The sequence below is a fragment of the Rhamphochromis sp. 'chilingali' genome, assembly GCF_963969265.1.
Source record: "Rhamphochromis sp. 'chilingali' genome assembly, chromosome: 11".
Classification (NCBI taxonomy): domain Eukaryota; kingdom Metazoa; phylum Chordata; class Actinopteri; order Cichliformes; family Cichlidae; genus Rhamphochromis; species Rhamphochromis sp. 'chilingali'.
Window position 1 is genome coordinate 17,032,106 of NC_137938.1, and position 144,179 is coordinate 17,176,284.

At 40.4% G+C, this 144,179-nt stretch overlaps 1 protein-coding gene across 1 annotated transcript; it reads left to right on the forward strand.

The window, feature by feature from the left end:
- Positions 1–18,252: 18,252 nt before the first annotated feature.
- Positions 18,253–100,833, forward strand: me1 (malic enzyme 1, NADP(+)-dependent, cytosolic). Its single transcript, XM_080897174.1, has 14 exons — positions 18,253–18,419; positions 44,778–44,911; positions 50,469–50,618; positions 78,634–78,709; positions 80,797–80,958; positions 87,316–87,419; positions 96,950–97,059; positions 98,744–98,841; positions 99,146–99,259; positions 99,380–99,485; positions 99,628–99,770; positions 99,872–100,045; positions 100,142–100,240; positions 100,331–100,833. Exons 1-14 carry the CDS (start codon positions 18,291–18,293, stop codon positions 100,496–100,498), a joined length of 1,767 nt encoding a protein of 588 aa, XP_080753300.1. The 5' UTR covers positions 18,253–18,290; the 3' UTR covers positions 100,499–100,833.
- The last annotated feature ends 43,346 nt before the right edge of the window (positions 100,834–144,179 follow it).

The following is a 144,179-nucleotide window of genomic DNA, read 5'->3' on the forward strand; positions in this document are numbered from 1 at the left end:
TCATTTCCCAACACACTGCCAGAGATTGAGACATTTGAGAGGCAGGAGAAAACAGGCAGAAAAAGGTATTTGTGTTGCAGATTGGGGCTATTATTATTCAGAAGGACCGATCTGATCAAAGAAGGACCCATTCATAGCTTCGGATGTGAAAGTGTGCTGGTAAAGTCTACCTAACAACTAAAATAAACTGGAGTGTTTTTTGTCATTGAATACATTGCTGTGGCATGCAATGTTTAAAGAAGACAGACTCTCACAAAGGGAAGGTTTAGAGTGTTAACACTGTCATTTTTCAAAATTTTAAAAGCCATTGTTATTCCTCTGAGTAGTTGCTTAGCACAAATGAAGACAATCAGTCTTTGCCACCAGTGCAGGACAAGGCTATGAGAAGATAGGAAAGCAATTTTAGTCGAAATAACTGTTACCAGGGAAAGATGAAGGAACATCTGGAAGTCCAAGGAAATTTTTCCTGACAACAGCTTGGTAGATTTTCTAGAAAGGGGAATCAAACCCCTTTTTGATTGCAAAGCACCTTCTGGACGATTTAGTAGCCCTTTAAATGATGGTGCATTAATCTGCTGTGCAGCCACACCTGCACAAATATGATGCTCATGGAAGAGTGACCAGTACACAGCTTTTCCTGTATCCTTAGACATTTGCATCTTAAAGAGACAGTTGTATATTGAAAAGTTCTTTTCATTGTTGAAGTTAGAATAGGACATTTTTAGTTACGGTGAGCAAAGGTATGAAAACTTCTATGGAACACTTCTAACTGTTTGGCAGAGGATGGGTTTATAGAAGCCAGTATAATTCGGGATATTTGAAGAGAAGAAGTAAATTGGATCAATTCTGTAATCCAATATCATGTAATTAAAAAAAAAAAAAGAGGGTTAAAAATGAAAAGAGGTTTTACAGCAACATAATGATCCTAAAACAACTCAAAAGCCTACATCGCATGATCCCAGAAGGCACAGTCTGGCTTTACACGGTCAAGTAAAATATGCATGTTTATATTTATCCCTCTTTAAAATTTACTCAACCAATGATGCCCAGAATTTCCATGTCACTGTATATGCACTTTTTAAAACACTTTATAAAAAGTGCAAACGGGATCTTGTTTCCATCCAAGGAGTCAGACTTTCTTGTAATCTTTTGAAGTTGAGAAATGTTTCTGAGGACTACTTAAAGAAATTAAAAGAAAGCTTGCCTAAGACAGTTCAATATGTGTTGAAGAATAAAGCTGATGTTACAAAATATTGACTTTCAAGCTTGTTAGAATTCTACAAACTCAAAGGAAGGGGTTGTTGAAGTCTTTTGCACATTACTGTAAATATGCAATGATATGCAAATACCTTCAGAGTAAGAAAGAAAATAGGGGAATTAGAAAAGATTTTTTATGTTGATAAGATAAGATAAGATAAGATAGAACTTTATTAATCCCTCGGGTGGGTTCCTCTGGGAAATTCGATTTCCAAAAAAAGCACAGCACCGACAGAAGTTACAGAGTTATACACACACACATATATATAAATACAGAGACAATATAAATAAAATATACGAAGGGGATAAATAGAATAAATAGGAATAAAAATAAAAATACAAGTGAATTGCACATTTCAAGTATTGAGGTCTATTGTACTGTTGACTATTTACAAAAGTATTGCACAAAAGGTATTGCACAGTGAGGTGAAGAGGCACTACAGCTTAGTTGTTCCCTCCTTTGTCCTCCTGTTTCCCCTCCCTCTCCCCTCCAGAGAGGAGTTAAACAGTCTGATGGCGTGTGGGACAAAGGATGGAAGGAGACTCGGACATTATGCAGGAACAAAAAGGTTATATAAACACACCGTGTGAGTAGTGTAATGCACTAATCTCTGCTGTCTTTCCTGGAGAATAAAGGGGGTTTTGTTGAAATGCATGATGGATCTTTGGATCATTCTGTCCAATCCCATTTAGCAGTTTGACTCTTGAGCTGGAGCTTCATTTGCTTCTGTTCACTTGTTTATGAGAAACATTGGCCTCGCTTCTGCATGCCTGTTTTAAATCCTGCAGTCACACTGAGTTCAATAGTACTCCTCGTTGTATTAGTGTGAAATGATCAGGACCCACACAGCAATCGAGTGTCAATCTGAGTGCCTTTATTTTTAAGTACAGTGTTTCCTAGCGCTTCTGCACGGTACATGTTCAACTGGGAAGCCAGCTTTCCAGCTCCTTCCCACACCACACACACTCTGACTCCAGACACTAAAAAGGGCAGAGTTCATTTGTTGTAATCCCTCTTACCTGTCCCCTCTGTCCTCCCCGCACAGCCCTATGAGCTTACCATACCCCCCTCCATTGCAGCAGAACCAAAGACCACACCCTTGCCACAGTCAGTAAAGTCATTATTAAGGAGGCAAAACCCTATTCACATGTTCCTGCATGCAAACACACACACATACAGACAGAAACACACAGAGAGAGCCAGAGTGTGCCAGAAACAGTCTCTGTTTAGCAGTGGTTTGTTAGAAATTGTAAAATGCAATAATCTAAATTTTCAGCAGAAAATGTTCTCACCCTGTAAGACATTTTTATTTCAACTTCTTTTTTTTTTTTTTTTGAAAATATTTTTATTGAAAAAAGAAAACAGTACTTGCAGTTACCGAAATACAATCAACCTTTCTTAATTTTCCTAAGTAAATTAACATATATATATATATATATGAAAAAAACAACAAAAAAAACAAAAAAACAAAACACAACCCCCCCCCCCCCCCAGTCCCACACAGATCAACACAACCATCAAACATATTAGAGGAATATAACAGTAACAAAAGTAGATTTAAACAGGCAATACCTCTAGACTAGCAAAATAAGAGATAAAGGGTTGCCACTTGTGAAAAAATTTGGCTGTGCAACCTCTCAACGTATATTTAATTTTTTCAAGTTTTAAAAAAAACATGACATCTTTAAGCCACCGGGAAATAGTAGGATACTTAGCAGACTTCCAATGCAACAATATTAGACGTCTCGCTAATAGGGATGTGAAGGCTATAATATCCCTTTGTGTGGAATCAAGTGTAAGTGAGCGAGCAGGAATCCCAAACACAGCAATCAGAGGACAAGGATGAAGAGTTACCCCAAGAACAGTTGACATAATAGCAAAATACCTTGTCCAGAAACCTTGTAGCTCAGGGCACAGAAAAAACATGTGGCTAAGGTGACAAGGAGAACCATGGCATTTATCACATTTATTTTCCACTTCTGGATACAATTCAGAAAGTCTAGACTTAGAGAAATGCACCCTGTGTATGACCTTAAATTGAATAAGTCCAAGACGAGCACAGGAGGTGGAAGATCGTATCCTCGTTATAGCCCGTTCCCAAGACTCCTCATGTATTCGAAATCCCAGTTCTTCTTCCCATGTACGCTTAAGCTTAACATTAGAGTGGTTACTAAAAGACAGAATAGCATCATAGAGTTTCGAAATGGTTCCTCTGTGATGAGGAACAAATGATAACGTAGTTTCCCACTGCTGTTCTGGAGGTAAAGAGGGGAAATTTGGGAAACACTTAGCAACAAAATTTCGAATTTGAAAATAGCGAAACAAATGGGTAACAGGGAGATTGTAACGAGAAGACAAGTTGGGAAAACTATCGAAAACACCATCCACATATAAATGTTTGAACTGTTTTATACCCTTGTCACACCACACTGAAAATGTCGAGTCCAAAAGTGAAGGGGGAAACAAATGGTTTTCGCTTAGAGGACCCGAGGAAGACGGCATTACAAAATTAAAGTGACGTCTAAACTGAAACCAGATTTTGAGTGTGTTAAGAACCACCTGATTATCAGTGTACAGAGAGGGTCTCACGGGTAAAGAGGAATAGAGCAAAGCCGGTAAAGAAGAGCCCTTACATGATGATAGCTCCAATTTACACCACGAGGAACCAGAAGATTTTAGCCAGTAGCAAAGTTTATGGATGTGAGCGGCCCAGTAATAGACTAAAAAATTAGGTAATGCAAGTCCTCCACTAAATCTGCATCGCTGCAGCAAAGTTTTAGAGACCCTAGGTGGCTTCCCTCCCCAAATGAAAGAACCAATAATCTTGTCCAGTGAAACAAAAAAATGTTTCGGCAAAAATAAGGGAATTGACTGAAATAAAAATAAAAATTTTGGTAAGATGTTCATTTTAACAACGTTAATCTTACCGATTAAAGAAAGGGGGAGATTACCCCATCTTTGAATATCAGATGTGACCCTAGATATAAGAGGAGACAAATTTGCTGATTTAAGGCCAGCTAGAGAGCGAGTCACGTTAATCCCTAAGTACTTAAACCCAGACGGACTGAGACGAAAGGGTAGATCGGACTGTTGAAGTTGACGTGCTGCCGTATTAACAGGAAAACACTCACTTTTCCCCAAATTCAATTTATAACCTGAAAACGAACTGAAGTTCTCCAGAATACTTAAAACAGCAGGGATGGAGCATGCGGGGTCAGTCATATATAATAACAAGTCATCCGCATACAATGATACTTTATGTGTAATTCCATTACGGATGATTCCCCTGAATACAGAAGAAGATCGCAATGTAATAGACAGAGGCTCGATGGCAATGGCAAAGAGTAAGGGAGACAAAGGGCAACCTTGACGACAACCACGACCCAGCGCAAAATAATCAGAGTAAACATCATTAGTATGAACACTGGCTTTAGGGGACGAATAAAGAAGCCGAATCCAGGAAATAAATTTATCACCAAAACCAAATTTCTCTAAAACTGCAAACAAGTACTCCCACTCCACCCTATCGAAAGCCTTTTCAGCATCTAAAGAAATCACAAGTTCAGGAAGTTCAGATAGACGCTTTGAGTAAATAACATTAAAGAGTGTACGGGTATTAAAAAACAATTGCCGTCCCTTTATAAAGCCATTCTGCTCTTCAGATATAATTCGAGGAAGCACATCCTCAAGGCGAGATGAAATTACTTTAGCCAATACCTTTGCATCGGCATTAAGCAGAGATAATGGCCTGTAGGAACCACAGGAGGTTGGGTCCTTGTCATTTTTGAGAAGGAGCGCTATGGTTGCTTGTGTGAAAGTAGGTGGTAATGAACCGGTTTCCAAGGATTCGTTAAACACAGACAAAAGCAATGGTGCCAATTTACCAATAAATGTTTTATAGAATTCAATTGGAAACCCATCCGGGCCCGGGGCTTTATTAGACTGCATAGCTGTAATAGCTTTTAATACTTCTTCAACAGATAATGGGGAGTCCAATTGCCCCGCATCATTAGCACCAATAACAGGGTTTGAAAGATTATGAAGAAATGCATTCATTTTAGCTTTATCCGTGGGAAATTCGGACCTGTACAACAAAAAGTAAAATGTTTTAAAGGTAGAATTAATTTCCAAGGGATCTGTAGTAATATTGTCATCAGAGTGTTTAATAATGGGGATCACACGCGAGGAGGCCTGACGTCGTAACTGATGTGCCAACAAGCGACTAGCCTTGTCACCATATTCGTAATATGAGCCACGACTGCGTAGTAATAAGTACTCAGCCTCTTTGGTTGACATAAGATCAAATTCTGCTTGCAAATCAAGGCGCTGCTTCAGTAATTCTGGAGAAGGGTTCAGTGTATAACTTTGATCAAGGTTACTAATTGCAGCTATAAGTTCTTTAAGCCTGGCATTAATCTTTTTATTAGCACGGACAGAGTAAGAAATAACTTGACCTCTCAGGTAGCATTTAAGAGTCTCCCATAGCAGAGAATATGAGACAGAATCATCCTGATTGAAGGACAAGAACTCCTCAATAGAGCCTGAAATAAATTCACAAAATTCTTTATCCGCCAGAAGGAGAGAGTTAAATCTCCAAAGTGGAGGGCTACGTTTATGGGTAGAAAGATGAACATCCAATAGCAGAGGAGAATGATCAGATATTACAATACCAGAATAGTCGGAAGAATTAACACATGAATTAAGAGTTCTGTCGATGAAAAAATAATCAATCCTGGAATAAGACTGGTGGACCTGAGAGAAGAATGAAAATTTTTTGATTGAAGGGTTGCGAAATCTCCATGGATCAACAAGATCATTCTGTTTCATAAAATCTGAGAATGTTTTAGACATAGATGATTGAGTCAAATTACGAGGACTAGATCGATCCAAAATTGGATCAAAAACACAATTCAGATCACCACCAAGGATAAGCAAATGTGTATTCAGAAAGGGGATGTTACTCAGCAATCTATTAGCGAATTCAGCATCATCAAAATTCGGGGCATATACATTTACCAACAAAACCTTTTTCTGCATTAGGGTACCAGCAACAATGATGTATCTACCGTTCCTATCAGCGACAACATTGGTCAAAGTGAATTGAACTTTCTTATTAATGAGAATGGCCACTCCTCTAGCCTTCGAATTAAAATTTGAGTGAAAGACCTGACCTACCCAAGGGCAATATAACCTATAATGATCCTTAATGCGAAGATGAGTCTCCTGTAAAAATGCTATGTCAGAATTTAGACGTTTCAAGTGAGTAAAAACCTTAGATCTCTTAACAGGGTTACCCATACCTCTGATATTCCAACTAATGAATCTAAGAGGCATACCTGACCCAGCAATGCTGGGGTCTATATTTCCATTAACCATTTACAAAAAGGAAGAGGAAAAAGACCAAACCAAAATGCCAGTGGCCATGAAGAGCCGAAATGGGACAGCCCCCCCCCCAACCCAACCCTGAACACAAATACACCCCCAAGTCTCCACAGAACAGAACAAAGGAGACAGCAGTGTACCCCCAAAGTAGCAAAAATGATTCACCGAAGTGACTGGACTAATTGTTGTCTAAATAAAAATAAAAGCGAGAGAGGGAAAAATAACCTCTCACCAACTTCTCTACAGCATAACAGTGTGCGCGTAACAGTAAACATGTTTTTTTTTAAAAAGGGAAAAAATAAAAAGGAAACCAACCAACCAAAAAAAGATCTCACAGTACAAAATATGACTTCCTCAGAAGGAGAACTTTCCAACAAATCACCGAAAGTGCATAAAATTTAAAAAAACAAAAAACAAAAACAACATACATAAATAGATAAACAATTAAAACAAAAACAACCAAACAAAAAAATAAATAAATAAAAATTTAACAGAAACGAAAAACAACCCAGTCCTATGCAAATCAATGCAGCAAGCTTGGAGAAGATTGTGCCGGACTGGTCCGAAGTTCAAGAGTATATTATATGATCCAGTTTCAATAAATAACAATGAAAATAAAAGGAACCAGCACACCAACAGTACAATAACCAGCACAATGGCCTAAGAAAACAATGCACAGGTGGCGTTAAACCTAAGGAGACCGTGAACCCTTAGCAGCATTACAGTATCAAACTGAGGAGCTAACGAGGCTCACCCAGAAATCAAAGTTTTGACATAATCACTGGCCTCCTCTGCCGAAACAAAGTCCTTCTCGACACCCTTATATGTGATGCGGAGTCGCGCTGGATGAAGCAGGCCATACCGAACACCGTCAATGCCACGGAGTTGCTGCCTGACCGTGTTGAATGCAGCACGAGCCCGTGCCACCCTGGCGGTGTAGTCGGGGAAGACTGAGATTGTCCGATCTCCAACTTTAATCTGTCGGCGTTCTCTAGCACGTCGTAAAATGTCGACACAGTCAGTGTGGTAATGAAACCTGCATACAATGGCTCGTGGACGGTCGCCAGGCTTAGGTGCGGGTTGGAGGGTCCTGTGCGAACGATCCAAAAGCGGCTCCTTCCCCAGATCAAATGCTTCTTTTAGCAAGGAAGCTACGGCGGCAGTGGTGCACGTGTCAGGGCCCTCCGGTACTCCCACTATCCTAACATTGTTGCGCCGCGATCTGGACTCCAAATCTTCACACTTACTTTCCAGCTTGGCTACATGAGCTGTGAGACCCTTGATAGTGTTTTTCATCTCAGCTATATCATCAGAGCAGACAGTAAGTGCGTGCTCCATCTCCTTCACCGTACCTTTTAGCTCAGACATGGTAGCGTCATTTGCAGCTTTATCGATCGCCAGCTGCGTCTTCACCGCCTGCAGGTCGAACTTAATGGTAGACAAAGCATCACCCAGAGTATCCTGAAGTTCCTTTTTAAAGATGTCGGCGATATCTTTCCTCAGCGAAGCCAGCAACTCGACCTTGAGAGCCTCAATATCAGGATTAGCTTGACATGTGGGGGGCTTTGCAGGAGACGACGGCTCACTCGAGGGTGTGGTCGCGGTTTGCAAACTAGGCCTCAGTTGTGTCTGAATAGTACTGCGGGTTTTAACATTTTTTGCTGCCATTTTACGCCGGCCCGAGTAAAACTTCTCAACAAGACAATCCACAAACCAAAACAGGACTGAAAATACGGCCAAAACGCGCGAATAAATAACAATTTAATCGAAATCGGCGGGAGCTCCCAGACTCGCGTCCTACTCCATCAAAGCTCAACCGGAAGTCCTCCTTTTATTTCAACTTCTTAAACAAACACACAAGGCACAGCATCAGGTTAAGCTGTTATAAAAAAAAGGAAGTCGTTACAGGGTTTAAAAAGTAAAGCATATGCAAAAGTGCAATACTACTTAGTTCTGCCTGCCAAAATCCAAAAAAGGAAATAAAATAAGGAACAAGTCACCTACTTGTTAGATAACTAAATGTTGCATTTAAAAATGCATGTAAATGGATATTAAAACGAAATGTAGGTATTAATAAATCAATATGTTGTGAATAAAAAATTATTATTATTTTTATCTCTGTATCTAATTTGCAACTGTATCCATTGAGTTGTCTATTGTTTGTAATATTTGTGTGCTTTCCAATTTATGTATTTTTTATTTATCAAATTGTCGTTTTAAATCCATACATTTTTTAGTTTGTTTTCTTATAGACATTAAACATTTGGAGTAGCAAGTGATCAAATTAGCATCTGATATGGGTGATAGCAAGCATGCTAAGTAGCATTTACACTCATTGGCCACTTTGTTAGGTACACCTATTCAATTGCTTGTTTTATGCAAATATCTAATAAGCCATTCACATTGCAGCATCTCAATGCACATGGTCAAGGCGACCTGCTTGAGGTTAAACTGAGCATGAACATAAAGGACAACAGTAATATAAGTGAATCTGGTTGGTTGTTCTTGGCAAATGGGCTGGTCTGAGTACTTCAGAAACTGCAGATCACACAACCATCTCTAGGGCTTAGAGAGAATAGCCTGAAAGGACAGAAAATATCCAGTGAGCAGTGTTTCACTGAGAGAAAATGCCTTGCAGATGCCAGAGGTAAGGGTAGAATAGCCAGACTTCTTTGAGCTGAGAGAGACAGCAATAACTCAAATAACCACTTGTTACAACATACGTACGTAGAAGGTCACCTCTGAATGTGTAAGATGTCAAACAATGCCAACCCTGCAGCAAAAGACCACACTGGGTGCCACTTCCGTCAGCTATGAACAGGAAACTGAAGCTACAATTCACACAGACTCAGCAAAAGTGGGCAATAGAAGATGATGTTGGATTTATGTTTTCTGGTCTGATGAGTCTCGATTCCTGTTGTGACATTTGGAAGTGTAAAAAACAGGAAAGCATTGATTCATCCTGAGACACATTCATAGAGTATGTTATCTGTAAGGCTCAGTAATATGTTCCTCAGGATCTGTTCAGGGCCAACTTGAAACGGAATGATGTATTAAGATCAACTCCTTCTTGAAGTATATGCATGTCCCTTCAGCCCTTTCTAATAATACAAAACAGAAAGGCTGCAGCTTAAAGCTCTCTCTTTTTCCACATCCCCAAAAATCCATGGAACCAAACAGTGGGTCATTATGAAGCGTGATCAGTGAAAGGGCCCATTGATTTGCGGGATTGGGGGAAGGTCATGTATGGACTCAAAGGAGAGGGAGTAGAAGCGAAGGAAAGCAGTCATGTATGTATGTAGCATACTTGGAAGTGCAGCGTCCCTCGGGAACCCCTTGAAAGCATCCACCCATTTCCTCTGCTGTTGCTGAAGGTGCGCAGCAGGCCCGACGCCTCTGAGCTGTTCTGTTCAGAGTCCAAACAACAACAGTTATAGCTTATTAAACGTACCTCAAAGGAGGAAATGTGGTTCTTGTTCAGACTTTCCTCTAAAATGTTGGCATTTTTAAAAAAGCGGAATGGCTTCTGGGAGTTATGGAACGGTTAATTATGGGAAAAGTTGTTCTTCATGTTAAACAAACCACACAAAGGTCATTGTAGGTAGAGTTAATTGGCCCAGGCCTCTAAATATTCAAAGAGGAGAGAAAGGTCAACATGATTTTGAGGCCTCACACAACGGACTAACATTTTCACCTGAAGCTCTCATGTCGCCTTGCACTTTGACCTTTGCATTTTTCATCTGTTGGCTAAAGCGATCCCTTGTTTTAATATGTTCAGTGATCCATTTCTCATTTTTAGAAGTTGTGTCTTTTAACATCGATATCAATTTTGAGCATTTTTACACAGTCTCTTCTTAAAAGGATTCATGAAAGGTCACACCCACTGAATTTTGCTGCTCAATAAAAATCTAATACACCTAACTAAAATGAAATGTACTGACAGTTTTGTTGACAAAAACAAGATTTTAAAAAATTATGAAAATATTCTTGAGAGATGAGATCCAATCAGACCTAATGAAGCTGTGTAGAAAGGCGGGACAAGTTTGGAAGTGATCCAATCAGAAGTAAACTCCTTGCGTGGTAAGTTTAGGTTAGACACACACATTTGATCTGCTCTTACCACTTCTCTTTAAAAAGGAGAAAAATAATCATGGGTGAAAAATAATCATCTTCAGCATATGGAAATCTGAGAGAAAACTACACTTCTGCCTTTTTTAGGCTTTTTAAAAACATGTTTTTTTAAGGTGAGTAGTAATAGAAATGGAAATGGATTGGCATGTACACAGACTCTACCTCCCACAAACCCAGTCGATGTCAACATGCAGAGTCTGATATGCATGAGCTCCTCACCACCATGAAGGCAGTGGGTAAAAAAAGGGAAAAAGGAAAAAGAAAGAGTGTGTGTGGTTCATATCATCTTTGATGTAAGATCTGTATAATCCTCCGACATGTTTATTGGTAAAGGCACTTGCAGCATTTAAATTTTATATCTGCCGCTTCTATGACGACCTTTCTGCCAGGAGAAATCCTACAAGTGATCTTACCTTCAAAATAAATGACTTGGAACTCATCTGTATCTCTATTGTCTACTTTAAAAAGGTGTCCACCCGTTAGATCAGTCTTACAGACACTGTGATTAAACTTGATCTGAGCTCTCTTTTCTACAGTATATGCAGACAAGTAGATATCGTTTTCCCACTCCATGAGTCTGCCTCTAATTACATTTAATGGACATGTCTGTGAATGCTTTACCATCAGCTACTGTGCAGGAAGTATGGCCAGGTGTTGATGTCAGTGTGCAGTCGAATTAATGGAGGTAAGTGAGAAAACCATGGGTTTCTGACTGATTGGATTGCTAGTAACTGTATTTGTCTTTGTCTGCTGTCTTATCCTTTTCCTGCACAGAAAAGTCCCTTAGGGATAAACTAGAATTAAAACACACACAAAAAGGGGCTACTGTGTATAATGCACACTGCATGATTTCACAGTGACTATTAAGGCAGCTCTTCAAAACAAGCCCATTATTAAGATGCTTTAACAAGGGGTTATATTCTTAAAACAGCTGGCACAGCAGGGTCATAGAGTTGGAAGGTGTTGCAACTGAAATCAAAGGTAAACTGCATACAATCATTCTGTTAATGATGTAACAAGTTATTGTTGGAAGGAGCACTTTTTATGATGTTACATCACAAGCAGTCATTATTCTTTGTCTTTCATTATCTGCAAAGCCTGTGTGCTTAAAGTAATCTTTCATTCTCACAGATCTGTCTGACTGCCATTTATCTAACGCTTGCATCATTAGCCGAGGTGCAATTTAAGCCTTATCATTGGTCAACATGTTGCCCAGTCAGCTGCTATTTCCAACACTTTCCAGATATCACAATGTCTATTGGATGGACTGGTATGACATTTTATGGCATCTCATTATTTGTAATGCTGACTCTAGACTTTTATCATTGCAGACTTTAAATACACTTTAAATAGACTTTTACTAAAAAAATCTATCCACATGTCAGTGGTCACCCAGCTTTGGTGGTCTCTTGGCCTTTCATCTAACCTAACAATAAATGGCAGTCTTTCCTTATGCTTTGGTTTATAACAGGTATTAGGCTGAAGACACTCCAATCCAAATCAGCTGTATTTATTTATTTATTTATTAAGTGCTAAAAAATGAAAGCATGCATAACCTCACGAGCTTCTTTCCAGTGGAACAAAAGCTTTGTTAGATCTCAAAGAAATTTATTCACCACATCTGTTGCTGGATGCTAATTTCCAGCAACAGTCATTCTTCTGTGATGTTCTCAGAATTCACAGCATTTCTACTTGGGGTATTTGTTTAAAGAAAATCATTTGTGCATGCATACTTGTGGATAAAAAAAACAAGCCAGTAGAGCTGCAAGAGTAGCTGTGCACTGTATTGAATTATACGGTGTTATATCAGACAGGCAAAGGCACAAGCTCGGGTGCTAAGTTAAAAAATGTACATAAATAATTAAACCTGTCTTCAACACACACGCAAAATCCTGTCTTACTCTCTCTTCTGTGTGAAGTGTTAGCTTGTCCAACTCAAGAAGGCCTTATTTGTGGTACAGAAACACCAAAAAAAGTTTTGTACCAAAGGGTAAAAGTCTTTCTTTGTCTGTTGAGTTCTGTTTTTTTTTCCTTTTGTCTTCTCTCTATTAAGTTTGGCTCTAATAACTCATAATACCTGCAAGCAGGGGCAGGACAGTGAACCACAGACTGTATATATAAAACGGACACGGAAGTACCATAAATTTGCATTATCTCTAATGACCAGCAGGGGGCGAGTCCTCTGGTTTCAAAAAGAACTGTACAGACGTCTAAGTGGCCCCACTCACTAGTGGCAAAGTCTTGCTTAATACAACACGAGTTTGTAAGTTGTGTTCGCTGGTAGGGTCAAGGAGGATAATACAGGCCATGATTTAGGGCCCTACAGGTTGCGACCCTATAAACAAACACTGTATCTCACTCTTTGTGACCAGTTTAAACAGCAGCAAAATGGCAGCACCATAGCTAAACAGCAAGATGCCCAGTTTGAGACTTTGTAACGGAACCATGCCAACCACTGGGTGACAGAACAGTGAGTACTTCTATCTTTTATATACTGTCTATGTGTTCAATCAACAACTGGATCTGTAACTTGCTACCAACAATCCTTTATGAAATGGGAGGCTGGCACTATTTTTTAACTATGTGTAACTGATGTACACTATAGTGACACAATCCTCCATTTAAAAAAAAGCCTTTAATCCACACATGGCTTCCTTAACGCTTGTTGCTTGGTAATTTTAGGACGTTGGGCTATTATATATACTTCCATTACAAGTGGCAGAATTGAAATAAACAGAGGAAATTGGCACAGGCATTTACAGTGTGTGTATGTTTACAACTAAAGTGTAAAAGCACATCACAAGCACATATTTCTTTTTGATGTTGGATTAGAAAAAATTATATTGTAGGCCAGGTGGATGACTTCCTGAAGAACATCCAGCTGTTCCAGCACTGCGATTACCTTTAATGGCTGGGCTCTTGGTACGTCCCATATTCTCTCATGCATTCCTCATGCCTCACACTGCCAACTGGCGTCCTGCCTGACCCTCCAAATAACTTCCAGCCGGATACAGAAACAGACGGCAGATGTTTGCTAAACAGATTAGCTCCTCAAACATAGAGTGTAAGTCTGATTTTAAAAAAAAAAAGGAGGTTTTTATCAGTTTGGAAACACTTTGGCTGCAGACACTGATCAATATCAAGCGCTGACCCATGTGATAGACATGACGCCAGTTTCGGTTTTTCAACACCTGCACAGCTGATTTTTCTGCATTTCTATATTTAGCCAAAAATAATATTTCTGTTTTATCAATATCAAATTTGGCATTTAAAACCTGAACTCAAAGACACTTTTTAAAAGGTCATTTTATATCCTCTGGAATCTTATTTGTCTTCAAATACTCATGACGCAAAATCTTGTCTTCATTAATATCTTACTACAAGTGATGGAATCATACACAAACAGGAGCAATTTAAATTAAAATGTGATGACGGATGGTGGCATTATGCAAGCTGATTTGTGTGATCCGCCACACCTACAGTCCTAATTAAGCATCTATGCATTAAACTCTTTCTGTTAAGGTTGTTTTTTCTTCAAACTCTTTGGCTTGTTTCATTATCAGTACTTAATTAATGATGGAATGACAGAAATACAAATGCATTGTGTCACAGAGCTCAGCCAGGTTTGTCCAAGTTTATAGTTGACATTGATTTGATGAAAACACTGCCTGCAACACACTGTGCAACACTGTGTGACCTCAGGTGAACCCCAGTAGCCTGATCATGAACATATTTTGAGTGCAGCTGAAACTGATTTAAGATTAATTACCATGTGACTCAACTGATGAGAGGAATATGTAGCAGAAAGCCAATAGTTTTTACCACTCTACCCAGGTATTCTTGGGATACTGCAGACAAACATTTCGGGGGTTATAAAGCACTACAAAATCTGCAGTTTCCATTATCTTAAGTTGACATTAGAGCCTTAAATGATCAGGGCAACTGGTGTAAAATCTGTGCCAAATCAGATGTGCAGGTACATCCACTGTACCTATCATTTAAGTTAAAACCTAACCTTGCTGGGATATATTATTGGGTGCTGCAGGGGCCTGGGTCTGAGTGTGCCCCAAACCATTTCCTGCAAGTCATTCTCCCCAGCCTCTTTCAGCCAAATGCCAAAAATGCATCTTCAAAAAAGAAAAACTAACTTTTCTCACGTTACAGTGCAGATCTGGTAAAGTTCACTCAATTTGTGATTCATTACAGACTAGAAGACAGGAAAACCATTTTTCCATAATAAAGTATATTAAGTTATTATGGGGGAAAATGGTTATATAAGTCATATTAAATAAACCTATTCCGAATAAGGAACAGGGAACAAGGGTAATGTGCAGAGCTGAAGTAACTACAGAGGGATCAAGTTGATGAGCCATGACATGAAGCCATGGGAAAGAGTTGTTGAAGCTCGGTTCAGAAGGTGAGATGAGCAGCAGTATGGGTTCATGTGGAGAAAGAGCACTACAGTTGTGTGTTGATGCAGAAATATATGGAAGGTCTGAAGGAGCTTCACTTTGGACGTAGAGAAAGCATATGATAGCGTGCTAAGAGAGGATCTGTGGCACTGCACGATGAAGTCAGGAGTCGCAGAGAAATATGGGAGGGTAGTGCAGGACATGTATGAGAACAGTGGTGGAACAGAGACTGGAGAAGTGGTTGCGTGCTCTACAGAGAAGAAGAATGAAAGTCAGTTGAAGTGAGAGAGAATGCATGTGTGTGAATGAGAGGGAGACAGGTGGAAAGGTGAAGAAGCAAGGAGTAGTTCGCGAAGATGGATGACTTTAAATATGTGGGATCAACAGTCCAAGGTAACGGAGAGTGCACAAGAGAGGTGAAGAAGAGAGTGCAGGCAGGGTGGAGAGGTTGGAAACGAGTGTCAGGGATGATTTGTGACAGAATGACAGCAGCATTAGTGAAAGGAAAGGTTTGTGACACCTGCTTTCATGCATGGTTTGGTGACAGTAGCTGAAGATGTTAAGATTTTCAGCCAGAGCAACCAGGAAGGACAGAATTAGAAACTAGTACGTCAGAGAGACAGCTCGGGTTGGCATTTTGGAGGCAAAGTTTGAGAGACAAGGCTGAGATAGTCTAGAAATGTACAGAGGAGGGGTAGTGGATACACTAGACCAGGGGTGACCAACTCCAAGCCTCGACGGCTTGTGTCCTGCAGGTTTTAGACGTGTCCTTGATCCAACACAGCTGATTTAAATGGTTAAATTACCTCCTCAACATGTCTTGAAGTTCTCCAGAGGCCGAACTAGTCATTTGATTCAGGTGTACTGACCCGGGGTGATATCTAAAACCTGCAGGACACTGGTCCTTGAGGCCTGGAGTTGGACACCCCTGCTTTAGACAAAGGCTGTTGAGCTGTTTAAACTGTCCAAGCTTTAATTGTTTAATTGTTTCAGCTGAATAAGGTGCAATAATAATGTTCTTTTAACTTAAGTAATTAAAAATCATCTTAGCTGATCCATATGTACCTCTGGGCATGCAGCATTTTAAAGTTCAAATTCATGGAAATAGCCTTTATCTATATTTCAGACTAATTTTGCACTACTATCCTCAATATTTCTGGCCTTAAAGTGACTGCAAGCAATGCAGTGTTAACTATAAGCTAATCCCATAACTATAAGCACATCCTTTTTTTTGTCTTTAAAACCTTACACCAATATACAAGACACCAATACTGTTCATAAGGCTCAAGAAGTTTTCTCCTCCTGCACTTCATACTCACCTGAGGTTTTTCACTTTCCATTCTGCAGGCATTTTAAGATAACTTTATCAGTCTGATAGTCTTTAGACCTGCAACATGAGCGAAACACTGTGCCATAAAAACCAGCCTCAGTTGTGCAACACCTCAACGTTCAGTCACATGCACTAGCAGTCACGTGAAAAAAAAAAAAAATATATATATAACTTTAAAACTTTTTTTTGTTAAGGAACAAAAATTTATGTGTTGTGTTTGTGTAAATGGGTCCAATTTCCAAATCCCTACTAGGATAAAGTTCATCGATCTGGACAAATCATCCGGTTGTGGGTAAAGTCTGCTCTGGTTTGTTAGCAGTCACACCATAAACACCAGACATATGGAGTGAGGGTTGAATAACCTCGCTTTCACTCCAGGAATGCCGGTGTATTCCTGACTGTCAGACATCATTGGTGCTTGCTGTTACATAACTCTGTGACTGTGTCAAGGCTGGAGGTTGACCTTGGCTTCAAATGTCTGTGCTGTCATGGGCCTCAGACTCACCGTGCTGGAAAATGATCTTAACTATGTGTTTGTAACAAATACTACAACTCATCAGAGACTTGTTGGGCAGTCTGAAATAATCCAAGGCAATATCTATACTGAATATTTTATGCTAGTTTATGAACTGACAGTATTTTTCTGAGAAACTATTTGCTCAGTGCAACACTTATTGTTGCAGAAGCATTGCTACGACAAGGCCTACTAACAGGGGCCTACTGCTGTGACTACTTCAGTCAAGCAAAACTTTATTTATACAGCAATTCACTTAATTCCTTTCACTACACCCTCTCTTCACCCCACCAGCCTAACCCCCCTACCTGGATATTAAAAATCTCAACAATCTCAGCAGCCCTCTGGTCGTCGGGCAGACTGTTCCATAAACACTGAGCATAATAACTAAAAGTAAGGAGTTTTACATATATTCTGCTATCAATGGGCTAGTGCACTAAGTAATAATAATAATGCATTGGATTTATATAGCGCTTTTCAAGGCACCCAAAGCGCTTTACAATACCACTATTCATTCACTCTCACACTGGTGGAGGCAGCTACAGTTGTAGCCACAGCTGCCCTGGGGTAGACTGACAGAAGCGAGGCTGCCATATCACGCCATCGGCCCCTCTGGCCAACACCAGTAGGCAAGTAGGGTAAAGTGTCTTGCCCAGGGACACAACGACCAGGACAGAGAGCCCGGGGATCGAACCGGCGACCTTCCGGTTACAGATGCGATTTCCAACCCCCTGAGCCACGGTCGCCCACAAGTGCATTTATCATATAAACCACGTGCAAATAATAACTACTTATATGAACTGTTTTGCCTGAACTCTATGGCTAATGTATTCTTTACAAAAGGGGAGGTATATCTAACCTTTTTACTGATTTATAAAGAAATGGTCGCATGACTATATGGCTACATTAATAACCTTGCAGTCTTTCCTTAAATAGCCTAATATCGCCTTTATACATAGTCTTAAGATGTGTCACTACGCCAGTTATAAGGGATTACATGATGTCTTCTTATGAGAGTCTGTAACTTTGTTCATGTAACCTGGTAACGGTTGCCAGGTCAGGTAACACGGAGGCACTTTGCTCATAACGAGACCTTCGGTTAATTACGATAAAACACTGATAAAAGAGACTTTGGCTCTTGTTGGGCTGAGAGATTCCCCGAGCGGCAGACGTGAAGACCAGATCTCTGCGGCTGGACCTGCGCATCCACTTGTTGAGTAAACAGCAGTTCACGGGGCTCGCTCTATTTAAAGCGACAACAACATGACACACGGACTAGTCAGACGAGAGTCAGTGGAAACGGAGATGCACAGGTCCGAGGACAAGGGGAAGAACTTCGTTCACACCAAGAAGAGGGGCTACGATGTGACGCGAAACCCCCACCTGAACAAGGTGAGCGCTCGTGCCCCGCGCGCGAGGTTTCAGTTTTCCTGAATGAACAAGGTTAACAAGTTAGCTGATGCCTTCGGGGGCTACGGGAAATATTAGCACCCTAAATACAGCGGGAAAGTTCATTCTCAAAAATCGATATGAACGGGGCGAGGAAACACGGCAACTTCTTCTTCTTCTTCTTCTTCTTCTTCTTCTTCTTCTTCTTCTTCTTCTTCTTCTTCTTCTTATTATTATTATTATTATTATTATTATTATTATTATTATTATTATTATTATTATTATTATTTTATTGTGGCAGTGATTTGGTACAAACCCACAACGACTTTTTGGTATTGAGTAATCAAGCTGCTAATATAAAGTTTCACACCTAGCTTAATTGTTTTCTACAATTCGTGTGTCGTTGTTATTTTACTACAAAAGCTCCAGTGTATTTGATATATTTATTTAGTCATATAACAATCTTCGTGATGTGACAGGACCCATGTCGGAGCCATAGGCGAGTAAGTGAATGTAACAGCGGCTAGGCGCTTTAGGTATCAGCTTTAGACGCGGTTATATTTAGATTTAAAGAGACCAAAGGCTTCGCTTACACGGAGAGCCTGGCCTTTTGTTATACTGCCCTGTCACATATCGCTTTACCCGGACAGCCATGGCGGGATATTGCATATATAAGAGTGACTCAGCTCATCCCATTTACTGTAACACTAAAACGTGATTCAGCACATAGTCACAGAAGCTGACACCATGTAACGAGACATCAAGTTGAAAGCTTGTTTTTTTCTTCTTTGTTTTAAAGTAAAATGAGGAACAGAAAGCTATTGGAAGTTGCTTACTCTTGAAATAATTTGTGCTGAGTTGCTTCTTTTCAGGTCATGAGAAAAAGGGATGACTTTACATTTTAAAGTTTGAAAAACATACCTAATTCAAGCCTTATGACCACCCTTTTGCTGTATCATCAGTAGGATGTACTTGTGTCCATTCCTCCCATAAACACAGTAAACAATGAGGGTCTGGCAGCTTTTGAGCCTTTCCAGTGTTTTCTCCTGGTGTTTGTGGTGAGATGGGGCCCCAGAGGTCAGGCTGTGATGACAGGATCTCTGTCCATGGTGCTGACTGACCTTCAGAATGACTGGCTAAATTCAGGTTCGCTCTTATGTCAAGTGTGCCCCACAACCACTTGACCTTTTTCAGGCTAATTTTAGAACGCTCTTGCTGTCTGTTTTTTCTCTCTGACCTGTTTTTTCTGGCCTCTCAGTAGACGAATATGTCTGACTCTTGGAAACTATCTGAAAATATTCAAAACAGTAGGCCTATCTGAGGTTGACATCTGGGCTGTTTGGATTTATTTGACCAGAATTACAGATACAATATACATAATACACACTGTAAATACGAACACTGCCTGTTTTCTAAATACAAGCTGCTCCGGGCTGATAAACGTTGCAGTTGGTTTACTGCAGATGAAGGAGATGCCAGCCTGGCAACTGATAAGTGAGATAGTGGAGGTCAAACAGGCCAGTGTGTGTGTGTGTGTGTGTGTGTGTGTGTGTGTGTGTGTGTGTGTGTGTGTGTGTGTGTGTGGTTGTGTGAAGTGAGGGGTGGAGAAATGGTGGCTGCACAGAGGCCTGTTTGTTAGGCAGGTTAATCACTCCACTCCTGATAGCACCTCGCGCTGCATGTCAACCCTGTGTATGTGTGTTTAAGTGTGTATAGAGTGGCTGGGCAAAATGAAATGTGTATACACAAATGCAATATGACTAATAAGAATAAATTATGGCACCTTTTGTAATGTGGGTGTGTCCAGCGAGACTCATAAAGGCCATCCTTTGTTGTGTGGTGGTTGTGAGCTTTGAAATAAAGACACAGATTGATCATGTTAGTCTTCCTTTATAAAAGTCCTGTTTGTATATATGTAACCCTGACTGATCTCTGCATGAATGTCAAACAGTGTTTGATAAAATAAACCAGACTGCTGCAGAGTAAACAGGCAACCTTTGTGTCATTTTATGCAGTGTCATGCTTAGTATGAAATCTGTTCAACTGCAATAAATATACTGACATCCTCCTTGTGACAGCAAGTTATATGGTTTATGGGAAATGCTGTGTTGCACAGCTTAATTATAGATCACTTTACCTGCTAAAGGAATAGAAAGTGACAGTCTAAGGTAAAGAACAGGGATGCCAAACTCATTTACGTTGTGGGCTACATTGTCCAGCCCACATAGATCTTAAGTGTCCTGAACCAGTGAAACTCCCCTTTCTGTCAGTGTAAATAAACTTCACTGAAATAAATGTGTAAAATTATAGGTCATTGCAAAGGATGTCCTGTAATTATAAAATGGGTAATATTTGTGAATTGACAGAATATGTGCTTTAAAAAACAAAACTGTAAAGTCATTGGGGGAAAAAATCATGCATTTCCACAGTAAATTAGCTGATTTCAAAACAAAAACACCATGAAGGGTGAGGGTGGAAACGGTGTCACTAATCTCGGAGTGATGTCACTAGGCTACTTTCATCTCATATTAATGAAATAGTGACTTGATGTATATTGAGATATATATTACTATCGACTGATGTGAAAAAAATTGTCATGAATAGATTTTTCCCTTATTGCCCAGTCTTGTGTTTAGTTTTGATACATAAAGCTGCTCAAGCAGGAAGTGGACACCAAATTTAACAATGCTTGAAAGTCGAACAAAAGTTTAACAATGACACAAAATTAAAAGTAATGGTTCCACCAATGAGTCAACCCCTAGTCTCCACTTTACCTCCTCAAGTGGACTTTGCGAGCAGTTTAAAATGTAATATAAGTCATAATCTTTACATCTATACAAGAAAATACATGACACTAATGAAGCTGTTATGAAGTATGAATTGTAGGGGAAAAACATATTTTTGGAGAAAGTCACCAAGCGACCAGACCCACCCGCCTCCTCTCACCAGTTTCCTGTTTGATACTGTCACTACAAATACAAGCCTAAAAGCCAAAAATACAACTTCAGGAGAAATTAAAGTTATAGCTTTCTACACAAAAAGAAGACGGGGACTGCCAGGATAGCTCCCGAGTGGCAACTTTGGTGCTGTCACTGTTGGCCAGCATGCTGTCTGTGTGCTTTACCAAATAGGCATCAAATATTAACATCAGTCCTGGCAGCAATCGACGTGACCAGGGTGAGTCTTGGTTCAGAAATGCTGATTAAATCAGTGGCTCACAAAGCAAACTCTGTTAATACCACAGACATATTGAGGAGATCTTGTGCTGCATTCAAATTGTCAGCCAATTCATTCAAAAACATTTCCACAAAATAAAAAAAAGTGTCAGCCATATTTCCGCAGGTTTTCTAACAACTTTAGCCAACTCTTCCTTATATCCCAGATATTATTGTACAGAAAGAATAAAACCTTAGTGTGTGAAGTGTCCCTGTGTTTTAAATATACTCCTTCTTACAATACTACTTCTATGTACTACTAATATATTACTTACAACCATTACGTGTCCATTGCCAAGTTCTGCACTGTTTCTCAGGGCGTCATTATTACCAACAACATCTTGAACATCCAGTTTCATTTTCTCTTACAAAAAATTGAATTTTATTGGTTGAATTTCTCAGAGAACTAATTTGAAATTGTGTGTGTGAGTGTGTGTGTTTTAACCCTTTCTTTATAGTAAGAGGACTGTCATAGAGACCATTGTGGATGCCTGACCCTGTGTTTAGAGCTGACCCAGTAAACTGTTTGACTCAGTTTACACATGTGGGTCTTAAATGGTCGCAGTGTAGGGGAAGGATCGTAAAGAAGGCTGTCTGTCACTTAGCTTGTGGCACTAGTTTGTCTCTTTAAATAAAGGATATGCAAAGACCTTAAACATAGAAATCCAGGCTAAAGTAACACAGAAACACACTTATCTCCATTTTAAAATAATTTCTCTCTCACACTCTTTGCCTACTGCCCTTGTCTTCTTCTTTCTGCACTCTTTCTTTGCAGTGGTGTCAAGGAGGAATGTAACAAGCAGCCCAGTCCTTTGTTCTTTATTTTACTAGATGGCTTTTCATCTCATTTTAAAGTTAGCCATCCCGAATGAGCTCACAGTTTGTGGCGTTATATTGTTTTGGAAGAAAGAATTAATAAGATTCATTATGTGAACACAAAACTTTCAGAAGCAAGCACTGGCAGAGCCTGCTGTGAATGTACTCAGCACAAACATTTTCTCAGAGAGAACTGTTTGGACAAATGTAAACGTTTCAGTTTTAAAATGTTCTTTGCTTGGTGGTTTGGGGAGAAGATAGGACACAAATGCTCCCATACATCATGGTTATAATCTTGGTTAATCTTAATTGGTGGTTGTATGAGGTCAAAGTAACCTTCCCATCAGCTGTCTAACGTTAACCCAAGCACACAAACGCTCAGGTTAGAGTAATATCAGAAAAGAAAATGATGCAGACAGCTAAACTTTTCTCAGTGCTGTACATGACCCGGGGGTCAAGGAAATTGGAGGAAAATCTAGGAAATGACTGTTAAAGCGTGTTAGTGGCCATACACAGGCGTGCTTCTGTGGTTAAGGCAGTGGCACCTTGTTGCCCTCCTCCTGATTTGAGCAAGCCCTGGGGATGAGGTGTGTTTACCTCCCTCAGCTGGCCTGCTTCACCCCAAACAGGAGGCAGTCACTGCACAACCTGTTAATTGATGCTGAGGGGACGTAGCGCTGAAAGCAGCCTGTCCTCACATCGACAGGCTTCGATTTCCTTTTAATCTCCCCATACATGCACGTAAGCCTGCGCAGCTGATGTATGGACATACAAACACACACACGCACACACACGCACAAACACGCACAAACACGGCTTCAACTTACTTCATGGTTAATGTTCTCTCTCCAGAGGTGGAACCGGATATTATAGGTGTGTTTTGTGTGTGCGCACCACGCAATAATGAGATGAAGTGGGGTGCGAGAGGTAGAAAGGGTCCTCTGTGGCAGTGAAGAGAGCGCTGGCCTCGCTCCACAGAAGTTCTCTGTCTCTCTGCTTGAACACACTTAAATGAGGCATCTGTGTGAATCTCAGGCACTCAGTGCGTCTCTCTATGACGCTGGTTCCGTCTGCTGCTGCCTCAAAAAAAAAAAAAAAAAACCCAACCCAAAAAAACACAACAACAACTACATCCCTAAAAATGCTCTTAGCGCCTAATCAGGGATGCTGTTCCTAACAGATCCTCATTCACGGGATCTGAACGGTCTTTACCTTGTCTGCATAAAAAAACCATCAACCTTAGCAATAGCAGACTCACAAAGACTTGCATTCAAATACAGTTAGCTTCTGAGAGAGAAATTGTGCGCTAAACTTGACGTAAACCTACACTTATCCCCTCGATTAAACAATAATGTTTTGTTTGTTAAGTTCATTAAGATCACTAACATTCTGCATCATTTGAGCCCATGAATACTGAGCAAAATGGAAAGTCCATGTGGATGCCTCATTTGTAACCACAGCCTCCACATATAATGTTGCAAGATGGCCGCTCAGATGGCTGCTGTTTGCTGCTCGCTCAGATTTGGCGAGCAGCAAACAGCAGTCTATCTGATTGGGCATTGAAGATGTCCTGGTATGCCAAAATGGAAACCTTTCTGATAACCCTCAAGCAACTGGAAGTCATTAAGCTCTCATGTTAGATTTTCTCCCATTTGGCTGTAACTTTGTTTCAGCAAAGGATTTTGTTTTTTCCTTCGCCGGGTTTGCATTTTCCTCAAACTGAGACATAAATAAATTTAGCAACTAACGAACAAATGGCAACAAATAAAAACTGTCTTTAATTCGGAAGTGGGAATATTGCTGCTGTTGTCTGGTTCTAAATCCTCTCCTTTGGGCATTTGTCTTGTGCTTTGGTGTTTGTTCCATTTGAAACATAATGAGCTCCAGCTGCTCTGCATCTATATCAAAACCTGATGAGGTTTTCATAAGCCTGCATGCTCTCTAACTGAGTTGTGTCACAGTTCCTTAAAAGAAAACACAGTAATGACATGGCACTGATTTTAGCCAGTGGAGTCTGGAACTTTGATGGCTGCTGATTCACCGTGCCAGTGAGACACGAGGACAGAATTTGTTTTCTGCACCGTCACGACTTGGAAAAGTTTCATGCTGACAGTTTGCTGTTTTGGGGAAGCATTAGTGTAATGCTTTGTTTGTGCTGCTAGCCAAGGTTCCCATGGACCTTGGGAATTTTTGTGCATTTATCATTACCATAGCTTTCTAGCACCCACCTATTGTAGAATCAACATTTCACATCCTAGGGGAAATCCTTGAGTGTTTGTGATGATAGTGCATTAGGTTTAAATTAGAGCATTTCATGAGGATCTCTTGATGGAAGCAGGAATGAACAAGGAGTACTTACTGTGTTGCCAAATTCTGACAAATGTTAAGTTTTTGCAACATGAGGAGTTCAGAAGTATGGGAATTGCACTGTTTTGCTTCTGTGGATGAGCAGATTGACGGCACCCAGAGTCAAAGACATAAATAAAAGACAAATAAAGACAGCAATGTTTTCCTAGGATGAAGATGAAGAACTCTTAACATCATTTGATTTCTACTCTAGTACGTTTGTATGGTTTGAGGATAGACGGACACAGGATAAATAACTATGTTCTTATTGGTATTATTATGATAATAATACCACCAAAACAAAAATCCCATAAGCCACAGCTGTAATTTTAGCACTAATTAGCAAATGTTAGCATGCTTAAAAGTTAAACCAAGCAAGATGGTAAATAAGCTGATATTAGTGTTTAGCTCAAGCTAAAGTGTTTTAGATGGCAGAATAAGCTACTAGCTGGGCTGTCTCAGGCTTGTTTCTGCATTTTGTAAGACCCAGATAAACTAAGCTTCCTCTAACCATACACAGTATATCAAAGATGGACATAGCTACTGGTTTACAAAGTCCTGGTTTACAAAGTCCTCTTCTGTATCCAGATTAGCATCATAGCTATCATAACTGTCTTTGCTTCTATATTTTTTTCATTTTAATCCTGATCGTATTGTGTGTGAGAAAGTTTGTTGCGTCAATTTGTGTGTGTGTGTGTGTGTGTGTGTTTGTGTGTGTGTGTGTGTGTGTGTGTGTATGGGAGGGGGGTGTTACAAGCTGTTTAGTGCCTGTCTGTGGTTAAACTAGGGATGATGTTGTCAGTCAGATTACAAGCCTAAGCACTGAAAATAATACAAGAGTTTCAGTGCTAAACTCCATAGTGAGCAGCTACACTTGTTAATGCGCTTCGCTATGCAGATGTGCGTGTGACATGCATGTGTGTGAGTTGTCCCAGGTGTGGCCAGGTGTTTAAGGTCACATCACGGGTGAACAGACATTCCTCTGATAGACTGGAGTGGATCGGGCAGCGAGAGAGAAAGTGGACCCTCGTTTCCCCTCCAGTGATCACCCCGCTAACCTGAGCTTTACACACTCACACGCACACATGTGTGCACACGCAGGGGCGAACACACATGTCTATGCTGTGCTGTTAACCTGCTGCACCATGAGTGCTTTAATCAGTGTTTTCTCCAGGGCTGGCTCAAATAAACTTCGTGTAACGTGATCAGACTGTCAATTCAACTGTCTGCACGCACACACATACACTTCTCGTGTGTGTTTAACAGCAATTCCTTCCAACTAGCGGTCCCTCCTCAGCTCACTTTTTTATGGGGGGGGGAGGGTGTTTGTGTTACTCATTCACATGAGTGCAACGGAGAAGCCATTAGCTTGTCCCAGACAGAAAGAGGGAGACTGTCTGAGCCTCATCACCCTCCTATGAAGCTCATCCCTCCTCTTTCAGCCTGTCGTTTTCCCCTCGCCTCCTCAATGCTGCTTTTGTCTGTTATATTAGCACGCTGGAGGTCTTGTCATGACTTAACAAAGATGCATCAGAATTTAAGAGTAGTGTTTGGTTTCAGTGTTCTGCAGCTTGTGAGTGTATGACCATTATGTGCAAATGTTTTTTTCCAGAGACAGAAGAGATGGCTATCATTATGACTGATGGCATGCAGACTGACAGGCTCTGTGATGTTGCAGCTTCATGAAAAAGGAGGTGCTTAGTTTTAATGCCCTTCAATCAATAGGGTAAAGGCCTGGTCACGCCTGCAGATAGAGTGGTGAAATTGAGCAGCAAAGTCAGTTGATTCCAAAGGAATTGCTGACTTCGCTCAGCAATCAGTGGGTTTCCTCACAAGGGCAAATCCCTTCATACACAGAACAAACTTGATGACACATAAAGTTTACAAAAACTTTGAGTAATTGTGAAATTTATGTGAATTTCCTAAAATTTATTCCACCCTTGATTAAAAAAAACTATGACATTTTTTTAAATGGAAAGACATGTGTTACCTCTGACATCTGACCATGATATATAGCATTATTGATGACCCAATTTTTTTTTAACTGTATCAGTGTTTTTATAGTAAAGAGAGAGGTTAATTACTTTTAGATTTTTTTTAATTTACTAGAGCAGTAGATTCACAGGTGTTTTTTCCCAAAAACAAAAAATGCAAATTCAGGCAGACACTACAAAGGAAACTCAGATCAATAAATAGACCTTAAAATAAATAAAGAGGACACAAATATATGTGACACAGTGACTCACCCAGAGTATACCGTTCTTGTATTTATGACTGCTTTAATTGACTGTTCACAATCTGCTTTTAAAATATATTTGTTCTTCCTTCTGGGTATTGACGGACGAATTAGACAGTTATTTTAGGACAGACTCTGAAATTGGATTGGCCGTCTGTGGGAGATTTCCTGTTCCATTAAGACAGGTCAGCCATCGGACTCTTCAGTAAGACATGTGTCTTATTTGTGTTTTCCTGTCTGCATTAATCAGCTTGAGGGTATTACTTGCTTTTTATGGCAGAAAATAAACAGTACAAATGAAGTTTCATAACAGGAGAGTGGCAACACTTGCAGAGTTGCACATTGCTGTCAAGGCTCATGCTGTCACCCAAACGTGTCCGATGAATGCTGCAGTACTAGCTGAAAGTGAACATTTGGACCACAGAGCTGATTTTCTTAAGGGCCTTGGGCATTTTTCCAGGAACTCTCTGGCTCCTAAGGGACCTGGGCTCTGCAGCATGAAAAGGGCTGTCTCAAGGGAACTGGATGTGTTTAAGGAACTCTGCATGTCTGCTGCCTCCACCCACTTTAAGGCTGCCCTCCTTAGGTCAATAGCGGCTCCGCTTTCAAGACTGTTTGACCAACATGTCTCTGCATTCGCAAGTTGGCACCTCCTGATTTAAGGAACTCTGCTTTTGCATATTTGCTTGAGATGGAGGATTTAAGACGACCTTGTTGATCAGTCTCAGAACTCAGGGTTGCTCGGCGGAGTACATGACCCATCAAAGTAAGGAGTGACTCAGAGCTCAGAATTTGTCTGCAGATTTGGGCAAGAGAAATATGTTACTTTACTCCATTTTTAAAAGCTGTGCAATACAGTCCGGTGAAGCCAGTGGAATTAAAAATTAAATTAAAATCGCATATTGCATATGAGAGCATAAGGGTGGGAATGGATGTTTGTATCTGTGTGTGCCTGTTTGTCTGTGTCTATATGTCAGGTCGGGTATCAGACGCCACCTCTTTGGGGACATCCCAGGTCCTCCAAGGTATGGAGGCCTATCTCCCCCACCACTTCCCCTACCAGTGACAGATGCCCTCAGACATCGGTGCATTGGTGGTTCTTTGTGTCCGGGGATACACCGGTACACACCGGCTCACTCCTTGGTGGCTGCTTATCGGGGCCTGCAGCCTGGGGCTCACTCGGGCCACTTCGGGGGTGGGGTGCCCTCGGCCTCTCTGCCTGGGGCTCGGTCACTCTGGCACAGTGGTTGCCGGCGGAGCTCACGGGCACTGCAACCCCTCCTGGCTTCTGCTCCGCGGCTGCTGAGTGACCCCTCATCTGGGACTCTCGTCAGCTCCTTCTGGGATAGTGGCACAGCTGCCCCTCTGTTGGTCTTCCGTGGTCTCTTGTGTTCTGGGGGCCTCTGGATGTCTGGAGTCTTGATCTCCTCCATACCTGCTTCATGCCCTGGTGGACGGGGCAGTGGCTCCCCCACACCCTCTAGCAGATCATTACATGAAGGAACCTTTTAAATACAAGCGTGCTCATGCTCACAGGTGTACACACGGGTGCTCACACACACAAACTACACCCTTTTTGGCTCCTACCTCAAAGCACACTGTCCACTGTCGATCTTACGTGCTGCACAATAATGTTTAATATTTAGTATTTATTATTATTTATTATTATATTCCCATATATCATCGTGATGTTGTTTATTCTATTGCTCTCGTTTTCTTCTGCTAGTTTTCTTTTTTCATTCTCAACAGGTGAAATTAAAAAAGTATCTACTATTAGAAAGAAAAAAAAGAAAAAAGAATTACATTAAAATCGAAATATCCAAGGAACCACAAGTAAGCCAGCAGTCGCTGACATAGTACTATGGGGATTTTAAGTTTTCTGAAAGAGTCTGAAAACCTCCATTCTCTTTAGTAGCCAGCGGTGGGTGACTCCCCTGGTTGCAGAAATATTTCCAGTTGTATAGTTTTTTTTTTCCTTCTTACTAGTAGTTTTATTTGAGCACATAAAACCCATACCCAGTGCAAAGTTGCCATTACCCTGCCATTGTCCTTTAGATTAAGGTTTTGATATTAAGTAATGCAACAATTGTTATATGTTTTATATTTTAAAAAAATAAAAATAAAAATCATGGCAGGCATCATGGTTCTATGGGTTTCATTGTGATTTTTACCAAGCACATAACAAACAATCCAATTCTAGCTTATGTCAACAATTTAAGAACATTTTCACATAATAAACTTCTGGTTGTGTAGTGAGGACTCCACCTGTGTCCATTAATTCCTCATTTTCTTTTCTCAGTCTGCTTTTTCCTCATTGCTTTTCTTTGACAGTATTATTAACAACATGTGGCTAAAATGTTGATATAGAAATCACTAGTTAGCTTTCTGATGGATGCATTTGGGCCACTGAACAAAGTTCGATTGCTAATGAGCAGATCTGATTAGGTGCACATGCATGCCTGACATGGCACATTTGCTGCAAGGTATTTTTTAGGAAAAGCTTAGTCAGGCTGTAAGATCCTGAGAGGAGACAGCTGGGCGCTGATGTGTGCGTTTTGTCTTCCTCCTGAGAGGAAAGGATGGATTTAAAGGGCTTTATTCAGAGGGTAATCCTCTTGAACTCTGCTATGGCTTCCAGTTTAGCAGGAAACAGATGGGGGTATCTGGCCTTTGCTTAGAAACTCAAATGGTAAAGAAAGCTGGTAATGCTCTCTCTACCTTCACACTGAATACAGACATTCAAAAGTGAGAACTTAGATGGGCATAAAAATGACACTGCAGTCTTTAATTTTGGACATTCGCATCTACAACATCAGGTGTTAAAGGTAGTATTTGTTCAAGTCACTGCTCAGTTTTATAAGGCATTGTACAGTCTTTATTTCCACACACTTGCTGCTATGCTCTACAAGTTATGAACTGTCCTTTGGTGTGTTTTAAATGATGTCCATCACCTACACCTTGCTGCAGATTGTCCTGTTGCTTTGATGGAACATGGACAAATAGTGGATGTAAATTTTAGACACGAGCTATAAATTCTAAGCATAGCTGACAGCTGAAAGTAGAGAATTATGAGATACTTTACTTTTTAAACCCAGTCCCACATTTATCTAAAAAGATGTGTATTTTATGTATGTTTAAAAAAGACATTATTGTGTCATACAGGTAGGTTCAAGGGTATTTGGACAGTGAAATTTCTTATTTTTTTGTAATTTTGGGTCTGTACACCAGCACAGCATATTTAAGATTAAGCAGCGATAGAAGTGCAAACTTTCATCTTTAATGCAAATGGTTTACAAACATTTTTTGCATTAACTGTTTAGGAATTACAGCTATCTTTATGTATAGTTCCACATTTTCAGAGGCTCAAAAGTAATTGAACAAACTAACATTATTTTATGAATAATTGTTGTTTTTTAATAATTAGATAGAAACCCTTTTCATTTGTTCTGGACTTCTGCCTGAGGTCTAGCTCGCATCACCAAATCTTCCCTTGAGAAGCTCTGCAAGCCTTCCCTGCAGTCACCTTCAGTTGCTGCTTGTTTGTTAGTCTCACTGCCTTCAGTTTTATCTTCAGCTGAAAGTCCTGCTCTGTGAGGTGCTGGTTACTAGTAACTGGGTGCTGTCCAAACAGTTTGGCAGCTTTTGGCTGAACCTGAGCAGATTGTACAGGTCTGTACACTTCAGAAAACTTCACATCATCAATAAACTAGTGGCCCAGTTCCTCTGGAAGCCATACGTGGCCATGCCATAACACTGCCTCCCCCATGTTTGAAAGATGGTGTGGTATGCTTTAGATCATGAGCTGTTCCTCTCATTCTCCATACTTTTCTCTTCTCTGCTACAAAGTCATCATGGTTTCATCTATTTTTTTTTCAGAGTTGTGCAGGTTTTATTAGAAGTTTGTTGGGCTTTCCTGTTTCCAGTTGTGGCACAGGGGTCATATAGTTTGTTATTAAGGTGTCTCTTGATTGTGGGCAATTATACTCTTGCTTCCTTGAAAGTGTTCTTGATTTGGTTAGATGTTGTGACGTTGTTTTTCTGAACCATATGAATAACTTTGTCATCATGCACTTTAATTGTCTTCTCTGGTTGTTCAGACCCTTTGGTGCTGCTGAGCAGATCAGTGCATTCCTTGTTTTTAACAATGTAGCAGACTGCTGATTTGAAGGGGTTTTTTTTAGGACCAACATCAACTATATTATGTATGTGATTTTTTTTCAACCTGTAAGTTGTAGAAGCTGTGATTGGGTCCATTCTGTATATTTTGTGGATATACATGGCTCATTGGTCTAGGGGTACAAGTGGTCCCGGGTTCAAATCCCAGACAAGCCTAGCTGAAACTGAGGTAAAATTCTACCTCTCTACCCTGAACAGCTGTAGAAACAAAGATCCTGATAATGGTGTTGTTGGTGAATTAAACTGGGAAAGACAGAACAAAAGGACTGCTGTTCTTGTAAAACCTTAACTTGGTCTAAATTGAAATTTTTATGTAAAATGTCATAAATTTAAACACCACAGAAACCAGAAACAATGAGCTAACTGAGTAAAGTGAGTCCAAATAAAATTTCTGAAATGTAGGAAATGTTACTTCATTTAAAAATAAAAAGGATGTCAACAATTAATTTTTGTGTAGTTTGTGTATTATGTACAGATATAATGTAAAGTGCGCTCAATTTTTGTAAAATAAAAAAAAAAAAAACGTACAAAACCAAAGAAAGTACCTTACATAAGCCTTATTATGTCCTGCTAAATTAAGCACCTGCAAAGGGATTATAAATATTGTGGTACAGGTCTTATTGGTCTAGGGGTGTGATGAGCACCCCGTGGAACAGTCAGGACTGAAGTGAATCCTGTGTAGAGTCTGTGGAAATCTCTTCCCTCGGCTGTCGAGTATTTTCACAGACACCCAAACAGGAAAAAAATACAATGAGCAGCAGAAACATAAATGTCTTTTCTCTTCACTTTCATGTGGTCAACTTTATGGCACTTGGAGCAAACAATTGTGTTAACATGAAGTGCTCACATAGGATTGATCATGACTATTTGTAATGAAAATTCTACTAAAAGAGGAAACCCCTAACATAGTGTTCACCATACTCAAGATCCTTCTGGAGAGTTTCAGTATTTCCCTCACTATGCCAAGTTGACACATTTTACCTTTCACTTTTCTTACATGGACTCAAATTCATGCACATGCACTCGTTCATACATGCACACACATTCAAGCTTAAATTTCTGCAAGATTTTCCATCCATCAGTGTTACACCTGCAAGTGCAAGGCAGAAGCCATAAATACACTTCCCATTTACACTCTGTGTACTTTTTTATAACCATTTAAGAAACCCTTCACTTTTACTTTTCAGAGGGAGGAAACACTTTAGTGGTCCTCGGGGTGGCCTTTATAAAATGCAGGAAAAGACTGTTATACCTGCTATGTGCTTAACAGAAACCCACTCCTATTTATTGAAGTCCACGGTCGGTCCAGTTAGCCTATAATTATCTGCCATGTGTGGAGTTCTGAAATGAACGAGTGAGCTTTAACTCCACACAGACATCTCTGACCTTTGCCATCACATTCCTGCCTCAGACTTGTTAACTGTCTCCCTGTCCTTTGTTTATTGAGACTAACAGTTTAGCTTGACTGAAGCAAATGTCTAACCACACAGGCTTTTGATGCACTGTGTACATTCTCCAAAATGTACAGGCATTTTAGTAGCTGTTTTCCCCCCCCTAAACCCAGTGAACATGTGCTAACCTTGTGTCAGTCAAAGTGTTTATGCTTCCCTTCATTTCAGTGGATTCTTTGATTGATTTTTTTTCTTTTGTTTTTCCGAAGCCACACAGGTAATTACAGCTCCTCAGTCAGTCCACTGTCTGAAACAACTTATTTTGGAGCTTTTTAAAACGTACTTTTGGGGCAACGCCAGTCTTCTAATCCAGATTATTTTAAGAGGCATGTTTTAGAGACACATTTAACACATGATGCAGGTTACTGATATGTGCTGCTGCTTATATCAGTGATGAAACAAACATGGACTTATTGGAATTGAGTTAAATAGCAGCACAGACTTCCAGCAATCATCCGGCACGCTTTGTTTTTAGAACAGGCCACTTTCAGCCCTTTTCAGTTTTTGCTCGTGTGTGTTCTAGAAGGACTTTTTGTATATTCACCCACAGCTGAGAATAGTCCTCAGCAAATAAGCATTTTTGTCCAGTTTGAGCAATGTGTAGTTAAAAATTCAGCCGGTTTCACAGATGCTTGTTAAAAAGTGTTTCTTAAAAAGCAAACTGTAAAGTGCAGACAGTCCTTTTTGAGGACATCTACCAAGGTTTAGTGAGGATCAGGGTGTGGCGTGGTTTTCAGACACAGCTTAGGTCACATTTCTCTAAGAGCAGGCCTTTGTTTCAGGATGCAAGGTTTTCTAATATTGCTGGTGTTTCCACTTGATTGCTGATGCTTATAGAATTTATATGGAAAAGGATGACTTCCCTGGCCATTTTGAACAATGGGTGCAGTGATGCAAGTAGCCTTGCTTCCTCAGAATCAGGAAAGGTATTCTTGTGAAGTATGTTTCCAGTATCCAGCAGGTTTAGGTTTACACTGAGACCTACATCACTTTCCCTTTCTGAAACCCTAGACCATTTATATGCCAACTCCATATGGAGTTTAAATGATGTTCATGCTCTAAAACAGACACACATGCATACACAGACTGCTTGCTTTTTCTAAGACACGCATAGATAAGAAAGAGGAGTCAGATGGGAGGTAAGAGAGAAATTATGAGTGAGGAGGAGGAATGTTTCTAATATTTTTAAAGGAGCCTAGAGTTACAGGGAAAAGGTCATCAGTAGAGTATAAGGGGTCATTATTTGTGTTGGCCAAGAACCAGTCAGTGCACACCTCAATCCAAATTTATGGTTGCTGTATGATTTGCAGTTAAAATGCACAGAGTGAGCAAAAACACACATGCATGCACACGGTGGCATGAATGAATGCATTCATTTAGCCCTTCACTCCTTCTTTCTCTTTTCCTTCTCTTTCATCCCTCATCAATCACACACTTACGCTCTTACAGTGGTGTAAAATATACACAAGAACACCATCACACACCTCTACAGTGCCCCACAGGTTGTTGGCTGTGCACTGCTAGATGCTGAAGACTGCACTATGAAAGGGTATTAACACTTGTTTTTGTTCTCTTTTTCCACCTACTTCCTTTCCAGCTCTAATACTTAAGATCAAAGCTACAGACTACTGTTGAAGTTATAGTGATTAATGCCACAAAGCTTGGAAAAAAAGCTAAATCAGAGAAAGAATGCAGGGCTCACACATTATGTATACGTGTTAGTGAGCCTGCCTAATTTCTTTTAGCTTATTGTCTTCAGTGTAAGTACCATAGGGACAACAGCCAAAGCAAGCTAACAGATTAACATTTAGCAAGATGTCTGCTGAAAATGACTGAAAGAAAGTTACATAAAACTATAGTTTACAAAATGCAAAATACAAAATACATCTTGTCACATTCCTGGGTCTGTTGACCCAGCGTTTTAAGCTTTAGTTTATTTTAATGTTGATGTTTAAGTTCATTACGTTAGCTAAGTTCATTTGTTTTTTAGATTCCTCTTGTGTTTTCTTCCCCTGTATTTAAGTTTCCTTCACCCTTTATGTGCTTCATGCTGCTTGTCTTATGTTATCACGTTCGTGTTATGTCTGCTTTCCATTCTGTTTCCTGTTTTATTGTGAAAGTCCTTGTCCTATGTACGGTGTGTCTAGTTTTGCTTCCCCCGTCTCGTTAGGTCTGATTTGTCCCAGCTGTGGTCCCACCTGTTCCCATCCCCTCATTATCTCTCTGTGTACTTAAGTGCTCTGTCCTCCTTTGTTCAGTGTCAGGTCGTCTGTTGGGCTCCATGCTCCATGCTCCATGCTCCATGCTCCATGCTCCATGCTCCATGCTCCATGCTCCATGCTCCATGCTCCATGCTCCATGCTCCATGCTCCATGCTCCATGCTCCATGCTCCATGCTCCTTTTTAGTTTCGCCAGTTTAGATTACTGTTTATTCTCATCTTTGTTTGCCCCATGTATTATTTTGTGTTTCTCTATCAGCCATATTAAACGACTTGCTTTTTGTTAATTCAAGTTATTTACGCTTATCTTGGTGTCTGCATTTTGGGCCCTTTTTCGTCATCCATACAGTCTGCCTCCCACAGACTGTGACAGAATGACCTGACCATGTTGGACCCAGCGAACATTTATTTCAGTGACTTTTTTTGAATTTAAGATTCGTGTTCCGCAACTTCACGGACTTTGGATTATTTCCTGTGCAGGGAAGCAGGAGGAGGAGAAGGAGGCTATTCAGGCTCAGCTGACCCAGATAGCCACGGCTAACCCAAGATTTTTGGATTTTCTTTTTGCCTGAGGATATAAAGAACTCTGAAACCCTAGACCATTTATGAGCCAACTCCATATGGAGTTTAAATGATGATCATGCTCTAAAACAGACACACATGCATACACAGACTACTTGCTTTTTCTAAGATATGCATAGATAAGAAAGAGGAGTCAGATGGGAGGTAAGAGAGAAATTATGAGTGAGGAGGAGGAATGTTTGTAATATTTTTAAAGGGACTGGAGTTTGGATTTTTATATCAAAATTTGCCCCATGACAGCCTAAGGATGCTTTTGCCACTAACAAGCAGAAGTTTGATGAGTTCAGTTCTGCTTACAGCTCAGCTTATTATAAAATTTCTTTCTCTTTTCCTACGTGGCAGCACCAGAGAGAGGCTGAGCTGAGTGTGTCGGTGGTGGTGGTGGTTAGCTTTGCTGTTATATAACAATCCTGGTCGGCTGACTGATCACAGACTTAAATAGCTGCGACTACTGGCCCATTACATCCAGTGAGCCAGTCACCCCACCAGCCAAACGCTGGCTGCCCCAGCACTCTGCCTTTGACCTCATAAAACAGCAGCCGTGCCCCCTACGTTCTTTCTTTCTTTTCCCGCTCTTTTCCTTGTTTTTGTCACTTTTCCTTGTTTTTCTAATCTTTGGATTCTATCTGCTAATCCCAGCTATGATAACAATGGGATAAATCTGTCATTCCACTGGGATATCTACTGTCTTACCCCCACCAGCTGTTTTCACAGCGTCTAGACATACATGCCGCTATTGATTAAACAAGAGGATGGCACGATGATGACAATGACAATGACGACGTCATGCGGCGTGGTTCTTCTCTTGTGGCGAGATTAAACTGACTCACTGCTCATGTTTTTGGGCCTCAAAACCAGGTCTTAGGACAGTTTTGAGTGTGGTGTGTGTGTTTGTGAAGTACGTACAAAACCCTGTGCACATTGTCTGCACAAGCTGTACGTGCTTATGATGATTTTACTTAAATTTGCATTAAAAATCACTATTTCTTTATAGTGTGTGTGTGTATGTGTGTGTTTCTAAACACTGCAACTGTGATGGAGGAAAAGGAGGCGTATGACTCAGTCTTTCCCTCAGCTGTTAGCCAGAGTCTCCCCCGGTGTGGGTCACAGTCAGCCAACCGAATGAACTCATCAGGACGCTTCCCGTGATAGCAAGTTTCTAATTCAGTTTCAGCTGACTCTTGATATTTACCAGTCTCCTGCATGTGTTTTGGAGTCTGAATGGGATTACTCGGCACGTCTGGGGCACATATTGTATTCAGGTTCAGGAATTGAGATGTCTACGTGGGTATTTCTTAAGCTTCAAGGCAACTTTTTTTTTTATGCAAGGAAAAGAAACATTGTTTTTGGCTTAGCAGACACATTGACATAGTTAACTAAGGTCCTACTTGCTACTGTAGGCTTCACATCTAACTGTATGAGTCTAAGCTGCATTGTGGGGCGCACACGTGGCAGTAATAGAGGGGTAGAGTAGATGGCGCTGGTGGTGGTGTTTATGGGAACAACCTCAGCAGTCCTCTGTTCCCTGTTTGGTCAGCTGCAGCGAGATCGCTGGTCTGAGGAGCTCTGACATCACCAGCCGAAGTGAATCCAGATCCACTGGTCTATGGTGTAATAGCAGTGTGGGTGAACTTAACCGCTGTAGATGACTTTCTCACAGTGCCGTTTAATGTTACGCAAATGTTACCCCCCTCTGCAGTTTTATTTCAGGTCTATTCAAAGTCAACTTTTGTATTGCCAGCCATTTAAAAAGGGTGTCTTCTTTTTGCCAGGATAAAGTTTTTCTGCTTTTTGCTTTCCAAGTTGTGAAATATATCCTACCACTCTCGCCCACTCACTCACTAAAATGCTAGCAGGGTTCAGGGAAGCAAACCATCCAGCCCAGAACTCTCTAAAAGAAGGAGTTCTGTAAGGGAAACCAGACAAGTTATTGAATGCTTTTCTTGCATTAAAATAATAATTTAGAGAATTTTGAAATTAGTCGATTTGATATTATTATGAGTAAATGCAAATGCGTTTTTTAAATAATGATGTTGTTTATTACAGGACAAAAGCTATCCAAACCTACCTGAACCCTTTTTAAGTAATTGTAAGTAAGTAATTGTCCCCCTTGTGAAGTATTTATTTATTTCATTTTTTTAGTAAGCTAAATTCAAATAGGATCAGTTAGGTTTGGATAGCTTTTTCCCTTGATAAATAAAATCATAATTTAAAAACTGCATTTTGTGATCTTAACCATCTAAGTGTAACAAATAAGAAAACTTGAAAGGGCCAAATACTTTTTAACAGCACCGTAGTCTCTGAGACAGTCTTTTAAAAGGATTTGAAACTCTACTTTTCAATGACTTGTGGCAAATGAAATGTTATTGACATGTTTAAAATAGCTCCAGTATTTATTTTATTAAAGGGTCAAATAGTGCCAAAACATCAAACCTTTGAGGATCCTGAATACATGCAATTAAAAGATTACTTGATTCCCAGCCCAACCCTCAGATTAGAGACTTACTGTACTTATGACTTGCAAATCAAGCTTACTCTGCCTTAGTTTTCTTTTAAAGACATGCATTAACACCCCATAAACCTCTTTGCCTTTATAGCTTTACAGTGTATATGATGTGGTTTACCTGTTATTATGTACAAACCCTTTTCTGCTCTATTTTTTTTCACTCTACATTTGCAGCTCTCATAAATACTGCTGAATCATTGCAACAGCAAGAAAAACATTTTTTTTAAAAGGCAGAAAAAAGGATGCAACAGATGGATGAGAGGAAGTGGGGTTAAGATGTCTATCACTATACACCACCTTCATCCAGCAGTTTATGCTGTGCTATGTGCTAAACATGTTGTACATGAAGGCCATGTTGTGTATTGCCTTGGCTCTCCCACACTCCCTCTCCCACACAGCCCTGAATAGAGAAGTGCTCTGTGACCACACACATCTCTGCCAGGTCTTATCTCAGTGCCAAACATTTGAGCCCTTTCCCTGTCGAAGGCCTGTGGGCTTTTGTCCCCCTGTCTGATCTGTGATTGTGGTTGAGAGAGGCTCAATGGGGAAAGGCCTCCGTTTCGTGCTAGGCTCTGGTCACTTTCAATAGGGGCTGTCTCTGCAAGAGAAACATTGAAGCTCAGGGAGCACAATAAGAAATGGAGAAAAATGAAACTCAGTCTGTGTGGCTGGCTATTATTTAAAAATAAAACGTGTGTCTATGATATTAAATGGTGTCGGTACTTGCTACAGCAGATCATCAGCCTCCGTCTCAGCCTGTCCCTAGCATCCTCTTCTGACACACCAGTCCTCTGCATGTCATCTTTCACTACATCCGTGAATCTTCTCTGTGGCCTTCCTCTTTTTCTCCAGCCTGACAGCTTCATATTTGACAAAAATGCCAGTAAAAACAATAACACCACAGGCATGGTTGTGAGATTGTGTTCCGCTACACTGAAATATGGGAAAGAGCTGGTGGCACTAACCTGTTACTCAAGCAGTCACATTACTAAAAATGCAGCTTTAACCTGTAATGCAAGTTAAATAAGAGAGTTAAAAAGTCTCCCACATGTACAGATGTCAGAAGGGAGAATTGTTTTTCCTTGTTTGTTTGTTTTTCTGATGTCGTTTTTCGGGTTGCTTCCTCGGTGGGCTTGGTTTTTCAGCTCACATTACAGCTAATACAGAGCTCAATTCCTACATGATTATCTGATTTGGTGGATGTGATGGAAGGCTTTGATTTGTTATGTTCTGTTCACTTCAGCAGCCAGAACTCAGTTTCCCCAAAATGAACTACAACATTACATTTACATTATTAATTATATCACATTGTTTCTTTGCGTAACATAACTGGATCTGATGTTTGTTTATACCTCGGAATATAAGTTAGTTCAAATCAAGTTATCCTTGATGACTCTGTTAAGCTTTAAAATGCTTCGCCTGTCCCAGCAGATACAGCCCTTTTATCAGCCCCATGAGGAAACAGTTGTTTCATATCACACTGCATTGAATGCATGACAGTCATATACTTGTTTCACTCATGTTTGTAATTTGTCATCGTGTGCAGGAAATTCCATCATACAGCATTCACTGCATGCTTTTCACAGTGAAATATCAGTGTGAGAAAGTGTTTCTGGACCGTGTTATTGTTGGGATAAGAAGCCCTCTCCTCTCGTGACATTAAAGAATTTCTACATGAAGGAATAGTTGAAGGCTGTATTGAAGGGAGTGGCTTTACTGTTAACCTTAAAAGCTCAATGTTAGACTGAACTCTGTGTGGTAGTGGCCTGAAGGAAATTAAAAGGCTGAGACAGCAGAATGTTTGGTTTCTAAATCTTCATGCTGAAAAGTTGCACCAAGCCCACCCTTTGAACTCCATAGGAAGAACAGAAAGGCATTTTATCAGCTTCAAAGGACTTGTACTTTCATCTCTGTTGTTTAGCCTTCTGGCATCTGATTAGATGTTTCCTCTATCCACTGAGTGTTTAGGGGTGGGCATGGCACCAGTCCAAGGTTAAGAGCTGGCACTGCCCAGTGGGTAGATTACAGGTTAAGGTTGCTACTGCGGCTTCTGGAACATGAGGCTGCGGGCATCACATGTGTTGGCACAGGGTGCGGGCACTTCAGATGTGGTTAGGGCCATGTGGAAGCTTTCTAGGGTTTATCCCGCCCAGCCCAGTTTAGGGCTCCCGAACAGCAGCAGTGAAACTCAGAAACCTGTGTTTAGACAAACAAACATAGAGATGGTTTGTGTGTATACACAAGTGTCTACGTTTGTCACTGTACTTTCATTTTAAAGAATATAAACCAAGAAAATATAGTGAAGACAAATGTTGATATTTGTTCTATTAAGAATATGTGGATCTTTTGTTAGCATGCTGCGTCATTTAGTTTGAGACTTTCTTACATAATTAACTGAGCTATATATGTGAGTGACGGTTGAAATTCTTCTGCAAACTTTCGGTTGGACTAAAGGAGAGCAATGGTCCACATTTTTCTCCATGTGCAGCTATCTTAACTTTTCCGCTGTTAGATGAAAGCTCAGGCCACCATTCCTTAAATGTATTTACCCTGGCTCGTGTTGAGAGAACGGTCTTCTTTATACATTATTAGGTCGATCGACAAGCATGTTGAGGGAAAGACAAACAAGACGCCAGGACTGAAGAGATTGGCAGTTCTTGTTGTCATGCTGACAACACGGGTGGTGCAGAGTCAATATTCAAGTCATAAGTCAAAAAGATGTCAAATCTGGTGTTAGTGGTTCCCATGCTTTGCCCTGCCAAACTCTCTGAACCATGTACTGCTAATCCTTCTTACCATAAAGCCATCTTATGCACCCCACCCCTGCACTCTTCTTCTGTTGTCCCAAGTGGCTAGGTCTGACCCGGCCGCTAGGTTTTATCTTTAATCATGAAATGATTCTGGAGCACAGTGTTTCCCCTCTCTGGACTGCTGAGCTGCTCGATCCTTTGTCAGGGATGTTAATTGGTCATTTAAGGCCAGACTTAGTGGATGGTATCCGTTTCACATGTGAAACTGGTTGCCTCTGAACCATGTCGGTAATTATTCTTAATGAAGCGTGGCAATGGGCAAGAGCTGTGATATATTGTACAGTGTAAATTCAATATTTGCTTTTTTCTGGTGTATTTTTCTTTTTCTGTTCTTTTCTCTTTAGACCCTGAGACCTAAAGCGAACAGATTAAGACATTATGCGAAAATTATATTTGATGACCTACTTTTTTATATTTAATTTTATTATCCACCTTAGTAAAGTACGCCGTGCACATCTGACTGCAAAGTTTCCTTCCACACTATTATATCTCTGTCTTTTGTTTCCCTGTCTGCGAACTAGACGAGATGTGGCGGTCTCAACTGCTGTTTCAGCCTGAACCATGCTGAAGTAGTCTTCCAGTAGGTGGACAACTGGTTCATGTGCTGCTTTGCAAAGCTCACCAAGGCAGCAGAGCAGAGTAAGGCAAACATTTATCCTATCCCTCCCTGAGCCTGGTTCTGCTACAGGTTTCTTCCTTTTAAAAGGGAGTTTTCCTTCCCACTGTTGCCAAGTGCGGGCTCATAGGTGGCTGTTCCATTATTGGGGCTTTTCTCTGTATTATTTTTGGCTCTGTGATATAAATAAAACTCAAATGAATTGAACTGGATTAAGTATGCCCATTATAAGCTTGCTGGCTGCCATCAACAGCTGCAGTTCAGTGGAGATACATGCACCAGATTCAACACAAGACTATAAGCACAACTGCTCTGTTACTTTCTAACATTGGAAGTTGTGGAGATACAGAAATTCTTTTATTGCTGCCATATAATCTGCATCATACCCCACTGCTTTATAAGTGTCCACAACATGTATTTTGGTCAAAAGACATATGTTGATGTTTTCTCCAGGCTGTTAATAAACTCAATGTTTGATTGCACTTTTCTGGGGCCTCCGTGGTTTGTGACACTGCTCTACATTGATCGATTTCGCGACAAAGTGCATGCAGGAATGGAGTGCATCCTTTATTAATGTCCACAGTGGTTAGCATTCCTCGTACTAAAGGAACAATCAGCTTACTTTAGCATGTAAAAAAAGTTCTTTAGAAGTACCAAAAATAGGTGTCGCTGGGTTTAAGTGCACTAATATGTTGGCTCTTTAAAGTACAGTCTCATGACTGATGTGTATCTGTTGTAAACTGAGGTAAAAATAGAACATGCGTATTGTAAATAGCCTGAAATGAACAACAGCAGAAATGTCCTCAGTCAGGACAAGTTTTGGGCGTGTTTGATTTGAGTCATTAAGCAGCCAAAAACATCACTCAGTTAGCATGCAAATGCTGTTTTAAAACCCTTCCTGCACATACAATCTGACAGTGTGAAAGTGAAATCTAATGAGTCTGAGAGCTGTGAAAGCACTGTGAAAGTAGGACGTAAGCGCACAATTGGGCAGGCTAATTATAGAGCTAGACGTGTGCAAATCTGCTCAGTTAATCTGTGCAAGAAAACCATTTCTCCCAAAGGAAGTGTAAGCCAGCGCAAATAAAGCGTGTTTCGGCTAATTAAAGGCTCCCGTTTGTCTGTTTATGTGGGTGTGTGTTGAGTGTTTTTTAACTTTAGTGTTCAAATGTGAGTTGTGTCTAAAGCAGCCAGTCCCCAGAGGACACCAGTGTGTGCTGCAGCCAGTGAATCTCAGCTAATGGAGGAACATTGTGAGGAATCTGATTTTATAGGCTCATATTAAGCTCATTTTGCCGTGTGTATTTTAAGACTCTCGCATAGTCTGCTGCTGCAGACATGTCCAGCTGCTGCTCCAAACTCACATAGAGTCTGATGAGAACAGCTGGCTCTCTGAAAAATAGAAAATCTCTTTTGATAATTGGGGAAGGTTGTAATTCAGAACTGCTTCTGTCCTTTTGAGGTCCGTTAAGTACAGGCTACACAGAGCCTCGGCTAACGACGGACGGATTGGGGTGCATAATTCAGTATCTCAAATGACTGATGCCTTGTTTTTCCCTGAGTCAAGTTTAGATTTAGTACTGTCACTAAAAAAAAGAAAACAGATTTATGAGACTTCATGTTTACATGCTGTTAACTTATGTAGTTACATACAGTAATTCCTGCTTGCTGGTAGGTAATTAAGAAAACACAAAATCCTTTTCTTTCAGATCTCCCGCCAAAAAGGGCAAAGGCGTGTCTTTGCTTGTTTCTTTCGCCTCATTACCCAGAATCATTTAGATTAAATCTAAAACCAACAGTTTGGAAACCATCTGCTTTTTTATTCAAATAATGCAAAGCTAATTTGAAGCGTGTCTGTGGTCAGCACTGATGGTTCACGTGACGTCAAAATTGCAGAATTTTATTATTCTGTGTCTCATGCTTTGCTGCTTTTCTTTAGCAGCGGGTCCTGTGATCAAGTGCCTTTTTTTAACAACTTCAGAACCATTTTAACATAACCAGAAACATAAATGTGCCAGAGGTTTGGCAGGGTTGCATGTAAATAGTTGGTGGCCCGGGGATGGAAACCAGCACAGGGACGTTTACAGCCGGGCTTCGCTTCTGTCTTACTAGTCAGCAACAGTAGCTGGCGTGCTGAAGCTGAGGTTTCTGAGGTCGCTGCACTTTTATGGATTGAAAATGCTCGACGTATCATGCCTCACTTGCAGAGAATAGTCAAAGCTGTTCCAGTCTTAAACGTGGGCTTGATGCTTGTTATGGGTTTTTTGGGGACAGCCATCCTTTCAGAGGAGCTGAAGTATCCAAAGTACCCCACCTCTTTCTACTGTCACTTTAAGATGCATTACTTCTCCTGAGTGTGATCAGTCTCTTCTTTGTATGCTCCACTCATGCATGTTTTTCCAGTATTCCAGTTCAGGTCAGGGGGTGAACAAGATAAAAGCCAACGCAGAGGTCAAAGTTGAAACAGGTCATTAGCCTGAGCCCCGTTATGTACGTGGCTTTGTCAGTAAATGTTGACATCACACCAGAATGTGAGTTAGCAGCGGCATATCTGAGAGTGAGGAGCCCGTCTGAGAGCAAGCAGTCAGCCGGAGCTGAGGACAAGTTTAACCCACCTTAACACAAATAAGTGGTGAATGTGTTCCATAAAATATTCATTTATTCACATTTCACAGCAGTATTGCAACACACACCATGATGATTAGTGCTGCTTTAATTGCAGGACATGCAGAAAAACACAAATAATTCTATCATTTAAAGAAAGTAATTAAGGTTGAACCAATCGATCTACACTCATCTGCTGTTTCAAATGTAATCCATTTCAATTTTTCGGTGCTGCAGAAAGCTGCCTCTGCCTCATACACACAGGTTCCCCAGAGTGAGCTCTCTTTTGGATTAGGAACAGCCATCACGGATCATAGCTAAATATCTTAATCCAAAACTAGAAACAGAGACCATGGCATAAAATGTTTTTATATACACAGTATTGCTGTTTAGGGTCAACAGTAACAGTGTAACAGATACGCACAGTGACTGGTAAGTAAATGTTATTGGAAAAGTTGCTGAGGGTAATGAAAAGTGACAGAGGAGCTGAGTCAGACATGAAGCTCACACATAGGGATGCACTCAGACTGATGCATGAGTGTGTGTCTAAATGGTTCTTATGATTCATTTAGAAAATTCCAAAAATGCCTACCTGCCATTAACGGAGAGTCAAATACTAAGAGCTCAGTAAAACAGACTTTTGCATTCCTGTATGCTTACTATACCAGATAGTTGGGACTCAGTCAGTGGTTTCGCCCAGTCTGAAGGTCATGTGTGTGTGTTATTATGATGGCAGACAGTGGATTTTGATTGTGTGTTTATTTTGTGCCTGTGTGTTTGTAGGGCATGGCTTTCTCCCTGGAGGAGCGTCTCCAGGTGGGGATCCACGGCCTGCTGCCTCCCTGCTTCGCCAGTCAGGACATGCAGCTGCTGCGAGTGCTCAAGAACTATGACATGAAGAGAGATGATCTGGACAGGTGAGACTGGCACAGTCTAACACAGATGGGAAATCTCTTCACAGTCAAGCTGCAATGACTTACCCACCTTACCTTCTATCAGCTTCGAATCAGCAGCCCATGAAGGGTTGAATTTCAACTAATCCTCCTAGTGCACGCAGAGAGTTCCACATCTGGAAGCCTTCAAGACACGGAAGGGATTAGTGATCCACCCCTCTAAAGTCCACATCCATCTCCTAACCCCATAGATGTTACCTAACAAACCTGCACGCTATTCTCCCCATCTCTCCTGCCAGATCTTCTTGTTGTCATACCCTCCATGTGGTCCAAATGAAAAGTGCAGACAGTTTTACATGCTTCATTAGACTCAATGCTGTTACCATTGTGCAATGAAAGTGCCATTTGCAAACATTTCAGTTCGAGCTCTTTGATCAGTCAAAGTCATCGTCTGGTTTACTGTTTTGAATTATCTGCAGCGCACTGAATAATATGTGTTTGTGAAGCTGCCCCTTGCTCTAGTTAGCTGTCACTATAATGCTTGTGAGACAGGATTCAGGGTCAGCAGGAATTACTGTAGATAGCTTCTTAACAGCCTCCTCATTTCTCACCATAGCAACAGTGCAGCGTCAGCATATAAAATCAGTTATTACAAGCCTGACATTGCCATTCCCATGCCCTATCGGTGTCATTTACAATCTCTCCGGGACTTGAGCATCTTCCAAACTATGAGTTTTGCTCTCGTAGATCACAGACTGCTTTTGCCTGTCGTTGCTCGAGCATGCTGTGTTTACATACAGTCTGTCCTGTGACTCTGAATCCTTCTTTGGTGTTTAACGCTAGACGTTGTCATTCATTTTTTTATTGAGCATAACTCAAAATGTCATCTTCCCATACTATTTTAATCCCACGTGTGGAATTTGTCTTGGTTTTGAATTTTTTGAAAAAAGAGAAACGGCACTGTGAGCACATGCGTTTGCCATTTGAGATGATGGAGCGACTCGAATGCTTGCTGTGACTGCACCGTCAACACAGGAAATGGATGTTCAAAGCCTTCGCCAAGCACAATACTGCAGGACATAAAATGGTACAGCTGAAGGGGAACTTCACATCCAGTGATGTTGTTAAAAGGCATTAATAGATTTAAAATGAGCCAAGGCTGAGCAGAGCTTGTTGATCACTCATGCTAAGACAGATAAAGGAAGAGATAGATGAGGTCCTAAGTCAGCTGCCCCACTAGGTTGACTTTAAAGGAAACAATGCATCCAATAAGTCAGCAGGGATACTGCTTTATAAAGCAGTGTGTACTGTAAATATTGCTGTTTCCTGGGTGTGGGAGTGTGCTCCCTTTTAAGGTTAAAAATGGATAAAGAATTTTTTCTTAACATTTGCCAGCATCAGATCAAACCATATCACCCCACAGGAAATTATTAGGATTTTCTATGGAGACGTAACTAGTTGTGTGGTTCTGTTTGATGACTGACAGTCACAATTGAAGTCATTAAAATGTTGAAGAAAAATGTAAAATGTCTATTATTGTGCTCAACTGAAGCTACGTGTCGACGCAGTTTCCACCTTTTTTCTCAGTCGTGCCCTTCTTTGTGTTTCGGGATCTCTGTTGATTTTACTCATGAAGACCAGTTTACTTTCAAATCTTTTACTTTTCTCTCAGCCCACCAAAGAAAGAAAGGATTATATTGTGAAAAGTAACAAATGTGATCATCCCATCTCACTTTTGCCTCTCTTTAAATTCCACACACAATGAAACATACAGTGGGGCAAAAAAGTATTTAGTCAGCCACCAATTGTGCAAGTTCCCCCACCTAAAATGATGACAGAGGTCAGTAATTTGCACCAGAGGTACACTTCAACTGTGAGAGACAGAATGTGAAAAGAAAATCCATGAATTCACATGGTAGGATTTGTAAAGAATTTATTCGTAAATTAGGGTGGAAAATAAGTATTTGATCACCTCAAACATGGAAAATCTCTGGCTCTCACAGACCTGTAACGTCTTCTGTAAGAAGCTTTTCTGTCCCCCACTCGTTACCTGTATGGATGGCACCTGTTTGAACTCATCATCTGTATAAAAGACACCTGTCCAGAGCCTCACACAGTCAGACTCCAAACTCCGCCATGGCCAAGACCAAAGAGCTTTCGAAGGACACCAGGAAAAGTATTGTAGACCTGCACCAGACTGGGAAGAGTGAATCTACAATAGGCAAGCAGCTTGGTGTGAAAAAATCAACTGTGGGAGCAATCATCAGAAAATGGAAAACATACAAGACCACTGATAATCTCCCTTGATCTGGGGCTCCACGCAAGATCTCATCCCGTGGGGTCAAAATGATCATGAGAACGGTGAGCAACGATCCCAGAACCACACGGGGGGACCTGGTGAATGACCTGCAGAGAGCTGGGACCAAAGTAACAAAGGTCACCATCAGTAACACACTACAACGGCAGGGAATCAAATCCCGCAGTGCCAGACGTGTTCCGCTGCTGAAGCCAGTGCATGTCCAGGCCCGTCTGAAGTTTGCCAGAGAGCACATGGATGATACAGCAGAGGATTGGGAGAATGTCATGTGGTCAGATGAAACCAAAGTAGAACTTTTTGGTATAAACTCAACTCGTCGTGTTTGGAGGACGAAGAATACTGAGTTGCATCCCAAGAACACCATACCTACTGTGAAGCATGGGGGTGGAAACATCATGCTATGGGGCTGTTTTTCTGCCAAGGGGACAGGACGACTGATCCGTGTTAAGGACAGAATGAATGGGGCCATGTATCGTGAGATTTTGAGCCAAAACCTCCTTCCATCAGTGAGAACTTTGAAAATGAAATGAGGCTGGGTCTTCCAACATGACAATGATCCAAAACACACCGCCCGGGCAACAAAGGAGTGGCTCCGTAAGAAGCATTTGAAAGTCCTGGAGTGGCCTAGCCAGTCTCCAGACCTCAACCCCATAGAAAATCTGTGGCGGGAGTTGAAAGTCCGTGTTGCTCGGCGACAGCCCCAGAACATGACTGCTCTCCAGAAGATCTGCATGGAGGAATGGGCCAAAATACCAGCTACTGTGTGTGCAAACCTGGTAAAGACCTATAGTAAACGTTTGACCTCTGTTATTGCCAACAAAGGTTATGTTACAAAGTATTGAGTTGTATTTTTGTTATTGACCAAATACTTATTTTCCACCCTGATTTACGAATAAATTCTTTACAAATCCTACCATGTGAATTCATGGATTTTTTTTTCACATTCTGTCTCTCACAGTTGAAGTGTACCTCTGGTGCAAATTACTGACCTCTGTCATCATTTTAGGTGGGGGAACTTGCACAATCGGTGGCTGACTAAATACTTTTTTGCCCCACTGTACATGGAAATACAGTGTATAAGGCAAAAGCAGAACTTGAGAGTCAATATTTTGCATGAACTTTATTCAACACCTGAATTCTCTGAGGCAGCTTTCTTGTCATTTCTTTAAGTAGTCTTGAGGAATAGTTCACCGGGCTTCTTGAAGGACATTTAAAACTCTTCATTAGCTGCTTTTTGTTCTGTTCTCTGTCAAGATCCAACACTGCTTTAATAATGTCGAGCTCCGGGCTCTGGGGAGGCCCATCCATGACTGACAGTGCTCCATTGTGTGTTTTTCTACCCAGGTATGCTCTTACTGCAGGGCCAGTGGGTTTGTGTTGATGAAAACTGGAGCCAATTAGACACTTTCTAGAAAGCTTTCTAGAAAAGAATAATAATAATAATAATGATAATAACTTTATTGACTCCAGAGGGAAATTTATATATCTGACACAGCTTATCTGCTATTTGCATGAAACTGAAAAACCTGATGAGTGTGAATGATTTTCTGTAACTCTAAAAACTAATTTACATAGCTTTAATCTCAGCCATTGCTTAAATTTTCTTTTAAAAGGAAATCTTTTAATTTCCTTTTTTACAAGTCCATAATTTACTCTCTACTTTTCCCCCTGGCACTGATGTGGGTTCTGTACTGTTCCATAGCAGCTTTTGAAGGTAAAAATAAATATTCACATGTTATCAGCAAATGACATTACTAACGGCTATTTATATGAGTATAAAAACATTTCAGTGTCTTTTAAGTGTGGACCATAGACTGTGTCAGCACACCTGCCAATTAATGAATTGCAGTTGGTAACCTCTGGGTACCAACCGGTCACCCATCATGCAACACCCTCAGGCTGTGGGTGACTTGCTTTAAATTGCAAGGCGATAAAGCAAGTCACCTGGTGGGAAGCAACCTGTCTTCAGTTAGTCAAGGTCAAATTGGACTGACTGCAATCATTCTCAAAGAGATTGGTGAAAGGTTGCCAATGTTTCAACCAGTCTGCTAAGCAGGAAATCATTTTGCAGAAACTGTCACTATTTATGGAGGAATTTCTGTTGCAAATCTGTGAGCTTTTACGTGAAAGTCTGTTGGAATCAGCTCTTCTGGAATTGCAGCTTTTGGCACTTCCAAGTTCTCTTCATTTTCAGCCCTAGAGATTGCCATTAGTATAAACTAGAACAAACCATTCACAACTGTTTTGTCACCATTTCCTTTTCCCTTTAAAAAGACAGACTCTCTTTCTAGTGTTTCAGCAACAGAGACAAGCTTTCATCATGCCACTCTGGCCAGACAAAGAGCCCCAGAGTAACATTTTCCACTCTCTTTTTTTAGTACTGTGAGTTTTGAAGTTTTGAATCTGTCATTTCGCCTGAAACAAATCCATTGAGCAAAAACCCCCAGAAAACCTCAAGGGCAGCTTTTTTTCCTGTAGTTTTTGGTTCTCCTCAGCAGATCATGTTTGCTCAGGTGTCATGGACACGGTTTCATCACTTTGGTTCTTACTGTAGGAAACAGATACATACGGTTTTTGAGTCTTCAGTAAATAACACATTGAAGGCTACATTAATTAAACTTTTTTTAATTATATGATACTGCAAAAGCAAGCCGTTCTATGGTTATATTTGGGTTAATCAATATGAAAACACATCTCTTCAAGAGCAGCTGTCAGCACCGTGCATTGTGCAGGTGCTGTGGCCTAACCTATAGCAGAGAGGCCATGCATGCTTTTTATCGTCTCAACAAGAGGCACCCTTGTGCTCTTGACTTCATGGAAACTTCTGTGATCAGGAGTAGAGCCCTTTCAGGCATGCTCTGCTTAATTTGGTTCAAATGCAAACCTTCAGTTCCCAGTAAATCTATAATCACAGTCAAAAGCTTGTGTAGGTTATCTGAGAACTATTTTTTATTCTCTTTATTTGTTTCAGTCATTTGGAACACAAGTAAAAAATTTCTTCACAAATCAGGTTTTAGGGGGAATACTTCTCTTCTTTTCCTTCTTTCTCGTTTTTTTTCAGTAGCTTCAGTTCCTTTAATCTCCCTGGTTTGTGCACTGTTGCAGCCAGGTGAACACAGTGTTCTCTCATCCCTCAGTCTCCTTGATAGTCTCTCGCAAACATCCAGGATTTAACATCTGACTTCAATAAGCTTAGGTTAGCAGCTACCATTTGTCAAGATGCTTAAGATTAACATGCTCTGTTTTCTTCTCTGTCACTCCCAGATATGTGTTCCTAATGGGGCTCCAGGACCACAACGAGAAGCTCTTCTATCGGGTGCTCTTGTCAGACATCGAAAGGTTTATGCCCATCATTTACACCCCCACTGTGGGTCTGGCCTGCCAACAGTATAGCCTCATATTCCAAAGGCCTAGGTGAGTCACTCTCACAGTGTTTTTCTTCCTCTTATATTGTGAAATGGTACATTCCTAAACCAATAAACCCACTTAACATTACATTTATTATCAGCTTATTTCAGGCAATGTTGTTATCCCTCAGTTGGTCTTTTAACACTCAGTTATTAAGTGTTTTATGGTACTGGTTGTTGTGCTCAGTATCAGCCAGTATTTCTTTCTGTCTTTTTCTTACTGCTGGCTGTGTGGCATCTATATTTCACTGCTTCAGGCTGCCCTTTTACACACCGAGTCCCACTGAAAAGAAGTGCTTGGTCACAGGTGTCAGCTAGTAACATACCATAGACTGATGGTATAAGGATAAAGGCAAAATGCAATCTAAATGTACATGGCAGATAGATTATGGTGTTCAAAAAGGATGAGAGATTCACTGGAGAGACAATATGCTAAAAAAGTTGACAGGCAGCAACAATAATATTGTTGAATAGCACAATCTGGGATTTAATCAATTGTGTAGATCATTATTTCACCCAAGGCTAAAAGCCATAGAAATGTTCAAGCATGTGTGCCAACAAATGACTGGTTGTACTGTAACAAAACCAGAAGCTCAAAGACTCTTAACCTATGTGTATGCTATGTTGGAACTGGACTCTTTGATGCTATAAAATCTGAAACAAACTTGGAGGTTGCGGTAGGCCTTAAAGTTGTAGTTTGGTTGGACTGCTCAGCTTGAGGCAAAACCGCAGTAAGCTGTTGAAATCAGTCCAGCATTTACCTTGACTGGATCTCTGCTCCTTGCAGACAGACATTCACAGGTTTCCCTTTCTTCTCTACTGTAAACGCACACACGCACATGCACACACATTTCTCTGATTGTATCTGTTTTCTTTCACCTAGGTTCATCTGGTCCAAGTCTCTCACTATCTGACAAATAAATTCCCTGAGCAGCTACTACTAGATATTGAGCTGATACTGCTTTCACTCTCGTTCTGTTTTTCTTGGATCCTTCTCCTTGCATTTAACCTTTTTCAGGTGGTTACAAGTGCTCTGTTTGCTTCCCACTGAAAAAGGCCACCATTTTACTGTCCTCCACAGGCCCTTAACCTCACTTAACTGGAATTATAATTATTGACTCTGTTCAGCCTCAAGCAACCAAGCAATTTTAACTACTAAAATGACAGGAGTGGGGTCATTTATGACAGTTTATATTTTCAAGTGGAATGCTTCTCAATGGCTTTATTTGTGTTTATCAAAGCTCTAGCCATTCTTACAACACATGTTGTAACTGTTCTGTTTTCCATGATTTCAGTCATTTTTAAGGCAAAACAAATTCACTTAATTGACTCCTTTCCATCGGTTGAACTATTTTCATCGTTGCTAATTTAGGTATTAAGTAGCTACCTCTCTGCAGCTGCAAATCTTGTGCTCTTTATCTGTTAGCCATGGTCACTGCAAAACATTACAAGGCAACAGTTAGAAGTAGAAAATTACAATAAAATCCAAATCTGTAATGTACAAAACATATGTATAATTCTTGAGTCATAAAAAACCCCATCACACCAATGGTCCAATCACAAGACTTATGAAAACGTCTGGAATTAGACTAACAAATGCATGGTACGAAACAGCTTGGCAATTTTAAAATATCACAGTGGCACATGTAAATATGGACCTCGGGTCATAAATGATATCAACTGGTCACTTTAAGGTGAAAGAATTAATAGTATTTATGTAATCCTAAATATAGACATATAAACCTACTCTTTGTTAGTAAACTACTGTCAGGAGCTGTAAAAAAATATAAACCTTCATAATATACATGAATCTTCATCAATGATGACCTTAATCTTAGGAACCTACATTTAGAAAAAAATGTTATCCCAAGTCTAGGCCATCATGGGTGAAAATACAATCATTCTAAGTGACACACAAAAACCATTTGCATATTTCCAAAAGAGACTTTCTTGTCTCCAAAACATAGGGTTAGGGTTTGATATCACTGATAACTAACTAACAGGGTTAACTAAAGGTGACTACTAAAATAGTTTAACAAAGAAGCTGGAGTTAGACAGTTAACCTGATAGAATGGTAAAACTTACGCTGCTCTTACATTACTTCCTTCCATACTTACACATGCTTTGTCCGATGGAGAGATGTGTCCTCAATGTCAACTACAGCCACACGTGCTCCAGAAGTACTTGGTTTGAGTACTCATAATAGTCATTTGCTGAACATGAAATGCTGTACATTGCTCACTTTCAAAGGTCGCCATTTTGGCTGTGCAGTTGGAAGTAAAAGGAGGATATGTTGTCTACACCAATGATTGTGCCAATATAAGCTACCTAGCTAACAGTGCCTGATTGCACTTGAAACCACATATTACATTTATCCTAGAATTGTTATGTGTGTTAAATTGTCACCTTTATTGTAGAACTGTCTAGTTTTATGTGTGGTCAGAAGCACAACATGTACAGCTGATAATCACGCTGCAGTAGCTACCACAACAGTTATAGTCATGTGTTACAAGTGTTACAATCATGTCTTGGAAGCAGCTACTTTCTGCTACTCCAAAGTTACAAAGGGTAACTCCACAAACTTCATTCAGGAGATTACCACAGATACCCTCACTGACATAACCCCATTCACTCAATCTAAGACAACACTAACCTTTCAAAAAGTCTTATTCTACATAGCTACATATGTAGTGTACTAACAGAACTGACCTAAACTGAAACACAGTAATAACCTTAGAAATCAAAGAATGATGTCAGAAGGGGAGTGTATATTTTAAAGATACCAAGTAGCAATGGGGATCTACCAGTATTCCCTGCTATCAGGAATCTGGTCTGCAGCAGCGGGAGAATTTTGCTTTGAGTCCTGGTTTCATACAAACTCTTCGGATTCTTTGGATGAGCTGTGAAACCGCAGTTTTCCAAATTGTGTCCAAACAGTTTTATTTTAAACACTTACCTCTGGTACATTTAAGGTGCTTGGAAACCAAAATTCTCCCAGGCACATAACATTATCCAACATCTTGCTGTTTCCCCATCCTTGCAAAACTATTTGGAAAATATTCCTAGCATGCTTGCCTTCTTCTCACACTGAGCTGCCTGGAGGAGTCATTTTATACACTCCCTCTGTCTCAGAGCAGAGTGAGCCAGAACGTGCTGCCAGAGCCTCCGGGGTTGGGAGCTTGGCCTCTTTGAGTGCGCATCAGTGGGTCGGTTAGCAGAATATACCGGGGACGAATCCGACTGCCTTTAAGAGGCTCTAAGAGATTTGGATTTTCAGCCAGGTTGCTGCTCTGTACTGACATAGCCTGAGAAAAGAACAATGATATCTAGATTGCTGCATTTTAAATCCCATGCTGACTGAAAGACTTGAAGTACTGAAGGACTTCTATAAAACTAATGTCTGTAGTTTTATAGAAGTCCTTCAGCAGAGGTTAAATAAGTGAACAGCATTTGCTATCCCAGTGAGCTTCTTTTTTTTTATTTTAACAGCTGCAGGTGGTTATATTGCATGATGATCTCATATAATCTGTGGTTCATATAAGTACCCTGAAAAAAGCTGCTGCTGAGGAGAAGTGATGCCTTTTGGAGAAACTTGGGTGATACATGTCCCTTTGCAGATCAAATAAAATTTAAATATGAACACTGATGAATTACTATGTCAACAAGAGGGGAAAAAGGTTTGCCAGAACTTATAATAATGATTGCTGTAAGCAACTAATCCTGGAGTCACACTTGTAAAAATAGTGGTCGAAGACCATGGCATGACCAAAATTACTCCAACTGTGCACAATGAGCTACAATATTGTTGCCTTTGAAGACAGGAGACCAGATCTGGGACAGTTTATGGTTAGTTGCTGTCTTGCTGTCTTGTGAATGGCAAACATAAATCATTTGCGAGGGTGATTTTTCCAGTCTACAAGCTGCAAAAGCATACTATCCATCCACTGGACAGACTTATGGTAACATGGGCTGTGCTTGTTTTAAAGATCCTTTGAATAAACTCTTCTTTCACCTGTTTTCCTCCAGCCCCTCTCCTGTTTTGTCTTTTCTCTGTAACGTTATGGAGCAAAAAGTGGACATCTTAGTTTAATGAACACGTCCTTTGTGTCATATTGAAAAACCACAAGCAAATATGAGTAATAGCATTTTCCATGGACTTGACTGTAAGGAACTACACCACCTTTACAATTTGCTATGTGTTACTGCTGAGGACGCGTGGCCGTCATTTTGGTGTTTGGTTTTTTTTTTTCTATGATCCTGAAGGATAAGGTCAGGTTTCAGATTTGTTCTGGGTACATCTGGTGTAAAAATCCATGCTTCTGTTTTTGCTTTTTACTCAAAGGAAATTTGAGAAATCTTCATAATGGATTACTGATGTCACCATGCAAACATGTGTGTGAGTGCATATGTACACGAATGTCTTCTATACTGACCACCCTGGCAGCAGATTAGGTTCTAATCACTGGCATTCAGGTATAAAGACTTTCTGTGTGGAAGCAGGAACCCCTCTTTGTCTCATCTGATTAGCAGCTAATCTACCTCTTGGACTAAACACTCTGACACCAGGACTTGTAGCAGAGGCTCAAAGTTGAACACTATTAACTGTCAAACCAAGGCTTTTTTCACTGATCTTAAGATAGGAGAGAGACAGTCGGACAAAGGAATACATTCACATCATGAGAAGATTTGTGCTTCTGCTTACTTTTGTTGGTTTGTAAGCTTGTGAGCAGATAGTGTTTAGCAGATAATGTTAGCCTGTCTTCATCACACAAAGTTTGTTTCTGTTCTCACCATAAATATAGGTTGTGTACTTTTGTTTGACAGTTGAAAGAGCCCACTTGTGATAAATGAAAATGTTTTTCAGCAGAAACATGATTCCAAGTGTAGTTTGAAAATAATTACCTCTAGCTGAGCCATTTCCAGTGCTCCTGTGACCTCTTTGGTGTGTCTAAAAAAAATCCTCATAGGCCCTTTTACCACTACCAACCGTGCCTTTTCAAGGGGCCCTTGTCATAAACGATACGAACCAATCCATTATCCTGATGGAGATGGAGTGGATTCCACTTTGAGGAGATCTGTATAGTTTTATCTGTCAGAAGCTGGAGGCTTTCTTAAAACTAAGAGGCATTCTTGAAGGCAAGGTGAAGAACCTTTTTTTCTTCTTAGCACCAGTGTGCACCATGTGATATTATATATAGAAACTATTTTTCCTATACATTTAGCCCTTAGGCCCTTTCACTGAGCTCTTTCAAAGATGGATTGTGTTATTATTTTCAATGAACAATGTAAAAATGAGTTTATTGTAATGAAATTATTCTTTTTTTTTCACATTTCTTTTTCCTCTGACACTCTCATTTTGACTTAAGTTGGAAGGTAACTGCACTTTTCATCAGTCCTTGATAGCCCAAACTCACTCACACTGAATTTCAACTTAAAAAAGATCTGTCTAGAAGATTTACAAATCGTAAAAGATTTCTGTAGGTAAACCTATCGATCACTAACAGTTGTCCACAGTTGGTTGTGTCACCAAATCTCTGAGTTTCTCATGTGCTTTTGCATTGTGCTCTCGATCAAGAGATTGTTTTTGCCATGACTGGACAGAATGAGGTTAGCAGGGACAGAAGTGGTTTAAAGTATTAAAATGTAAACCTGAAAGCTGAGGTTTGTGTCTTAATTATGCTTTGTGTTTTAAATCTAATTGTGTGTATACATTTTCTTTATAATAAAAACTGTACTGTAGCATCACTTCAACAGACCCAAGCTAAGTCTTGAGTGGCTGTTCTTTGATTAAGTCAGAAGTCGAGCTACAGGAGGTTATAATGAAAGGCATCAGCTGAAGACTTAAAGCCGCCCCTAAAGGGACACGTGCTGAATGATGAAGTGTTCCAACATCGCAGATTATGGGCTTTTGAGCTGTGACTTCACATTATTCAGGCCCACACACAGTGTTACACTGCAAGCGTGTGCATTTAGATTGATAAGCATGCAGGACAAATTAAAAAAAAGAACTACATTCTTCTTCTGAATTGTTAATCCACACAGGACTACTGAACCGTGATGAACCACAAGTAAAAGAAATTTCACTTACCCCACATATGTGAGTCTAAGGGAATTTCTTTCAAGATTTTGAGTGATTGCAAGACTTTTAATGATGAGTTTATTTACTGCATTTTTTTCTTTTTGGTAGACCATGAGAGAACTCAGAATATGCTTTGTTTGATCGGGAGAAGTAATGAAGAAGTGGGGAACAGAGAAATGGTTTGGAATTACACTGACCTCATGAAGAAAGTGGCAAACATTTGGAAATAATTCCACTCTGGACTTTGAGGACTTTGTATAACAATATAGAGCTTATGTCCAAGGAAATGTTCAAGCCAGTGAAAGCAAAGAAATTTTCGGACACAGCAGACCTAACTCCTTTTTTCCTGCACTATCCCTTTTTATGATTTCATATACAGTTTAAATACACTTTAGTGTTACAATTTACTGTGTAAACATGGAAAGTAATCAGACTAAATATATCTTTTGAATAACTGTGTGTACTGGACTAAGACTACCTGGCTGAATCGTCTTTGACCTGCATTATCAGGGACCATTGCTAATTTAAACTGCCATAACGTTCCATGACTGAGAGCAGTGTAGCCTGCCTGAAAACCCAGGTGGTTGGATTTGGCCTTTTCTTTTCTTTTTTTCTTTTTTTAGAAAGTATGCTTGCTGTCCTGTGTCTTTAAGAAATGACCATGAAATCATTGTGATATTAAGTTGGGGTTTGGTTTGGCTAATGGCTGTCAGCCTAAAAGCCTGCCTGGCCAGTTCTGTCCAAGTCTCACCTCAAGTTTGGCTATAGTCTCACACTCTCTTTTGGTTTACATCCAGTCACGGTCTGAACTCACTGCTTTTCAGATTCTGACTTTGTTTAAAAAAAATCTGCTTAAAATGCCCAAATTTCAAACCTCAGAAACTGCTTTGAGCAACATTACACAAACCCAAAGAACAACACACTACTGCCAGTGTATCGTGATATGTCTGAAAATCATCAGCAGTTTTTTGTTCTACACGTTGCTATGTATATAGATGGCATCAGAATAAACTGACATATGGTCAGTTTTTCAGTTCAGTCTCTCAATGCATAACCACCTTCAGTAAAATTATGTGGACATTGACGGCTGCTGGTGTTTACAGTGCTAATATTAGACACAAACTAGTATGAGTAACTGCATTTTGAATAGTGTTGAAACCTGTGCCATATTCAACACAGACAGAGACAGGATGGATCAGGAGATAACAGTAGGTGATGATTTTTCTTTAGCTCTACTATATGATGTGACATTCTCTATGCAGTGTATATGTTTATATGTTCCTAAACAGTTAATGCAATACGTTTGTTAAACCTCTTGAATTAAGGCTGAAAGTCTGCACTTCAATCACATTTTGATGGCTTGGTTTAAAATGAACAGTGTCTTTTCCCAAAAACACAGGAACCACAGTACAGGTGTCTTGCAGGCAATCGTTTTGATTTGAAATAGCAGGTAAATGCAAGTGTTACTGATGATTAGATTAGATGAAACTTTATTAATCCCTCGGGTGGGTTCCTCCAGGAAATTCAGTTTCCAGTAGCAAAGCACCGAAAGAAGTCTTTTGATGATGTCCATCAAAAGACAGCCAGTTCCTAGCTCATCAGTAGTGAAGTGTACACACAGCTCCAAAGGAGCTGAATAAAAAAAATCAATTTCAGTCCGACCTTACTGGAACTGCCAAATGACATATTAGTAAAAGTCCCTATTCTTCTAAACACAAAAATTACAGACCATAGTTGTGTTTGGCATTTATCCCCCCCACATCATCTCCACAGTTCAGATTTTGGCGCAGAGTAGTAATATTTCACCAGCCCACACTGGAAAACACGACTTGCTGACCATCCCCATGAAACTTATCTGATACTCTTTGTAAATCACACTCGGCCTGGTTTGCAGTTTTAAAGCATACCCAGTGGTGCCTTAGCAGCATGCAGCAGAAAATGTATTGAGCATATGTCACACAAACTGAAAGGTCAGATCTTCTCTCACAGCTTTAATGGGAATTTCACAGAGCCTTGGGATGAGAGAAAAAAAATGCAATAATAAATCTGATGACAGTGAGTCAAAGAAGTTGCGCAAATGGCTAAATGCAGCCCAGCTAGAACAAAGTTGATGCAGCTGTCATCTCTTTAAGAAAACGTGATGGAACTATAAAAGTGAAAAGCAGCAGAAGGTGACGAGTTATATACGACGCCTTATGGGATAGCCCGATTTTTCACTGTTGCCCACATCCTCCACTTCTTACTTAGCACTCTGTTTTAACAATGTTATGTTTTCTCTAAGCCTGCTGTCGCAGAGCTCCTATAAACAGACAGACGGCAAACTGAAACAAAACTATATCATTTCTTTATTATACCTGTCAAGACTCAAATGTGTGTGTATTGCTTGGATGCCCAAATAGATGTTGGAGGGGTCCAAAGCTAGTATACGAGGGTTGCCCAGACCTCAGCAGAGTTGATTTACACAGCTGGCTTGCACAAGCCTCACTGTTGTGTAATGTATAATAACAGGTGTGTTATCTAATGCAGTACCTTATCAAGAGCCAACCCATGACGGATTAGATTTGTGGAAATGAGTGGGGTATCTTTATCTATTTCATTACTATTTTCTATATTATTTTCTGAAAATGAAAATGGTCCAAGGAATCTCCACAGCCACACTTCAGAGTGAAAAATGCAGTCAGCTTTAAAATAAGCTTGAATTAAAAATTATACTTAAGATTTTTAATGTTAAGGGTTAAAATACATAGAGAATACACTGTAAACAGACTGGTGTTGTATCTTAGAGGTGGTACATAGAAATCTTTAGCGTCACACATGGGAAAGTGTCTGAGAAGTTTGCTGAATCCACCTTTGTTTCCCCCTGGATTAAATGGAAATTCCAAAGCAAAATTTCCCAGACTCTGAATCCAAGCTCGCCTGCATTTTGTCACCTATAATCTCTGGTGTTCTCTTTCCCATTCTGTTCTGGTATTAAAAAAACAAAAAAAAACAACCCAAAAAAACATGTGACCAAATGGCATGATGCAAACACTGGGACACACCAAACAACATCAGAAGGATAGTGTCACTATATAACTTCAGTCTTGGTCTAATGGAGCTGGATTGAGTCTGCTTGACAGTTTGTGGACAGTACACCACAACTGCCTGTTTGATTTGCTATGATGCGAGTTTTTCCAGGTGTGGCAGAATTTCAGCTACATATACAGTTATTTTTCTGTGTTACCAAGAATTACTCTGTGTACGTCCTGCAACTAAGGATCATGTTTGTCATTTCCTGTCATGGTCTTAAATGACCCATTTTTCTTGAGCAATATATTCTGTTCACAATTGGAAAAAAACATGTGGGTTATGTGGGCAACTCTATGATGTGTTTACACCCCCTCATATGTCAATAAGCTGTATCCTTTCAAAGATGAGAACAGTTAAACTCAAAGTTTGCCTGCTTGTATTTTGCTTGTCATTGCTAAAGGTCACTGAATTTCATTCATATTCAGTGGTTTGTGGTTGCTACAACTCAGCTAGAATCTTCCTCTGTTGTTGCCCCTTAGTTATTCGGTGTGTACAGAATGGTATGAAATCTTAATTTAGAGCCGTGCAGCTTACGTCTGAAACTGGGTCAGCTTCATTCTGACATGGGACACCCTCCTTACTGATAAGAACTAAGTCAACAGATCAGTCATTAATCACTGCTTTCATATTTGCACTTAGAGAAGACCATTTGTCTTGAAATATGAGATGCTACGATATCTGACACCAATATATTTAAACAGCTCTGCTTCTTATTAGCCAGTTTAGCAGTCTCCTCTGCTTACTGTAGCTAATGGTGAGAAAGCACTAAAGGCTAATTTCTCTCTGTTTTGACAGCTCCATCAGCTCTCAGCTCAACTTTGGCATTGAGCGCTTGTAGACCTGTCAGATATTTGGCCTGAAGTTAGAAATGGAAAATTTGAAGATATCCATCTGCACTTATGGGCCATATTAGTTGTGGAATCAGTCAAACGGCTTCCAAACTTGGATTGCTTTGTGTTACACCCCTGAAAACAGGGGGAAAAGAATCACGAGAGTGATTATGACTTGCGTCTCTCATGCAGTAGTTTATTGCAGTGACGTTTCACATTCCGTACTGCTAAATGTCACATGGTGGAAGAAAAACACCAAACAATAAACCGAAACACCAAAGTGCTTATCATACATATACTTGAGCAGGCCTCCTGATAAAATGGCTGACAACCGCGGCGTTCTTAGCTCCTGCCGTTATCACAATGGCCATTACACAGTACAAAACACAGCTCAAAACCGCCACGTATATGTGCACAAAACTGCAATGTAATGCTTTTAACGCTTACAAAACAATGAAGGATTACCTCTTAAATATCTTAACAGTGTACACATTGGAAATATATCAACTTTTAAACACTTTTACCTGAAAACAGGGGGAAAAGAATCACGAGAGTGATTATGACTTGCGTCTCTCATGCAGTAGTTTATTGCAGTGAGGAGAACGCGCGAAAGCCCCCTAGTGGAGAATAGAGACACTACTAATCGATCCCAGAAAAGGCTTACTAGCCGATCACTGATGTATAGATTGCAGTTCTCTTAAGTAACATGAAAGCCATTAATATAACATGAAAAATAATAAACTCTTAACCATTTTCTTACCATATTTACATTATTTTCGTCCTTATATCAACTGATATGAATTAGTATTAACTGAACAGTTTTATATGCAATAGTCATTCAACCTGTCACATTTGCACACACAATCACCGTACTGCATTTAAAGTGTGTTATTTGAGAGGATTAGGGAATGCTTTTTGGCTTTAGGTATTTCACTTTCAACTGAGACAGTCAGAACTCAGTTTATTTCAATAAAAAATACATTAATCTGTCCAAACTTTTGTCGCACAGTGGGAAACCTCTCTGTGAGTGTGCAGGAACGTGAACCGCTCTCCATGAACTGTCCCTGTTAGTTCCTGTGGTGCTTGTCCTGGAGAACATAGTATAATGTTAATATAAACACAGCCTTAAATGCAGCTCTTGGGAAATCAAACCATGTCATTTCAAACACTTGTGTTTGCAGAGGGCCTGAACTCACATCTTCCGGTACTTCCAGGCAGTGGGAATTGGAGATGATTCAGTCCATCTGACTGTGGATACAATAATGGATTCTACTAACACTCACGTCTATTAAATGTGTTAAGAATGGTCAAGTGTTAAGAATACATTGATTAAAGAGCATGCTTTGTGCAGCACATACAGAGTTTGGAGGTCTTTAGTGATTACAACAGCTTCATTTCTTTTTTTCAAAGCAAAGTCAAAATTCTCTAAATGATTAGCTTGAGAGTTGATGTCCTGGATATTGTCATCTCAGGCAAAACACAGCTGTAGTTATGAGCACAGAAGCCCCACCCTACCTGCTGTTCAAATATTCTGTTTGGGAAGGTCAACCAATCAGAAGAAAGTTGGCTTAAATGGAGCGGAAACCAGAGCGCTGCACCTCAGTCCAGTAAATAAATAATGATTATTCATTGTTCAGTGTGATTGCTGTAAGAATTATGGTAAGCACTCAAAGGCCCTGTGCAGTGAGCCAGAAACGTACAACAAGATTACTTGACATGAGAGGCAAAGGCATGCTTATTTTTGAGCGCCTAATGAGTCGACGTGCTTCTGCAAACCTGCTGCACAGTTTGTTGCATCTGCTGTTATAATTTATTTGTAGATAAAATAAATACAATAAACCTTGGTTTATCTTGCTCAAGCCTATTTGATCCCAGCCAATGTGTTGTAACACCAAGATGTATACTGTAAATACACATGACATGATTTACTTAGAGTGTATTTTTGCAGAGCTCATTGGAAGTCAATTGCCTGAAACCATCCTGCTGTTTCATACCGTTCATATTTCCTCTGGAGTGTGGCATAGAACACAGAAATGTTGCATAAAGTGTTTGTTATATTGATTGAATTTGTGTATGACATGGGCTATGACAGTGATATACATTCTTGTTAATACTTCAAGTGAGGTGTGTTGGGTTTCAGTGTCTACTTACAGGACACCAAATGCACTTTGACCTTGTGGTTATTACGACTAATCTTAGTAAGTAGTATTGCAGACACCTCACCTCTTCAGCATGCCGTGTGACCTCGGCAGTAACAAGGTTTGACCCCAGATGACTCCCTTTCTTCCGTTTTAATTATCGGACACTTGAACTCTCCCCTGAACGTTCACTTTGATTTAGGGCTGAGCTCAGTTTCCTTCTTAGAGCATATTAACAGGGCACACATTCTTCTTTTGGGTAGACTTGCTCAAATGCTTCTTTAACACAAGTATAATCCATTCTACAATTCTGTCTGTAGATATGTTAAGTGAAATCAATTATAATCAAAATGTTAGTGACTTGGTTTAATATTTTACCTGTAGTTAAATCACACTGAGCTGAATGCTTCTTTTTATGTGAAATTACACAGAACAAAGATTTTATTATTTTTTAATTAGTTTCATTTAATGTAACCTAAAAGCTTAAGTGCTGCATCAATGTATTCCTTATGTTTTATAGTGAAACAACCCAAAACATCTGATTTTAACATGGGACATTTTAACCACATAATTATTGGTATAACCATGACAAGCAAAAGTATTGCAACTGTGTGCAATGTACTTGCAAACACAATGCTTTGAAATATTTGCTTCAAAGATGGGGATCAAGTCTACAGTCACTGGTAGCCAGTTGCTGTCTTCAAAACAAATTTAGTGCGTGAAGAATAGCACAGTTAGACAGTCTGCTATCAGTTTTCTTTGGAGTGGGATTAAGTTGGCAGTTACATGTAATCTGTTTTTAAAAATAGGGCAATTAACTGTGATAAATTATCCAAAATGTAAATCTGTGGATGTCTGCATGCACAGAAATTCACATTAACTCCTTACACTCAAAATCCAGCCAGAACCTCATAGATTTGAAAAACTAAACCAGGCTGACTTAGACTGATTGCAACATGTTGGCAATCTGTTTTTCGAAATTAGAGTGCAGTTATTTCCAAAAGTTTGACTATCTATCTGAGAGTGACGGCAGTCAGCCCAATTCAGACCGTGACTGGAGACCCGTGGGTGTCCAGAGATTGAAGGTGTTAGATGCTCAACCTCACGGTGGTCACTTAGTTGCTGCAACTGCTTGCAATTAGTCGCAGAATGTGAAAAGAATTCAGTGTCTGACAGTCACTGAGTAACTGCAGTTGTTCAACGAGCCATGCTTAACGTTCTCTAAAACCAGACAACCAGGTTTATGAACTATTTGAAGTTTCCAGTTAATTATCAAATGACAGTATGAATTTCACAGCACTGGACTGTCTTTTGGCTGACTTAAAAGCACCAGAGACCATGACTATGGAGAGAAAAACGCACCTTTCATTTAGCATTGACCTGTAATATTTTGTAAAATATACAGTAATGGCTTTACCTTCTCACTTCATGTCACATATTACATGAATTATCTTTGCAGCTCTAAGCCATGAAGAATTGGATACTCTGAAAGTACTTTCCCATCTGGTTAATAGTGAACACAATGGCATCTAGTCTGCCACCACCCCAGACATCCCTAAAATGCAATCCACATTTTTTCTGTGAAAGCCTGAGCATACAATAGGTCATAAATCATTGTCGTTCTATAGAGTGCTCAGTGATTTTAGAGCACTTCTGTCTAAACATCAGTCTGATTTTTCATGAAGCTATTCTTTATTTGAATTTTATATAGTTTAGGCTTCTTGCATACTTCACGTAACACAGTGTTGCTAAGACAGAGAATTTGCAAATAAACACAGTACACTTTGACCAGTTTCTACACTTTTTGGCCATGGCAAAACCAGTTGAATTTGAGTTTGCATCCCACATAAAACGTCATTGGCATGAATCAAATGTCAGGATGTGTGTGAAAAGTAGCAAATGAATGGAAAAGCTGGTTACACAGGACTGAAACTCATCTAATAACCAGCTGGGTTCATCAGGTCTGTGCCTCTGATTCTTTTAGCAGGGCCTTTGTGCTGGAACAGGATTTTCCTGCTGTTTCTTGCCCTTTTAGTTATGTAAGCTTGGCAGACAAAGAAACTGGACAGTCCTTCACCCGGACAGTTAGAGCAGACGACTGGCTATGAAAGCCCAGATTCTCACACTGGCTGCTTGCTATTTTTGTCACCTGCAGGTTGGCCTTTGTCAGAGATTCCATGTCTTCTTATGTTTTGCCTCAGCACGATATCTGGAGTGATGAAAGGCTGATCAAATTGGCTGAGCTGTGTTCATTTTGGACTTGAGTTTCCTAGCGCTAACCCCCACATGCACAGCTCCCAAGTCGCGAAATCTTCATGACAGATTAGTTATACGAAGCCCCGGCTAACATCAGTGGGCTGCAGTGGAATGAAGCGGGGGCAGCCCCAGTGTCTGAGGCCAAACACTGGAGCTGGTTCTCACTTGTGGGCGAATCAGGCAGCGTGCTGAACACTCTTCATGTGATGGAATCCTGTCAAAGTGTGAGCGTGCCACGGAAAGTGGGAAGCATTAGAAGAGTGCATTGTCTTTGGAGAGTCACAGTGCCTCGAGAGATGGGTTTGAAGAGAAAGGGAAAAAAGAAGGAACTGGAAAGAGAATCCTTCCCATCACATTTCATTTTCGACTCATGAGAGAGGTGCTGAGCAAAAGTTCTGTGCACAGTTCACTTACTGCTATGATAAATTCCTCGAAGAAACACGACAAAACATTTTTTTCTGCTCTAACAACAACCGAGTGGCTGTACTAAGACAGGGAAATAGGAATTGTATTTGTTGAGCTGATTCGAATTTATTCATTATAATTCTAAACTATTCACCCACTGTGTGGATTCCATGTCCTGTTGTTTTTGTGTTTGCAAATTTCTCTTACCCATTCCCAGAGCGCTTTTGCTTTTTTTCCCTGCTTCATTGATGGTCATCATTTCCATTGCAATTAGTTATTTTAAAAGTGGACAGCATTGGCGTCAGCAGCAGCAGGAACATGGTTATTGATTGGGTCTGCCAGACCTGGTCTTCTCACAGTTTTCCTCTTTTGCGCTATTGGATTAGTCAGTTGCTTGGCTGCTCGAGGTGCTGCAGCATAAGGGTGTTATTTTAATACCGACAGCTTCACTCCTTTTGGCCTCACTTACTAAATTGCTCTGGAAATGACCAGTCGACCAAAACAAACAGCATGACCTCAGTTTTTAAGCATTAGAGATGATTTTTTTTTCTGTTTTGCTTTTACAGTATATGGATGCGGTAGTTAACTTACAGCTAAGGACAAAAATACATTTTGTCATAAAATAAAAAAACAATCTCTGCTGTGCAATGCTATTCTCCACAAAAATCTTCTTCTCTTTTCTTAGAAAGCCATTAACTTATTAAATACCTCTCAGCAAAGGAAGCGAGTAAGTCGAAACCGGCAGTTTTGCTCCTTAAGTATTGTGCTGTCTGTCCTTCTCTACAGCTTGTGGTGGTACCACATCCAGTAACAGAAATGCCTCTGTCCGCCTATGAGTGTGCCGTAGAAGATGCTGAACTCACTTACAGAGAAGGACGACTGTCTTTCTGGTCTAATTACAATAGGAGACTGATGTTCAATCCAAATTGAAACATGCAGAAAAATTCAAAACACTGTTATCTTCATGTCACAATCAGGACTGACTGTTTGGTTGACCCTGTGGCGAATGAGAAGCTGGAGGCTCAATTCCCTTTATGTCTCTGTGTTTTCCTCCTTTAATGTTGGTAAACCAAGGTGCAATGGAGGTTTGGTGGTGATTCACTGTGGCATTAAGTGCACACGCCCATGTCAGAAGAGCTATAACTAAAGCAAGTTAAGCAGCTGGAGAGGAGGAAAATGTGTGTGGATTTCTGAATGTAATTTGGTTTGTTCAATAACTGCACAGTTCCTCGCTGGATTTTCAAGATGATGGATATGACCCCAGGATATCTGGAGTTGGATCACCATGAAATTTGGAGTCAAAAATTTAAATACCTGCAAAATTGTCATCAGCTGATTTCCTGTTTGGTACTGCCTTAAAATGTTGAAAATGGATGGTAGTCTTTTAGTATTTCAGCATTTAGTCTTGTTTTCATAGTCTCTTGTTTTATTTCTTAACATTACCTTATGTGGAACGGACCATTATATAAATGTAGTGTACTTGGCTTCCACGATACCTTCAAAATATTAACAAATCTGGTCAGTTTTTAAAGGACCAATTTTAATTAGTTGATAGTCCATTAATTTCTTTTCCTGAGTAGACCGGACTCCATATGTCAGTGTATTTGTAGAATATCTTCATTGCTCTGCATCAGTGTAAATCCAGTTTAATTTAAGCTCTGAACTGATTGCGCTGAAATAATAACTCCTTTCATACTGTTATTTTAACAGTTTTTCAAAAAAGCAGTGTTTTTGGTATCCAGTTGCATTACATTTAAATTTGTGGTTCATCTTTGTGTTTTTAACTCTTCATCTCTTGAACCCTTTGGCCAACTGATTAATCTATTCTGATGAAAAAATGGGAAATGGTTTGTTTTTGTTCCTGTGATCGTTTGTTGACCTTCCCAACTTTAATAAAATGATACCTTAAATATCTCAGCCATTGGTCTTTCAGAAATAAATACTCTGTCTTTGAATCTGTTTTGAAAAGCCAACGATATCAAGAGAATTCAAGCACTGAATAAATATTTTCCAGTGAAAAGTGTTTTTGGAGCGCCTTAGCTTTTGTATATTATAGGTTTCCCAATGTGCTAACTGCAGTTTAATGAATGACATGTTCATTCTCAATATGTACCCCAGCTATATAGACCGGGACAGAATTTTCAGGCCCCCTTTTATATTTTCCGAGTGCTTTTAAACAGAACAAGAAACTTTTATGACATCTTCTCAGTTATTTCCATTATTTTACTTTTCATACAAAAACACATTTATTTAACAATATTCAAAAACTACCAGTCATTAGTTCCCTGATGCTAATTGTTAATTGTGTATACTTTTTAATGGCTAGTTTTCAGCATTCTTCTTTTGTGAATCTCTCAAGAGAACAAAGGGGATCCAGAATTGACGGCCTTCTGGCATGGACATTGATCTTTAGATTTTCAGTGGGATCCAAGTTAGGGCTTTGTGCACGTCAGTCAACAAAGTTCTCACTGGCTCTCTGGAGGTAGTTCTGCATGAGAGAGATGTTTCCGCTTGTGTATTGTTAGAAGACAGCGAAGTGATGACCCAGACACAGCTTTGATGCTGACTGCTTGAGGCTTTCTTTCAAAATCTTCACACATCCTTTGTTCTTCACGGTTCCTTCCACCTTGATGAGATTCACAGTTCCAGATGTACTAAAGCGTTCCCACAGCATAATACTCCCACCTCTGTGTTTCACTGTGGCACACAGTTCTTTGGGTTGTATGCCCATTCCTCTGGCAAGAGAGCTCGTATTTGTTTTCTCTTCAGTCCAAAAGATGCACTTCCAGTATGCATATTCTTTCTCCAGGTTTTCCTCATCGTATGTCATTCATGCTCGAAGGTATTTCTTCTGCAGAATTGAAGATTGTCTTTGTCTGTAACCTCGCAGTCATTCCTGTGCAGGGTTCTAGTGAGTGTCTTCTTTGAAAATACAGTCCTAACTTGGCTAAGTTATTCATTCATGTCTTGGCAGTTGTTCTGGGGTCTTTAGACACATATTTTACTAGTTTTCCGGCTTTCCAGAATCTTTGAAATCTCGGGCTTCCCACCTCTGCCAGTTTTGTTATGTACTGTGTGGGTCGCTTTATGATACTCCAATTCTTGACACTTGGAAATGCTGTAGGAACCTTGTATCCATCTCCTGTTTTTTGAGCATCAACGATTCTTTTTCTCAAATCTAAACAGATTCTTTTGTTTTTGGCATGATGTCTTATTTACTGACAGTTTCAACACTTGCTAAAGTTTTTTTTTTTTTTTTTTTTACTGTGTAAAGAGAAGCTGCTTTGAGCACAGCAGTGGTTTGTGGTACAGTATGGCTCAGTAAAAAGGTTAGTTTGTCAAGGGACAAATAGTACTGATCCTGGTATTTTTTGTTTATTTCTGAAATAATTCTGTTATTGGGTGCAAAGAAAAATAATGTATGCTTTCTAAAGAAAAGTAATATGCTGAGAAATGTTTGAAATTCGTGGGAAAGATGTTAGAAAAAAACTTTAACAAACATTTAAAATTTTATGCAGGGGGGCTAATAATTTTGTCCTCATCTGTGTATGGAGGATGCAAGTCATTGGTAATTAAGTGCATATGCAGCACCACTACAGTATGTGAAGGTGAAATGGAATTATGTCATTTAATGAGCTAAATGTGTTTTCCTTCTGTACCTCCCAGTGTGAATCTGTTGGTATGCAGTTACTGCTATACAACTTAGATACCTATTCTCATTACATAACCCTTAAGCTTTTGCATGTCAGTGATCTCAAGCAGCTCAGTACTAAATTGCATGACTAGCCTTCTAGTCATGCGATTTACAGTCTTTTGTATATAAAAATAAGCATCTAAAAACTAAAATAAAATTGGTATAGGCTCTAGCAACCCCAAGTTGGATAAGCAGTCTAGAAATTTATGGAATGCCATTTTGACCTGGTGCCATTTGTTTTTATCACAACTTTGGTTAAATACCAAATACAATTTTTGGTGAGCCCAGAATTTTCCATGATGCATATGCATATTACATTATGCACCTACTAGACAGTGTACACAGTTAAGGAAGGATCAGCTAGACTAAAATTCTAAAATATTGTGTATTATTATTTTTTTATCTTGTGGCCTAGAGACAGCAAAATAAATGCTAAAAAAGGTGGGGTCAGAAGTGAAACATAAGATTCGGTTTACATAGAGTTCTTTTAAAACTGTGCCCAATTTGTAAAACCTAACTCTAATCTCTAATTATTCTTTAATACCTTTTAAATAAACTTCTAATTGTTAAATGAATCAGTAGCCTTTATGCTGTGTGTTGTGTGTGTTTGAAGGCTCTGCCAAGAAAATCTCGTTAATTTAGTTTTGAAGTGAAAAACCTGAAGTCATACAGTCACCACTGGATCCTCTCGACTGAATGGACATTTACCTCCTGACTCTGGGCAAAGTCACACTAATAACATGCAGGCGCCATTCAGCTTCAGTTAGACTCTTCAAAGGAGTTTTTAAAATCAAGAACTAAATCCTGTCATATTGTTTTTCCTCAGTCGCCAGAGACAAACCATAAAAAAGTTTTTCATGCTAGATTTGTTGCTTAATTAGTTGTCAAATTCTCATATTGCGCGGCTGTGACCTTTAACATTGTTTTCACACTCTTTCTCAGTGATTTGTGTCCATTGTGTCAGTTGAACCTTGCTAACTGAGGGCGTCCAGCACAGTGAAGATTAAGGTTACACAGCGGGAGAGAAGAATGGTGGCTGGTTTGGTGTGGACACGGGTCAAAGATTGGAGGTTGCTTTTCTCGTGGGGTTCTGGTGTGTTTTGGGGTCATGGTGAAGAAAGCAGCTTTCCCTCCCGACGGCGTCCAGCAGCCACAATCCCTGGGGTGTGTTTTGTATGGGGCTGCAGGTCAGCCGTTGGGTTGTTTCGGCCCATCAGGTTGTTTTCTTTACCTTCTGTGTTCACTCCACACTCTTACACTGGAGGAGCCAGACGTGGCTGCTCAATGCTTTGTGGCTGTCCTCTCATCTAGAAAATAGGGCGTCTGGTACTCATTGTGGTTATTATATGAGCAGCAGCCAGACACATGCACACACACAAACAGGCACATTAAAAAGCAAACTTTAAAAAAATGGAATATTGAAATCATTTAGTAGAAGCCAAAGCATCAATCCGAGGATGAAAATGTGCCTCTTAACCAGAGATATTTACTCCAGTGGTTGGGAATGGGCCTAAAGATTGTTCAACTACTGTGAAAATATTTTTAAAATGTTGTTTACTTACTGCTTCAGGTGTTACACCTAAACAACAGGAATTTATATTGTTGGAAAAACTACCCATTAAATAAGAATTGAAGTTATAGTTGCCAAGTTATTGTTAATCTTTTGGTGAAAACAATTGCTAAAGTTGCTTAGCTAAAAGTTAGCTAAAAGTTGGAGGAACCGTTAGGTAAAAAGTTAGAGGAAACATTTAATTGTTAAGCTTTAAATTGATAAGATAGATGGCCAGAATGGTTAACTTAAAGTAGGGAACAAACATACATTAGGGGTGATCTTAGCTGTAGCTAGTCACCTACTGAACGGAAGGTTGGTGGTTCGATCCCTGGCTCCTCTAGTCTGCATGTCAAGTATCCTTGGGCAAGATACTAACCCCAAGTTGCTTTCCGATGCATTCATCGGAGTATGAATGTCTGAATTAGGATCACTCAGTTTAGAGGAAGTGCTTGTAAAATTGGGTGTGATTGGGTGAATATGGCATGTTGTATAGAGTGCTTTGAGTACTCCAAAAGAGTAGAAAAGCGCTATATAAGAATCAGTCCATTTAGCATTAATAGTGAAATAGCTAGATAAAATGAATAAAAGAGTAAAAAAGGGTACGCTGGTTATTCCTCAGCTGGAAATTATGGTAGAAAGACTAAATGTAGATAAGAATAAACATTAAAACTCCAGACTACATAAAACTTTCTATGAAAGGTTGATATAAATATGTATGAGCTATTCAAATAGGAAACGAATATAACAAAAAATGTGGTATAAATACACAGAATAAATAACTGCTGAAAGGTTTAGTTGCAAGACATTTTGAATTCATCTGACAGAGCAGCAGATTTACTTCTTACAAAGAAAGTTTGAAATCATTGTTGTAGGAAAAACAATATCAGTGTTGGCCACAAATCTTTATGGCCAAGAAATTATGCGGTTCACCTTGTTTTTTCTTGTTAGCTAAGCAACGATCAAACTATCAGAGGGTGGAATTTTCCTTTACCCTCAACCCAAATCGGAACCTATAACTAGCAGCAATGACTTCATTCTGCAACAATGTTCTCACACAAATATGCAAGACACACTCTTTTCCCTTTTGTTTGTGTGTTGATGTCCACTGCACACACAGTTTACAGTACTGTTCCCTGATCTGTGGGTGAAAGGCTTCATATCGTACACAACTCCCTTACAGCTACCATATATTGACAGTGACTCATCCAGCTTGGTTTGTTCATGTAAAATCAGTGTTCCAGATGTATTATCCTAGATAGACAGTGATGATGGATTTAAAACACTATGACTTGTGACATTATGAGATACATTTATTTACTATTCTATGAGCTGTAATCCTGATTAAGCTCAAAGGAGTGGCTCAGGTCATGAGGTCTACAGCTCCCCGGAAAGTACAAAGTGTCAGAAAATTAGTATTGGAGGAAGAGAAATAATGAAAAACATGAACCTGAAATGTTTTTGGTAATATTCAGGTTGACAGAGGTTAGGAATTACTGCCGGCCAGCCTGTCTGCTTTGATTCATTGTATGAAATTGTTTTCCAACAGTCATATTTTGAGGTCAACCTTTCAGCTCCATCACCTCTCTTTTCCCAAAAATTCATCATAATGCTGTTGCTGGCAGTGGCTCATGTCCTTCTGGCCTCACATAAACACACACAGCAGGCCACTCCTTCTCCTCGCTCTTGTCCTGATCCCTACAGCCCCTTACAGCTGCAGACATTTTGCAGACTCTCTTAATGCGCTGCTTTTGAACCGGCTCTTAAGCATTTTTGTGCATAGATGTGCAGATGCGTGCAGATGTGCGTCAGAAGAGTTAAAACTTTTTGAATGCCAGATGTCTGTGGCCATGTGACCTTTATTTGACCTCCAGGCCTCTTTTTATTAGAGGAACCACTGCACTTTTTAAAGGCTTTGCAACAGGCAGTGTCTTAGGTCATTCATGCTGTTTGTTTTATTTAGAGCCTGACTGATTTATTATTTGTGTATCTGTTGTCCAATAAACTTTCTTTTTCCTGGACATAATGCAGAAACTCATCCATCAATCCAGGCCGCCTGTCACTGAAGCAGTTAAACAACTTCTAAGTGACAGGGTGCCTGGGGTGTATGACAGTTGTCCTGCTTTTTTTTAATGCTCTGGATGTTGTGGGGCTGTCCTGGCTGATGTTTCTTTCCAATATGACATGGAGGTCATGGCTGATAGGCTATGCTGTAACTTCAGGGGGATCTCACTCCTCACCCTCTCTGGGAAGCTCCCAGATACTGGAGAGGAGAATCTGTCCAATTAGGTGAACTAAGATTCAAGAGGAAGAATGTGGTTTTTGTTCTGGTTGTAGAACTCTATATCAGCTCTTTGTCCTCTTCATGATTATTAAGGGTGCATGGGAGTTTGATGATGTCATTCTTTTGGCTTCATCAGGTGGTGACTTCTAGCTTACACTGGGGCAGTCTGTAGCTGAGAAACGTGAAATGGTAAGAATGAGAACTACCAACTCCAGGTCTGAGGTTTTCAGCTGGTATAGGGTGGAGTGCTCACAGAGTTGGGTGTGACTGAGTTTTAATACATTGGGGTCTTGCTCAAAAAACATTTAAGAAAAATATGTATGACATTTTTGACATTTTACTTTCTTGCAAACGTATGGTCTCTTAATGTCAGCTTTTGCCATGCTACACAACAAAACACTACTGTCTACACTTGAAGTATCTGCTTCATGGAGTAGTTGCACTGCTGTATAGTAAATCCAATAGTCATGTTTAAAGGTGAGCCCTGTGTGTAGTGGCTATAAAATAAAACAAAGCAAAAAGCCTGAAAACAACAAGTTCAAACAAGCGTTTTGTGTATGAGCCCGGCCTCCTCGATAACAGATTAAGAAGGACACGTGGAGAGCCAGGAGAGCCGCGGGACTACTGATGTTGTTTACCACTCAGCCTTAACACCTGGCTTTCCTTTGCCTGTGTCTCCCACGGCGTGGGTTTTATTAACAACTTTGATGCCTTCTGGGAGAGGAGGCATCTTTTTGGGGCAGACGGGCTCCACCTCAACGCCTGGGGACGCCGTTTGCTGTCCGCCAATTTGGCATTTGGCGTACAGCACTCCCGCACATCGCCACTGTCTGCCACTGACTGATGTTCCCCTGGTCCCAGCTCCTATATTTGTTCCACTTTTAACAGTAATACACAAAACTCTGGACTAGGACCTTTCTCTCCCACAGTCAACACAATACCCGTCATAATCACAAACAGAGAGCAACAGAATTATCATAAATCCAGTAACTCCAAAAACATTAATAACCTCCGGCCTCTTCAAAAATATCAACATCCATCCAACTCTATTGTCAATAATCCACCAGTCTCAATCAGTATGGCACTTTTAAATGTACGCTCTCTGTCGAACAAGTCTTTTATTATTAATGATTTAATTTTAGATAATAAACTTGACTGTTTATTTTTAACTGAAACATGGCTGGGTTCGGATGCACCAGTTGTTCTCACTGAGGCCTCCCCACCAAATTTTAGTTTCTCTTTTTCTATTAGAAGTGGTAAGAGAGGTGGTGGGACTGCATCTTTAGCCAACAACACACTCACCACCAAACAAATTCTATTTGATCATTTTACCACTTTTGAATTCCATGCTATTGTTTTCAGCAGCCCTCCAGTTTTATCTGTCACAATTTATAGACCACCTAAAGACAGCGCTGCTTTTATCAAGGAATTCTCAGAATTTTTAACAAACATACATTCAAAATATAATATGATAATTTTAACCGGTGATTTTAACCTGCACATAGATAATCCTTCTGACCCTGCAGCAAAAGAATTCTTAAACATTCTTCACTGTTTGGATTTTATCCAGCACGTCACGCAGCCGACTCACAACAGAGGACACACTCTGGACCTGGTCATCACCCATGGGCTGTCCACCAGCGTGTCCTCTGTTGTTGACTTGGCTGTCTCTGACCACTACTGTGTGTTTTTTAACATCACCGGTTTTATTCAGCAGAAGACCTCAGTGCGAACTGTGAGGAGGCGCTATCTGACCTCTGAAGTGGCTGCAAATTTTACCAGGGTTTTAGTCAAATGCCCCCCTGTGATTTTACCTGCACCCTGCGATTTGATTTTTAGTTATTTCAACAGCAAACTGAAGAAAAGCCTTGACTCCGTTGCTCCACTCACCACCAAAAAGATTAACGTAAAACATGCATCACCCTGGAGAAACGAAGAAGTCAAAAAACTCAAAAGAAATTGCAGGGCAGCAGAAAGGAGATGGAGGAAAAATAAAAATACTATCAACCATCAAATATTTTCCGAGCAACTTAAAATGTACAATAATACACTAAGGAAGTCAAGAAATTCATACTTCGCCAAAATAATCAGTATTAACAAAAATAATCCCAAGGTCCTCTTTTCCACCATAGATCATTTATTTAACCCTGATTTTAACAGCTCCAAAAGAACCCCCACAGACTCGCTCTGTGAGCAGTTTGCAGACCACTTCAGGGGAAAGATCAGCGCCATCAGATCTGATATTTTATCTAATCGCGATATGATTGTAAACACATCTGAGGCCTCGATTGTACCTGAGGAGACACTGGACAGCTTTGCCCTGGTTAATGCTGAGAACCTTCAGAAGGTTTTCTCCACAGTGAGACCCACCACATGTCCTTTAGATCCAATCCCTTCTTCACTCTTTAAAACACTTTATGGATTTTTTGAGGCTGAGCTTTTATACATGATGAATTGCTCTCTTCAGTTGGGTGTCTTCCCTGCTGCCTTTAAAACGGCGGTGGTGAGGCCCCTTCTGAAGAAGAGCAATTTGGATTGTAATGATTTTAATAACTACAGACCTGTATCCAACTTACCATTTTTAAGTAAAGTCTTAGAAAAACTTGTTTTTACTCAGATTACTGATTTTCTCAATGATAGACAGATCCTGGAGATATTCCAGTCTGGATTTAGGGTGAACCACAGCACAGAGACGGCTCTCCTAAAGGTTTTAAATGATCTTAGATGTAACTGGGACTCCCAAAAGCTCTCAGTCCTGGTGCTACTGGATCTAAGCGCAGCCTTTGATACAGTAGACCACGCTATTCTTTTAAACAGACTGAAACACATGGTGGGCCTCTCTGGTGCTGTACACAACTGGTTCACTTCATATCTCTCTGACAGAACTTTTATGGTGAGTATGGATACATGCTCCTCTAAGATCCATAAAATGACATGTGGTGTGCCTCAAGGGTCGGTTCTAGGCCCTGTACTTTTTAATTTGTATATGCTCCCTCTCGGCAGTGTCATCAGGAGGCATGGAGTGAACTTCCACAGTTACGCTGATGACACGCAGCTGTACATCTCCGTGTCTCCTGATGACACCAGACCAATGGATGCCCTTTTTAATTGTATCTTGGATATAAGATCTTGGATGGCAGAAAACTTTTTACAGCTTAACCAGGACAAGACTGAAGTTTTAATTGTCGGTCCTGAGGCTCAGAGAGAGAAACTTTTGTCTAAATTAGAGGCATTTTCACTATGTCCTTCGCTACAAGTGAAAAACCTGGGTGTTATTTTTGACTCTGAGCTTGGTTTTATCCCACATGTTAAACATGTAACCAAAATTGGATTTTATCATCTAAAAAATATAGCCAGAGTCCGCCCTATTCTCTCTCGGGCCAACACGGAGATGCTGATGCATGCTTTTATTACCAGTCGCATTGATTACTGTAATGCCCTGCTCTCTGGTCTTCCTAAGAAGAATATTTCAACTTTACAACTCTTGCAAAACTCGGCAGCTCGTGTGCTGACGAAGACCAGAGGGCGGGCCCACATTACACCGGTTTTAGAATCGCTGCACTGGCTCCCCGTGTGTTTCAGGATCGATTTTAAAGTTCTTTTATTGGTTTTTAAATGTCTTAATGGTCTTGGGCCTTCTTATCTCTCAGATCTGCTTTTACCATACGAACCCTCGCGGACCCTGAGGTCCTCTGGTACTGGCCTTTTGATTGTCCCTAAAGTCAGGACACATACTCACGGAGAGGCAGCTTTTCAGTGGTATGGTCCTCGTCTGTGGAACAGCCTGCCGGAGGAGCTCAGGGCCGCAGAGAACGTACATGTTTTTAAGAACAGGCTCAAGACCCACCTTTTTAATTTAGCTTTTACTTAGCGTTTATTTATTTTTTTATGCTTATTTATTCTATCCTGTTATTCTATTATTAATTTAGGATTTACCTAATATTTTTTGATTTTATTCTTATTCATTTTTTAATCTTCTTACTCTATTTATATTTATATTGTATCCTGTTCTTATTTATTTTATCATTTTACCCTGTATATATCGTATTGCGTCATATCTCCAGTGTTTCCTCGGAGGGCGCTCTCTGCACCGGGGCTGTTATTGACCGTGGCTGCTGGGTCTCTGGGGTCCTCTCAGCCTGGTTGGGGGGCTCCTTGGCCTCCCTCCTGCTGTGTGCCCAGCCCGGAGGCTGCGGTCTGTGACCGGCTCCCGGTGCAGACGGCTCCCTGTTATAATGTTTCCTCACTTGGCTCATGCGAGCCCAGCCCAATTTTTACTCTTTAAGTGTGCGCGTGTGTGTATGTGTGTGTGGGTGGGGGTGGGGGGATATATGTGTATTGAGAGTGTGGGGAGTGAGTTGGAGGGTGGGGTGGGCTGCTTTTAACTATGTAAAGCACTTTGTGCTACATTTTTTCTGTATGAAAAGTGCTTTATAAATAAAGATTGATTGATTGATTGATAAGCATCTCTTCCATTTAAATGTGGTCATCGCATGATCAGCTACCCTGCTCAAACCAAACACACACATCTTAATTCAGAAGTGGCTAAAGTTTATCCTAAAAGCTGATGGTTTGGTTTAAAAGATTTGCTATTGAGCATGTGGTTTTAAAGCTGTTTAAATTGAATCCATTTTGCTCATTTCCAGGACTCTGCTAGAGTACCTTTGATTCACAATTCAAAATATTGCATATTTATCTTATACTCTGCCACTTTGCCACTAACCCAACCTTCCTCTTATTGGCTGTCCCTGGGTCTGAGCTTTGTCCTCACAGATAGTACCAGAGTATTACACTAACTGATTCACAATTAGTATTACGCTCATTATTTGAAGATGGATCTATCTGTTTATCTACCTGTCTGCCTATAAATAAAACATATATAGATACATAGATAGAGTTTTAAAGTTTATTTTAAAATAAGGAAAACAACTATATCGAGTGCACTTAATTAAAGCATCTGTTTCAAGGCTGTTCACATGTGGGATATCCACTGAATTTTTAATATAATCTTTTCTGCTGTGTTTTTTTCCTGCCATATCACAGCCTTTTTTTTATTTGACACTTTTATGTCTTTCTCTTCATCTCACTCTGTTTTTTCTTAGATTTAACAGCGTCTCATACTGTTTGCATTTTCCTCCTGGTTTCCACCATAAACACTGATCTGGGATGCTTTTTTTCATTTTATGAGCAGATCCTTATAAATAGTGATGTTTTTACTGTTGTTGGCATACGAGGGAGGTTTTGCCCTTACATACTATAACCAGATGGGTCAGTAAAATAGGAAAGGTACTATAGTGGGACCCCACACACTGAGGAGATCTCTTTATCCTTGTCCTGGAGCAAAGGACATTGATGTAAGTGAGAAAAAAACAAAGACGGAGGTTTGGTAAGGGAGGTAGGGTTGGGTGGGTTAGGTGGACTAAGTCCCTGAAGAAGCCCTGGGCTTAACATTACTCCAATACTCAACATAGTTTTGTTCAGAAGAAAGGAAGCAGAAATGAAATAGCGGTTCACTTCAAACAGTTACTGAGGTAAAGATTTCAGGCTCGTTCTTTAAGCACAAAGTGTTGATGTGTTGCCATTCTTTTGCCAAGACTTTCTTAGTGACATTTTGCTTTGATAGAGCAGAAAGGTCAAAGTTAAAGACTGAGAAAGAGGATTTTCTGGTTAACTGTCTAATATCTAAAAATGTAAAATGTCTGCTTTTCTCTGTTCTAGGGGGCTGTTTATCACTATTCACGACTGTGGTCACATTGCTTCAATACTACAGAACTGGCCAGAAAAGGACATAAGGGTAAATAACTCAAACATAAGGTCAGCAGTGATAGAGTCATAAAAACACTGATGCAAAAATTATGTAATTATTTTTGGTGATCTTTGGCTCAGGTCTATTTTTCTGATGTCTTGTGGTCACCTGCTGTCATGTGTTCCAGATAGAGAAAAAGTCTGGTACGATTGTTATTATATTCTTTTGTTCGCACACAACGAGACCGGGGAAAGCAAAACTGAAAACACTAAGACTATCAAAGTAAAACAGGAAACACAAGAGATGCGCAGAGACACAGACTGACACTGAAACAATCTGAAGCACAGACATGAAAACATCCTTCTACTAGACGTGACACAAGGAACACAGGGGAAGCACAGAGACAGAAACCAAGAGACCAGAAACTATAAATAACAATGAAATCAGAGACTATTAATGATAATTCAGAACATAAAATGCTGGGTCACAGACCCAGGGCCATGTCAGTTTGAAATGCATGGAGATTTACAGCATAGCAAAAAACCACTACTTTCAAATGTGTAGTGCTTGTGTGCTGTGTTAACACTAAGGGGTGTGAAAACAGAAAAAGAGTAGTGCTGTAGTGTTGTGGTGATTGATGTAGAACAAGCTAATGGGTGGTGTGTTTAACTTTACTCAACTTGAAAGCCGGCGAAGTGATTACCAGCTGGACGGAAGAATACTGGTGACTGAAATAAGGCAAGATGTGAAATATTTACGAGGTATGGAAATGTGCATGACCATGTGTCAGCTACATTGTGTTTTATATGGAGATTTCATGATGAATGAAAGATGGGACTTGACATTATTACATGACAGGGTTGTGAAGCTGGGAAGTATTGGCTTTGGTCCTTTTATGCAATTAAATAAATACTGACTGTTTGCTAATGCAAAGAAAATAAAATACTGAACCGTTTACTAAAGTATACTGAAGGTGTTTCTTTTAAAAATAAGACCATATACAAACCATAAGATGGTGATATTTAATGGTGAGATGCATGATTATCCATTTAATACAGTATGACTACACTAAATATTTCAAGATGATTAGAGGGGCTCTCTCTAAATCCAGTAGTCTCTGGGGCTTGGAAGACTTTGGCATTGATTCCCTTGACCCGTCTTACTGGCCAATTTCCCAAAAACCTCAACTATTTCTTTAATCTTGTGTATAGCACAACTATGTGCAAGTCATAATCTAGCCATATTTAGAATGACGACACCAGAAGGCATTCTTGGCATGTCAAATATACCTGCAGCCTCAGCCACCTGTTCGCAGCTGTCAACAGCAGGGCATTTACCTCGGCACTGACATGCCGCCTCTCGTTGTCAGGGTGGTCTTATGATAAGCTCGCCTAATATGCCCTACTTTAACAGAGGGCACGCTGGAGCCAAGGTAGCCATCCACTGACAGGACTTGGCTGCTTTTCTGTCACATATTAACAAGTGATAGAAAAAACAAGCTGCTAATGGTATTTAGTAAGGGTGCTGTGGATTTTAAATTCAGAAAGCTAGCGGCACTCTTTAAACATTCAGATTATGGGAGAAAAAGGCTGTTAAATCCTTGGGCCAGAGTTTTCTGCGTCATAGCAATGCTGGAAAAAAGAACTGAAGAAAAAAAGAAAAACAGAAAAACGCTCCAAATTAGGAACATTTTGCATTAAACTGTTCTGCTGCTGATATTAAACATTACACAACTGTTTTATATATAGATATATATACTGTGGAAACAACCCACTGAGAAACTTATCTCTTAATAAGTAAAGTGACTTGTGAGTGGAAAGCCAGGTGGTGTAGGAGTGCCTGGCTCACTCTGAGGAAAAAAACATGTTTTCTGGTAGTGGGGTGGACTTGTATTGATGAAGAAATTTGGAGTTGAAACAAAATAAGGTGAAGCAAAGTCATTTATTTAATCAGATTTAATGTGGCTAGCAAGAATCTGATATCCCCAATACGGGAAAAAAAGGTTTGAGTGATTTCTTCTAACCAGAATGTAGCTGAACCACGCACAGATTTTTAATAAAAATAATAAGATAATAAGATCTCTGGTGTGACCTCTGTATGCTGTTTTTATGGCTGACAGTTTAATCTATTAACAGGCTGTGTGCGTGACGGATGGAGAGAGGATCCTCGGGCTGGGGGACCTCGGCTGCAATGGCATGGGAATCCCAGTTGGCAAGCTGGCCCTTTACACAGCCTGTGGAGGTATGCCACCACAGCAGTGCCTACCTGTCATGCTGGACGTTGGAACAGACAATGAGGTAAGAGCTGAGCTCTGAATATGACTGAGTCCCTACAGCAGCATCTTTTCTATCTTTTCTGGTACTTTTATAATACTCTACTGAATTGAAAAGAACTTAAACAAACAGACAGACATGTTGATTTGTGAGCTTTAGAGGTACTGCGAGGTGCATTTTGTAACCTTTGAGAGAGATATTTAGTATTAAACCCTAAGCAGTGCAAAATATGGCACACTTGGCTGTCTACATGGTTATGATGAAGAATGACTTCTGTATCACGGGCTCATTAAGTTGTTGTCTCTTGAAGTATCTTGTATCTCTTTAGAAGTATTTGACCTCTTGAAGTTGTTTTTGTTTGTGGCCATGGTGAAAAACGTCTTTTAAACTTCTCTCCCGTGTCATTTATCCATAAAGCCCAAGATTGTTCACGTTGGTCCAACAGTGTGGGGCTTTTACAGATTAAATTAAGGTATGTTTTTTTCAGGCACTAATTCAATAAAATAGCCTTGGGCTAGAGCGGTTAATCCCCCCATTGGTGGGCAAGACTAGAAGTCAGCCGAGAAAGGAAAACAAATCTCACACTTTACAACCAGGAAATACCCTTTACCTAACCAAGGCTAGCAGCTCCATTGATGGGTGCCAGTTGGGAAAGCACCTTTCCTCTTTGCCAGTTTGTGGGAGTAGCAGCCAACAGAGCTGTAGTCATCCATCTATGGACCCTGTTCTGCATGTCAGCAGCTCTGAAAGACGATGCAAACCGGGCATGGAGCACGTGTTTGTGTAGCCTTAAACAGACTAAGAATAGTCTTCGTGTGCTTCTATATATACACAACTTTTGGCCTTGGCTAAGGGCGTGGCACACTCAGATGCTTGTGTGCCCAGCACAGCTGAGATCCATCCGTCAGTAGATATCCTTCATTTTTCCAAGACCATCTTTGGATGACTCAGTCCTGGGCTTTAGTTTAATTCCAAGCAGATGTCTCAAGTGGATTAAGGATGAGACGTTTCAAAGAGTAGTGGAGTGCGCAAATAAAGTGTAGGAAGAAATATTAAGCAGCAGGAAGAAATTCAAAGAGCAGTAAGACTGGACAGAGGCCAAGAAAACCTTTGAGAACATGCAGGTGATGTCTTCTTTGATGAACTGTAGACAACATTTTCTCAGTGCAGTCGTCATCAGAGAATTTAGGCTCACAGCAAAAATCCCCTGTATAAGAACAACAAAAACACTGCTCTCTTCCTAGAAACCTCATAAAAAAAATATTACATTAGTCTTTTTCCTGCCATTCTAACTGGAATAAGTCATTCTTCCAAGTCCTGCACCTCAGTTCTTTATCTTTATAAGCCTGCTCTACCTTTTGACCTTTTCCCGTACTGTCATCGCTACAGACTCTAGTTTTCCACATTGAATCTTCTGCTCTGTTTAAGTGATGTTATTTTAGGGTGATAATACTGTCTGCGGATCTTTGGGTACATGACAGCAGTTTTAGACATTTATGGGCATCACAGCACAGCTTTAACAGGTCTTTATAGAATGTCTTGATCCATACTTGCTCTTATCCCAGAGTGTCTTTTTACCTCATTCCAAAACAGTGACACAGTTTTTTGACTGCTTAAGTATGTGCCATCTTATAAAGTTCTTGTAGTACAGTGCTAATCTCAGTTCAGTTGGATGTTGATTATTTCAGAGATGCTTTGTTAGCTTGTACAAAGAGGAGAACTCAACATATCTCATATTTATATGTTCAGACTATTTTTATGTTTAAGATTGAAGGCCTTATGAAACAGATGGATTTTTTTTGAGTGTTGCTGCTCCATGTTGAGTCACATACACTGATAAATGTATTGCTTTTTCAAGTGACTTCACCACCACTGAATATTAGATTTATATTAATCTTCTTAAATCTTGAAAAGGAGCTCAAGAGTCTTTCTTTGTCAGCACATTCCTTTAATGTTGTGTTAGATATAAGATTTACTATACATGTCTGACACTCACAAACATACAGATATATATTTCTGCTGCTCATTCAACCTATGCATAGCTGTACAAGAGCTTTTGCTGTGGTCTGCCTGGCCATGGGTGACTTCCATTTTTCTGTTATTCTAAAGAGATGACAGAATAAATGAGACGTAATAGGATAAATAGACTGCTATGTGAGTGTGTACATGTGTGGTTCTTCAGGACCAGTTTGATATGGAAGGGAGGCTTGCCTGCTGCCACTGGTAACTCGCTTCACTCTGCAGGAATGATGGGAGCAGATGGAGGTGGAAGGCTATGTGGTAGTGGTAGCACTAGCTAATTATTAAAATGGCTGTTATTATGGGATTATGTGTGTCCTTGAGTGGATGTAGGGGTAGAGAGAGGCAGGCATCCATCCAAACAGTCAAGAATGCAGGCCCCCACAAGCTAGACATACCTCTGTTTTTTCTTTAAACCAAAAGTTCACATTTTGTGACACTGACTTATTTTCTTTCATGCCAAGAGTTAGATGAAAAGATTGCTGCCACTGTAAGGCCAGCAGCTTTACTGTTTAGCATAGCTTAGCAAAACCAAAGCACGTCTCTGTCCAGAGGTAACACAGTCAACTCACACCACTCCAACACCTTACATGGTAATCCGTACCAGCGTGTAAATTTGGTGTTTTAATCTGTTTCCACCTTTTCTGCTTGAGCTAAGCTAACCAGCCTCTGACTATAGCTCCATATTTGTCTTGATAACAAACATCAGAGTGGCTTAGACTACTGTGGGGCGTAGTTCTTCTTCCCTTATCTCCTTTCACTTATTTAATCATTAGTTATTATTAATCTCTGGCTCTCTTCCACAGTACGTCTTTTGTCCTGTCTCAGTCCCCTCACCCCCAAACTGGTCATGGCAGACGGCTGAGCCTGGTTCGGTTGGAGGTTTCTCCTTCCCACTGTCTCCAAGTGCATGAGGATAGGGGGCTGTCTGATATTTGGACTTTCTTGTTAATACTGTATTCCACAATACAAAGCATCTTGAAGCAACTGTTGTTGTGATTTGAATGCTTTATAAATAAAACTGAATTTAACTAACATTATATTGATAGTTTCACCTTATGAGAGGTGCTGAATCTAGCTATTTTGGTGGGCAGCTAAAAACCCTAGGTGGGTGAAAAAATTGTGAGTGAAAAAAAGACCAGAGGTTAGAGCAGCCAACTAGTATGGTGGAGGTTTCCTGTAGCATCCCTGAGATGAGTGCTTTTTGTATATAATCCACGACACAAATAAGGATTGTAAAACAACCTACAAATATTAAGAACCCTATTATTAAGAACTGGAAGCCAAGACTTTTTCGAGTGTTTTTTTGCAATGTTTTTTCCACAAACTCTCAAGTTTTCAAACTGTCCCAACATCTCACTCTGTATATCTGTATGTCTCTGAGCTTCTGTACAGCAAAATCATTGAAGCAACACGATTGTAAACTCATGTCTTCACCACGGCGCAGCGTACCAGTTTACAAAAATCGAGAGGTGCACGATTGGCCGAAGCACAAAGATTGTGGCGCGCAACACAGAATGTGATGCCAAATTCGGCACACGACACGGCGAGCACAATGGCTCCATTATTTATGTGTTGCAGCTGTATGTTGCTTTCTTTGGACTGAAGGACAGCAGTCACTGCAGGAATTAGAATGCACTTTTATTCTTTATATGTTAGATTTAGTTGGCCTGGTGGTGTGCTGGTTAGCACTGACATCTCACAGCAGTGCTGGTTGTAATCAAAACTGGAGTCTTTCTGTGTGAGGTTTGCATTTTGTCTATGTACTCCAGCTTCTTCTCACAGTCCCAAGACTTCCCCCAGTTAAGTGGTGATTCTAAAATGGTTGTAGGTGTGAGCGACTGTTATGATAGCTTGGCGACCAGTCGAGTGTGTACCCTGCCCTTACCCTAGAACAGATGGGATAGGCTCCAGCACCCTCTGTGACCCTGAACTTAAAAAGTGTTTAAGATAATGGATGGATTGCGAGGAAGTGTTGAGCCCGCTCCTCCTAATAACTAGAACTGGACTAGTTTATGAGCATGCTTTGTAGCTATCTTGCTATTATTTTTTAAGCAGCACATGTGTGAGCTGTGTAAACTATAGTGAGACCCGGCAAGCTTGCAGGGAGAGGGTTTCAGAAACAGATACACAGCATGAAGGAAAGTAAACAGTTTCTCCAGTAGTCTCATTTTTTTTTCTCTGCTTCACCCTGTTATCTCCCCTGATTGTGTCTGTCTGTCTGTTTCTGGGTCTGACTCATGCTGAAATGAGAGTGTGATGTCATCCTGAACAATATGCTGTTTGTGCGAGTCCTGGGTGGGCTATCAGACTTCAGCGCTTGGGTGTCTTCTGGCTCAGACAGGTAGAAGATGTGCAGTGTTAATGTTCAGTTTTGTTTCACCTCTTATTCAAAGTTTAATGTTGTATGCGACACGTATATAAACTCAACTAGGCACAACAAGTCATTTGAATATAGATCTATATTATTATCTTGAAGTTGAAGTCTTTAGTGTGGAAACGAGTGAAATAGGAGCTCCTGTGTCTCACAAGCACAGACTGTAAAGCCATACACGAGGACTAATCCCCTCTGAGAGAAGAGGGCCTGCGCAGCACAAAGGACAGCTTAGCCAATCAGCAGCAGATAATCTGGGACAGAAAGACAACTCATGTCAACAGTTCAGCACAGTGTCAACGGGGTCAGAACACTTGAAAATCACTCACGACTTCTTCTCTTTCACCTTAAAAAGCAGGGGTTTGATTTTTTTGCAGTTACTAAATGAACTGAGTGACACAAAAAACTTTTGCTGCTCCCTCGGATATCAGGGATATCAGAACTCTTGTGGGACCACATGAAAATGTTTTGCTTGTTTTGGTTACAGTTGAACTTGGCCACCACTGCCAGGAAATGACTTGTCAACTTCAAATAAATATTGTCTTAAATAAGCTTTTTGAGCTGTTCTTGGACATGGTGACTATTGACCCTGCCATGGAAAGGTGGCTTCTCCCTTCTCCAAGCCGCGTTGATCGTAGTGCCACCCTTTAATTATCCATTTCCATAAGTAAAGGTCGTCTGTCCCAGCGAGGCATGACTGCACTGTGGAGCAGTTCCCCCAAATTTGGACATCACAAATGAAGTCAGTGTTTATAGAGTGCAGCACGAGTAGATTTAGCTAGAAATTGTTTTTTGTATTATTAGACACTGCATGTGACAGGTGCACCATGCTGGAGGATGAAAGACCTGAATTTGTGCTTCAGGTTGTGTTCTGAAAACACTTGTTATCACAGGATATTATTATTACAAATGTCTTAAATTTTAGTTCTCTTCACCCATCATTATCTATCATCTGAAGCAGGTTGTAGATCAAGCCAGAATGGTGGTGGGTGTAACTCAGGCTTAAGTAAGCAAAACTAGATAGCTATCGTTTGCTGGACGACGAGATACAAAAAACAAACCATTAATGATAAAACGGTTTCTCACTGTCGCCATCTTGGTATTGAAATAGACTTCACAAATGGGGGAAACAAGACCATGAAAACAAGGACATTGCAAGCTGAAAAGTCGTTACCCAATAAGCAATTTTTTTTTTAATCTTATTTTGTATCGAAACACATTTTGTCATGTTTGTTCTTAAAAAGTACTACTTTACACATTTACTTGATCATTTACAAAATGAACTTCATGACCTGAAAACTTGCAACTGAGCTCATGAATTCTCCTGAAGAGTGTTTACAGAGGTTTTCCTGCCAATTAATTTTTGTGTGTGCACACACGAAAATCAGCTTTGTCACGGACATGAGAGCAATTGTAATTTGTTTCCTCCATCCCTGACCATGTCAGATTTCAGGTGAAATATGCCCTGATGCATCAAAGCAGACTTTGTGGGCACTCTGTCACTCTAGTGAGGAATTTTGGTTCACCTAACAAACAACAGTGTCCCCCTCGCTCCCCGTCTCTTAAACACACACTTGCTTTTATCACTTCACTCAAAGGTCAAAGGTCAATCCTTCATTTCCTCAGCCTGAAGGGTCCCTTTGACTGTTTAGTTGCTGTACATTTAGAAAACAGTTTTTTTTTTATAGCTCACGCAGTCACACGTTTACATTCTTAGTTTCATTTGTCTCTACCATCAGTTGTTATCTTTCATTGTAAATGATGGAAAAGTGGAAATTTTTAATTGGATTCACTTTACAATCTTTAGTTAGAAAAACCCCCAAAACTACTGCATAGTTTGACAAAGAATAGGGTAAAAAAAATAGGCAATATCTCTGCTTCTGCAGTATCAGTTTAGGAGTGCTATTTTGCATAGCTTCAGTCTTCCTAGGATTTTTACCTTCCTCTCTCATGTGTTGCCCTTTCCTCTCCTTCCTGTGATTTTACAGGCTCTGCTGAAAGACCCTCTCTACATTGGACTGAGACATAAGAGAGTGCGAGGCCAGGCCTACGATGACCTGCTGGATGAATTTATGAAGGCTGTATCAGACAGGTATGGTCATATTTACCTTCAATTTATTATTTGCCCACTTCCTCTTTGGGGCCTGCTATCGCCATTTCAGCGCGCTGCGCTCTTAAAGGGAAAACGTTAAGCAGTTTAGCATGGTCGGTGCATGCTTTACCATGCAGCCAAATTTCATGGGGTTCAGGGGTCTGGAATTTGAGTCACATTGATTCACCTTCTTTGAACTTTTCTGAAGTTTAGGTTGCTAAGAAATATTCATCAAAACTCTTGCTTACTGGCTGAGTGGTAGCATTGGCTTATTGAGAAGTGATCAGAGAGTCAGTGAAGCTTTTTATTTTATTGGCATGTTTCTTTCAGACAGATGACTGAAACCAGCTGACTAGCTATTGAGTAGGCAGCAACTATTCTGGACCTGTCCACAAACATTTGTTTCTTATTAATAAATCAAGATCGAGCTCTTTTCTTTCAAGGATAAAGGGAAAGCTTTGTTGTTTGTCATAAACTGGTTTATACTAAATGGTTGGAGAATGTGACAAAGAATGTGAAAGACGCTCACACAACTGGTGGAGACCTCTGGTTTGTGGAGGAATGTGCCTTTTCTGTGTGTTTACCCCAGTAATCCAGTGCAGGGAAAGTATCTGGTCGTGTTATTCCCAATCAAAGAGAATTTGTAATTGAGATCTGTGATGTCATGTTGACATGCAAAACCTTATTAGTGGTTAGCTTTGGCTTCTTTCACTTGGAGCCACAGTAAGGCACTGAACTATTTAGTGTCTTATATGGTCACTTACTTGATTTGTATTATCAGAGCTAAAGTTTATTGCTTTTCTGACCTAAAATTATTGTGGACGTGCTATTGCTTCTTGTTGGGACCGGTACCTCCTGTGTTTACTGGAGTCTCAGACATGTCTGTGTACCATGGAGCCATTACAACCACACACACACACACACGGCTGGTAGAGCCTCATCCTAACCCAGGGAGGCTGGAGTCCAGAGGGAGAAGTCTGGGTCTGGGCCTCCTCCAGCTGGCAACAGCAAGCCACGACTCTAATAACCGGGTAGCTTCCCAACTACAGGGAACAGCAATGCTTTTTCCCCAAAGGAGCCAGATTGGCGGAAAATGAATAATTATGGGCTCAGAGATTCAATGAATGATTACAGCTCTGCAGTCTTTTAAGTAATATTCATGTTTAGTTTTCTAAGAAACTAAACGTGAACTAAAATACTCCAGATTGACTCATCATCAATAAGAAGAAGTCTTTTTAATCCGCTGTTTCAGAAATACTTCTTAGTTCGAAGGCAAATGGTTGGTGATGCAACCCGCTGTTTGATTTCAGGCCAGACTCCCAACTCCACAAAAGAATCAGGTTCAGTGGTGCTTTTGTCTGCTAGCAGAAATGAAAGTAATTATCTCATAATCTCATTGCTGCTGCACACACCCACAGCACAGGGTAAGCCACAGCTCTGCCGAAGTTCGGAAACTTTGAACTTCACATTTCTGCGCAGCATTTTGATAATTTACTTCAAACTTAGAAATCCACTTTCATTTCATTGCAACCGTCATTGCAGCGCTACAGGTTTTTTCCTTAAAAAGCTGGAAAATGATTTAAACTTTTTTAGACTCAAGTAAAAAAAGAATACCATTTTAAAAATGGCCATAAAAAGACCAAAACATAGGCTACCAGATTTAAATTTCTCTGCTTTCTACTTAAAGGTCAGCTCCTTTTGAACTACTGTGATTATTCAGGTACTGCTGTTACTTTTAGATGGCTACCTGCATACTCTGGTGTACCCTGGATTTCTTCCACTGTGTCAAAACAGTGCATCTCAATTTAAATATTAGTCCCACAGAGCCAAGTTTGGGGCAGACATCTTTTCTGTTGGATTTGTTAAGAATTATCTCAACTTTTTAGGTTGTTCTGTCTGTGGGTCATAGCCGCGTCCCATCACCAGTGGTGACCACCAGCACAAGGCCACGTGGGGTTGACACAAAAGAGTATCTTTGCCCTTTGTGCAAGTTTGTGGTCTATTGTGAAATCACAGTTGTCCACAGTGGTCTGAATGAGAAAGTTATCCAAACCCAGAGAGGTCACAATAAAGTGTTCATTACTTTAAAAGATAGATTTGGGCAAAAAAATAATAATAAATAAATAAAAATCAGATGAAGCCAGTGAGATAAACAAGTAAATGGAAATTGTTTGATTTAGATGCCATCTGTGCCATTTTAGTATTAGACACAGGAATTCAAAAAGGAAAGGCCTAAAGTAAGCTGTATTCAAGAATTCAGTCCTGTACTGGACCAACACACTGAGATGATAATGAATTATATTAAATAATGTATAATTAATATAACAGATAGCCGACTGAAATACTCAATTCAATTCAATTTTATTTATATAGCGCCAAATCACAACAAAAGTCGCCTCAAGGTGCTTCATAGATACAGAGAAAAACCCAACAATCATATGACCCCCTATGAGCAAGCACTTTGGCGACAGTGGGAAGGAAAAACTCCCTTTTAACAGGAAGAAACCTCCGGCAGAACCAGGCTCAGGGAGGGGTGGGGCCATCTGCTGTGATTGGTTGGGGTGAGAGAAGGAAGACAGGATAAAAGACATGCTGTGGAAGAGAGACAGAGGTTAATAACAGATATGATTCAATGCAATGCACACACATCCACATCTGCTTTGTGTTGTCACTGACGCTGTTCTTGCTGCCGCTGTCCTTACCTGATGTTTTTCACATATGCTTAGAGTGAGAGGAGATCCCAGAACAGAGCCATACAGCCAAGCATAAATTATTGCAAATGGGGAAAACAATTTTCCTTTGATTGTTTCAGTTAGGGTGACAATAATCAGATAAAAGTCAGTTTATGGAAAGTAAAAACAGACTAATAACCAGAAGGCATGGATCGTAGGAGGGGGAGAAAGACAATGGATAGGCCAAAAGTATTTGAGCTCGATTTGGAGACCTGCAAGGTGTGCCCAAAAAAGTTTTAGGGCCCTACCTGGAGACTCCTGTATGAAGAAACCATGCAGAGAGCTGAAAGAGGAGAAATCAAAAACACCCTAGGTGAATAAATTTCATTAAAAGACCCTTGGAGGCCAAAGTACTCTCTGACATACTATATAGTGTTGTTCATTTCATAGGAAGGGCTGTGCTATATTTTACAGAAATAGACTTAAGGGTATTTCATGGATAATTCTGACTAGCATGCAAAAACTATAGAAGTGCAATCAAATGTATTAAAATTTTTGAAATGAGAGACTAAGGAACAGCCAGACAGACTGATGGATGTATATATGGATAAAAGGACCAACAGAGGAAAAGAGAAAGAATGCAGAATGTGCCTTTTTTTTAATGACGGCTCAGGGATTTGAGGAAATAATGTGTGCTGAGAGATGCTTGCTCTCTGGAGAGTGAGAAGGGGCTGGGAATTTATTAAGGCCTCAGCCACAAACCCCTGTAGGGACGGAGGGAGCAGACAGCCGTGTGTGTGTACACAAACACACGTGTATGTACACTGGTTCGACAGCTGTGTTTGGACAGAGCACCGTTGTCCGTGACCTTCTTTGCTGAGGTCCACCTTGGCTCTTGCAGCCATCATGAATGCACCAAAAGAAGTTCAAATCTTCTCCTCTGATTTCAGTCTCCCCCTCCTCGACCAGTGCGAGCATAAATGACTTCCACCTACTTCCTCTTAGTGGAGAGTCAAGTTTCATTAAGTCTCAGATGAAGCCAGATCACATTTCCTGTGGGAGCTGGGTCACTCGTTAACTCCTCAGAAATACAGACATAACACCAAACGTCTGAGTGATTCGCCACATGGGAATGCGTCTGTCGGCTCTTGTCTCTCTTTTTTTATATACTGTCAAACATTAATATTATTGTCGTAAGCACTTACTCTCAATATATTAGACTGCTTTCGCAGTAAGTGCCAAGAGACTATAAAATCTGAAAACAATGAGCCTGAGAGTCTTTCCTTTTCTTTTTCTGACAACATTTTGTCACAAATCACAGGGAAAAGAAGGTTTTAAGTAAAAATAGGACCTATTTTTTTCTAATCCACTAGCTCAGATTCCTGTCCCATGAAAGGAAAGCTTGGGCTGTAGGCTTTACTGCCTGTGTGGTTGTTTCCTGTTTTTATACATTTAAATTGACTAAAACACCTGCTTTCACATGATCATTTATATTGTTGAATTGGAGGATGAATGATTGGCTTACACTAAAAGCTAGCACTAATATAGCAGAATCTTCAAATAAGCTTTGAAAACCAGTTTTCTCAGTCAGCATCAGAAACCTCTAAGAGCATAATCAAGGAATAAAAGAGACAACCAGTGGTGTAGGATAAGGATGGTATATAAAATTTGAGGGCTGATGACTGTCCTTTGCTTAGTCTTACAGTTGAAAATGATGTATTGGTTTAAATAAAACAGTAACTTTCATATGAAACTCTATACCAGACTAAACAATGACTATGTGCCACAAGTTGCTGTTAGCTACTGTTCTGGTTCATGGTGTTAAAGTCCATCTTTTGTATACAGTCTTTGGTTTCAGCCATAGGAGAATTGACACTTTTCACTGTCTTGTTTTACATTCTTAAACAGCTGTTTGATTTTTCCTACCCTCTGTCCCATTTTGAGGGCTTTCCCACGAGGCCCTTTCTGGTACTCAGAAACTCTGTGAACAGACACCGCTGTTGACAATGCAAGGCTCCAAGACCAAACGTGACCTTTCACCCCTATCCAGAGAAAAAAAAAGTCACTGTTTTATATAATGTAGATGAGCATCAAGTCGCAAAACCTCCCAGCAAGTCCTGTTCTTCATTTTGAATTGTAAGGTTCTTACGCACTACATTTCAGCATTTCAAAGCTGAACTTTAAAGCAATAGTAAATGCAAGAAACATATAAATTATTTTACAGTATATTAGTAGGATTCATAATTATACTTCATACAAATAACTGTAAAACTAAATGACACTGAGATATTATCAACGTTACATTGACCCTTTTTTCTGTGTTGTTACCCAGGCACAGCGCTTTAAGTGTTTAAAAAAGTACACATTAATTAAAACAACATGTGAGTTGCCCTCAAATACCAGCTTTTTCACTCCTTGTTCTCAGCATTTACTACTCTCCTGTTTCTTTTTACGGCTCTTTGTTCCAGTGCTGATGCCCACTGACTGTTTCATTGATGGTGTTACTTAAGTTTAAAGTGGACTTGAATGACTGATTAATTTAATTGCTGCCAACACGTAACAACCGATGGCACAGGATCCACAGTGGAACCTTCTGTTTAAACGTCTGCATTTTGTTTTTGTACAATTACGGCTCATTCTGCGTTAGCACAGCCTGTGCACCTCTCCCCAGTTGTGCTCAGAGATTAATGCATTTTTCACAGCACAGTCAGGAGTATGGCGAATGTTTTTTCATCTTTTGGGTGGGCCTGGGCTTGGTTAGGTTTCTGCCCTTGATACTTTAAAGCAGACATAAAAGCAAATCCTGCTTCTTTGTCCAGTTTTTTTCCTCACTTTTTCAATTCAGTTGGAAAAGCAGTACATTGTCAGGTTTCAGCAGGTCATCAAGAAAAAAAAACAGATTTTCACAAACGGCCTCCAATGTGAGCTGTGTTTTAAGCAAGGCACACAAATATATGCTGTCAGAAACACTTCCCCTATCTTTATTGGAGCAGGAAGATGCTCGTTTCTTTCTGCCACAACCACAGAGAGTCAGTCTGTAGTTTATGGTCAGTGAATGCACATAAATATGCGTGTGTTTCCAGCTTAGTCATTCTGAAATATCTCTCAAAAGACCTGTCTTGAATTCAGATCTTGAATCCAGATCTGTCAGCGCTTTGACGGTTTTGCTGAGAATAGTTGCATTGAGTGAGCACTATTATCCCCTCACAGAGGACTACGCTCCCTCTGCTCTACATGAACTGGTGTGACCTCTCCGGCAGAGAGTTACACCAAACCATACCAGAGGGCGCTGTGCTGGCGATTGGGCAAGGCCACATCTATCCTCGCCCGTCGCCTGTCTCCTTTTTCCTGAAGCCCAAACACAATGAAAAGTTTATAGCTGCCTTCTTGGCCTCATTATCCCTCCTCTTTGCACAGGCTCTCAGTGCTTTAATGCTGCTCACTGCTTTATAGAAAACACATTTCTCTCTTCAGCACTGCTGTAGTCTTGGCAGTAAGTCAGCTACACTGTCAGTCTCTACACAAGACATTGGTGGCTGCAGCGAGGATTAACACTGACCAAGGAATGGCACTCTCTCACAAGGACATCAGGTTTTATTACAGCTGAACTCAGGTTGCTTCTCATGCGTTCTTTTACAGCCTCGCTTCCGCTCAGCTCCATCCTCCGCCGTCCTCCAAATCTAAGCAGTTTAGCAGCCACTGGAACAAGTGGGAAACAGCTTTAGTGAGACGTCTGCGTAACAGCGCAGACAATCTCACACCTTTGTGGGCCGAGATGGGAGTTTTATGAAATGACTGAAAAGGGAGAGAAAAAAGAAAGTGAGGAACTTGGATTTTAAAATGTCTGGCCTCTCTCTCTGCTCAGTTCACTGACAGGGCTGCAGGTGTTAGAAGAGACTCGCTCTGTTTGCTTGGCCTGTCCCCAATTTCCTCCATCACTCAGTTGCTGAAACATGAGCTCTGCTTTTCATACGGGTTTCGGACAAGCTCACCCTTTCCTAATGTTCCTATGGTCTTGAAACTGACTTAGAGCACAAGCAATTCTCTGCTGTTCTTGAATACTCTTAGAGAGTCGCATAACTTAAAGCACTTTGATGCAGTAATCTCACACATCTTTTGTTAATGTGAGAGTTTCAAAGTCTGCTGCAGGGTCTTACTTGTAACGTTACTTAGTGCAAGGCTTTTCTTCAAAGAGAAAAAGCTGCATGTTTGGAGCTAGTGGACATTCATGGATAGCAGCTACTAGCTTCATGTGCTACTGCTTCACAATCATTACTATAGATTCCAGCTGTCTTCATTAAAACACCATTACAAAATAAAATAGAATGGCAAAGCTCTCAGCTCTCTACCTGCGACTGTATACATCTGTATCTGTTTTAGTCTTCTTCCTCACAGAAGAACGGGGCAAAGCGAATGTCTGGGAGCAAATAAAAACACAGCTATTTACAGTGTGTGCTTAGGTAAGAGTGCCATCTCATTTAAAAATTCAGGAATCTGTGTTTAGGCAGGTGTGTGGTTTCTTGTTTTTTCACTTTTATGACATCGATTCATGCGATGTAACTCAAAGTTGGTGGGCTTGTTGCATTTGAGCCCAAGGAGTCTGAAGTTTTTTGGATGAGAGATGTGCTTTTTTTTTGCTTTTTTAAGAGAGTATAATTTGGTGTAAATTATTTAAAGACTGTATTTTACATAAAATGCTTAAAAAAGAAAGGATTAAGAGCCATTGTGACAGCTGTTTCTTACAAAATTAGAGAAGTTCGTGATTCTTGACTACAGAGCTATATCCTTGAAATTTCAGCATAGATGGACTTTTTAGCACTAGCTGGACCATCTAGAGCTGTCAATAAAGTTCAGCTTTGAATGCAGCATCATTCACCCAGTTTACTAAGTGATAAACACAGAGGAAACTCAGAATAAGAAATTGAACGTAATACTTCTTCTTCTTTTGGCTGCTCCCTTTAGGGGTCACCAAAGCGGCTTGTCCGCTAGTCAACAGAACCGGTGGTGTTCATTGTTAACCAGTGTATGGAAATCTTATTCTTCATGATCTGTATGTCTGCTTTAGTAAAGATTTTAGGGTAGATGCTAGAGCTGGGCGATAGAACGATAACGATATGTATCGCGATATAACTTTTACTCGATAGAGAAATTACGCTATCGCGATAGACCTCGCCGCTCTTGTCCTCAAAAAAAAAAAAAAAAAAAAAAAGGTCAGCCAATCCAAATTAAGTAGCGCAGAGCCGAACCAATCACAGCCGCAGCGTCACGTAGCGTGACTTGTTACGTACAGCACAAGTGCCAAGCCGCACGTGTGTTTGTTTGGGAAGCAGCCAGCGGGTAATGGAGGAAATGAGTGTGCCGACTAGAAAAATCAACCGAGCGTGACCGAAGAGAAAACAGATGATGGTTCCAGTGCCGGAGAGATTGTCAAACGGAAGAGCCATAGAAGTTCCGTAGTGTGAAGGTATTTCGGCTATTTCAAGTCTGACAAAAACAGTAGCGTGCCGAAAACAAGTCTGGAAATACAATAAACTGGTGCATGCGTCACACTGTGCGCCACGTTATTGTTTCGGTGAAATGAATTTCTACAATACTGTTACTGTTAATTCTACTCTCTGCAGTGTTTAAATGCTTACATATACACACAGTTACTGTCCCTCCACACATACTACTCGGTTCTGCTTCTATGCCCCAGCTTTGTTTACTTTTTCCCCACCGAGGCTTCTAGACTTCTGATTGGCCAACATTTCTGCACGGTTAGGAATCTAGCGCCACCTGCTGCTTTGGCATGTTCATAGCAGCGTTTTCCTTCATTTCTGCCTTTATGTGTGGACGGGATTATTTTTTAAAACGAAAACGGAAAATCTCCGTTTTCAAAAATACCCGTGTACGTGTGGACGTAGCCTCAGTCTCTGACTGGAAGCGCTAATTCGTCATTCGGCTTTTGTCAGACTAAAGTAATTGTTAAAACTGTTTGAAAAGCTCAGCTATACAACAAGGAGAGATTGAGAATTTCCTTTTAGTTCTCAGTTTATTTGATATTGACTCAATACTGCTGTAGGAGTACACTGGCTTGTAGCCCCTCATGGTTGGGTTAGGAACTGATCCTTAATGGAAACCAAGAATTTAAATACTAATTAAACTGGTACAAAAACCCTAGAAAACTAAAGAGGATCAGAACTCAAATAACATAGCAATAATGAAATATAAGCAGAAATAAAAAATTAACATAAAAATAATCCAAAGTGTCAAAGACGGGTAACACTTTAAAAAAAGAAAACAAGCTCGAGTATGCTGATAACAAACACCAGGCCAAGCTTTCCTTCTCCTACATCTGCAAACCTTTTTCTGCTCTCCAAAAATCAGGAAATCCCTGAAAGACATGGAAACTTTCATTTGGCTGCTTTATCTTGTTTACAGATGTGAAATGCTGGGCTGATGTTTGGTTGGTTGTTTAAAGTTTTTTGTAGGAGCTCATAAGCTCCGGCTCCTGTGTTGATTGCATGTGATAGGCGGTCCGAGCCCAACACTGCTCGGTGTTCTTTTGCTCCGATCTCACCTTTTTTGTGACTTTTATTGGATGTTTGACCTCTCTCACTGAAGCTCATTGTGACCAGCTGTTGTACATTTTACAAAGCAGTGCTCTTCTGTAAGCTGAGACCTTCAATCAGTTGTTAACTTTTTGCACCAAAAAGCCAGCAGTGCTGTTGCCGAGCACCTCCCTCTGGAGTGAAAAAAATGCTCTTTGTACACGTGTGGGCTGAATTTGAGATGTTAAGATAGCGACTCTCCTTCCCCTGCTCCTTTTCATCCTCCGTTTTGGCTCAGCCTGATGTAATGCGGCTCTTGTGTTCACAGGTATGGAATGGACTGCCTGATTCAGTTTGAAGATTTTGCCAATGTGAACGCTTTCCGCCTATTGAGCAAGTACCGCAACAAGTACTGCACATTCAACGATGACATCCAAGGTAACACACGCACACAAGGATGGATAAACCAGTTGTCAGTACAGCTGATAAAAAGCTGAGGAAAAACACCAGATGTCAAAACCAAACTGCCCTTCAGCTCTTGTATTTTTTAACTTTCCAAAAGTTTTCCCTGTGACTTTTTCATTAGCATCCTTAATAACCAGCCCTAAGAAGACTAAAAAACACTTAAGTTAATGACAGCTTTCCTGCTATGTAAAAAGTGGGCAGCTTTTTTTTTTAGCTGTAGGTACATTTCTACTGCTGAAGGGAATGTTACTGCAGAGTCACAGTCTCTACTTTTACATCACTGAGGGCAGCTAATTGCACATGAAAAACAGTCAGACTTTATAAGGATAGTAAACTCCTACTTTAACTTCAGGTTTTATACTGAATACAGTAAAAAAAAAAAAATTAAGTCAATAGGAATAAAAACAAGCAGTAACAATAATCAGTCAGCACTGAAGTTTGCTCCTGGAATATCTGCTCACATTCTGCTCTACTTACAGCCTCTTTGGATTCTGTAAGGTGTTGTTAAAAAAATTCAGTTACATTTCAATTCAATTGTATCTTTTTTCTATAGTGCAGAATCACAACAGCAGTTGCCTCAAGGTGTAAAAACCCAGTATACAATACAATACACAATAATACAGAGAACCCCAACAATCAGATGGCCCTTTATGAGCAAGCACTTGTGACAGTGGGAAGGAAAAACTCCTTTTTAACATGAAGAAACCACCAGCAGAACCAGGCTCAAGGAGGGGCTGCCATCTGCTGCTACCAGTTGGGGATGAGGAGAGAGGGACATAACAAAAGACACGCTGTCAAACCGACCCAGAGATTAATAATAACTAATAATTAAATGTAGAGTGATGTATAAATACAATAGAGTGAAAAGAGGTTAGTAAAGTAGAACTAAGCGTCAGCCTAGGCCTATAGAAATGTGACTACGCTTGGGTTCAGGGTCGCCTGATCCAGCGCTAACTAGAAGCTTAGGCTTAAAAGCAAAGTTTTAAGCCTAAGCTGAAAAGTAGAGAGGGTGTCTGTGTCTCAAATCCAAACTGGGATCTGGTTCCACAGAAGAGGGGCCTGAAAGCTGAAGCCTCTGCCTCCCATTCTACTTTCAAATACCCAAGAACCACAAGTAAGCCCGCAGTCTGGGAGAGGAGTGCTTTATGGGGTGATATGTTACTATGAGGTCTTTAAGATAAGCTGAGTCCTGATAAGAATGAGTCAGAAAATCTCAAAAATAGTTATTAGATTCTATTTAAAAATGTCTCTCAAAGCAGAGTTCTCCTGGCCTCTGAGCAGCAGACTCAGGTTAGCAGTCTACCCTCATACATGCCTCTGCTGACTTATGTTGAGAGTCTTGTCACTTGCTTGGCTTTGCAGTCAAAATGATGCAGTGTCCCCAGAAAGTTAAATGCACACCTCACCTCTCAATATCTGGGCTCTATACCACTTTGGTGTCCTGCAATAGCTCATACTTTAGTTATCATTCAGCTAAGATTGGATGACACATGACGTGATCATGTGACAGGCTCGCATACAAAGTCTCTTATCCCATGTGTCCCACTTGGTTATGGAATCATGTTTCTATCACACAGAATGTAAAACTGGTAAAAAAAAAAATCCTGTGAAGCTGCATTATCTCCAAGCACTAAAGTTCCTCTGTCTTAATCTGCAGGTACTGCTGCAGTAGCAGTAGCAGGACTACTGGCCGCCCTTCGCATCACCAAAAGCAAAATGAGTGACCATACCGTCGTGTTCCAAGGAGCAGGAGAGGTGAGTGCAAAATTCATTCTGAAGAAGAGACTTGTTAATGCTGACAGAACATACCTAATTCTGCTGTAAAAAGAGAGCACCAGCACTCTGACTAGTGAACAGTACAGTGATTTCATTACCATTAATCAAACTGTTCTCAATCCTCTTCACCACAGTTAGCAGCACTTTCTAACACAAAGAAGACATTACGGTTTAATATTCTTTTGTCAGGTTGATGCGATTTTATGGCAGGATTAGTCATGTGAAACTAAATCTGCCAATCAGCTCCCACCATCCTACTGTTATCCTTTCTGTCTGCTCACAGGCAGCGATGGGGATTGCTGAACTGATCACCATGGCCATGGTGAAGGAGGGGCTCTCCAAAGAGGAGTGCATGAGAAAGATCTGGATGGTTGATTCTAAAGGTCTCATTGTCAAGGTACCTTACTTAACCTGCAAACATCTGTTATAAACATGCATATTTAACTCAGACCCATTTTTTTTTTCTGTTCTCTGACGTTTCTACTAATAACTGAATACCTTTAATTTTCATTCTTAGGGTCGGGACCACCTGACTCATGAGAAAGAGAGTTTCGCACATGAGCACCCACAGATGAAGAAACTGGAGGATGTGGTGCGGGAACTGAAACCTACAGCTATCATAGGTAAAACATTGTATGATGTTATCTGTCACCAATGCATTTGTAGACTACAGTGAGAATGTGAGGTCATTTTGAATATGCTGAAAATGAAGACTAAAACAACTAAAAGTTGCCAAATGGAATAAACAGCACATTACTGTCCCAGGTGTGGCAGCTGTTGCTGGAGCCTTCTCTGAGCAGATCATCAGGGACATGGCCTCGTTCAATGAACGCCCCATCATCTTTGCCCTCAGCAACCCGACCAGCAAAGCTGAATGTACTGCTGAACAGTGCTATACATTCACAGAGGTGCTGAAGACTGTGCATCCCAATGCGTGTCCAATTTGAAGGATCATCCCTAATGAAAACAGGCATTGTAAATACTTTATAAATACTTTTCTGTGATGCAGGGGCGTGGCATTTTTGCCAGTGGTAGTCCATTTGATCCTGTGACACTGCCTGATGGGAGGACCTTCTACCCAGGTCAGGGAAACAATGCCTACATCTTCCCTGGTGTGGGCTTGGGTGTCACTGCCTGCTCATTGCCGCACATTACTGAGGAAATATTCCTCATTGCAGCAGAGGTGAAACATTCACTCACACAGTCTATAGTCTATATGCATCCTTTTCAATTTGTTGTGCTCTCTGTTAGTACCTGCTCTTTCTTTGCTTTGAAACAGGCTCTTGCTCAGCTGGTGACTGAGGAGCACCTAGCAGAGGGAAGACTGTATCCTCCTCTCAGCACCATCAGGGATGTCTCTTTCAAACTGGCAGTCAAGGTGAGCTCAGCAGATGCACACAGTGCATGAGATACATCTTGTCATATCTGGGTGCAGTTATATGAAACAATGAAAACCTATGTGTTACAGATCATGGAGTTTGCCTACAAGCACAACATGGCCACACTTCGCCCTGAACCGTCCGACAAAGGAGCCTATATACGCTCGCTGTCCTACAGCTGTGACTATGATGACTTTGTTGTTGACTCGTACCGCTGGCCTGAGGACAGCATGAGTGTGCAGTCATGCAAACTTTAATGCACTGGATATAGAGACCAGGCAAACCCTGGGAAGGCATGGTGACTACTGATGTGCACTGTCATCATCAAGATGTGATGTTGGGATATGAGAGAAGCTCTGTTTAGAATTTTCTTATTGATATGCGTTACTGTGAAATAAGTGACGACAACACATAAATATTGAAAAGCGCTGGAATTTTTTAAAAAAGTACTGGAAGACAAAGCAGTCATGAAGTGTTGTACCAAAGGCATCTTTTCACAATAATCTGAGGAAAGTCTGTAACATGATGTTGCATTATGACTGTACCAGTGGAAATCAAAAAATTCTTTCTCAAATAAACATTGTTTGATTAATATTTTCCATGTTCAGTGATCACATTTGTACTGACAAAAGGGCAAAGATGGACAGAGACTTTGAATAAAACCTTCACTGAGTTTTGTAGAGAATCGCTGTGTAAAAGGTCCTGCCACTGAACGATATGGTGCTCTGCCTCCCTCTAGGGGCCACCTTATGTCATTGCAGTGGAACAGGGAGCTTAAACATATCTTGGCTTTTGAATCACCTTTCTCTATGTATGTTTTTAGTAATGTAATTTGAGCTGAAAACCCGTTTGGCGCATATTTGTTAATAGCAAATTCAAATAAAGAAATGCATTCACAAACTGTCACGCAGAAAAAAAGAGGCACACATGTATCAAAGAGAGCCAAATTCAATCCAAATATTTTATTGTCCAGCTGTGATTTGCTGTCCTTCTGGTGCCTTTTGAATTAAATTGAGGAGGATTTTACATGAATTAATTAATCAATCACTCGCCAGACAGTCAGTACCAGAGGCCATGGTGAGCCCACTGCCAATCCCAGTCTGAAATCAATAAAGAAACAACCAGACCAGTCAGCATCCAGTGTTCAGCGTCTCGCCCGGGGCAAAAAAACTGAGAGACAATCTTTATTAAAAAACAAAAATTTCCCCTTACACTTTCACTGTTCCAGCCTCCATTTAAAATCCCCAAATCTGCCCTGGGCAACCACTGCTCTGACCTGAGGATCAATATGTCTCAATGTCAACACCATCCAGTTATTAGTTGTGGCTGTGCGAGCCCCAGGAGCTATAAAACTAACACATAATTGACTTTTGTAAGGCTGTGTTTGGTTTGTAGGCAGATAAAAGGATTAACATCTTCTTATTGCCAGACAGTCTAACAGAGAGTTGTAGCACTCAAAAAGAATTCAGAGCTGAAAACAGAGAATTCCACAACATCAAAGAATAACAAAAAGTTTATCTTCCAAGGGGGGAAAAAAACATTTTTGAAACCTTATTTTAGAACAAATGAAGTCGGTGATTCAAAATAACCGACCAAATGTTTTTTCTGAGGTTAAAAAGTGAAGAGTTGCTACTAGAAGGTGTTTGATAAAGACTGTAAAAAGACATGGGAAGGATTTCAAGTTCCTCTTTCAAAATTAATTAAACCGGTCATTTCTTTAATTAAATTACCTTTTTGTTGTTTAGATTTTCCCCAAAAACGTGTCTCTCCATGCCCTAAAAAGGCTTAGATTTACCCCTTTGTATGTGCAGGTCTGTCAATATGCAAATTAGTCCACAGGACAGTCTCAGCCAACCCCTCTACTACTTCCCAGGACCTCTTTATCAAACAGCCACTAATGTGTCATTAAAGGCAAGTAAATCCTGTTCCTGATGCAGTTCAAAGGTGTAAATGTTCATCAGTGGTGCTGCTGACTGCTTATTTTACTCAAGATGTGTCTTCACAAACATAAAAGCACAATATGGAAATTTTAACATGGTTAAAATTTTTAAGGATATAATTCAACCTTAGAATCGCACAAGCAGAACACACCAGTAATTCCATGAGTTATGTGCAAAATGCCGAATGTTAACAGCACTTCCTATTATTGAGGAAGAAACCCTTTATCCTCATTGTCAGGTTCAAATGTATTCATCTAGCAAGACGGTCTATTGTTTCAGTTTTTGATCTCATTGCATCATTTCTTTATTGATTAGAACCCAGTAACAACATTTAGATAACATTTCCTCCTTTTTAAAAAATGTAATATTTCTATTAGCTATCCTTTAGCTATTTAACTATTTAGCTAGTGTTTTAGTATCTCAATTCAAACAATATACAACTTATTTATACTTATACTGTTTATTCATTACTTTTACGTATCTTTAAGCATTTTTAACAAATACTTTTACCTACTATTACACTTTTGAACTGTTTTAGCTTTAGCTCTATATTTTTAGCATGTGTTACCATGAGCTAACAAAACTGATGCTTTCGCTGTCCGTTACTTTTAGCTGTTATAGCTCTTTTTTATTACTGGTAGCTAGCTGAACTGTTTATTTATATTTCAGCAGCTTTCACTGTATTTCTGTTACTTTTAGCCATTTCAGAATTTCTAAGATAAGCTTGGGTACTGTAAACGATTTGAGCTATTTTACTTCATGCAGCTACAACCATTCTTTAACCTTCTAGGACCTGGTGTCCACATATGAGGACATCACATTTTGGGTTATTTAGACCAAAATACTCAATTTTGCTATACAAGGGCCTGATATCCACTTACGGGGACATTATACTGCTACTGTCCTATTGAAATTTTAAACGAATATCCTCATATGTGGCTCTCATTTTTCTTAGAAACAAAAATCATGTTAAAAAAATCAGGTAATTCTTTGTTTTTACATTCATCATGTCCCAATCAGTCCAAATATCAAAGAGAAATTAAAAATGCATGCCATGAAAGAGTTTGGGTCTTAGGAGGTTAAGGTAAACCTGAGACTTTTAGCTAACAGATTTAACAGTTCTTCATTACTTTGAGGTAACTAGTTGATTTCCACATTGAGAAATAGACACAGAGATTTTATAGCTGGTGAAATATAATTATTTATTTATTTAGTTTGAACTTTATTCTGTTTGTGCTCCTTTACTTCCTTTCCATGTTTGCTTCACCCTGCAGCCCTCTCTAGCACCTTGCTGGTCACATGGTAACAGGCAGCTGTAACCCGACATCCTTTTGACCTTGTTTACAGTCTCATGTTAAATGGCACCTTGCTAAGACCTTTTGATCAGTGCCAATCAGTAAAGACCCCCAGGGGAAAGTCGCCCGCGTGAGTCTGTCTACCCATCCTCCCCCTCGCCTGTCTGACATTTTATCAAAACAACCTCCCCCATCTGCACATCCACCAGGCCGCACAACTGGTCAGAATAACTTTCATTCCTCACAGGACATGCAATTTCTCCTATTTGTCTGAGTTTGTCTCCACAGTTCAGTCAGCCTTGGACTTTAATGACAATATAAAGAAATTTTTTTGTGAGTTTTTAGATGCCTGTGCATCAGCAGAGATCGCCTGATGCTGTGAAACAGTCCCCAGGGCTTAAACACCAGCCTTTACTATTCTGTGTTTATACACTTTTTTAAAAAAAATGCTCTTGCTCAGGTGATGTTGTGCCAGCAGAGGGCGCTTTTATTCACTGTTCAAGCAGAGCTCGATAAAAGGCCTTAAATGTCACCACAGTGCATCTTTTATATTTCCAACCAAGCAGCACCTTCTCTACTGTCATTTCCCCTTACATCTACTGCAACTTGTGTAGCTAATGCATGAAGATAATGACTACTATACGTACAGTAATAACCCCCAAAAACGAAGTCCTCCATGATTTTCACCACCTACGTCTAAAAAAAGAATGAAGAGATTCCTTCATTGCACCAGCTCGAGGGCAGTGGTGGAGATGGTGTTATCCAGTTTAATAATCATCGACAGTATGTGGAAAACAACTGGTTAATATTGCCTAAATAGAATACATCACTTAATATCTTATTGATTCTGAACAATATTTTATTATATTAAAGTATGTTTTGAGTACTTTACCATAGAATGGAAAGATTTTTCTAAATAAATATATATCAAATAACAGAAGCTATTTTTCGCGTGTCATCACCTCTCTATCAACTGTAATTTTTAAGGTTTAGATGATTTTTTTTTTTTTTTTAAATGTTAAATCGAATTATTTGGTAGGTAAGACACTGCATGACCTCACAGCTCAAAGTGGATACTGAAGAAAACAAATTCTCTAGGCATCTTTTTCTATTGCCAAAATTTGATTTGTCTGTAAGTACATTGTATAAAACCCCAAGTCATTCACAAACTTATAAGCCTTGGCAAGAAAATAAAGTATTTAGAAGAAGGTTTTGTAAAACCTGTTTGTGTAACCTGTTTGTGTATCAGCTAGCAACATCTGCTATGTGAATTCTAAAGCAGCTCTGTTGTCATCTGGACAGCAGTTTACACTTCAAGGATTCTGTTTGCACCACTATGCCACTTTTTGTTCTTCCTCAATAAAGGTGGCTGCATTAAAAATTGAAATGTATTGATTGTGAAGTACCACCGCTAAATAAGAACAGGACGCAACCAACATGCAGCTTTTCTGTCCTTTTGAATTAACCTTGCTCAGCGTGTGAAAGGATCACCGCACAAAAGCTCGCAACAAAATGAAAATAAAATTCTTCATTTGCTATAACTTTGTGTTTATCTTCACAACAAGGTTAAACTTCTTCAACAAAATATCAACGTTTCCTACCTGTGACTGTGTCACAAAAGGATTGTAGCGACAGAAATCTGCATCTTGATGTGTGGACAGTAGACACCAGATTGGCACACTCGGCCTTAGTTTAGTAGCTAAAACTTAATTAACCTCCTGCAATCACGACAAAAACAACCCATTTTGTGATGCAAGTCAACACAAGTTGCTACCAAAACCGACTTTTATTTTCTCAGCAAATTCGGTGCCCTACCTAGCTGGTAGTAGACTGAATGAGGACCGTTATCAAGGAACCTCTGCTCAGCAGCTCCCTACCGTTCAGCCATCCTTGTGAGTGATTCTGTGACTAATTCGGAGGGACGTCTCTGTTTCGCAGACAGTTCGTGAGGCCTGCACGTCGCACAGGTTTTAGCCTGAGAGGCAGTGGTGGGCGCAGGTTTCCGACAGCCTGTTGTTTCTCGGGCGGGTATCACACGCAGATACCAAGCAGGAGCGCCAACGCCTTGACAACCTTTCCATAATTAGATGAGGCCTTGCGCTCAGCGTGGGCATTCTCGCACTGAAATCTAACATGACATGTGTGATCACGACCCAAAGTCGTGTTTAATTAATTTTTGTTGCAACACAGGGTGCGCAGACATCATTCCCTGCAGCTCTCGCCACCAAACAAAACAGTGTTCTACTAAAATAGGCCACATTGTAGCATTTGTGAACAATTACGTGAACGTTTACCGAGTTCAACCTGCTCTTTAGACAAAAATCAACAAGTGATAGGTCCAAATGTGCGGTTTATCATTGATCATTGTTCAGTGTTTTACAAATTCAAGAGGAGGAAAATGTTTTAACCTACTTCTGTAAAGTCTCTCTACAGCGCCTTTAGCTCTTAAGCATGTCTTTGCCGCCTTTTGAATGTCGGCACATGCTAGCCAGGCTTGTGCTTATTATTTTGCTGCAAGCTCCAGATGGATCAACACATGCTGAAAATATTACAAGCAAGACATTTGCATGTGACCTAAATCACTCACTAAATCACTTCTGCTCCACCATGCAAAACGAGTCAGTCCAAAGACACCCTTATAAAGGTCCTGGATTAGAACATTGCATTAACTGAGATTTTCAGTACTGAGAAAAATAAAAATTAGTGAGGCAATTGGCAGTTTTTCCTTCCTGTCAGCTTAGACATGGTCATACTATACTACAGAGGTGTGGACTCGAGTCACATGACTTGGACTCGAGTCAGACTCGAGTCATTAATTTTATGACTTTAGACTTGACTTGAAAAAATGTTCTAAGACTTGTGACTTGACTTGGACTTTTACACCAATGACCTGGGACTTGAATTGGACTTGAACCGGTTTACTTGAAAAGACTTGATATTTCACCCCAAATATAAAATTTAACATACATATTATATAGAGATTGAAAATGTGACGTCATTCAGGGGTAAAACCGCAAAGGATTCTGGGAACTCGTGGCAAGAGGTACTAGCGCACGCAGGCTTTCAATTGAAATCAGTCACACAGTGATAAAAAGAAACACAAAAATGTCAAGAAGCCTTGTATTATTAACTGCAATAGCCGGTCACATGACAGCCACGGGAAGCCGACGGGTAAAGAGATCGGTTGTTATCGGATTACGTCGTTGAAGAGAAATTGTTCGAGCCATGTTTCCGAAGTGACAAACAGGCGACTGGATTGCAGCCATTCAAAGACCAAATATAACGTCCCAGAACACTCCAAGCATTTACACGAAGGTCAGTGTTTTTTAGTAGTTAACACGTCATTTTCATAACATAATTGGTGATATAGGTTACAAGCAAGTCTGGCGCTCAACAGAAATTGTTGCGCTATGCTCCTTTGTTTATTGTGTATAAATAGTGAATTGTCCTGACACAATTTTGCGTTTCGCTTCTGTTATTACCATGGTACATTGACAAAAACATATACTTTTATTCACAGGGTAAAACAGTTTTTTTTGTATCACTAATTGCCAATAACGTGGCGGTAAATTGGTGCAATAACAAGATGGCAATAACGTGGCGGTAAAGGATGAATCCAAACAGGCGAGGAACTTTGTGACAGCACTGTGTGAGATGAAAGGAGAGCGATCGCTTTACTTTGGCAAGATTTAGATTATGTTTAGATTTCATTTGCCTTGCTTATCCTGACAAGAGGCCAAAATCCCAACCCAACTGAAAGGTCCAGTTTACTAACTCAAAGTATCTACCATACCTGCCAGTCAGTCAGTGGGCAGACAGTAAGCAGAAAAGCCCGTAACTTTAATAAACTTTAATAAGGTTTAAATTTGTAGGCCATAGAGACAACAAAATAATTTAGTTTTTGATATTACATAGACCTACATGTTCTTACATGTAGATACAATAAGGCACACCAGTAACGTTTTAACACACACATTAACATACAGTGGGGCAAAAAAGTATTTAGTCAGCCACCGATTGTGCAAGTTCCCCCACTTAAAATGATGACAGAGGTCAGTAATTTGCACCAGAGGTACACTTCAACTGTGAGAGACAGAATGTGAAAAGAAAATCCATGAATTCACATGGTAGGATTTGTAAAGAATTTATTCGTAAATCAGGGTGGAAAATAAGTATTTGGTCAATAACAAAAATACAACTCAATACTTTGTAACATAACCTTTGTTGGCAATAACAGAGGTCAAACGTTTACTATAGGTCTTTACCAGGTTTGCACACACAGTAGCTGGTATTTTGGCCCATTCCTCCATGCAGATCTTCTCGAGAGCAGTGATGTTTTGGGGCTGTCGCCGAGCAACACGGACTTTCAACTCCCGCCACAGATTTTCTATCCGGTTGTTCAGTCTGACGTCACTAGCCATGTCTGGGTCTAAACTCCGCTGCAGGTCCATATATCAAACGATCACTATGGCATTACTGAGAGTTGAAAAACTGTCTAAAGTCTTTCATCTTTAATAAAATGATCAGCGTTCTGCTCTACCAGGTGTAACAATTGAGTTTAACATCCAGGCATCCATGAAAACGGAATTTATGACATTTAACGGAGTTAGAAGTTAGCAGGGAGTTAGCTCGCTAGCTTCTATCTAAATACAATATAGCATGTCCTGACTGCGGGGTTTTGGAAACAAATTAAAACGTACAGCTCTGCTATCACTTCCAACATAAATGAAGACAGAAAACTAAACAGCAGTGACGTTTGTAGGGTTACTGAAGTTGGGCTAGCTGGTATATAATGATGTGCTGCTTGACCGCTAGCGACACAGCTATGTTAGCATAATATAAACAAGCTAACTTTTTTTCCACTCGATAAAAGTTAACGTGAGTGTTGTCGGTGGTCAGGAACAAATGTAATCGCATGGCAGGATGCTGTAAAAGGACCAAACTTCAGCCAGGAGAACAACTGAGATAATCCATCCACAATACGAGGTTAGTCATTCATATACTGCTGCATGGGCTGGGCTGTAGTTACATCCTAAGGTTTTAAAAACTGAGCTTAAATAAATGATTAGCGGTAATAAAAGCCGAGGGAGGTCAACAGTGATCACTGACTGTTTTAGGAGCTTTTTGAGATCAAATAGAAGAAAATACGTAACATTAAACATGTTAACAACACAAAAGCCATATTAAACGCAGACTACTTTAGACCCGGAAGTAGGATTCGTCGCGTCATCACTGAACAACCGGATGGGGTTGAGGTCTGGAGACTGGCTAGGCCACTCCAGGACTTTCAAATGCTTCTTACGGAGCCACTCCTTTGTTGCCCGGGCGGTGTGTTTTGGATCATTGTCATGTTGGAAGACCCAGCCTCGTTTCATCTTCAAAGTTCTCACTGATCGAAGGAGGTTTTGGCTCAAAATCTCACGATACATGGCCCCATTCATTCTGTCCTTAACACGGATCAGTCGTCCTGTCCCCTTGGCAGAAAAACAGCCCCATAGCATGATGTTTCCACCCCCATGCTTCACAGTAGGTATGGTGTTCTTGGGATGCAACTCAGTATTCTTCTTCCTCCAAACACGACAAGTTGAGTTTATACCAAAAAGTTCTACTTTGGTTTCATCTGACCACATGACATTCTCCCAATCCTCTGCTGTATCATCCATGTGCTCTCTGGCAAACTTCAGACGGGCCTGGACATGCACTGGCTTCAGCAGCGGAACACGTCTGGCACTGCGGGATTTGATTCCCTGCCGTTGTAGTGTGTTACTGATGGTGACCTTTGTTACTTTGGTCCCAGCTCTCTGCAGGTCATTCACCAGGTCCCCCCGTGTGGTTCTGGGATCTTTGCTCACCGTTCTCATGATCATTTTGACCCCACGGGATGAGATCTTGCGTGGAGCCCCAGATCGAGGGAGATTATCAGTGGTCTTGTATGTCTTCCATTTTCTGATGATTACTCCCACAGTTGATTTTTTTCACACCAAGCTGCTTGCCTATTGTAGATTCACTCTTCCCAGTCTGGTGCAGGTCTACAATACTTTTCCTGGTGTCCTTCGAAAGCTCTTTGGTCTTGGCCATGGCGGAGTTTGGAGTCTGACTGTTTGAGGCTGTGGACAGGTGTCTTTTATACAGATGATGAGTTCAAACAGGTGCCATCCATACAGGTAACGAGTGGGGGACAGAAAAGCGTCTTACAGAAGACGTTACAGGTCTGTGAGAGCCAGAGATTTTCCTTGTTTGAGGTGACCAAATACTTATTTTCCACCTTGATTTACGAATAAATTCTTTACAAATCCTACCATGTGAATTCATGGATTTTCTTTTCACATTCTGTCTCTCACAGTTGAAGTGTACCTCTGGTGCAAATTACTGACCTCTGTCATCATTTTAAGTGGGGGAACTTGCACAATCGGTGGCTGACTAAATACTTTTTTGCCCCACTGTATGTTAATGTGTGTGTTAAAACGTTACTGGTGTGCCTTATTGTATCTACATGTAAGAACATGTAGGTCTATGTAATATCAAAAACTAAATTATTTTGTTGTCTCTATGGCCTACAAATTTAAACCTTATTAAAGTTTATTAAAGTTACGGGCTTTTCTGCTTATTGTCTGCCCACTGACTGACTGGCAGGTATGGTAGATACTTTGAGTTAGTAAACTGGACCTTTCAGTTGGGTTGGGATTTTGGCCTCTTGTCAGGATAAGCAAGGCAAATGAAATCTAAACATAGACATAATCTAAATCTTGCCAAAGTAAAGCGATCGCTCTCCTTTCATCTCACACAGTGCTGTTACAAAGTTCCTCGCCTGTTTGGATTCATCCTTTACCGCCACGTTATTGCCATCTTGTGGCCACAGTCAGCTATTGTCCCTGAAAGCTCTGCTCGTTCCGTGTTCATAGGAAAATGTAGCTGTCTCTGTGTTACAGCCGAGTCCATATACCATCGCATTGACTTGAGTTGGTTGGCTGGGAAATCTGTTTTCTGGTGGTTTGGGCATTGTGGATAAATCTCTGTTCTTTCACAGATGGTTTGGGGCGCATGAGATCAGTTATGATTGGCACTTTTATTTGAAAACACAGCTAGCATTAGCAAGTAAAGGAAAGTCAGTGATTTAGCATCACAAGAAGATGAAGTATAAAAAAGCTGTTAATAACTCCTTTAGTACATTAGCAAGAAACGCTCTGACAATGATGGAGAGAGGACAGCGTCTCTGAACAAGATGATAATAAAACAGGCAACGTAAAGCAGCAATATTAATACATTTAACACTGATAAGGATCATTTTCCAGCTAAATAATTATTTTCATATTTGATATTTTATGCATAATTTTCCAGTAATGCAGTTTTATACCTAATGAGGTGTTTTCATGGGGTTTTATTGCTTCTTTTCTTAAAGGAATGGTTTGAAACATTCCTCCACCACCTAGCACTGTCAGCTAATAGTAAATCATTTTTGGTGATATAGTAGATATTTATTCAACTATAGAAGTAATAATATTTTACAATTCTTCAGCCAGGAAGGTGTGCAGAGAGGTGACGATGTCCATGTAGAGCACAGGCAAGCAGCACGAATGGTATTTTTTAATCCAATTCCGTTTGTCTGGTTGAATAGTGGAGGAAAATGTTTGTGTGTGTGTGTGTGTAAGGGGGGGTTGTTTATTATCGTTTTGTACTAAGAACCTGTCCAAGAAGACTAAGTTCCAGTATTGGTGATTGAATGATTGAAATACTAGTATTATACCTGTAAATTACTCCTGGTTATTAGCAGGTATCTTTGGAAGTGCGTTGCTAACCTAGCTTACTAGCATTAGCTGAAAAATTAGCTTCAAGTGTCAAAGTCATGTCATTTCTGGCTCCAAAAATAACAACATGATGATAAACATAAAGGAAAAGTTCAAAATGACAATTCACAAAGCACTGGGTGATGACACAGTGGCCACATCCATCATTTATATACAGTCTATGGTATGGAACCGCTCCAAAATAAATCAAAGTGATCAACAAAGAAAGCTGAGCCCACCATCACACTTGATGCACTCATGACCAGTAAGAGAGCATTGATACTAAGCCTGAATAAACACGATGGCACAATACTGGCTGATTCCCATTTACCATGCATGCATTTTAAGATAATAACATGCATGTATTTGCAACAATAGCCTGCGCTATTGTCTTCTCCATCTTCATTAATTCTGTAATTGTTTGCTGCCAGTGATTTACTGCCAAGTTTTGTGAACATCAAAGCGTTTTTTCTATTTTCTAAAACCAGACATAACCCATTAAATTAACATGCATATTGCATCTTGAGCTCAATAAGTTGCCTAATTAATTGTGAAGCAACAACAGCTTCTGGTTATTCTGACTATAGAACCCAGTTTGTCCCTCGTAGCTTGTGTGGTCGTGGTGTGTGTCTCCATCTTGCCGCACATATGTTCAGTGCGTATTTGTGTGTGCTGCTGAGAGTAAATGAGGACAGCGAGGTGTATGTGATGGTAATGCAGCTTCCAGTGCCCATTAATAACCAGGTTCCCTTTGATGTGGCCGCCGTGAGCGAGGTGGCCTCTCTTTTTGCATCAGTTGCGGCATGTAAATCCACTTGCTGTGTTACCTCCTTAACTGCTCGAGGATCTAAGTTTGTCCACCTGGTGGGTAATTTAAAGAACCTACCTACAAAGGCTGTATTATTTTTTTAAGTCAATATGTCACAATGGGCACGGTGGTTAGCACTGTTGCCGCACAGCAAGAAGGTCCTGAGTTCAATTCCACCATCAGGCCAGGGTCTTTCTGTGTGGAGTTTGCATGTTCTCCCCGTGTTTGCGTGGGTTCTCTTCGGGTACTCCGGCTTCCTCCCACCGTCCAAAGACATGCACTTAGTGGGGATAGGTTAATTGGTTAATCCAAATTGCCCATAGGTGTGAATGTGCGAGTGAATGTGAGTGCGAATGGTTGTCTGTCTCTGTGTGTTGGCCCTGTGACAGACTGGCGACCTGTCCAGGGTGTACCCCGCCTCTCGCCCTATGACAGCTGGGATAGGCTCCAGCGCCCCCCGCGACCCTGAAAAGGATAAGCGGATGCGAATGCGAATATGTCACAATGTTGAATAGCAAACCACTGTTACACGACTCTGAGAGTGTAGTATGAAGGTTTAAAGAAGATTCAGGCCATTTGTTTCACGTGAAACTTCTAATGGCTGCATTTGAATTGTGTCCAGTAATTTAGCATAATATTTTAACACCAAAATCAGATCATCATATTTAATCTCAGTTGAAGCATCAGAAACATAAGCTTGTATGTGTTATTGTTATTATTATATCAACTTGACAAGCTGACAATCAGTATGTGAGGTATTTCATTATAAAGTTGCTGCAATATAAATTTCTCAAAACATGCAGCTTGAATAACCATTTTTACACCCCAAAGGTGGCTGAAATTAATCATCCACTGTGCTGGTCATTGAATGTCTCACAGGCTTGTGAACAACACCTGATCGGGCTCTTGACCTTCCGCTGAATGCTTTCAGGCACAAATCTCAATCCAAATACTCTGACAAAGTTGCCCTGGTCAGAATATTTCATGACAGAAAATAACTGTGAGCAGAATAGCTCAATCAATGAAATCTGTGGACAACACCGACTGAGTGCTTGTGTCCCTGTCTTGGTGTAATCATACTGCGTGCGTGTGTGGGTGTATGTCCATATTCTGCTGGCTGCATATGGGTGGATAGCTCATTATCTATTGTGGGCAGGCACAATGGCTTGGAGGCCAGGCCACGCTGGCCCAATAGCCCTGAACACAATACCTGTAAACAGCATTGAAAACACGGCCTAGCATGACCATGTTGTCTCACAATGACAATGCTGATGAATAGGGAGGTGGGCTTTTAAAACGAAAGGCTTTATGTGTTGAAGGTGGGAGCATGTTCCATAAATGAATGGCTGCAGCAGTGAAACTGATGACTGATTTTCAAACTGTAGTTTGTATCACACTGCACTGACAACTAACATAAACAACCACTGTATGACTTTAACAGATGTGCTAACAAAACGTAATGCAGAATCAGGTGCCATTCACCGTGGATGCTATGAATCAGCTCACTAGCATTAAGCTCCCGCTGAGTTGACTGAGCAATGTGGCCCTAATATGAGCGTCCTGGTACTAAAATCAGAACTAGAACAGTTCTGTGGGGTCTTTTGAATGACAAGTGTTGAACTGTCCATCATACAGGTCATTGAGTGTATGTCTCTACACTTTGATCTTTAAGGATGTTAAAAACAACAAGAGAAATCAAGTCAGTCTGTATGAAGATCTTTGCATTACATGCGCTTCATTGCATGTGGGCTAAGTAACATTAATCCAGTCAAATAAAAGACTAGTCAACATACAAGTTTTGCCTGCTATTTCAGCCGTTGCACGCCCACCGCATATTCACGAGCTCCCCGTCAACCCGCTGGCTTCCATTACGCTCAGTCGGATGTAATGGACCTAATTCTTTTGACGTTCTCTTTAAGTGAGTTTTGCAATCAGCCTCACCTCGCTTTCCCTTTCTGTCTTTGTACTCTCTTAATGTATCTCTTTGTCTCTGTAACCAAGTGGCTCCTCTGTTCTGATTTGTCCTCGTTTCTACAGTGCACTTTCATTCAAGGCAACTGGCTGGTTACTGTAGTATCTGACATCTCGTGGATGCTGCTGCTCAGCTGTTGAGCTTCACGGTCACACTGTCTTGAATGTCCGTGAAATGGACTGTGGATGTTCAAAGAAAACTAATGAAGCAGTGGTGAAAATAAACAGGTTCACAGTCGCAGTGATCCAGCTCTGTTCAGTATGACCTGAAACTAGTCATCGAGCCTATAATCTCATCAGGAAAGTGTTTACTTGAGGGCATGGATTGAGTGAGCCAAGGGCTGTTTTCACATGGACTTGTACATAACTGGAAGTCTTTTTGCAACTACAGGAGTTGCCCCCTGCTGGTGACGAAAGGTTTAAGGTACTTTCATAATAGCCTTTCTTTACAGACCTGGAAGCAGCATACATCAGCCTTCTACTGTCTACGGATTTAAGGGCGCCATTAAGAAAAACAACAAAAAACCCCAAAACAGGTGTAATAGTGGGATAATGGCATCATCTGACATTTTCTGTGGCTTTTGAGGAACTTTTAGAAGTATTTGGAAAAAATAAGGCTTGGAGATTGTGTTCATTAAGAATAAATTGGCAAGATTTGATCAAAAAGACCTTAAGAGTGTCGTCCTCCGGAATACAACTTTATCCTTCATTTGTGACTTTACCTCTGACTTCGAGTGCCATGTAACTAAGAGTAAATTAGTGCAAAAACATTTAGAAACATTTACATGAAGTAATGGTGTTCTGTATGACTTTATCAGTCTCTCACATCATTGTGGAGGAATTTTGACCCACTCTTCTTGACAACATTGCTCTGCTGTGATTGGGATTATTACCATGTCATGACTCAGTTTTAGCTCAGCTTTAGCTGTCATACTCACATTTAACTCCAGAACACTTTAGTGTACAGAGGAGCTCACGATCAACCCAATGACTGCAAGGTGCCCAGGTCTTGTGGCCCACCCCAAACCTTTAAACCTAACATATTGCTTTGCATTGTGGCCGGACGTCTTCACTTTTGTCTCACCCGTCCCAAGGACATTATTCAAGGAGTCTTGTTTGTTCAGATGCAACTTTGCAAATCTAAATCATGCTGAACTGTTCTTTAGAGAGATGAGGCTTTCTCCTTGTTTCTTTGAGGAAACAAGATCCGTCTGATCTTGGAGTGAGGTTACTGGAGTGAGTTTCCAACTCCTGGAAGGCTGGCAACCGTTTTATATGTTTTCCATTTGTGAATAATCTTTCTCACTGCACTAATGGAGTTCAAACTGTTTAGAAATTGTCTTAAAAAGTCAAAGATTGATGGGCAGCAACTATTGCTTATCTAAACTCATTGCTCATATCTTTCTTCCTTAACAAACTGCCAAATCCTCTGCTTATGTTAGGGGTGGTTATGTTGCAGCACCTGGCGGCTATTTACCCTCTTAATTCCTATTCCAATGGAAGCATTACTAAGCTTTTTATTTACTGCATTTTGGCTCAATTTTTGCTAAATAAATAATAACACAGTGCATATATATCAATTTTTGTAGGTTATCTGCGGTTGTATTGTCACATGACTGTATCTTAAAAAAGGACACAGACTTTACAACCAACTCACCTCATAGGGCTAATGGTATTTATTTTAGTGGCTAACTGTTTCGTAAGGTAGTGAGTTTAGCTAGATTACCTTATCGACATGCTCACTTTAGATTACCTCTGTGACCCACAGGAAGCATTCCCTCATCTTGGTCTGTTGACCAGCCCTACTTCAGCCACAGACATGCCTCTTGCTGCTCATGGGGATGCCTTCCAGATGTTCTTTAGTCCACATCTTCGTCAACTGAAAACCAGGGGAGATCACCATGGGACCATCATGTGTCTCACCATGCTAGACTTTCTGGGTCAGTCTAGCTGTCTTCCTCTCTCTGCCTCTGCTCTTTCAGTCCCCTGAGGCCATCAAAGGCTGGTGAGCAAAGCCACATGACCTGGGGCTATGGGTAAACTCAGGCAGGTCTTGGGCCCAGAGTTGCCGCCTCAGATTTGCAGCTACTTGGTCTGAAGTGCCTCTGTGACGGGCCTGGATGTGATTGGATCCGAGTAGCACTAATCCACGGTGCTGGTTGGGGCGGGTTAGGACTCTGGTGTCCCATTAACTTTGGCCTGGAGAATCATAAGGTTACAATTTCAAGAGTGTGGACTAGCCTTGGGTAATGTGAGCTGAAGGACCACAGCGCAGAGATCCTTTTAAGACTACCAGGGAGCAGAAGAGCTATTAGAGTATCAGAATGACAGACAGAAAGAGGCGAGAGGGTTGGGACGTGGAAGCAGAAGCGGAAGCACAGCAGAAAAACATTCACAGCAACTTCTGCACTGGTCATTCATGGCACAGGGTGGGTTTGAGCTTTCACTAGGGTTCAGTTAAGTTTTTATGTATTTAATCATAATTGCACCAAAACAGCACCGAAAATATTTGTCTGAGTTTTAGAGGTTTTGCACAGACATCTTTTGTAAAGACGAAGGAGCTCACACAAACTGTGGAAGGAGTCTTGAAGTCTTTTTCTTTCGTTATAGTGACAACATCACTGAACAGAAGTAACCTGTTACGAGAAAATCCCCTTCATTGAAAATGTAAGTCAAAGCGTCATTTAAAAAAATTATTCAATGCAGAAAATTACGGTACTATTAGAGAATATAGGTACACTTAAATATTACATTTTCTCCTTTTTTTTTCTTTTACAGTGACATCCCACCCATAGAAAAAATTGCCTTTCACCTTTGTAGCCATGTATAGTCATGTGGATTCATCTAATATGTCCGAGTTTTAAAGTAGCTGTCAAAAAAACGAGCTCACCAAATCAATGAATGAGCATGAACTTGATCATTAATCAGGTCAGAGCTGGATATCCTTAAAGTGACACAAATATAACAGGGTATGGTGGGAAAGTATGGAAGCATGTGCTTTCTTTTTTTCATTTTTTTAGATTTGCTTCTTTTAACCACATCTCCTGCTAACAACAGGAGCTTTGCAGGTGCATAGCTTACTATCGGAAGATTATTATTATTATTATTATTATTATTATTATTATTATTATTATTAATTCGGGTCTTTTCTCGGTCCAAAGTGCTTACCTTCAAGACAAACCTATACCCTGTGGGCTTCACTGCTCAAATTAAAGCTAGTCTAGTCAGGCTCAGATATGTCCTGAGGAAATGTCCCTGTTAGAGTCTGTTTTTTTTTTCTGTTTGAGGGTTCCAGCTATCTGATATTAATTGGGTCCCTTCCCATCCCACTTTATTGAACATGACACTCGAAACAGGCCTCATCTTTAAATCCAACACTATGAAGGTAGATGAAGGAACGAGAAGTGAAAAAAATGTAATAATTAAAATGAAATTATTCACCAGTTAATTTGGTAATTATGGTAAATTAGCCGGCACGTGTACAAGTGTGAAAAGTATGGCAGGCCAAATGAGCGTGACACTGTGACCTGTTTCAGCCTGCAGGCGGCAAATAGATATTTAGGAGCCACGGTTTCTTAGCACGTAATACACACGACAACTGTGTCTGTGCATGTGTGTGTTTATCTCCAACACTATTATCTAATCACAAATGTGTTTAATACAAGCCATGGTTCTCTATCTGGTCTTTCTTACTAATTACTCAAAATCTTTCAAACAAACAATTCTAAAGAGACAAATCTGTTAACAACTGTGTGCAGCTTCTAATTTGTTCATCTATAAGCTACATAAACATGCACTAGCATGCACCTAAATCAACAGTGTTGGTGAGGGAGATGTATCATGGGTAATGTAGGACCCACTGTTTGACAAGGAAGACGTTGTATGACGTTGTGTGACATACTGGTTTGTGGTTCTGCAACTTGGAGTAAATTAGTGCAAAAACATTTAGAAACATTAACATGAAGTAATGGTGTTCTGTATGACTTTATCAGTCTCTCACATCATTGTGGAGGAATTTTGACCCAAACTTCTTGACAACATTGCTCCCATCACAGCAGATTTGCTGCTGTGATGGGAGCAATGTGTTCTGTGTTCTGCAACATTTTGCTGAATCATATTGATCTCAAGTTCTGTCAGAGGTTGCTAGTAATCTCTGTCCTTTGGCCTTGGTGCCTCTGTGCAGAGGACACGGAGAGACACCAGTCCTCCTTTAAAGAGGACTAAAGTCTTCATTTGGAAGTGGCCAAGTTGAAGCTTTATCAGTTAGTCAGCTGTGATCTGTGTGGTTTTTTAGGGGCTTTGTTTTCACTTGCTCCTTTAATGTGTTTTCACTCCTTTGCCATCACTTTCACTCGGTGGTTTGGACAAAGCACTAAAAATTAAAAATCCTAACCCTTAGTAATATTAACCCTTAGTGAGTGTATTCAAATCTAATGCCAATAAGTTCTTAATACAAAATCCACAGCCTTTAAGTGTCTTAAAGTCTTTGTTATTGATTTTCGCAGTAAAACTACCTGCCGTGAGAGAGCGTAGTGGCACTCGTGCTGTTCTCTCTTCCAGACTTAACAGCTTTCGTATGGCTCAGAGGTTATTGAAGGGATGACTATTACATGCCTCACTTCCCTGCTGTAATAAGCAATGTGAAACAGTCACAGACAAGCCGACCATCCAAATGAAAATCTGTACGAAAAGAAAATCCAGCATATTAATTCCTGCTGGTGATTTTGGTCTTTTGTTCATCTGAGGTTTCTGTTTATTCTTCACATGTCAAAAGAACAAGCAGACGGGTGTAGTTACCGCATTTGAAGTGAATAAAGTGAGTATTTTCTTCCAGTCTGTGAGAAGACCTGAGAAACAAGAAATCAACCATAACTGTATGTCTTGTTAGGGCACAGCCAGCATTATCCCTGCTGTGGAGATCTGAGGCAGCAAGAACACTGAGTGTGACACCAGCAATGCTGAGAAGAAGATGAATCCTGCTTTCTGGGCTGTAGCCTTTTGTTCGTCTACCAGTTTCCTCCTTCCTTTACATTCAAAGGCTTTGAGATGCAGTATATCAATTAAAGCGCTTCTTCGGTCCCCTGAGGGGATGTCAGGAGTTCAGGTCTGAATGTTTGGCAAGAAGGGTGATTTGGCATGGCAGAAAGGCTATTAGCTGGGCTAAATGGCCAGAAAGATTCCCCGTAGCTGCAACCCCCCCTCAAATCCTCACAGGAACCACATATACGTCTACACACAATTACAGCCCACCTCAGATGTCTCTCACCTTTGTGACACCTACAAACTACCTTTTCCAGAAGTACTGCAAGATTAATTGTGAAAATCTCTGTGTACGGTCAAAAGTGTCTGAATTTGCCCTTGTTGAGTTTCCAGTTTTCTCCACTGGAAAATTTTGTTGTAGCACAAACCTTGAAGCGGTGGTGGGCTTTATTTGCAGTTAGATAAAAGAAGACTTGTATCCCAAGACCGCAGTGTGACCTCCTTCATAGCTCATGAATTGATTTTATTCAGAAGTGGAGAATTAGCAAGTCAGTATATTCCGATTGTTGGAAAGGTTCTTTGAGAAAGCAGAAAAATAATCAAAACAGCCCATTTATCCTCCAGTCTCTCAGTTCTTAAGCAATTTGTACATGTCACTATACAATTTTATACTATAATGTGCTTCAGTGCCACAAGGTCATTTGCATTACATAAAGCTAGGGTTGCCAACTCCCTGAAAAATAAATAAGGGACACCTCGTGGCCAGGGCCGGGCAACCCAGTTGTCTTCACCCTTCCCAGTGTGGTGAATTTTCTAGCTCTTTTTTTGTGTGTGAAATTATTTTTTTTAACCATTTGACTTGAAGTTGATTTAAGCAGATGCATATTCTATTCTTTGTGATATGAACACATGTGAAACAAATGATCATTTAGCCATTTATTTTTAGCTCAAAATGACAACATTAACACAGTAAAACAGGTCTCTTTCTTAAACAGAAGCCTGTCATGCTTAACTTTTGAGAATATAAGTAAATCTTTCTTTAAAAGAACTCTGTCCTGCTTAACTTAAAATAATAGAAAATAATAGAAAGAAAAACATTCTTGTAACAGTGCACATTTAGTGCATTTAGTACAATTGGCTTCAGTTGAGGTATTATTTCAGCTTTTCTAATGCTAATCAGCTGCTCCTGTTTGTAAACCCGCTTGTTCCCATGATTACGCATCTTAACTCATCATCATTATTCACCTATGTATTACTTTTATGTATTAGTCATCTATTTGTTGTAATCATCTATCCTTGCAGTTGTTTATTACACAAAATAAGTTATATTATCACACTTCTGGCCGCATAGCGCTGATATTCACTGCACATGCCCATATTAACTTTTTCCAGCCAGGTGTTTTCCTTTTCCCATTCTTCCCTTTCTCTGAGGGGAACAAACATTGCTGCTCTAATGCTGGGCTTACACTGTGCGATTTTTGGCCCATTTTGAGACGATTTTTGAGTCGTGCGACCGTTTTGGTGATCGGACCGATTTTGGCCTTCATCGTGCGTCGTGTAGTATACGTGGGGTAACGAGAAGTGATTAACACCTCACGACCAGCTCCCGATCATCAATCGCTCGTGAGGATCTCACCACAGCCGCTCACACTGCTCACGCGCAAACACGTAAACGTCGGTGAAAAAGACGGCGCAGCTCGGCAGTGCAGCGTGTGATCTGGACACAAGCGATGGAGGCACAACTTGTAGAACTTTGGAAAGCTCATCCGAGCCTTTTCGATGTGGCATCACAAAATGATCACGACCACAACAACCGTGAAAATAGTTGGATTTACACTGCTGCTCAATCACAGCTGCCTGATCAATGTTTTTCATTAGCAATTTAGCAAAGTTGATGGTGGTGGTGTGCGTGTCTGTGTGAGTGAAAGACAGAGAGAGAGAGCGACAGATTTTCTGTTATAACCTTCATTTTATGGACGCACAGGGTGAGCTCTCAGGTCGCATCAGAGCATCGGGCGGTATAGTGTGAGACCTGCATCGTGACCTATGAACTTCTAACCCCTGCGAGGGAATTATGTTTTCAAACAAAGCGTTAATTCCATTAACATTTATAGACTACTTTTGATTCTCACTGTATTACGGGACAAAGTGCGTCCCTTATTAGCTCAATACGGGACGTGTACTTTTTTTTTCTAAATACGGGACGATTCCGTATTTTAAGGGACGGTTGGCAACCCTACATAAAGCTAACCATGTTTGCACTTCAGTAAGAATAACATCAGGTGTTTCTGTGCTAGAGGTATGAGTTATAGCAGGGATGCAGTGCCGGTTTGCCACCTTAGCCATCACCAGTTTGTCTGTCTGTATCTGGAAGTTCCACAGGATCTTAGCTCAGTCATTCTCAACCATGCTAGGGGGCATCTCCCATTTTAACCTCAGGACTTTCAGGCACAGATGTTTCTGTATACTATGCCCTGCCTGTTAGCATTTTGCACCGTGCTGTTATGTGCTGGATTGTCTCAAGAACATCTCTACACAGCCTGCACCGGGGCATTAGTCTGGTGCGATAGGCCCCAACCTCTATGGATCTTGTACTTAGAGCTTGTTCCTGTGCTGCCATGATTAGTGCCTCTATGTCACAGAGGTGTCTTCAGTACAGCTTTGTCCAGCCACTGGTAGGATTTCTGGATGTCAGCCACTTCCAGATAGAAGATAGAGAAGTAGCTGACATATGGTATAATAAACTTTGGATAGAGGGAACTCAGGAATAAAATAATAAATAAACTAATCCGCATATAGCAGTATTTTAAAGGTGTACGCACTTTAGCTAATGTTGCTGCTCTATAGTTATGCTAAAGAGCCGTGTGAAACACTCAAGGTACTCAAGGTTAATGATTCCACTTACTGTTCTTACTGTAAATGTAATCCTGAAAAACACTTACTAGGTTGACTCTCAGTGGAACAACAGACTGGTAAAATAACAGTGAAGTGTATTACATAGGTAGGGCCACTATTAGTTAGCACACGTTTAGCTTAGTTTGCTAGCACTATTGACCCCCAATCTAGAAGATGTTTTCCCTGCACATTTTTAAAAATATAGCTCTTATTATTATGAAGAAGATATTTTTAAACTCTGAGCGATTTCTAGCTTAGCATCAAGAGTACAATATCAATAAAATGGCTGTTTCATGAAAGTGGGTTTCATAGAGATTCATTCTACTACAATTTATTGAGTAGTTTATATAAATAGTAAAACTGTGAACTCAGACGCGGGGGTTCATATTTGGTTTCTCTAACCATTCAGTTGTGTTATCTGTTGTTTTTCACTTTGGCTTTTCCCACCAAATTACTTGGTTAGATTTAGATATGGAAGGATTGTAGTTAAAACTAAAACACAACACTGCCTTGCTGTCAAATAAAGGCTTAAAATGACTAAATGTACAAAAATTGCATTATTACAAAAAAGTAACATTTGGTAATCATTAAAGTACATGAAACACAAAATGCATGTGAGACCATAAGGAGAACACAATTATTTCAAAAAAGCTGTAATTTATGATATATGTAGACATAACAGACATACATAACACAATATTATAATTTTGAAAATAATTACTTTTATTAAGCAAAGTATTTCTATTGTGTAAATACTACCAAATGCTACTAAAATGTAACTAGTTATGAGTTAATTAGCAGTGGTTTTTCCTAAGTGTTGGAAATATAAATCACATGTAATATGTAATTTAAAACCTCGGCAAAAATATACTAAATATGAAAAAATAAAAATATATACTATATATTTTATATATAAAATATATGTTTGATGAAGCCTGACAGAAAGCAGAAGCTGCATCACCTCTCACAGAAAAATGCCAAAGTCATCGGCTCTGGATCACCACTAAATTCTGCAAGAATTATGGATTAATTCAATTAATTTGGACTTTGTGCCAATAGTGTGAACAGCCTGATGTGATTTATCATCAGAGCATCACTGTCATCCAGTCAGCTCCTCTAAGGAGCCAATTAGAATGATTAGACACAGGTTGCCAAGCAGGTTAAAGTTAGTCTCAATTGCAACACATTGTTTGACATTCCTGCCAGGGGAGAAAAAAACTCGGGAACCAATTATAATAACAAGAATATTACCTCAGGACGACAGTGGACATAAAGAAGTAGTCTTTCTGTGACTCTGTTCTGCTTGATTTATTTGGCTTGCCAAGGCCAAGATATTCAAAAACAGTAGTTATAGCCTTAAGCAGTCTTATTAATTCATAATCCAAAAGAAAAAAAAAGACTGGGAGAATACAAGAGGCACGGCAATAGGAAGACGTTTCCTTGAACATGCACTTGAATCCAGTCCGCTGCGCTTTTGCGTAGCACAGTATGCCTGTCTGAGCTCACAAGCCAATCCTCCCTCCAGGTTTGAAAACTGCACTGGCCTTTTACAGTCCCCAGGGCAACGCATTCATATTGCGGGCGAGCCGCATATTAGATACATATGGTGCCGAAACAGATTTAAGAAATAAGCTGTCATCAAATAATCAAATCATTCATGTTTCACAGAGCAATAATGGAGGTATGTGAGCAAATACGTCTGGAACCTTTCCTAGTGGGATGCCTTTGTGTGTGCTTGGTGTGCCTGTGGACAAAGGCTTGTTACCGTCTCTCCTTCTCCTCTTACTTTTCAGGGCCACACACAACCCAGAGAAGTTTCTCCATTTACTGTCTTACTTTGATTCTATACTATTAAGCACTTGTGATCTTTTGCCAGTGCTTAGCAATCCTTAAATCCTGGCCAGGGTTACCAAATCATTGTCATTCTCTTTACTATTTCAAACACACTTATGGAGATGAAAGATAAAGGTATAAACACTGCTTTTCAAGCCAAGAGGCAGAGCCACAATAGCTCACGACATAAAAGACTGCAAGTGTTGGGTGAATGAGTGTTTTTTTTCTTGCAGTCGGAAGCAGCAGTCAACACTTTTGCTGCTGATAAGCTGACTGCTGATCAATTCCCACTGGTCCAAATAGGCATACAAATTAATTAGCTGGAGCCTTGGCCAAGCAGTGGCTGTATATGATGCACACTATGCAAGCACTAGAAAAGACAAGCCGTGCTCCCTGTACCCTGTCTGCACTCATCGCATCAGCGTCAACAGATCGCAGCATCCTTGCCGAGAAAACAAGCCGGCGCTGAGGAGAAGGGAAGGGAAAAAGAAAAAAAACAGCACCACTCCGCCCACCAAACCCCAGGCTCTGCTTTTTTTAAACCCGCGCCTCCGCTTCTGCCTGTGCCCCGCCTCGGCTGCTGCGCCGCACCCCCCCTCCACCCCACATAGCCCACCCTCCACTCTCAACCCAAGGCCATCCGTCCAGGCTGTGCATGACAGCTCGCTACATCCCCTGCCACAAATGTTTTCCCAAAGCATCCACTTCTGTGACCCTATCAGCAGATAAAAAAAAAAAAAAAAAACCTCCCCACAAACCTCTGATGAAGTGTGCCTCTTACTTTTTTTGAATGTGTCAACAATTTCTGGCTGGCTGGTCAGACACCACGTCCTGGCGATGTCTGCTGTGTCTTTGCCACCGCGTGCATGCCCATGTGTGTGTGTGGGGGGTTGTGTTTGTGGTTGCTTATGTAGATTTGAATATATTTACGTTCTTTGCGCTGCTTTTTCTTCTCTTCCTGCATGGAGCAGAGGGAAAAAGGCCATGTCATTCTTCCACAACTTAATCAGGGGCTACACACAGGAGAGGGCTGCTGCAGCATGGACCTCCCTGATCATGTTAATGAGGTCCCCTGGCTATGTAGTCATTGAAGTATAATTGACTTGTTCGTCTCTTATCTTGCTAATAGACACTCTGACCCAGAGCACGTTTATTTCGCTATGAGAAATGTCAAGAAGGATTGGAAGTTTCTTCAGTGTGCCCATTAAAACTGAAGGCATGCCACCCTGTCTCCAGCCGGCCAGGGCTGCCATTGGCTCCCTGCCTCATTATGCAGATGCCAAACGTAAATAAATGATTTGCTACCCCCACCATTCTCCCCTCACCTACTCTCACCCTGTCCCTCTTCCCAAACTCCGGTTTTCTCTCTTCTCCCAGAGAAGGAAAAGGAGGACAGGATGGAGGGAGGGAAGGAAGGGAAAAGAGGAAAACGCAAAACCATCCAGTAAGCACCAAAACAATTTGCCTCTGCAGAGCAAAATAAATAATGCAAAGGTAGTAATTATAATAAGACATGTCCCCGACTTGAAAACCTGACGAAGCGCATTGATGTTGTTACAGCTGTGTATGTCTCCTGGCTTTCAGGACCTATCAGAATCAAACAGGGCTCTGTGTAATGTGGAGAGACCAAGAGGCAAGATGCGTAAGCGGGCGCCGGGCAAGGATGAACCAGTGACTGTGGTCACACGCTCGTGGATATGAGGGGGAACATCTGTGCATATCAGCAGCCTACCCTATCCCTGCATGTCCACCATGCCTTCTTGGGCCAGTCGCAGAGTCACAGAGAAAATGCTTTTGGTCACAAAACATTGTTTGCCAAAATCCATCTTCCATAAAGAAATCTAGTTCCAGCACGCCACACCTTCCCCTCTCATGAAAGGACTCCTGCTCTAAGAGGTTCTTTTTGTAATCTAAAGTACATCTGTAAAGAACATGTATGCATTCTTCCAAAAAACAGACACTACAGTATGTTATTCAAATAACTTAATAAATCAATAATATTAATAATGATAAAATAAAGTGTGAGGGGACTTTCAGCTTTTTAACAGCATCTTTAATGACTGCTCTGCAGCTGCAAAAGATAAGAGAGCCCAGGCTCTTTTAGAAAGCAGACAAAGATGTTGAATACTTGTTATTGCTTGAGTAACTTTATTGTTTTGCAGTGAAATACTTGGGAAACATGTAACATCTGCTAATCTGACAAACAGGAACAAGAAAAAAGAGCGTGCCATTATTACCTGAGAAGTTACAATAGATCTTCAGCATGTAGCCTGAATAAATCCAGTCCTTTGAGAAACATTACATGAAGCCGTGCGTGCTGTGTACACAATAGAGCTCAATTTTCAGATATGATAGAAACAGATATGATTAAAATTTGAATGCAAATTACATTTTTAAAAACTGCGCAATTGCAGTTTTTGGTGTGTTTAAATGGCCATTCGTGCTCTATATTAAACGAATTACCAGGGATGCACAGAAATGCACAGAAATGCACAGAAATGCTGAGCCTGTATTGATACCAATGTTTAAAATGAGCAAATGTCAGGTAAGGAATACTGATATTTTACCAACATTTTTTTTTAAGTTTATTGTGTTGTTTTTCTACTTTGTTCCAGGTTCCAGCTTCAGTAAAATAAATGACGTGTTTTAAAGTCACAGTAGTTTTTAATTTATAACAGGACAAAAAACTCAACTGATACACCTGAATAGTAGTGTAATATTGGCCAGTATATCAGTGTATCCTTAATTACTGATACACACTTAATTTAGTGTAATAGGGATCATTGCTGATTCTTTTTTCTTTTCTTTTCTTTTTTTACAAGCGATTAACACATGATCAGCTTCTGCATGTCATTTTATCATCTGTATAAAATGTTCATATTTGTCATTTATTTACTGTTTTTTGTGCAGTTTTCTGCTCTATCCTAAGCCATGCCACAATGTAAGCAGATGTACTGTTTTTGCTTGTGTGCATGTACTCAAGTTCAACTTGCATGACATGTAATACAATCGACAATCCAAAAGTTTCACATGGAATATTAGTTTTATTGATGTATGAATGACTGCAGATAGCAGAAGCCTCAAAGAGAACTGTACATGTTTTCAGCACGTAACCGAAAGAAAACGATCACAGCTGTCTACCTCCCGTCATATTTGCAGAAGGCTAACCAGCATCATTCTGTCATTTCTCCTTATTAGCACACATTAATGAGTTGACTGTGGCTGTGTTATGCACCCCCTGAAATTTTGTATTTTCTGATCAGCCTTCGTGTGATCGCGGCACTACCTCTGCCTTGACTCGGAGACATCATTATAATAATTACCACAAGCCCTAGTTGTTACAGGCAAATAATTCTGCTGGGTCCTTTTTTTTTATACCCCCACATTTTTCCTTCTTCATCCTTCCTTTTTTCTCCCCCCCTCTCTCTCTTTTTTTTTTTTTTTTTTTTTTTTTTTTTTTTTTTTTTTTTTTTTTTTTTTTTTTTTTTTGCTGCTGCTTCACAGTGGAGGGGAAAATTACATTTTTTTACCAAGCCTTTCTGTTGTCTGTATTGTGACAGCGGTCATACTCCATCACATAGCCCCTCTCTCAGCTACGAGTATCCCACAATCGGAGTAATGGTGAACACACACACACACACACACAATCCAAGCAGAGCAAACAGCGTATTAACCATGTAGTCTCATCCCACCTTTAGCTCGTGAATAGAAGAATGGGTTTAGTTCAATAGCTGCCTTTCATTTGCATTCATCTCAATGGTGATCATTTTTAATTAAATGAGTTTTGATTGAGGCGATCCAATTAATCTTTTGCAGGATTTTGCGTCGCCTCTTTTTCTTCGTCCCGGGAAGACAAAATCAGAATCTATCATTTGGCGATTTATGTTTAAAGCAGAAAATCTTGCTTTTGTGTCACACACTGCCCTCTGACCGGCACAGAAAACATGGTCGAAGCGTCTCTGGAGCTGCAGATCTTTTGACCTTTGAAGATGTGGTGCTGATGCGTGAACAGTTTGAGGTGCTGCAGGTATGAGGAGTTTGGAAATTCCAGTGGCTCACCTACATCAAGCTTCCTCCCAACCTCTAAGATCCTTAATGTTTTCTGAAAAATAACAACCAATGACAACAAAGGAAGAAGAAGAAAAAAGAAAGACTGCCAGCACTGCTTCAGCCTGCAAAGAATTTAAATGTAAATTATTTTTTCTTCCTCTCCTCCATGTCTCCGCTCTTACTGGTCAACATTATCATCTTTATTTATTAAATTTTTTTCCCTCAGTGATCAGCGTGTCTGCACCAATTGATAGCAGTGCAATAACAAACTTAATTAACATAGCTTTTATTTTTCAAAATGATTTTTGATTAAGCACTAAAAACTGCACTTTGTCACTGTGCTGAAGTGTGCTTGAGTGTTAGCTTGCGTGCAACATTTCTGAAGTGCCATTGTCCTTCCTCACTTGTTGTGCGCCATACTAACTCTCTATTTAACGCGTGAACAATTAGGACAGATGCGATTAATGCAAAATGGATAAAGGAGAACTGGTGAAAAGAAAAGCATAAAGAAAACTGGGACAATAGTGGCATAATATTGGCTGATAAACACATTATATGGGCCTGAATATCAGCAACCACTTCACACACACACACACACACACAGAGCCATGGATCCATGACCACAGGAGACACTGAAGTGTATGTTTTCTGTCAAATGCATAAAACATACGAACTCTATGGTCCTACTCTTAATTTTTCAGCTGTAATTTTGGTGGGAGAGCCTGATTTTGGGGGTGGGCTAAAAAATGGAGAGTCATTTTTTTCCACTCTGTAATTAGGTATTCATCCTAAGACCACACTGGTCACTATCTGCATTCTTCTTCTCTAATTAGCACAAATTGAGCAATTTGTTTCTCCTTTTCAACCCCAAATCATCCTCTAATCTGCAAGTCATTTACATTCAGAGGAGTGATGGAAAATGACACCGATGGGCGTCCTTCTGCAGCTCTTCATTACACAAGTACATCTGAATTAAATTACAAAGTGCTGCTGATAATTGATGGAGAGGTAAAGGTGCTCACTAGGGCACTTTTTCATTCACGATAACAATACGTTCCCCAAATACCGTTTCTTTATGTTGATATTTGTTGCCTCTCTAACTACAAAATAAACGCTACATACTAATCCTAAATTCTCCATCAACACCGCACTTATAACTTATGTATGTATATGTATATTGTCACTTTGATTTCCAGGTTTTCCACCATGTTAAACAGATAATGTGATATGCTTCACAAAGTCAGCTGTTTCTCTCCTTTTCCACACTTTCAACTTGTTTTCATCTGTTGACAAAACTGTGCAGGTTCTATTAGAGGTTTTTCTGGCAAAGTGTCAAAGTGTCATCTGTCCTTTCAGTTTTTCAGTATAACCAGCTGTTAACATGGGCTGGAATGATCTGGAACAGCCTTTTGATTTTGTGTTATTCAACCTCTGCATGAAAATTATGGAGGTCTACTAAGCAGTGATGTAGCGTTTAAGTAAGCTAAACTGGTTAGTTTGCAGTATTGTGGTGAAATTTACAATAATGTACCATATTGGACTGGTTTACACCAAAGGTAGTAAGAATTCATTTACATTTAAGATGATGATGCTGATTAGATTCACTCACTGAATTCTATACTTATACTATCCTAATAGTGTCTAGGTGTAGGAAAATCAGCCATTCATATAATGCTTAGAAGACTTTATCTACCTACATCCAGGTTGGGCAGGGCTCAGGTCTTGACCAGGGTTGCCCCTGCCTCCTGTTCCAGCCAGCACACCTGTCTCTCATCAATTCATTACCCTTTGGCTGCATCAAGAATCCTTGACTGCAACCCAAGAAATCTCTGAGTTGTTTAATCTGAAAAGGAAGATCTTACCAGAAAAACTAAGCTGGCCATCGATCATAAAACCTGTGAATCCTCTGCCAATCTAATCTCCGATGTCACCACCACCTGGAAACTTCATCTGCCTTCTCCATCTGCAAGTTCCCAAGGAAAATAGATCCTCCAGTGTCCCCCCCCAGTTACAGGCAACAGTGTTAGCCACTCCACCACGATGCTGTCCAGCAGCTCTTTGGACCTTTTATTGTGAGTTTTCTGTGAACTTTCTAAACACAAATTCATCACTTGGAATTACTCCAGATTTTATGTCTGCTTAATTTGTCATGGAATAATGGAGGATCGTGCTCACCTGGAAATTAAATTTCTCTTTAGTCATTTGTCCAAATGTTTTTGAAAATGTCTATGTCTAAAAAAAGTTCTATAATTCCTAGAAAGTGCAAGTCTATTTCAAAAACCTTTGAATTAAAGCTGAAAGTCTGCTCTTTAATCACTCCTTAATTATTTGACTTAAAGTCCACTGTGGGTGTGTACACAAGTAAAACTACAAAAGCTGCATTTTGTCAACAAAACATATGAACATATCTTTAAGTATTACTACAGAATATGAAGTATATTTGTATAGAAATAGACATACTGAATGCTCTAGTTGTCAAGCTAACAGGCACAAGTCATTAGTGAGCTCCCTTTGGATTTCTCCTTCTTGATCCATGTATCCATCTAGGAACCATTAGATACACAGCTGCTCAGCGAACGTTAATAATCAAGTGTGTAGTTACTTTTGGACACTTGCAAGTCCATGACTATGTGTTAAAGGGCTGTAGCTTCCGCATAGTATTGCCTATCTTCATGGGAAAATGCTCAAATTAAAGCAAAAACTCAGCACTTCTAAGGTTCAATTTAATTAAGTTTTATTCATATAGCTCCAAATCACAAAAACAGTCACCCCGAGGTGCTGTATATTGCAAGATAAAAACCCTACAATAGCGCATTATCTCTTCTATTTCATTCAGAACAAAAAATGTGTGACTGGTTGGATTTCTGCATGGAGTGTCTGCAAACCCGAGATGAGCTGACTGTATGGAGGATAGCACCATGTTCAGACATCGCCATGGCACGGGTATGTACATATCGCCATTCAGAACCATTTAAACTGCAATCCAGCAGCAGAATCACCAAAACTTACGCAATGTGTGTTTAAAGAAGACAACTATCAGTATAATCCATTTACTTTACTCAAAAATGTATTTTTCATCATCCTTTAACTCTCACTCCTTTACATTCTTATATTTAACTAACAGCTAGCTACCTGGTATTTATACCTGTATAACTGGTATTTAACTTTTACCAACTCATTTCATTTTAAAGATTTTTAATGGAAGAAAAACATGGATGGCAGGTTATTGTTGGCACCAATCAAGTAACCTTGAGTACTGGGTTTTTCTGGCTTTTGTCTATCTAAGAAAGTATTATTCTGTTACTAAAAGGAATGATGAGTGCTGCCTCTTACCTCGATTTAACCATAACTCCATCCAAGTCTGTGGGCACTGAAAAACTGAGCCAAACTGAAGGTGACATAGTTGTTCATTTCCAAAGATGCAGTATATGAGTAAACCGAATGGAAGTGTGTGTGTGTGTGTGTGTGTGTGTGTGTGTGTGTGTGTGTGTGTGTGTGTGTGTGTGTGAGAGCGAGATAGTGACCTTTGCCCTGTTATTGACAACCACAGAATATTGCCACTGGTGCCTGTAATCACTATCTGTACTGTCCGGAAGGAAAGTGTGTGTCTGTTTCTCTTTGTGCATCTGTGTTAGTGTGTTTTCATTTGTGCACAGATTATAACTGAGGGAGTGCACGTGTCCTTGAGTGTGCGTGTGTGTAGGTAGTGTGTGAGCGGCAGCGTGTGTGGAACATGTGTTGGCGTTCTCAGAGGAACAGCAGGGCTCTAATAAGGACTAGTCCTGGATGGCAGCTGGTAAACTCTGTCCTCAGAATAGGTGTCCTTTATTCACGCACAAAGGAATGCAAATTAGTCCCAGCGCCGAGTGGACACTGAGAACTGATCCACATGGCGCGCACGATCGCTCTCGAACATGCATTGAGAATTGCACCGCAATGCAAGTTCCCGCAATCGAAAGACAAAACAGGCACAGCCAACGACAAGGCCCACCCGCACAGCTGTTTTGTTAGTTCGTGTGCAAATGCGTGTGTGTGAGAGAGAGAGAGTGTGCGCGACTGTGAGTCTAAGCACGTGCGGTGACCAGGGGTCACTTTCTGCTTTGGCAACAAAAAAGTCTGGTAGAAGTCTCAAGAGCTCAAACCACACCCACACACAATTAAAGCACTTCATTTTAAAACTCCACCTGAGAGATGAAGCTTGGAGTACCTACTGGTGACCCCCTCATTGCGCTCGTGTTATTTTTCAGATTCCTCTCAGTGCCTTTGTGTCACAACAGCGGCGCTAAGATGAATATCTTTTATCGGTTCAAACAATAAAGCTTTAGCCCTTCAGCTTGATTTTCAAGTTCATATCCATATGAGGTGTGCACCGTACTGGCAGGTCAAATGATGCCATTATTCCGGGAGCTTTCAAAAATTTTAATTTATACTAGAATTTGCCACTGTGTTGCAGTAATGTAAGTCCTCGTGGTGTATGTCAAGAAGCCAAGGCCTTGAAAACAAGTTCATTGGTTAAGAGGGAATGCATAGCTATGTGCTTACATAATGGGAAATGAGCTCTTGAAACCACATACATTGTGTTATTGTACGAGTTGTGAGTGTACTTCAAGACTCATTATGAAAATATGAGGCGTCCATTCAGGAAACTGTATTAGATTTCAGAATGGCATATTACCAGAGCTTCAACAGGGCTATGTTATTGAGATGTGCTTAAACGTTTCCTTAAAGCTCCACTCACCCACATTTTATATAGATAATAGATAAAATCACCACGCATGCGATGAGCAGGATCACTTGGAAAGATTAACCCTTAGTTCCAGTACTGTGCAGAAGTCTTGAGTCACCCTTCATTTCTCTCGATTTTGCTTTGAATTTCTTGTCATTTTTTCAAGTGGTCCTTAGATGTGTTCCCTCATCTTTCAAAGTTTTTCTTTGGACATTGGTTGCTTTTTCACTCACTTTAAGTCAAAGGCTTATACTTCTGTATATTTACAATTTCTGTTATCTGTTTGTTGAGCCACTTATCACTACCCTATAAACAAGTCAACTCTAAATTGTATCTTTATGCACTGTGTTATTAGCAGCCCATTTCCTCAGTTGAATCTATAATCAATCAAAAGTAACATTTTTGTACCTACAAAATGATTCCCGAGGAGTGTTTTGCAACTTCCTAGGGCAATATTTTGGTCTTCAGCTCATATTAGCCCAAATTTTATTTCCCATTCATGTTTAAAAGTAAACGGCAATGATTGATAAGGTGCAGGCTAATAACAGTGTAAGCAGCGCTAGCCTTACAAATGTTTGGAGGGTTTGCAATTCTCAATAAAAAGGAATCCCCAAACCTACACTGCGTAAAACAATGAATTACTGAATATTAATGTGTCTACACGTCTGCTCCATATCAGCAACTTTAACATGTTAGCTTAATAACTTTAACCCACAACTTTTTATGACTTTTTTTTCAAAGAGTACTGTTCCAGGCCTGTTAGTCAGCAGCTTATTTCCTCAAAAAAGAAGTAATAAAGTCTCTTCCTCTGTGACGAATTATCCATCAACAATGGAAACAATAAACAGTTACCAGTTTTGGTGGGAGAACTCATCTTGATAGAATCTTTGATGTTGACCCATAGGCTAAAGTCAAAGTCACAGTCAAGGCAATTCTGTCATTTTGGTCCCTGCATGAGAACTATCACACTCCAGGTGTTAGGAGCACAGGAAGCCCATGATAAGAATTTCTATCATGGTGCCATACAGAAAATGATTTCAGCGTCCCAAGACTAGCTTGAATAGATACCCTGTCAGATGCAGCAGTGAAGGTGACCCAGTGAGCTGCCAGTCAGACATCAAAGGGTGCCAGCTGTTTTCTCAAACTGAGGGGGGTGGAAGAGAAGAACGAGTAGGACTGAAGAGGAAGATTGAGATGACACGTCGGATCTCCAGGAGTGTCACTTTGTGTAATGGGTGAGTGGCGGGTATTCATCTGCCTCGAGAGAAAGAGACGGAGAATACTCCACATGGACTTCAATGAGACTTCAGTAATTACTTATTACTGCACATATGGATGAGATGGGGCATGAGAGGACTTGAGGCGCGTGCAGCTCTTCCTCCATCTGAAAACCACCTCTGGGGTGACTTCAAGAACATCCCTATAATGCTCCAAGACAAAAGTCTCATTACAGGTAATTATGGATTGCCTATATCACCGCCTCTCTGCCCCCTCCTCTTTCTCCAAAAGCCTTCTGCCTCACCCTCACTACTTTTATCCTCTCATTCAACAGAAGTAGCAGCCTGGGAGAGGGAAGGAGTGATAGAAAGGGGGGAGGGAAAAGGCTATTACCTGGGAGCAGACACTGATCATGGCCGCTGACGCTTTACTGCACTTCCATTCATGTGGAGTGGCTCACTTGTGGGCAGCAATTACCGACCAAATGATCCAAACTGGGCCTTGTAATGAAGGGGCTGGACTGACTGAGTGACTAGCTGCACTCTTCTGTGCTTGTGTGCAGAGTATCATCCTATGCTTTTAAACAGATTAGAGCTAGTGGGCTTGAAGGTATAGGTGTAAGCTTTATGCACACTTGTGCATCCTTTGCATGGACTAGCAGTAGTCTGAATTCCCTTTAAAAACACGTATCGGTCAAACTGAGCTCTGTTCTGCACACGTCCCTGCACGCTCGCCCATGCTCCCCTCACACCATGCAATTGTCAATGTGGAGCTGGTGCAACAGGCAAGGCTGTCATCCACAGATCACAGACAACAACGGCGCCTTCCTCAGCCGCCTTTGAAAATGTCACTGTGGGAACAGCATAATCAACCCCATGTCACCACCAGCTGCTCCATTCGGACCACATTAGAATAAACAACAGGCAGGGAAGAAGCAGAGGTACAAAGAGTGGAGACAAGTGCGTACGGAAAGATGATGGTGCTCCATCTGTGGCCACTGGTGAACAAGGAGGCAGGAAGCACAACTTGAGCCAGTAACTGAAGGGTGGGAGGGGTATAAGGAACCTCTGAAATCCATCTGTGTGATGCATCACAGCCTTCAAGAGCAGAAACTGGTCATGCTATGCTCAGGGAAATCTTTAATTTTGTTTCTCTAATATTGTTCTCAAGATTACAGCACCTTGTGCTGCAGTGCAGGTTCTCCCTCACACTGCTGCCCTTAGTATTGGATACACTTTTTTTTTTCATGTGCAAAAAATGTGTGGGAGCAGTTTACTTGCTACAGCGCCACATTTTCTTTACCAGTTTCTCCTTGGACCAAAAAGAACAAAGAAGCCAAGAGAAAGATGGATGAAAACAAAGAAAGTCCAAGTACCATGACCACAAGAGGTGTAATTGTTCTTTATAATGACAGATTTCAGGCAGGGATATAAAACAACAATGGAGCGTCCTTGGAAAACACAGGCAGAATATGAATGGAGGTTTTGTCATCCTCTTTGACAAAAGACCAGTACAACCTGTACAGAGGAGGCTGTGCTTCCAATTTCTCCGAGGTCAAATGCATTTCATTGTCAAGCAGGCCAAAATGTAACATGCCGGGGTGATGATGGCTCCAAAAGCCCTAAAAGTCCCAAATTGTGCAAGTCATCCTAAACAAACACAGAGGGACAAAAAAAATCCCACCATCGTCTTCTATAGGCAGTAAATTACATTAAATATAGGTTGTGTAATGCATATACTGCTCCCTATTCATCCTGTTTGAAGTGCCCTCTCACTAGCCAAAATCTCTTCTCATCTCCAGTACCTGTGAATTATACAAAATGATGCGTTCGCCATTGATTTCATCAGTCCACTGTAGTCGCTAGTAATCCCATTATAGCATGTCTGTTAGTACAATAGCTAGATATGGCCTGAATAAAGGAAGCCTTTCTTTGCCTTGTCAAAGGTAGGCTGTCTTCCAAATTACTTCTTCAGAAGTTAAAAGGCCCACTGCCTAATCAGTCTATTATACCAGACTAATAGATGACCAGTAATTGCAACTAATAACTTATTACTCATCTACACAAATATTCTAATAGCTTGTATTTAGAAGCCAATTTTTTTCAATGGACATAGTGAGAAGGAGGGGGTTCCTATTCAAAAGTCAGACACACAGAAACACAAAGAAATACTCCCACAAAGGAAGCTTAGAAAGCAACCTGTAGCATGTTTTTTCTTCTCTTAGCTGGATTAATATCTAACCTTATTCACAGGGATGTGAAACCTCAGCTCGTCTTCATCTCCAGAGATGTCTAGCACCAGGGCTTTGTTTGGTGCTCGGGCCCCTTTTGAGAGAGAGATAGAGATGGCGCATGGAATTATAAATAATGTCTTCTATCCTCTTCCCCTGCTAGCCTGCTAGGCCTCAGACACGGAGCTCAGTGGGGACTAGTGAGGCGGATGCACTGTACGTTATTTGAGCTTCGGAAGCCAGTAGTTCCAACAGGGCTCACGGGTGGAAACGCATTTACTCACAGCCAGGTGGCGAGGAGTTACCCGTGAGACGTAATAACAAAGTGGGTGCGCTATGTGGGACCCACGCTTCTTTTGTTACATTACATTTTGTTACAGGTCATTCTATAAGCAGAACTGAATGCATGAATTTGAAATGCACATTAAAACTAGAAATAAATGTCCACATCATTTATTTCCTGCTACATCAAATGGATGTAACTTAATTTTTGATGATGACCTTTTCTTTTCTTTTTTTCTTTTCTTTTTTTTTTTTTTGAAGGAAAATATTGAACTTTCTGCACTCAGTCCTTTTTATCAGCTGGGGAAAACCTCCATGCTGAGCAATGTCCAATAATGTGTTTGACAGATAAGGGGTGATGCAAATCCAGAAAAGAGCACATCAAATGAATGAAACCTGCGTGAGCATTCAGATGACCTCTTGAAAACCAATGGTAAATGGTAAATGGCCTGCATTTGTATAGCGCTTTTCTAGTCCATAGGACCCCAAAGCGCTTTACACTACATTCAGTCATTCACCCATTCACACACACATTCACACACTGGCGATAGCAAGCTACATTGTAGCCACAGCTGCCCTGGGGCACACTGACAGAGGCGAGGCTGCCGGACACAGGCGCCACCGGGCCCTCTGACCACCACCAATCCAACCTTTGGTTTTGCTGACCTCATTTTGTAGAAGTATGCAAATTTATTCAGAAATAATTCATAATTCCTTTGTAATCACTAATCATTAGTTGCTCAGCATGTAAGCATAGTAGTCGCTAGCTAAGTAAGCAGGTCTAGCTAATAAACAAATGACAGAGCAGACACTGTTCAAGTAACATCACATAAAAGATGCACTATTGTTTACCTTCTATGGCATTGAAATACCTTTCAGAAACCAAACTAAGGGATAAAAAAAAAATAATTTTACCGTAAAAATCTAAATTCATACCTTTTATTTTAGATACTGTCTTTCTAGCTTCATACCGTGTGGACTAAAAGGTCAAAGTATGAAAAAAACTATCTCTTAATATAGCCAACTGAGTGTTTGGATCTCTATAAATGTGTTAGTACAGCAGACTACACATAGGCTTCACTTTAGATTTATTAATCTGAATGCTGCATTAGCCAAACTATTACACAGAATAAGAATGTAAGGTAGTGTCGATGTACTGCAAAGTATTTGACTCTTTTTGAATCATCTAACATTCATTAAAGTAGATTCTTTACTAATTACTGAAAAGCGCAAAAATGCAGTACTTGTTACTTTACTACATTAATCACCACATCTTAAAAAATATTTTAGCACCACATGTTACATCTTCATCTTATAATCAATGCTAATTGTCAGTAAAAAATAATACTTAACTAGGCCTTTAACCTTTTAATACTGTCACCTAGTCATGCGTCAGTGTAAACCTCTGCAATGGAAATGATTATTAGGTTGGTTTTTTAGAAACTTATATCTGTTGCCACTTTCTAATTCTTCATCAGACTATGTTAATGTAGCAACTATCTTCCTCTAACACCAACACACAGAGAGAGAGAATTACTGGCTGTTTCTCCAAGCTGCATTTGTGTTTTACACCACATGACAAGCCTACAACACAAGCAGAGAAAGTAGCAAACTGCCAAGAATTAGCTCACAGACAGCTTCAGTTGGCTCTGTTGATCATGTGACTCTTGTCTTACAGGTTGTAGAAGTTCAAGATTCTCCCGTGATGTCTGTCCCCCCCATCCTTGCAGCAGGCTGCCACTCTGTTAGCTGAGCACAGTGACATCAAGCCAGTATCAACTCTCCATTAAAATTCTATTGCGATTAAAAAGAAGTGTGAAAGACCACAGCATGCATCAGTTCCTTATCTATCAAAAGTTGCAGGTTTAACACGCGCACGATGAGTACATAAATACACACTCGACAGGATTTACGCCTGGGAGGAAGCATCATTAACAAATATGTTTATTAACCGCAACGCATTGAGGACACAATGGGCAGAGTACAATGGGAGTAGTTAAAGGGGCAGGACACACAAAAACCCACTGGGAGTATATAGCCCCCACTGATCAGTGACCTCATCCAGAGTCAGTTTCTCTTTCAAAGGCGGCGAGACCAAAGAGTAGTGGGGCCTTTTCAGCCGTGCAGATAACAAACCAACACCAGACACCCAATAAAGAGACTTCCACTTCATTTAAAAGCAATTAATATTCTTGGCTGGCCGGCGTGATCCCTTTGGTGTGGCAGGTCTGTACACGCCCCCTGCACTGTAATGGAGTTGACTGGTTAACTTTGAGTCTGTGGCCACAGTGCTGGCTGCCCGGGTGAGAGCGCTGATGCGCAGTGTGACACAGTGTTTAGATCGGACTGAATGGGCCTGTCTCACAGCCCAGTGCACTCCAAAGGAGCCTTCACTTCTCCATCTTTTTCTCTATACTATTCTCACTCTTTCCATCTTTAGCTTTTTCCGTCATTCCTTTCCTGTCCTCTTTCTTTTCTCCACGTTGTCTCCAAGTCTATATTGGCTATTGTTTCCTTTTTTCCTCCCTTTCTTCCTTTTTTTAAAAAACCTCTTCTTAAGTCGCTCTGAATTGGCTTTCAATAGGAGCAAGGGTTTAAATAGTTAGCTTTTGTAATGTTTGGTAATGATTGTCTCCTGGAGATGTGGAAAGAAAAAAAATGTTCATTTAAGCGCGCGCATATCCTAAATCCCTGCACCTAGTGGTACAATAGTTATGTTAAGCTATATTGCATATTTCCAACCATATCCATGATCACATACTGTGTATGGTACCGTTGTAAATAGTGTATTATCTTACTTTTTTTTTGAAAGTTAATTATACAGTGGGGCAAAAAAGTATTTAGTCAGCCACCGATTGTGCAAGTTCCCCCACCTAAAATGATGACAGAGGTCAGTAATTTGCACCAGAGGTACACTTCAACTGTGAGAGACAGAATGTGAAAATAAAATCCATGAATCCACATGGTAGGATTTGTAAAGAATTTATTCGTAAATTAGGGTGGAAAATAAGTATTTGGTCAATAACAAAAATACAACTCAATACTTTGTAACATAACCTTTGTTGGCAATAACAGAGGTCAAACGTTTACTATAGGTCTTTACCAGGTTTGCACACACAGTAGCTGGTATTTTGGCCCATTCCTCCATGCAGATCTTCTCGAGAGCAGTGATGTTTTGGGGCTGTCGCCGAGCAACGCGGACTTTCAACTCCCGCCACAGATTTTCTATGGGGTTGAGGTCTGGAGACTGGCTAGGCCACTCCAGGACTTTCAAATGCTTCTTACGGAGCCACTCCTTTGTTGCCCGGGCGGTGTGTTTTGGATCATTGTCATGTTGGAAGACCCAGCCTCGTTTCATCTTCAAAGTTCTCACTGATGGAAGGAGGTTTTGGCTCAAAATCTCACGATACATGGCCCCATTCATTCAGTCCTTAACACGGATCAGTCGTCCTGTCCCCTTGGCAGAAAAACAGCCCCATAGCATGATGTTTCCACCCCCATGCTTCACAGTAGGTATGGTGTTCTTGGGATGCAACTCAGTATTCTTCTTCCTCCAAACACGACAAGTTGAGTTTATACCAAAAAGTTCTACTTTGGTTTCATCTGACCACATGACATTCTCCCAATCCTCTGCTGTATCATCCATGTGCTCTCTGGCAAACTTCAGACGGGCCTGGACATGCACTGGCTTCAGCAGCGGAACACGTCTGGCACTGCGGGATTTGATTCCCTGCCGTTGTAGTGTGTTACTGATGGTGACCTTTGTTACTTTGGTCCCAGCTCTCTGCAGGTCATTCACCAGGTCCCCCCGTGTGGTTCTGGGATCTTTGCTCACCGTTCTCATGATCATTTTGACCCCACGGGATGAGATCTTGCGTGGAGCCCCAGATCGAGGGAGATTATCAGTGGTCATGTATGTCTTCCATTTTCTGATGATTGCTCCCACAGTTGATTTTTTCACACCAAGCTGCTTGCCTATTGTAGATTCACTCTTCCCAGTCTGGTGCAGGTCTACAATACTTTTCCTGGTGTCCTTCGAAAGCTCTTTGGTCTTGGCCATGGCGGAGTTTGGAGTCTGACTGTTTGAGGCTGTGGACAGGTGTCTTTTATACAGATGATGAGTTCAAACAGGTCCCATTCATACAGGTAACGAGTGGGGGACAGAAAAGCTTCTTACAGAAGACGTTACAGGTCTGTGAGAGCCAGAGATTTTCCTTGTTTGAGGTGACCAAATACTTATTTTCCACCCTAATTTACGAATAAATTCTTTACAAATCCTACCATGTGGATTCATGGATTTTTTTTTCACATTCTGTCTCTCACAGTTGAAGTGTACCTCTGGTGCAAATTACTGACCTCTGTCATCATTTTAGGTGGGGGAACTTGCACAATCGGTGGCTGACTAAATACTTTTTTGCCCCACTGTATATTGGTGAAGTTTCAATCCATCAGTTTTCTATAACAATTAATCTGTTATGAATCACAGGGAACCTGGATTTTAGAAACTTGTTTCTATTCCCATTTCCTAGTTCTACCTAGTAAAGAGCTGTTTGAAACTGAGAGTTAGCAGATTGCACATTTTCATATTAGTGAGATATTTAATGGTGTGTAAAGGGAAAAACTCCTAAACAGGAAACGACTACAGCATCACAAAGAGGGCAAAAAATGTATTAAATGTAATCAGTCATTTGCAACTTTAGTATGTATGTTTGTTTTTTTTATCTAACTATGCATATAAGGAGAAATAAGCATCATTCTTAACTTGCGCAATGTCAGATGAGTGGGAAATATCAGGTTATGTTAGCAGGCATGACTACGGGATTTATTAAAATGTTCTTTACACTTTCACAGATATACAAGCCCACAGATGATGAAAAGTTTGGCTGTTTTGTAACTCATGGTGTGAATACAGCATTAGTCTAAATAGGAAATATTTTCACAAACTAATAAAGTGTACTTGTGCTAGTTTGATGTACTGCTTTACTGGCTTTTTTGACTCGAGTCAGAGTTCATTAGCACATTTCTTCTTCTTTTTTTTAGTTCTATTTCTAATTTTAACCAGAACTTGAATCAGAACTATCTACAATGGCATCGGGGCATCTTTACTTAATTAGTACTTAAATCTGTTTGGCAGTTTTATCCAAAATACTGTCAAGCGAGTCCATTTTTCACGTGTTGCATCGTGGCATTGCTTTTAGCAGACAACATGGAGATGTTTGCTCAGTACTGAGAATTGCTGAGGGCTCTGGGTGGCACTATAGAATATGAGCAAGCATAGGGGGAGTAACATGCATGATTTACAGGTAATTTCAAATGTAACCCTAACCCAGGGGTCGGCAACCTGCGGCTCCGGAGCCGCATGTGGCTCTTTAGTCCTTATAGTGCGGCTCCGCGTGGTTTGGGAAAATAAATTTGTTTTTTTAAGTATTTAGCTGAAGTGTATTTTATTTATATTAGTTCTTTTTTAACTTGTAGTTCTAAATTGGAAGATTATTGTGATATTGAAATACAAAAAAATATATATTCTATTATTTTTTTCATCGCTCAAAATAAGCGTCACACTCGCGGAAGCCGGTATACCCGCCAAAACGCCATGCATTTACCAAGACTTTCAACCCCAGATAGGCCAATTATGGATCTTCGGATCCACATTATGTCAGCAGCTGTTCTCCACCGTGAACTATGTTAAAAACAAACACCGCTCACGCCTCACAGATGACAGCTTACAGTCCTGCGTAAAGATGAAAGTGACTTCGTACAGCCCTGATTTGCAGACGCTGTGCGCAGAGGTTCAGGAGCAGAAGTCCCATTGTAAACATGTCACGGCAGACCCAACGATGTTTCCATGAACATGCTTTTCAGCATCTACCACTTTTCACACACGATTGCTGTACGCATACAGCCGGCTGTAGCTTTTCAGCTCACAGCCCGACACCCACCAACACAACAGCATAGATGGCACAGACGTTAAGGCGGCGAGGCGTGTTTGCGGGTGCCGCTCAGGCGCGTCCACTTCCCCTGCACCCCACCACACACATTAGCCAGGTAAAATACATATTTAGGCAGAATTTTGCAAATATCTATTTTTCATTTTTTTTGCAGCATAGTGCTTTTTTTCCCAATCATTTTGTTAAAAGTCAGGTCAAGGCTCCTAAAGCCCAAAGGCGATATAAGGGTGGCGGCTCACAGCAGTTTTTGTTTGCTACATGGATCATTTTAGTTCCTTTTGTTATATTTCTTTAAGAGTTCAAAATGTGTTAATTACATAAATCAAATGTAATTTTCTCTGTAGGACTTCATGGATTTCACAAGCAACACACCTTAGTTGTTCACACAAAGCATAAAGGTAAAAAACAATATATACAGTGTTATCTTCATTTTAGATGTCAAAAAGTATTTGCGGCTCCCAGAGTTTTCTTTTGTGTGGAAATCGCGTCCTAATGGCTCTTTGGGTGTTAAAGGTTGCTGACCCCTGACCTAACCCCTTTTGCCAGTAATGAAAATTACTTAATAATTATGTCAGTTGTCTCAGTTACTAATTACCTTCTATTGTTTTGGTAGCATTTGCATGCGTGTCATTCTGTCGGTAAACACAAGAGCACAAAATGTTTACTTGAACTCTGATAAAACTGTGTAGGGGTGTAGAGTGGTTTTATATTAACAATCCATTAAAATTTGTCTTACATCCAACAAGGTCTCCAAGGTCAACTCAACGATTTATTGGTTGGAAACTGACCCAAAAAAATCCTTAAAACTTAGAAACAAATTATGGTTATTGAAAGTGTAGTGCGTGTTGTCAACATAAAAAATGTACTGCATAAAAATTTAAAATGTGTCACATTTGACCTCTGACCTCTACCTCAAGGTTGATACATTATTTGGAAGGTTAAAATGATAGATATAGATATTTAAAACTAGCTTTGTCACTCTCACTTCCATTGTTTGCGCTGACAATATATAGGCATACAGGAAATGATATGGGGAATCTAAAGATTACGTGACATTGGACCTTTGACCTCTTCTTCAAGGCCAATAGGGTCAAAGTTTCATAAAGTGTCTTTTATGTATTAAAACTGTGCTTAAAATTCTGCTGTCTTTGTTTTAATTGGCAACATTTATGAAACGATCCTGGTGTTCCTGGATTCTAAATATCACTTTATTGGTCACATTTGACCTCTGCTCTCATTTTCACATTTCACATATACTTTTCTTTCAAGTCAACCCAAACAGGCATTATTTTACTGCACCACAAACTTCTTTACATACATACATACATACATACATTAACAAAGAACAAAGAAAACAACTAACAATTAATATGTAGGTAAGAGATCGTGGAGTGAGCTGGCTTGGTGGAAGTTTGAGCTCTCTGAGTGCTTCTTGTTAGTTTATAAAACACACAAATGAAAACCAAATAAACGGAGTAATGCATATCTTTTCACAAGTTAAAGTCTGAATTTTGAAAGAGCTGCTGGAGCAGGGTGCTGAATATGAGCTTATCAAGACATAGCTTGGCGCTGCAAATGCAAACCCATTGACAAGAGTTTACTGTACCGGGAAGACAATATGTTTGAACACTGAGCTCTGAGGAATGTGTTTACTAGGTTTGCTATTTTTTGTGACTACTTGCCTGTAATGTCTTAGGCAGCAGTGTGTTGAACTGCCAGGGCCACCACACAATGTAGCATGGTTTTCAATGCAGAACAGCCAAAGAAATGCAAAACGAAACAAAAGGTCTCCTGCAGCAGTTTACTGTTATTTTCAGTCTGTAAAGTAAACTTGGCACTCACTGGGTACACAACAACACAGCAATGAATGCCCTTGAGGATCGAAGAGAAAGGTTTGCCTTCTGAGACCTTGGCCAGTACTCTAAATGGTAATGACTAGTGCATTAGCAGTCGCCTGGTTGTTTAGTAGGCTGAGGGT

Bases quoted from the DNA above. Each gene is read 5' to 3' on its own strand.
- me1 (XM_080897174.1), top strand. From the start codon at position 18,291: ATGACACACGGACTAGTCAGACGAGAGTCAGTGGAAACGGAGATGCAC. The intron at 97,060-98,743 runs GTAACACACGCA...CTTAATCTGCAG, and splicing joins ATTCAACGATGACATCCAAG to GTACTGCTGCAGTAGCAGTA. The intron at 98,842-99,145 runs GTGAGTGCAAAA...GTCTGCTCACAG, and splicing joins TGTTCCAAGGAGCAGGAGAG to GCAGCGATGGGGATTGCTGA.